The 127,127-nt window shown below is 36.3% G+C and overlaps 9 protein-coding genes across 16 annotated transcripts in view; 3 read left to right on the plus strand and 6 right to left on the minus strand.

Annotated features, from left to right (window-relative positions):
* LOC110801942 (uncharacterized) overlaps positions 1-4,438 on the minus strand; it is a 9,132-nt gene extending 4,694 nt beyond the window's left edge. The window contains exons 1-6 of one of the 2 annotated variants that reach the window (XM_022007345.2): positions 4,217-4,438; positions 2,679-3,426; positions 2,416-2,446; positions 1,390-2,242; positions 232-526; positions 1-118 (exon numbers count right to left, since the gene is read on the minus strand). The exon at positions 1-118 is cut by the window's left edge and continues 107 nt beyond it. In XM_022007345.2, the coding sequence (XP_021863037.1) occupies positions 1-118; positions 232-526; positions 1,390-2,242; positions 2,416-2,446; positions 2,679-3,377 (1,996 nt within the window). In that variant the 5' untranslated portion in view covers positions 3,378-3,426; positions 4,217-4,438. The remainder of the gene's footprint in view (positions 119-231; positions 527-1,389; positions 2,243-2,415; positions 2,447-2,678; positions 3,427-4,216) is intronic. The other variant, XM_022007346.2, reaches the window with a different exon arrangement.
* Positions 4,439-20,163: 15,725 nt separating this feature from the next.
* LOC110801972 (isocitrate dehydrogenase [NADP]) lies at positions 20,164-25,131 on the plus strand. 2 transcript variants are annotated; one of them, XM_022007383.2, is made up of 15 exons: positions 20,164-20,397; positions 21,493-21,536; positions 21,637-21,746; positions 21,920-21,957; positions 22,058-22,135; positions 22,245-22,400; positions 22,702-22,793; positions 22,899-23,002; positions 23,108-23,176; positions 23,269-23,384; positions 23,545-23,579; positions 24,213-24,355; positions 24,457-24,579; positions 24,667-24,749; positions 24,860-25,131. In XM_022007383.2, the coding sequence occupies exons 1-14, from the start codon at positions 20,343-20,345 to the stop codon at positions 24,740-24,742; spliced, it is 1,239 nt and encodes a 412-aa protein (XP_021863075.1). In that variant the 5' UTR covers positions 20,164-20,342; the 3' UTR covers positions 24,743-24,749; positions 24,860-25,131. The 2 variants fall into 2 exon arrangements, with proteins under 2 accessions (XP_021863075.1, XP_021863076.1); XM_022007384.2 differs by having other exon boundaries at positions 20,173-20,397; positions 24,667-24,775.
* A 3,818-nt stretch (positions 25,132-28,949) lies between these two features.
* LOC110801974 (uncharacterized) lies at positions 28,950-47,887 on the plus strand. 5 transcript variants are annotated; one of them, XM_022007387.2, is made up of 17 exons: positions 28,959-29,280; positions 29,395-29,478; positions 30,472-30,612; positions 30,738-30,808; positions 32,506-32,599; positions 34,740-34,817; positions 35,559-35,625; positions 39,963-40,048; positions 40,176-40,226; positions 43,999-44,046; positions 44,300-44,420; positions 44,495-44,675; positions 45,822-45,959; positions 46,046-46,158; positions 47,028-47,099; positions 47,183-47,355; positions 47,663-47,887. In XM_022007387.2, exons 1-16 carry the CDS (start codon positions 29,095-29,097, stop codon positions 47,305-47,307), a joined length of 1,656 nt encoding a protein of 551 aa, XP_021863079.2. In that variant the 5' UTR covers positions 28,959-29,094; the 3' UTR covers positions 47,308-47,355; positions 47,663-47,887. The 5 variants fall into 5 exon arrangements, with proteins under 5 accessions (XP_056693927.1, XP_021863080.2, XP_021863079.2 ...); XM_056837948.1 differs by having other exon boundaries at positions 30,472-30,541; positions 30,742-30,808; positions 47,183-47,887; XM_022007386.2 differs by having other exon boundaries at positions 28,960-29,280; positions 47,183-47,887.
* A 17,568-nt stretch (positions 47,888-65,455) lies between these two features.
* On the minus strand, positions 65,456-74,052 carry LOC110801967 (uncharacterized). 2 transcript variants are annotated; one of them, XR_002537043.2, is made up of 5 exons: positions 73,815-74,052; positions 73,638-73,737; positions 66,614-66,985; positions 66,185-66,277; positions 65,805-65,939 (listed from the first exon to the last, which is right to left on the minus strand). XR_002537043.2 is itself a non-coding variant. In XM_022007375.2 (4 exons), exons 1-4 carry the CDS (start codon positions 73,919-73,921, stop codon positions 65,814-65,816), a joined length of 705 nt encoding a protein of 234 aa, XP_021863067.2. In that variant the 5' UTR covers positions 73,922-74,047; the 3' UTR covers positions 65,456-65,813. The 2 variants fall into 2 exon arrangements, 1 of the variants encoding a protein (XP_021863067.2); XM_022007375.2 differs by lacking the exon at positions 66,185-66,277 and having other exon boundaries at positions 65,456-65,939; positions 73,815-74,047.
* Positions 74,053-80,040: 5,988 nt separating this feature from the next.
* LOC110801939 (peptidyl serine alpha-galactosyltransferase) lies at positions 80,041-90,795 on the minus strand. Its single transcript, XM_022007342.2, has 8 exons — positions 90,026-90,795; positions 88,940-89,110; positions 87,153-87,396; positions 86,861-87,061; positions 84,257-84,729; positions 82,678-82,842; positions 82,034-82,277; positions 80,041-80,982 (listed from the first exon to the last, which is right to left on the minus strand). Exons 1-8 carry the CDS (start codon positions 90,328-90,330, stop codon positions 80,341-80,343), a joined length of 2,445 nt encoding a protein of 814 aa, XP_021863034.2. The 5' UTR covers positions 90,331-90,795; the 3' UTR covers positions 80,041-80,340.
* A 5,014-nt stretch (positions 90,796-95,809) lies between these two features.
* LOC130466084 (uncharacterized) lies at positions 95,810-97,379 on the minus strand. The gene is made up of 2 exons (XM_056834814.1): positions 96,875-97,379; positions 95,810-96,557 (listed from the first exon to the last, which is right to left on the minus strand). Exons 1-2 carry the CDS (start codon positions 97,371-97,373, stop codon positions 96,532-96,534), a joined length of 525 nt encoding a protein of 174 aa, XP_056690792.1. The 5' UTR covers positions 97,374-97,379; the 3' UTR covers positions 95,810-96,531.
* A 3,875-nt stretch (positions 97,380-101,254) lies between these two features.
* Positions 101,255-102,510, minus strand: LOC130465572 (uncharacterized). The gene is made up of 4 exons (XM_056834385.1): positions 102,433-102,510; positions 102,091-102,345; positions 101,997-102,025; positions 101,255-101,897 (listed from the first exon to the last, which is right to left on the minus strand). Exons 1-4 carry the CDS (start codon positions 102,508-102,510, stop codon positions 101,255-101,257), a joined length of 1,005 nt encoding a protein of 334 aa, XP_056690363.1.
* A 10,458-nt stretch (positions 102,511-112,968) lies between these two features.
* On the plus strand, positions 112,969-113,523 carry LOC130465573 (uncharacterized). Its single transcript, XM_056834387.1, has one exon. The coding sequence runs from the start codon at positions 112,969-112,971 to the stop codon at positions 113,521-113,523; it is 555 nt and encodes a 184-aa protein (XP_056690365.1).
* Positions 113,524-115,873: 2,350 nt separating this feature from the next.
* On the minus strand, positions 115,874-126,109 carry LOC110801947 (dolichyl-diphosphooligosaccharide--protein glycosyltransferase subunit 1B). Its single transcript, XM_022007356.2, has 9 exons — positions 125,859-126,109; positions 125,652-125,696; positions 124,210-124,838; positions 122,997-123,144; positions 120,506-120,688; positions 120,338-120,406; positions 119,666-119,755; positions 116,543-116,688; positions 115,874-116,456 (listed from the first exon to the last, which is right to left on the minus strand). Exons 1-8 carry the CDS (start codon positions 125,982-125,984, stop codon positions 116,554-116,556), a joined length of 1,425 nt encoding a protein of 474 aa, XP_021863048.2. The 5' UTR covers positions 125,985-126,109; the 3' UTR covers positions 115,874-116,456; positions 116,543-116,553.
* Positions 126,110-127,127: the final 1,018 nt, after the last annotated feature.

Consider the following 127,127-nt stretch of genomic DNA (forward strand, 5'->3'; position numbering starts at 1 on the left):
AGTTGACCTGCTCTTGATCACCATAAGAGGATGACCTCCTATACTTTTTCTGAATGCCAGGGTCCGCTACATTATTAATCATCTGAGCAGCTGAAGACTGCATGTGTGGAGTCAAAGTCTGACAAATGAAAAGTCAAATTAATCACATCTCATGAAAGACAATAGTCACAACTTATAAGAGTATGAGAGACAGAGCCTATAAGAGTATGAGGGAGAGAGGGAGAGAGAGACCTGCCACCAAACAGATTCGACAATTCGTGAAAAGATCCAAGATTCAACTTTTTCTAATGCAGACATGAATGCATGTGGATCAACCCAATCTTGAAAACTTCCATTTGCCCCAAATTTATTAGCTAGCTTGTCAGAAGAGGAAAGCCTCCATTTTAGTGATGATGATTTCTGATTCATTCCTTTGCCATCTCCAATTTCTGCTAAAGAGCTAGCAGATACTGGCAACTGCTCTTCTGCAAAGGCCTCACAGAGAATTGCTCGGAGCACAACACAGTTTGACAACCAGAAGGTCAACCTGCAGTCATGAGAGTGCAGATTATCTCCAAGAAAGAATGAAAGAAAATAATAAATAACATATGCTGTAAACTTGTAAAGCTTCTAAAGGGGATCGATAAATTACATCATCTGACTAAAATATAGTCCAGAGACTCATGAAGCCATATCTCACTAGTAGAAAAAACCAAGTGACGTGCTTACATATTTATTCATTTACCAAATGTATATTACTAGATCGACAACAGTTTAAGGTGCATATGTTTCTCACATATGACGATAGAAGGTCTACATGAACCAATGAACTTAACCTAATAGTGAGAATATTTGATGGTGTTCATATCAATATATAATATCACCACCACACAATTATCCCAAGCCTCTAATAATGCTCACAACCACAAAAAAAAATATAATCAGTGCAGTTAGCGAATGACTGCAACCTAGAGAAAGGTAGGTGGATCAATTCAAAGCCCTCAACTGGAAACACAATCAACCGGCTTGATATTTTGCAACATAATGTAAGGGATAATTCAGTGACATAGATCTAGTACATTATAATCAAAATTAAAATATTTCAGTACGTGATGAATCTTTATACACAATTGAATGTAGATAAACAATATCCTGTGGTACTTATTCTACAGCATAATACTGCACGTCTGCCCACAGATAGAATTGATGTTTTTAGGTGTTGTTATTACATCTTGTGACCATTGTTGGAAGAGTATGCAAAATTCATGTTCATGCAAATTTCTTTGGCAATACACTAAAAGTTAACAATATAATAAATTAAATAACCATCACCGAGTCAAGACGGGCAAAAAACGTGTTTGCAAAGCCATGTATTTAAGAAATGCAGAACAGAATGCACCGCAGGCATACCTTGGAACATCATTTCCACAAGCTTTTGCAACAACAATTAATCCTGAAACTGAACTTTGGGCTGCACTTGCTCTCTTCATTCCTTTACCAGCTTGAAGATACAGTCTAGAAAGGCGCCTTGCAGGTGCATGAACCTTATTAGTGGAACTTCCATGCTCTGCAACCACTGAATAAAGAGCGACCTCAAGAGCAGCAGCTTCCCTCAGCTCTCTCTCTAATATATTTATCCTTTGTTCTAGTCCCTGAGTTTTGCTATCAGAAGATGTGCGTCTTTTTTCTGCTGAATTGACTTCCAGACTAGATATTTTTCCAAGATAACCTCCTGCAGAGCCGTTGCTTCTAGAAGATTCCATTAAGGATCGAACAGATCTTACACGCCTAACTCCATTCCTGATGAGAGGTGAATCACTTTCAGACATAACTTGGTTTCCATTAACATCCAGTGAAAATTTATTGGAAGATGCATTTTGTACTATATGTTTTTCTTCTTCCAACATTCGCCCGTCCTGATCAACATTCTCATGCTTGTCTCCATCTTTGACCACCACATCATCAATATCAACTGTGGGTGTAACCTCCATAGAACTGCTCCTTTCAGGAATCTTTGATTTTTGCTCACTTCTCCTTTTGGCTTGTAGTTGAAAATCAAGTTCAGACTTGAGTTCTTCAGGTGTTTCCATTGGAATTCCTTCACCGGTAGAGACGGATGGCACTTCATCTGGTATTGACATTGCAATAATTTGACCTTTAAGACTAGCAACCTCTTCACTAATCTGTCGACTTCTTTCATGCACTTGGTCTGATGTAGAAGATACCTTTTCCAAGTTAACCTCTGAGTCAAATTCAGAGGTGTCTGACAAAAAAGCAGAGATATTATTTGGCTTCCCCTGGTTAAAAGAAATTTCTGTAAACATAGGATGAGATGAAGCAAAAATCATATTTTCAAGACTTCTACTTGATTCATAATCTGACCCTGACTTTACAAGGGCCAGTTTTGTAGGCAGAGCATGGTTTTTCATGGCATACCTGTATGACATTTTCTCTTATCCGAGCCAGTCTGCAAAAAGAGAAAAACGATAAATAAAATATAAAAAACAGTATGCCAGTATGCTAAGAATCAGTTTAACCCCACCAGCTCCGCCAAAAGCCACACCAAGCACAAACATTCAGAGGGTAAACATTTAGAGGAACAATCAACATAGGTTGCAATCAAGAGGGTAAACATTCAGCCATAAACATTAATAAGCCAGCAAAAAATTACCATCAAAATCAGAGGAGGGCATACATACCTCCTTATTTTGTGAAGGTGAAGCCCCATTGGACTCAAAAGCAGATGAAGCAGTCAGTGAAGAGTGTGATGAAATATCATCATCAGTCAAGGAAGAACCCTCAGCTTCATCAGCGTACTCCTCACTCATTAGAGCTGAAACTGAGTCCCCATCGTTCTTATCAAGTGATGTTTCTTTGGCAAATTTACCCTTCAAGGATACACCTGAGCGAACCTTATCATAGACTTGAATTCTTAGGTACAAAATTGGTTGTGTTGCATTCCTAAAGCTCCTGGTACAGTTCATGGGAGCACTTAAACTCATAACTTCTCTGATAACACCATAATCTGCTAAGTCCACAATTGCTGTCCCCAGTAACTGTCCTTTCACGGTCTTATCCCTACGAGGTTCATACAAGTTGAATTCTAACAAGTTCTTGTGAAATATATCTGCATCACCACTTTTGACTGACATATCCCTTGACAGGGTTACTGGAACTCTAAATGATTCATTGAATTCAATCTTTCCATCCTCAATCGAAGGAGCCACAGAGTTTGTAGATCCAGAACTGCGCTCGCCATTTTTCCATTGGATCAAAACAGAACGGACAGTTTTTAGTGATTGTGTTGGAGGCCAAGGCTTAATATCTTGGACATGAATTACGTACTCAACCTGAATACTAGGACCTCTCCTGATCTTGTTCTTCATACCCAAAATCATTATCGGATGACACTATACTGTTGTAGGTTGATTGCGCAATTCGAACTGGCTTAAACAACATCAAAATGACATTCAATATAATGGGTAACTGGGTATCAATAAGATCATTTCCAATACTAGCAGAAATAAAAATACCAAACCAGTTCGAAGTTATTTTGATACAAATGCATACAACAATAACAACAACAACACCAGTGCTGAAGCCTTAATCTTCGTAGAATTTTGTCGGCTGCATGAACCAAGATTTTATCTCCAATGGCCACAAACTAAGTTTTAGGAAAATGCATACCAACTAAGATTCAGACAGTTAAATTGACAACAAGGTAAGCTACACTGTCAAAACTATCAACAAAACAAAATTACTATACAACTAAAAGTTCAAAACTACAAATGGGGACATTTTTAATGGTAGAGTTCATCAAATTAAACAGGATAAAAAAAGTAAATTAAGAACAAGTACCCAAATGGCGAAAAAGTGAACAAACTACAGCAAGAAACTGAAAAGAAAAAAAGAATGCAAATTTAAATCTCAACTAAGGAGTAGTTAACTAAAGATAGCAAAGATATTAGCACATTTTGAAGTAATTGGAAGGCAAAAATTGCAATTTGCGTTTGAACTTGAAGTAAATGAACATTAAATAAGAAATCCATTACCAACCCAGTATAGATCTACATAAACAGATGAAGAATTTGAGTGAAAAACAGTGAATGATCCTAAAAATAACTAGTGGCACGCAATACTAAAAAAGGGGGAAGCAATTTATGAAACCCATATTTATGAGACAAAAATGGGAACCCAGAATCAGAAGTGGGAAAGAAGTGAAATGCGGAGTTCTTACCAAAAATGAGGGAGCTCCAGAAAATGGCGTAATGCGGGGAGAATGATGATGAAAAATGAAGTGTAAGAACAAGAATCACATCACATAAATGTGACTTCTACTGTACTACGATTCTACCGACTGGTACTACTAGGTGAGTGGGTGAGTGAACGATGGTTGACAGTTTGACACTTGAGAGTTGAGACCGGAAACACGGAAAGGAGTCAAAAATCCAAACAAAAAATATAACAAACCCACTCATTATTCGTAGACGTGTTAAAAAATGTTACGTGTTCACTGTATATTTGTAGTTATTAACTGCATATTACTCGGTGTTGATTGTATACAACTTATCGTTGACGGTATGTTTTATGATTGTTGATGAATTACTAAAATGCAATATTGTTTATTGGTAACTGGTTGACTGTATATTATAGTTGTGGATTGATTATTAGCAGAAGGTTATTGTACATTGCGAGTTGTTGACTGTATATTACGGAGTATATAGTTTTGATGTATTATGAAAATACGATTATGACCGTACATGTGGCCCATATTTGATGACATGCATGTCACCCACTTTTAATGGCATTTTCGTAATAAAATCATCAATTGTTTACGAAAATGCCATTTGATTGGAAATTTTTTCCAATCACTGAGATTAACTCGGAAAGGCTCCAAAACCCGTTATAAAAACGACTTGAAAATATTGGATATTGATCAAAAATTTATTCCCGAAAACCTAATTTTATCGATCTGAACAACCCGAAACATAATGGGTCAACCAAATTGAAACCCTTTTCAACTCAAGCAATCAAAATTTGTTATATTTGTACTGAAAAATGAACTTATGAGTATATTTTAGCGGAATAAACATTTTATTTGTTATTATTGTTGGGTGTAATATTATTTTGGATGAGTAATACGTCATTTTATGGTTGAATTTGACTACATATAAGCTTGTGTATGATACTTTGGTATTTTATACAGCGTATTGTTGTTTGTATACTTTATTGAGATTTTTTTTACAGTAAGAAGAAATTCTTTGGGCTACCCTCGCACAAGGCCCTCGGTCCCCCACCCATAGGTCGTATACTTATTGATATGTGATTATATTTATCATACTTATTGGTGAAATTATAACAGACGTATTAAAAATCTCTCAACCTATTGGATCAGTCCAAACCCGAAGGTTATGGGTCATAAACAAGCATTTGTAAACTCAAACTCAAAAGTAACATACTAGAATAAACCTGAACCCGAAAGTAATTTATTGCAACTCGGTCCGACCCGAATCGTTTGACATGTATACTCATGAGTGTTAATCAATAGGAAATTCATCGATTAATCACTTAATACAATGCAAGAAAATTATCAAAATACCCTTACTAAGGGAATTACCAAAATACCCTCAAACGCAAACCCTCTAATGCGCTCAGACCAGAATTTCGGGGCCCATATCTCAGCCTCTAGCAGGCCCATGATTTCATACCCCTACAATTGCTCATATTTACTAATAATGCCCTCCAGTATTACTATAAATATGACCCACCTAATCATTACTCAGTCAGGTATGCAATTATTCCCAAACTTGCTCTCTAACTACTTTCTCTCTATAACAAGACCTGACTTGAGCGTCGGAGAGGGTTTTCTCGGGAACCCCCCCGAGCCAGTTTACGTTTTCCCTTTTGTAGGAAAAACAACAGCCCGATTGGAGGAAAACAACAGCCTGGTTGACGAGGCTTCCCTTAATTTCACACTTAGCATTTTCTTCGCAGAAACAGTTGGCGTCGTCTGTGGGGAATCCAACCACAAGCCATGGTAAACACTCGCCGAACCAGGCAGAACTCATCCTCCCACCGATCAGAAGCCCATCATAACTACGTTCTGATGCCTACTCCACGAAACGGAGACGATCAAGATGGTGATCAGGAACATGAGCATCATCAGCCCCATATCGAAGGGCAACCCGAGAACCTAGTTACCCAAAAAGACTTGGATCGCATGGCCACCCAACTCAATGAGGCAATCCGCAGCCTCCAAAGAGTCGGGGAGGGACCTTCGAAGAAACAACCAAACCGCCCTATCAGCTCACGGGTAAGCACAACTGTAACACCCTAATAGTTCCTTGCTTTTATAAAACCATTTTCCAACTTAAAAATAAAGGAATTACTAAAGCATTACCGCCACCGTGATAACGGTTAAGGCTATTACCAGAATTACGCAGCGGAAATTAATGTCAACTAACTTTTAAAAACATAATTAATGAAATATTGAGGCCTCCTACAATTTGGAACCATAACGGCCGAAAAACCAAAGTATAAATAGTTCAAGCATTTCAAACATAATTAAAGTATACTAAATGGTTCAAAATACGAAAACATGCAACTCTCTCGATCATCCCAAACCACATGATTCCGATCAACCAACCTGCTATATTATTCTACTCCCCATCAATGCAAGTGCAAATGATAGATCATCATAGGGTCATTAAGGCAAAGGCCATGACCAAAACACACAAAGCACGTAGTCAGCAAAAGCTGATTACTTACAAGTATAGAGTGAAATGGAACTAAAACATGCATCACTCACTAAGTACTAATCAACATGCAAAAGCCATATAATAATAAACAATCAATCATGAATACAAGACTCGACTCGACTCTTGACTCACAATTCAATTAGAATAAGCTTCGAACGGGCCAAAAGAAAGTTCCATAAAGGAAAGGTGATGGGAGCCAACCATACACCAAATAATAAATAATAAAATCGGGCTATACCGAGTGTCGGGCCATACCGAGTGTCGGGCCATACCGACGGAATTCCTGCGCATATTATAAATGAAACAACGTCTTGTATCATTAGTAGGAGTTCGAGATTTCCGGCAAGACTCCCCTCATTGTTCATACTCAAGGTATATACGTTACAAGAGTTTTGAAGCTTGTTCTGGTTGCACTTTACGTTTATTAATATTTTATTAAAGGTGAACTCAAGACTCAACAATGTACACACATACAATTAATAAACAACAACCTAAACAATCTTATTTTAATGCTTTAAGACTTGTGATCAACCAAGAAAGACTCTTGTGAAATTACTACCATCTTCCTCCTCACCAAAGTGAGATTCCACATCATGCACATTAACATGAGGGTTGTGCCCTTGCACGACAAATCCTAATTCATTTCATACAAAATATTCCCAACTGAACCCTACATGTGCGGTGGCTTACGTGAGCTAACCCTTCACATGTGGTAAAATAAATAGTACAACGAAGTACGAATAATTGGCTCAAAGTATGCTAGACATCCCGTACAATAGCATACAAATAAATAATCCATCCATTGCGTGTGAAACAAATCATACATGCATAAATATTGAACAATATGATTGACAATGAAATCCATACTCATAATAATCTCAACGTGCTTGTTCAATCAACAATTCAATAATTCCAATAATATTAATCCACATGGTCGTTCACCAAAGCATTTATGAATCCACATAATATAATTCACATCATCAACAATCATGTAATGTCCTTGACAAAAGTGTGGTCGCCCTAGACTTGTACGTACCTTGAATAGCTAAGCGTAGGGGCCACTTTGCAACAACGAGCACTCACTTAGAAATCACCTCCTATCATCAAAATAATGAAACTTAAATTATTTCCATGTTCATTAAATTTCCAGCAACTTTATAAAATCTAAAACCTCATTTAAACTTTAGAATTCAATCGTTTTTCAATAATATAATCGTCTCAATTTGCAAAACCAATCCCTAGTACGAAAACATACTTTTTCCGCCTTTAAAATCAATAAAAATCAACACTTTAAGCCTTTATTCAAATCTGAAAATATAATTGATTATCATAATTAAAATCATCACCTAATTATGCTAATCAATTGACTCATTAGGTCTAGATTAAAACCATAACTTGAAAATCCCAATAAAATCAATTTAACATCATAAAAATCAATTCTTTATTAAATAAACAAATCTGAAAATTCATCCTTTAATAATTAAAACAACCCTAATGAATCACAACACGTAAATCCTCAAAGCACGGTGTTCATAACTGATTCCCAGCATTTTAATCATTCAAAACAATACTAGGATTATAATTTAAAATACGGAATTGAAATAGAATAGGTAAGGAAGAAGAGAATTATACCAATCCGGCCTATAGCACGGAACAACCACGAATTAATGTGATTGGGCGAAAGAATTGAACGAACGAACGAACAAAACACACACACACGCACACACACTCGACGTGTGTGCGCGCGGGCGAGGGACAGGCTCTGCAGCGCGCTGGGCGCGCGGGACGGATGGGCGAGGGCGCGAGCGCTGGGCGCTGTGCGCGAGAGAGAGACGAGAGGGCAGGGGCGCTGTGCGCGAGGGAGGCAGCAGGGCAGGGCGCTTGTGCGCGAAGGAGGGACGAGAGAGGGAGAGCAGCGCGCGCTGGGGCGTGAGGCCGAGCCGCAGCGACAGCCACGCAACAACGACGCAACAGGAGGAGGGGGCACGCACGAGGGCACGAGGGCCATGCAGCGTGCAGGCGAGCCGAGCAAAAGAGGAGAGTTGAAGAGTGATGGGCAAGCAAAGCAAAAGAGAGGGTTTATGAGATTTTAGGGGTTCAATTAATGATGAGGAGTCCTATTTATAGGCTCCTTATTTTCAATGGGCTAGGCTTAGGAAAATAGGATTGGACTTAGGGAAATAAATGATTGGGCTGGCTTATGACTTGAATTAAATTCTTTTGATTGGGCTCGTTTAATAAAACGAATTGGACTTTTCATTTAAAACCCGAAACCTTTAAAATCATTTGCAACCCATTTAATTTCCCGACTCAAAAATTAAATTCGTTTCGTAATTAATTAAAATAATAAATATTCTAATTAATTAAAATACATTTAAATAATATTTAAATGCGAATTAATTTCCAAAAATCGTAAAATGCTTTATAAATAAAATAAAATATACTTATAAATATTATAAAAATACGAGGTATTACACTCTACCCTCCTTAAAAGAAGTTTCGTACCGAAACTTGGGTTCGGAAATCAAAATTCAACTCAAAACTTGAGACTTTATGAGACCTTTAATGCGTTCATTTGCAAAAAAAATTAAGTTGATGTACTCTTTACATGATTAAACAGGACAATAATAAGCGCAAATTCAATAGAAAGCACTAAATTGAGCATAAAATAGGGGAAAACAAGGTAACTCAACTAACCTCGGGAAAAAGCTCGGGATATTTCTTTCTCATTTCGTCCTCCGCTTCCCAAGTTGCTTCCTCGGATTCTTGATTAGACCACAACACTTTGACAATTTTCACATCTTTAGTACGCGTACTACGCACTTTGCTATCAAGGATTTTGACAGGTCATTCCTCAAAGGTTAAACTTTGGTCTAATTCTATGATCCCCGGTTATATATTTCCTTAACTGAGATATGTGGAACACATTATGCACTCTATGCAAGTCCATAGGCAAGGCTAGTCTATAGGCTACCTTTCCAATTCTTTCTAAGATTTCATATGGGCCTATGTACTTAGGGCTTAACTTCCCTTTCTTTCCAAATCTCATGACACCTTTCATTGGTGACACTTTGAGCAACACCTTATCACCTATATTGAACTCTTCATCCCTACGTTTCAAGTCTGCATAACTCTTTTGGCAATCCTGCGCCGCTTGAATCTTGGATTGGATGGTTCGGATTTGGTTCATGGTGTCCTCTATCATTTGAGGTCCCAACACTACGGTTTCACTAATGCCGTTCCAGCAAAGTGGACTTCTACACTTTCGTCCATACAGAGCCTCAAATGGTGCCATTCCAATGCTAGCCTGATAGTTATTATTATAAGAAAACTCAATCAAATCTAGGCTATCTTCCCAGCTTCCTTGGAAATCAATAACGCATGCTCGAAGCATGTCCTCAAGGGTTTGGATAGTTCTCTCAGTTTGTCCATCCGTGGTTGGGTGGAAGGCATTCATCATTCCCTCGAGGCTTTCACCACTTACTATTTCAAGGTTCAAACGCGCATGTCCTTACACAGCTCGTTAGCAACTACTAACGCACTAACACTATGACTTGATTTCCTAAACTACATTGGATTTCCCTTCATGGTACTGGATATCCAAATCATAGTCCTTGATTAACTCCAACCACCTTCGTTGGCGGATTCAGATCCTTCTGTGTGAAGATGTACTTTAGACTCTTATGATCCGTAAATATCCTACACTTCACACCATACAGGTAGTGTCTCCATATCTTCAATGCAAACACTATAGCAGCTAGCTCTAAATCATGGGTAGGGTAATTGGATTCATATGGCTTCAACTGCCTTGACGCATACGCAAAAACCTTCCCGTTCTGCATCAATACACACCCTAAACCATTCTTAGAGGCATCACTATACACATCATACGTACCACTCTCATCTGGCAAGGTTAACACTGGCGCGGTTGTCAATCGCGTCTTCAAGGCTTTGAATGCTTCCTCACACTGGTCACTCCATTAAAAATTTTCTTCCCTCTTCATCAAGGTAGTCATTGGCTTGGCTATCCTAGAAAAGTCTTGCACAAAGCGTCTATAGTAGCCAGCTAATCCCAGAAAACTTCTAATGTCAGTCACACTCTTGGATGTAGGCCATTCACTAACAGCTTTGATCTTAGCAGGGTCAACTGCCACTCCTTCTTTAGATACAAAATGTCCCAAAAATGCAACTCTTTCCAACCAAAACTCACACTTTGAGAACTTGGCATACAACTGATTATCTCTCAAGGTACTCAACACAGATCTCAAGTGTTCAGCGTGATCCTCTTCATTCTTTGAATACACTAGGATGTCATCTATGAAAACCACTACAAACTTGTCCAAATAGGCATGGAATACACGGTTCATTAAGTCCATAAATATTGCAGGGGCATTGGTTAACCCCAAAAGGCATAACAGTGAACTCATAATGTCCGTATCTAGTCCTGAATGCGGTCTTTGGTATGTCATGATCAGCGATTCTCAATTGATGATAACCCGAACGCAAATCGATCTTTGAAAAGATTCCTGATCCTTTCAGTTGGTCAAATAGGTCTTCTATCCTAGGTAAAAGATACTTATTCTTGATCGTGACCTTATTGAGCTCCCTGTAGTCTATACAGAGCCTCATACTTCCATCCTTTTTCTTCACAAACAACACTGGTGCTCCCCAAGGCGATGCACTTGGCCTGATGTAACCTTTCTCCAATAGATCTTAGTTGGCCTTTTAACTCATTCATTTCTGCTTGAGCCATTCGATAAGGTGATTTTGAAATAGGCGCGGTTCCAGGCACTAAATCTATGGTAAAGTCAATAGGTCGATTGGGAGGCATCCCCGGGATCTCTTCCGGAAACACATCAAGGAATTCATTAACTACTGCAATGTCCTCAGGCTGATCCTTGATCACATGCTCTAGGTTTCTCACATTACATAAGAAGATTGGGTTCCCTTTACCGACTAGCTTCACGAGTTCCATTGCCGTGATGATTCCTATGTTCTTAGACTTACCAAAACGATGATATGACACTACTTTGCCTTTTGGATTCATGCCATAAACACACATAACAAATAAACACACACGTCAGCAAAAAACTGAGTAATCCACCTTTAATAAAACATACCAATATAGAACAATACTTGATCATTTAAACAACGTAGTGTGAAACTATTGTGGAATGATATAGCGGAGTATCAATATTAGTCATCATCAAACTATTGATCGTTACTAGCTCGCTAATGTGTGGAAAGATCAATGAACTTATTACATTATCACATAAATCTAGTTATATACTCAATAATTAATATATATGTTTTTAAGACACATCCGTTGAGTAGGTTACTTATGAGTGAAAATCATTCTTAGATTTCATCCCCAAAATTTGTGACCATCTTGAGTTAATCAACATTTACAACCTTTTAAAACAGACCACTCATAGTTGAGACAGATAATGTTAATTTTTTTTCCCCTTTTTTAATTTTGTCTAGCTCCATTATTTTATTTTAATACTTCTCTCTATTCCCACCACTATACATTATGGTCAAATACATACCCTCTCTCATTAAATTATAAATAAATAATTCATTATCTTTCATCATACTTTTTTTTTCGTATAAGGGGGCACGTCAAATTGGGACTGAAGCCGTACTTGAGCAAAATTCAATGCATGGAACGGTGGGAATATTTCGTAGAACATTACATTTTATGTTTCTTTATTAGTTTCTATTAATCTTAATACTCGATATCGATATTCTTCAATTTAATATTAATTGCAACACTATTTTATTTATGCATTGTAAGAGCACCATAATCGGTAACCTTCATTTATGGTTTTTTTTTTGTTTTTTTGGCAACGATATAAATACATACTAGACCATTACAGTAGCTACAACACTTCCTAAGAGACTAAAAGAAATACATTGGGACTTACTATCCTTTAATACTATTGACACTAGCAGACTCAACATTACCATAGCAATAGTTAGAACTAGCCAATTCTTCTTCCATGGGCGGTAGTGGCGAAATAGAGATGTGGAGCTTGTCATTTTCCTTTTCATACAAGCATGAATCCTGCAACCAACGAAAGAGTTTAGAACAATTAAAATCTATCTTCCTGGTCCCAATCAATTTCCCGGTTTTGTCTCTCCTCCGATCCCTTGTGTACGAACTTCAACCTTCACATTTGCTTTGAGTAACTTAAGATCTAGATTTGTGATGGATTTTTCAGGATATGAGGTTGTTGCACCTTAGGTACATGAATTATATTCACCCTTCAAAAAACTATATGACACAGCTTCACAAGGGGCTTGTTCAAATTTCGGAGAGGTACTGCCATTGATGGACTCTTGAGGCGAGACCTCTTCCTTCAAATTAACTCATGAAATTGCTTCAATGCTTTCAATCTTCTTATCTTTGTTCTCCTGAGTCCTTGGAGGATATAACGGAGACAGTGTAGGTTTATCCTTGCTCTATTTAGACTTATGGATACCAACTACTCGAACTTTCAAAATTGACCTAGTCTTAAAGTTATTACAGGTGATGGACCTCCCTTGAGCAAGCTGCTCATACACATTTTTTGGTATCATCATGATAGCACCCTGCCTTTATCGGTTTTGAAACCGATTCTTGGGTTCTGCAATATAAAAATTTGTTTCGAAGGATATATTCTTAGGACTTATTTTAACAATATTGAGGCCTCACCAACGTGGTCTTCAACTTCAGACTCAGGAAATACATCCTTAACCCAGTCATTTTTGGAATTACTACAAACACTAGTTATCTCACTAGCTATGTTATCGTCTTCCATACTTAGGTTTGATATCTCATTGGACGGAGGTTCTTGTACTTGAGTAAGATCATCCTCTACCTTTGACTTCCTTTTTAGCGGCTTACTAAGTTGAGGAAGACTAGAACCAAGGCCCAAAGGCACGCACTTTGATACATACTTCGTACTGCTTGCCTCACATTCCACCATAGAGGTCATAAAAGTATCTTTCTCATCATCTACCTCAGACATACAACTCAAATCATCTATACTCATGACATTCTTTGACGTCGAAGCCACCTCTACAGATGAAATAATCTTCTTCCCTTTCTTATCTTCCGTAAAGTAAGGGGGCACCACCATTTCCTTATCATTCGACTTAGCTAAATCTTGCTTATCATGGTCGGTTAACAATCCAAAAAGGTTTGGGCTTTTTTTTGGTGGTGTCACCATTTCACTGTGCTCCCTTCGTTTAATCCCCCCTTTAGCAGCCAAATCTATAACTTGATCTTTACTTTCCTTGAAATTATTTACTGCTTTAACTCATTCTTTCGGAGTGAGAGCTCTCTAGATGTCCTATCTCCCTTACAATTTCTTTGTTACTTGGCTTTACTTCAGTTGCTTTCCTAAAATATTCATATGCTTTCTCATGCCTTCCCAATTTTGCTAAAGTAAATCCCCTGAGCCTTCACATTTCTACCATCAATTTCCAAAACTAAAGAGCATGAGACAATAGCTATGTTGAACTCATTTAATTTAACCGCACAAACCGCAACATTCAAATGTAATGAGATTGCTAGTTCCTTCAACTCCATACTGATATCACGCATATGAAAGTCCTCACTAACACCACATACAATGGCATATAAACATTCGATTGCCTTTTGGTACTTCAGCAAAGCAACATTCAAATCATTCCTCTTAAACAAAGAATTCCTTTCTTCCTTGAGAGGAAAGACATACTACATTGCCATTTCTGGATTACTAAAATTCTCAAACAATCCCACAATAACACTGTCATCTTCTTCCAAGCACTCCAAATGATACAACAAGATAGGCGACAAACGTAATTCTACCCCCAATCCCATCCCGAGAGATAACCTAGGACTGAAATTTAAACTCTTTGAAAAACCCAATTGAACTTCAACAAACAATTAAGGAGATAAAATACAATACATTACTAGAGATACCTCAAAAGAGAGGGATGAAAAACTACACTACACTTACAGATCGATCAATCGTTAATGATGGAGACAATATCCTTGTGATTAGTCGCGAAACAAAGCTTTCTGCCGAAGACTATCAAGTTTTAAAACCTTTTTATAAGTTTTTTTTTCCAATTGTGAAACCCGATATTTATTTTATTGCTAAGAGTTATTTTGAGACCTAAATGTTCAATTGTTGGACTATTTGTAGGGGGGTAATTTCAATTCGAAGTTTTTGAAGAGTTTAGGCTCATATTTACGCGTGTACGGTTTGATTTTCTCAATCCAGATGTATCCAAAGGGAAACCGTGCGCGATTAAACACTTAAACTGATCATTTCTCGATTTTAAAGGTTCCTACGCTGCGATTTTGAATTTTGAAGAGTTGCCACCAAGTTCATAGGTTAACTTGGAAAACCATTTAAATGACTCCGAAAATGGCCTTCGGAACACAAAGGGGGTTCAGGAATGAGTGATCTATTTGAATTACTATGAAAATAGTCTTCAAAACACAATTGGAAGACATAGGAGAGGTAAGGAGGGATATCATAGAGGAGTGGGAGTGAAATCCATTAATGAGATGAAGAATGGGACATGATGTTACACATAACTAATTTCTTCAAAACCTCCAATTTTTAATGAAGATTTGACATCAATGACAAGTTGTGCATTTTATGAAATCCCAGAGTAAGTGGTGAAATAATAAAAACATGAGGGGATTTTGCTTCTTTTTTTAAAAGAAAATATTAAAGGTATCTGGAAAAAATAGAAAATTAAAAGAAACCTATCCTTTAAAGAGAGATTTCCGGCTAAAATTCTAAGAGACTTCATAATTCAAAAAATTCACTCCTTTTCCCGAAAATTCTCAATCTACCGTCCACATCAACAAAAACAGTCTATATATTTTTAAACGGGTGACGAGTCCCTAGTGACGACTGAGGACACCATTCATTTTGTAGACGAGCTTGCAACATACAAACCATGCAAATGGTCATTCTGATTTAGTTGTTCCATAAGAGAGTGATGTCATCATTCACATCTCCTTTTCTAAAGCTCCAACAATGTTGAACGAAGAGCAAGAACTCGACCCCTTGATGTAGTCGCCGGTATTTGTCATTATTTATCTTCCCAAGCGGAGCTTCAATTCATTCTAAATACGCCTCAGTGGACGTGATATTTTTCGACGTGATAATTTGCTGGCGGTGGAGGGTCTCATGCGATGAGAGTTTAGGATTTTAACAATAAGTAGAAAGGGAGAAGATATTCTTGGTCTAGGGTGATGTAATACCTCGTATTTTTATAATATTTATAAGTATATTTTATTATATTTATAAAGCATTTTACGATTTATTATCATTTAAATAATATTTAAATGCATTACATTTAATGTATTTTAATTAATTAGAATATTTATTATTTTAATTACTTACGAAACGAATTTAATTCTTGAGTCGGGAAATTAAATGAGTTGCAAATGATTTTAAAGGCTTCGGGTTTTAAATGAAAAGTCCAATTCGTTTTACTAGACGAGCCCAATCAAAAGTATTTAATTCAAGTCCTAAGCTAGCCCAATCATTTAATTCCCTAAGCCTAGCCCATTAACAATAAGGAGCCTATAAATAGGACTCATCATCATTAATTGACCCCCTATTTTGTCATAAACCCTTTTCTCTCTTTCTTGCCCAACACTCCTCTTTCTCTCTCCTCTTTGGTCTGGTTCACCCGCACGCACAACACGAGCAATGTCGTGCCTCGTGTGCTGCTAGTGCCCTTGTTGCTCGCCCCACGTTCTCGCCCACTCTCTTGCTCGAGCCCAGCCAGCGCGCCCCTTGCGCTGCTGCTGTGCCGTTGTTGTTGTTGCTGTGTGCGTTGCTTGCACCAGCCACACCCACACTCCCTCTCTCGCCCCTCGCGCGCCAGCGCCCGCACTCCCTCGCTCGCTCTCTCTCGCGCCAGCGCGCGCTGTGCCCTGCTCTCTCGCCCCTCCTCTCGCGCTTGCGCCCCAGCGTGTCGTGTGCCCTATCCCGCGCGCAAGCGCTGCTTCGCCCTTCGCCCCTGCGCGCACACACGCGTGCGTGTGTGTGTGTTGTTCGTGCTCGTAATTCAATTCCTTTTCGCCCAATCACTCTAATTCGTGGTTGTTCCGTGCTATAGGCCGGATTGGTATAATTCTCTTCTTCCTTACCTATTCTATTTAAATTCCGTATTTTAAATTATTATATTAATATTGTTTTGAGTAATTAAAATGCTGGGAACCGGTTATGAATACCGTGGTTTGAGGATTTGCATGTTGTGATTCATTAGGCTTGTTTTAATTATTAAAGGATGAATTTTCAGATTTTTTTATTGAATAAAGCATTGATTTTTATGATAATAAAGTAGTGTTATTGGGATTTTCAAGTTAGGGTTTTAACCTAGACCTAATGAGTCAATTGATTAGCATAATTAGGTGATGATTTTAATTATGATAATCAATTATATTTTCAGATTTGAATAAAGGTTTAAAGTGATTTCTAGTTGAGTGCTCGTTATTGCAAAGTGGCCCCTACGCTTAGGTATTCAAGGTACGTACAAGTCTACGGCGATCACACCTTTTTGTCAATGACATTACTTGATTGTTGATGACGTGAATTACATTATGTGGAATCATGTTATTTTGGTGAACGAGCATGTGATTTGTGATGTTGGATTTATTGGATTAATTGTTGAACAAGCATGTTGGAATTATTATGAGTATGGATTTCATTGTCAATCATGTTGTTCAATATTTATGCATGTATGGTTTATTTCACATGCAAGGGATGGATTATTTATTTGTATGCTATTGTACGGGATGTCTAGCATACTTTGAGCCAATTATTCGTACCTCGTTGTACTATTTATTTTACCACATGTGAAGGGTTAGCTCACGTAAGCCACCGCACATGTAGGGTTCAGTTGGGAATGTTATGTATGAAATGAATTAGGATTTGTCGTGCAAGGGCACAACCCTCATGTTAATATGCATGATGTGGAGTCTCACTTTGGCGAGGAGGAACATGGTAGTAATATCACAAGTGTCTTGCTTGGTTGATCACAAGTCCTAAAGGATTAAAATGAGATTGTTTTGGTTGTCGTTTATTAAAGGTATGTATGTATGTTTGTCGAGTCTTGAGTTCACCTTTAATAAAATAGTAATAAACGTAAAGTGCAACCAGAACAAGCTTCAAAACTCTTGGAACGTATATACCTTGAGTATGAACAATGGGGGGAGTCTTGCCGGAAAGCTCGTACTCCTACTAATGATACAAGACGTTGTTTCATTTATATTATGCGCAGGAATTCCGTCGGTATGGCCCGACACTCGGTATGGCCCGATTTTATTATTATTATTATTATATTTGGTGTATGGTTGGCTCCCATCACCTTTTTCCCTTTGTGGATATTCTTTTGGCCCGTTCGAAGCTTATTCTAATTAAATTGTGAGTCAAGAGTCGAGTCAAGAGTCGAGTCTTGTATTCATGATTGATTGTTTATTATTATATGGCTTTTGCATGTTGATTAGTACTTAGTGAGTGATGCATGTTTTAGTTTCATTCACCCTATGTTTGTAAGTACTCAGCTTTTGCTGACTACGTGCTTTGTGTGTTTTGGTCATGGCCTTTGCCTTAATGACCCTATGATGATCTATCATTTGCACTTGCATTGATGGGGAGTAGAAAAAAATAGCAGGTTGGTAGATCGGAATCATGTGGCTTGGGATGATCGAGAGAGTTGCATGTTTTCGTACTTTGAACTATTTAACTTTAATTTAATTATGTTTGAAACGTTTGAATTATTTCTATTTTGGGTTTTGGGCCATTATGGTTCCAAATTGTAGGAGGCCTCAGTATTTCATTAATTGTGTTTTTAAAAGTTAGTTGACATTTAATTCCGCTGCGTAATTCTGGTAATAGCCTTAACCGTTATCACGGTGGCGGTAATACTTTAGTAATTCCTTTATTTTAAGTTGGAAAATGGTTTTATAAAAGCAAGGAATTATTAGGGTGTTACAGGTGAAGCCATCCCTGCTCGCATCTTCCAAGAAACTTAGGAAAGGGGAGGACAAACCGTGACATCGTCATTTATCCATTGTTCACATGTGTCAAGAAAAAGGAGTGGAACAAAGAGAAAATCGCCAACTGAATTGGCGATTATGCTTCAGATAAATCTCTTATTCAGTTGGCGGTCTACTGTTAGACCCGAAAAAAATATGTTTTGAAATTACTATTAACGTGGACAGTAGATAATAAATTATATAAAAAAGAGACATATTTTAAAAGTTTCTTAGCTTTTAAACCAGAAATCGCTCTCCTTTAAAGCCCCACAACTCGTAACCAAGATTTCATATCTACATACTTCACATATTTCGACTCCAAATATCTATTTTCATATGATAAATAAAATGCACAAATAAGTATCCATAATCTATAACAAAAATTAAAAAGACTTGAAAATGGTCTCATCCTTAAAAATATGAGCAAATCGTTTCATTCCCCACCCATAAAGTCATAATCATTGAATATCAACTTGAATACTTGACAAACCTTACCCAAACAAAAATTATGTTGACAAGTTGTCCAAAAATGACATATTATAAATATCTTTTTTATAGGAAGAAAATCTCTCATCGGTTGATAGTGAAGGTTCAAAATCATGTTACTCCTCTATTTCACAATATTCTACTCACTTTTCAAGTTGGAGTATTTTGGAAAGTTATTCTCACTTTTACTTTATTCTATTTTTGGCCTACAAAATTTACCATTCTACCCTCATTTTCCCACAATATTTATAAATTTTCAATCGCTCTTACTCAGATCCCCATTCATTATCGTTTTTTATTTTTAATTTTCTGTTTTTCACAAAACTAAAACCGCAAAAAATAGTTTCTAGTTTTTTGTTGACAGTTTCTTAAATCTTCATAATAATTACTATATGTATAACTAATTTTTTAGTTTATAATTTCATCTAAATTATATGAATTTCAAAACCAAAAAACTGAAAACTGAAAACCGACGGTGATACATAATGAGTCCTAGTTACTTTATTTATTTATTTTCTTTCGATTCCCAAGTTTAAATATTTCTATATTTTTATTCAACTTTTATTTTTTATTTTTTTCAGTTCTACTACGAGAGTTCCCATCGCCTTCGACAAGTGGACTAATCTCCTGCGGGAGTTTGAATGGACACCTCGATGGGCAACATCACTTGCAACTGAATTTTTCTCCATACCAAAAGCTCAAAACCGAGACCTTAATTAAAGAGCAAGAAACCCTTAACCATTCACGCTAATCCCAATTGATTATTACACAATATTATTCAACTTTTCAGTATATAATAAAATCAAAATAAGCGGTCCCTGAAAAAAAAAAAACAAAAATCAAAATTAGTGACTCATTTTTCGATAAACTTCGTATTTATCAATTTATGTCAGCCAATCCAACCACCCCTGACCCCCCCGAGTCCCTGACTCCTCCACTATATATAACTCTTCATCATCTGTACACTCGCACCCCATTTTCTCTCTCCTCCTCCTTTGTAAGCGGCGCATTGTTGTTGTATCACTGTTATTGTCATTAGTACTCACCTACCCCTCTGTTTCTCTCTTGATCCGCCCGCCATGGCTGCTACTTTCGAGAAGATCAAGGTCACCAACCCCATTGTTGAGATGGATGGTAATCTCTTTTACCATCTTTCATTTTTACTTTTCGATCAGGACTTCATTTTTTTGTCTTTAAAATTGACTTATTGGTTGTTTTGTGATTTTGATTTGATTTAGATCTGTATGTAATATGGATGAAGTTGATCGTGTTTGTATTCTGATCGGATCAGATTTTTTTTTTATGATCATTACTTCATTAGAATTGGATTAATGAAGTTTTTGATTAGTATCAATAGGTCTATGGTTGATTTTGTTGAAGTTTTTATTTGTTGAGTGTACTATGCTTTTTTTGATGAATACGAGGATGTTTTGGTAGATGGTTTTTTAAATTTGTTATTTTCAATTTATATGTGTAGTAGTGTATCGTACTCCGTACTTTATAGTACTTTGTGATTTCAACTCTTGAGCATTTATTTATCAAGGGAATATTTTGTTTGTGTAGAGTTGTAAAGTTAGAACTAGATGTGACACTTGGATTTTTGATCGGATTTGGGTTGGATCATATTCGGGTGATGAGTCATTTGGGTCATCCGGTCATATTCAAGTTAGATCTTTTCAGGTAGAGGTCATGTTAGACTAATTGGATTCTATTGTCAATTAGCTTGTGAGATGTATATGAGTAATAATAATACGAAGTATTACCTAAGAGTGTAATATTGTCATGGGAATGCCTTGGTTTAGATTTTTTTTTCTTCTCTAAGAGCTCATTTAAAGGAAAACCTTTGTTGCTGTAGTTTTTATGAAATCAAGCTTACTTTAATCAAAATAGGCTTCATTTGAGCATAATTGAGTATTATTTTGAGGAAAAACTAGCATTCCGAAATGATTTCAATCGATTATTGGCAGAATGAGCTTCTTCGATGAGAGTACTGAACTACTATGGTTAAGCTGCAAGAAGGTGGAAAATGCACCTGTAGTAAAAGTATTAGCATCATCTCTTATACATCCTGGTTTTTCATTTGACTGTGTCCTAAATTATGCTTGTCCCAAGTGAAATCCTTTTTTATAAAAAAAGATTGTATTTTTTGAAAATGCATTTTTCTTAATTTTGTAGATCAATGTGAACTGTTTAAGCTTTTTCCCTTAATTTCTTCAATCTGTTATGTAGGTGATGAAATGACTCGTGTTATCTGGCAGATGATAAAGGACAAGGTATTTCAATGTTACACATACCACTTTCTCATTTCTGTGTATTTTCAGTCGTCGAAGAATGTCATACTAACCATCCTGGTGCTGTTAATTATTGTTTCAGCTGATTTCTCCATTCCTGGAGTTGGATATAAAATACTTTGATCTTGGTCTTCCTCACCGTGATGCCACTGATGACAAAGTTACTGTTGAAAGTGCTGAAGCAACCCTGAAGTAAGTTTTCCTTAGCTTTCAGTTTTTTGGAAGCTTGCTTCTGTCGAGCATTAATATATTACCTTCTCTTGTTTCTATAAAGTAGTTGAGAGGAAGGAAGCAGAATTTTTTCTAATGGCATCTTCACTCTTTTGGTGATTGAGAACTAAAGAACTATGATATTCCCATTGCAGGTACAACGTGGCTATCAAGTGTGCAACTATTACTCCAGGTCTCTGTCGTGGTCATTATATTTATTTTACTTCTGTTTGTAAATTGCATATCTCCCTTTCTGCCATCAGTTGATAATGATGGTTCTTTCATTCTAACAGATGAAGCCCGTATGACAGAGTTTAAGTTGAGGCAAATGTGGAAAAGCCCTAATGGGACTATTAGGAACATTCTGAATGGTAAGTTAATATGCGTTGAAGCACCTAATTTCAAAATATTATTTTTTATATTTTTTGTAGGGTTAATTTTGGTTGGATGTTGTCATAATTCTACCTGGTGATGCTGCAGGTACTGTGTTTAGAGAACCCATTCTTTGTAAAAATGTTCCTAGGCTTGTTCCAGGATGGACAAAGCCTATATGCATTGGAAGACATGCATTCGGAGATCAGTACAAAGCAACTGATGCTGTCATTAAGGGACCTGGGACACTCAAGCTAGTTTTTGGTTGGTCTTTCTTCTTGTTTATCACTTTCTAGTTTTCGAATCTTGATCCTGAACTATGTTATGTTGGTTACGAACTTATAATACATTCAAGTCAACTCTTGTATGCCTGAAAATGTATATCTGCAGACTGTTTACATGCTAATATGCATGTGAATATTTGTTCTTTTCCTCTCTTTATTACATGATTTTCTGCAGTGATTAACTGGAGTTTTGGGAACCAAAATCTTTTGGCGTTACCTTTTTATCAGATTAATGCAAGTTGCTTGTACTAGCATGTATACTGATTCACATTTTTTTACAGTACCCGAAGGAAAAGAGGAGAAAACAGAAATGGAGGTTTACAAGTTTACTGGAAACGGAGGAGTAGCTTTGTCCATGTATAACACTGATGAGGTTCAACTATTACATTTCCTTCTTGAGTGGCATAAGCTTCTTTTCTTATACATGTTACTTATTTTACAACCCTTTGTAGCTCTACTGATTTATGTTGTATTGCAGTCAATTTCTTCATTTGCTGAGGCTTCAATGAACATGGCCTTGGAGAAAAAGTGGCCACTCTATCTTAGCACAAAGAACACCATTCTTAAGAAATATGATGGAAGGTAGAAAGCTCCCTTTCATAACTTCTTACTAGGTTAATTTTTATTTGAACTTATCTTTTGACAGACCTCATTTATGCATCTTTCTCTTTCTCCTTGTTTGCGTAGATTTAAGGACATATTTCAAGAAGTTTATGAAAGCAAGTGGAAGACAAAGTTTGAGGAAGCCGGAATATGGTGGGTGCTGGATCTGGCCTCTTTCCATAATGACTATGTTTGCATTTGTTCAATGAGTTTTGTAGAGATAATATTTATGTCTGCTTTGTTAGGTATGAGCATCGTCTCATTGATGATATGGTTGCTTATGCTCTCAAGAGTGATGGAGGTTATGTGTGGGCATGCAAGAACTATGATGGGGATGTACAGAGTGATTTCCTTGCCCAAGGTTTGTGTTGGCCATTTGAGTTTAGCATTTAATTGTGACATTATACATGAACATTTTGAAGATGCTTTCACTGAAGTCTAGTCTGATAACTTTCTCTTTGTTTTGAGGTGGTCTTAATGCACTGGTTTCTGATCCATTGTTTCATTTCAAATTGCTTTAGGGTTCGGATCTTTGGGATTGATGACTTCTGTATTGGTATGTATCCTGTCTGATATCAATTTTTTTAGTGATGTTGTCAAGTAATTGTCACTTCATCCATATATTTCTCTTTTACTTTCAACTTTTTGACTCTTTACGCTCGTCGATGCATAACTTTAACCATTAATATCTTCAATTATCAAAAGTAAAAATTAAGAAAAAATGATATTTTAAAAATCTAACGACACCCACATCACTATATTTTTTCCCTTACATATTAAATCACAAAAAATTATCAAAGATAAGTTTGTAAATAGTGCAAAAAGTCAAAAGTGTTGCGATTAACAAAGAAGGGAGTATTAAATTTCCCCGGTTCTTACAAAACATGCAAAAGGACACTCAGATAAACACCCATATGCAATATCTTGCTTACGTTCACATACGGGCATTTAGAATCTCACTTTTGTATTTGCGTGCGCTTATGTTGATTAGGTGTTCAGAGGTAGAAATTTGTGCTTCATCATCTCCCTAACAGATCACCTTTCCTGGGAATATCAATTGATAACATAAGACACCTTATTCTTTACTTAGGTCTTTCTGTATTATAATGATTTACAATTTTGGAAGGGGAGGTCGTAAGAGCAAGAAAGAGCGTTTTAGAATGTATACTAATATATGAACTCTCTTCAGATATGCCCTGATGGCAAGACAATTGAAGCTGAAGCTGCTCATGGAACGGTAACACGCCATTTCAGAGTTCACCAGAAGGGTGGTGAAACCAGCACCAACAGCATTGCTTCAATCTTTGCTTGGACTCGGGGACTTGCTCACCGGTATGCTAACAGTCTTTTATCACGTAGTATACCTCCCTACTGTTTTGGTTAATCTGGGCATTCAATGAACTCTTTTGTGATTTTTCTTCTTTGATCAACAGGGCTAAGTTGGACAGCAACGAGAAACTCTTGGAGTTCACACAGAAATTGGAAGAAGCTTGTGTCGGCACTGTTGAATCTGGAAAGATGACCAAGGATCTTGCTATTATCACCCATGGATCCAAGTGCGTGGCGCTTTTAGATTATAATTTTTAATGTTGCTAATATTGATCAATTCTTGTCTTGTTTATACTTAATTCGGGTGATTGCAGGATTACAAGGGACCAATATCTGAACACAGAAGAGTTCATTGATGCTGTGGCTGCAGAGCTTAAAGCAAGACTCTAGGCCCTTTGTGAGTGGATATTTGCATTCTTAATTGTTAGTTTTATCAAATTTCTCTGGTTTTCTTTTCATTTTAAATGAATTTCTTTGGTAATAATTCTTAAATTTCATTATTTGCAGGTGTGGTTTGTTACAGTCTACCTACTAGATCTGCGATTTTTACGAATTGATAACAGTCGAGTGAGAGAAACAAGCACAACATTCTTGATCTCTTGAGGTTTTTTGGGTTTTTGTTAGCTTAAATCTCACTTGGCTTCGATTTAATGATCCCCTTTGTTTGATCTTGATTGATTTCAAACGGCCGTGTTCTTTGGCCTTTACAAACTCGATACAATTTCAAGTATGTTGGAAAGTTATAGTTCAATGTTAGTTTACTTGCGCATTATCGTTTCTATTGTTTGTCAAATCCTCGATTAACTTTTGGAAGATATCCTCTGATACCAAGTGTGATGAACTAACTATTTAGAGCAGAAAATTAATGGCAGAAATATATTTAATTTGCTTGAAAGATGATAAACACAAAATGGGATACAAAGGGTAGTGACTTGAGGCCACCAATCTCTAGGTTTAGTGACTTGAGGTCACCACTCTGCAAAGCCTAAGCTTTACTAATTTCTCAACCTATCTCTCATAACCTAATGTGCCACTATTTATAACCATTCTATTACACTTACCTAATTTGTCTTTTACCTAATATCACTCACACTATTATGTCCTTCCCTTACATTGATTCGTTATAATACCGACCCCCTAAACTTCCACCTTGTCCTCAAGGTGGATAGTAGTCTGCACTCGATTCTCGACCTCGATAACGCTGGTCAATGCTATCTTCATAGCAGTGCTGCCATAAATGTTCAAGCTCTTCTTTGCTGGGTGTTGCAAGCAAACTGATTAGGTTGTCATGGGGAAGTAGAAAGCTGTCATGTTTTGAAATTAAGGTGAGAGTGGGAATGGTCATGTGGGGAGATGATTCTGATATTTGATGGTAAGCTTTTGAGTTGGGCAAATCTAAAAAGAAATTTGGTTTAAAAATAAAAGGTTGGGTGGGTTTGTTGTAAATTGAGCTTGGTGGATGATTGAGTTGTGAGGTGGGTAATCCGGGTCTCCAAAATTGGGCCGGATTGATGTTGGTTAAGTTGCTTTGGGTTGTGAATGGAGGGTTGGAGTAATTGGGGTTCAGAGGTGGGAAAGCAAGGGGTTCAGAGATGGGGAAAACAAATTGGCCTAAAGTAATTTGTTTGGTCTTCTTTTGTAAAACAAGTCCAGTCTTTTAAATGGGTCGGCCCCATCACCATCACTTCATTGCTGAAATCTTCACAACCTTGTTCCCTTACAAAATTGCCCTTACTAATCCCCTCTTCTACAATTGCCTTCCCCTCCAAGCCAACTAATAACCCAACCAAGCTTCTTCCACACAATTTCTCTGGAATCTGCAAGTACCACCATGACTGACTTTGTGCGCCACCACCATAATTCTCATCGGAAAAGAAGAGTAAACCATCGCCGGTATTTTTTTTGGACAATTCCCCAGGTTCACCACCACTAGATCCGCTTGCTTCTGAACCGCCCTTCACGGATCCCTCCAGTCCCTTTCTCAGGCCACCGCAAGTGGTGGTTCGAACACCAAAGTTACAATTTCCGGTTAGGAATCCAAGATCCTCCACCTTAGCCACTGCACCCAGCACCTCCCCTCTCATATAGTTCCAAAATTTGCTCTCTTCTGTGATTTTTCCCGCACCACCACTACCTACAAATCCACTCAAATATCTTCTCAGGCTGCCACCACTAACCGTGTCCGGTAAGGGACCACCAGATCCACCATTAGAGCTTCTTCCGGTGAAGCAACCAGGACCACCACCAGATCCGCAACCTCCGGCACCTCCACGCTCGAATATTCTTCTCTTCCCTTCCCCTCTGAAAACATCAAACATACCATCAGAATTGACCCCTGCAAAACAACAAGCATAGTCTCCTTGACCCTGTAAAACCGTCCATCAAATTTTCTGACGTGATAAACCTCGAGAAATCCAGGATTATTTTTAGATCTATTTTTCCTCAAATCTCCAAGCCCGATCCCTTTTGCTTCTACCCTCTCTAGATCTTCCACCGCTGCTTCTTTCTCTTCCTCTTTGAGTATCTCTTCTCTAAGTTTAGTAACATTCTCTCCTAATTCCTTCAATTCTTGCCGGAACGAAGAAAAGATCGGAGAAAGACCCTCCATGATGTTTTTCACGAGATCTTCCTTACGTTTTTGGAAAATCTCATCCCACTTCTCCTCGGATTTCTGTTCAGATCCTGTAAACACCATTTATTTTTCTCCAGAAAAGCAGACCAGATGCCCTTCCCAGAACTGTACCGCTATGATACCAAGTGTGACGAAGTGAATATTTGGAGCACAAAATTAATGGCAGAAATATGTTTAATTTGCTTGAAAGATGATAAACACAAAATGGGATACAAAGGGTGGTGACTTGAGGCCACCAATCTCTAGGTTTAGTGACTTGAGGTCACCACTCTCCAAAGCCTAAGCTTTACTAATTTCTCAACCTATCTCTCATAACCTAATGTGCCACTTTATAACCATTCTACTACACTTACCTAATTTATCTTTTACCTAATATCACTCACACTATTATATCCTTCCCTTACATTGATTCATTACAGATATGTTATGCTTTCAGGAATATTTTCTAAATGATCATTGTCTTTGGTTTTGACCCAAAACCTACAACATTGCGGTATTTTTTAAAGAAGATTTTTCAATTTTCCTAAATTAAGATGGTTGGAAAAGAAATTACTTAATTTCAAACCAAGAGGTTTTGAACTACTTTTAAACAGTTTGATGATGTTGGAGTATAACATACGGAGTACTTCGTAGTTTTTACGGAGTAATTAATCAGAAAGTGAGATTTATTTAAGTAAAACGACTAAATAATAAGTTATGGGTACGATCACTTTTCAATAAGAACATGTTTGGATTGGGGTAATGTATTAAGGAGATAATAAAGTCAAATTAAAAATAATACTCCATAATGTAATTGAAGGTGATGGTGAGGGAATGAAGTGGTGGTGATAATTGGTAAATATTACTCCCACTAGGGTGATTATTACCCTCATGTGGGGTAAAGCTTCCCCTTCCCCCTTCTCGTGACAACAACACCATCACACCCCTCTCCTTGTAACCACCCTAATTCATCTTGATTTTCCTTTTATTGAGGTGGTTTGACTTTTATTACCTCAATCCATTATACCCAATTCAAACATGTCCCGAAAAAGTTCCAGGTTTAATAAGTTTGGATAAGTTGAAACTAAAATAGAGGTGATCATTTGCGGGCTTGGACCGGTAGCCCGTCGAGTCTAAGCTTACTTTTTTGTCCAACGGGGTAGATGTAAAAACCATACCCTTTCTTTGCGGGTTTGACTTCTTGTCCGTACCCGCCTATCAAACGAGCCGGGCCTAAAAATATTTTTAATTGTTTTACGAAATATAATTAATTTATACTCCATTCGTCCCAGATTAGTTGTTACACTTACCTTTGCACAAAGTTTTAGGTGATAAGTGGTTGTTTGGTTATCAATTGTTATTTTATTGAAAAAGTAGATGTGATATGAGTTAGTGAGGTATTTTTTTTAATTGAATGAGAGAGGGTGTGGGGACCAAAAAAAAGTTTTTGTGGAAAGAGAGAGACAATATAATAATTGTGGATCATTCCTAATTTAGAAGTGTAACAACTAATCTGGGACAAACAAGAAAGAAAAGTGTAACAACTAATCTGGGACAGAGGGAGTATTAGGTTTATAGTTTAAAATTTCGTTTTGCTTAAATTATTTCAAAATTTTCCAGTTCTATCCTATAATACAAAGTGAAAAATTAAAATCATGGATATTCTTGTAAGAATGTGAGAAAGAATCGAGTTACTCCTATTTGTTAAGTTAATAATGAAAGTTAGAACTGCAAAATCAACAACCGAAAGTTTTTCTATTATTACAAAATAAGAATAATACAAGTATAATCGACTAACTAAACAAATTATAAAATATCGGACGGGCTTGTCCGTGACAAATATTATCTAATCCACGTCCGTCCGTTAATATTAACGGGTCAGATGGATCGGGCTTAGCGGGCTGTTCCATCCACAATCAACTCTAAATTCAAACCTATCTGATCAATAAGTTTCGATCAATTTCCACCTCATTAAGATTTCAAGTTTATTATCGCGATGTAGGGTATACCATGCTGATTGTGAACCGTATATAAGTCCACGATCTGCTCACAGAGTCACAGCAAAACGGCTGCGTCGATATCTTTTGACGCTGCTCGACGCTCCGCCGTACCTGGGAGAACCACCACTACAATGCGGTGGCCAGCTTCTTTCAAGTTTCCCACCAAGGCCGCCAAATTATCCCTCCTCTTCGTCACGGCCACCGGTGCTTACGCTCTCCAAGTTCCCGACGCTTCTTCCCGTGCCACCACCCCTGTCTTCGATAATCCAGGGGCTCCAATATTCGCACTTCGACGCTCCTCTTACACCTTCTTCACGGTCCAAAATTCTCCATCTTTCACCTGTTTCTACCCTATTCCCGTAATTTTCATTTAGAAATTTGGTCCGATTGAAATTGATCAATCATATTTTGCTTCTTACTTATTTTTGCAGATTGCTTCAACCGTTTTTGACTACAAGTACTCTATGTATGGGTTAACAAAGGGTTCAGATGAGTATCAGCGTTCGAATTCTGAGGTATTTTGCTGAATTTCTGCTTCGTTTTCGGGTTTCTTTTCATTATTTTTTGAGTGTGCTACAATTTTCTGCTTTTACCATACTCAACGCCTACCAATTATGAATATAATTTTAATTTTACAATTTATGAGAGTAATTGATTGATTCAGACCCTAAATTTTACTTCTGCAAAAACTTTTAGTGTAAATTGAACTTGTATTGATTATGATGATCATAGTTAGTATTCTATCATTTTTTTGGGAGCTAGAATCCAAGAATCCAAGGCACTTTTTATGCTGTCACTTCCAAGACACCTCAGTTGTTGCACTCCCCTTCACAGTGTCGAACACCTCATCACAAAAACTAACCACTTGTAGGAGGAAGATATTGATAGGGAGGTTAGGAAGAAGAGGATTCAAACAACATTGGATTAAAGAGGATATGCGTGGACTTACGTTAATTAACCTATTGTTTGAAAAAATCGAACATTTCTTGAGTATTTTGCTCTTTTTTCTGTATTATATGATTGCATTCTGCAGTCTGAGATGTCATTTGAGATAAGAGATTGTTAAAGTAATAACAAGATTTCTGTTTCTTTTATTTGTACCTTGTACTGCTTCATGGTTTCATTTTTACATTCTTAGAGCATGTTTTAGTCTTTTCCGTATTTGTTTTCTCTTTAAAGCTTTATCATGTCACAACGAGGGTTGTTGTCTTAACACTTGGTAGTTAGTTACAAAAATGAAGTCGAGTTCTCTTGGCCTTCATTTATGGGGGGTTGAGCTCTATGGTTCCAGCCTTCTAGGTTGGTGGGTTAGGTATTGTGCAACTTTAGTGAGCTCCTTGAAGGGGGATTGACTTGGCAGTGTAAAGGAGACTAGTATTATTCTTTGTAATGTCTAAAACTTCATGGATAATACCATAAGTTGTATGGCATTGAAGTGTTTGTCACTTGCTTCTTAATTGATCATGTTTGTCACTTGCTTCTCAATCGATCATGTTTTCCCAATTCAGGTTCATTTGCGTTCTGCTAAGAGAATATTGAAATTGTGTGAAGACAACAAAGGTTTTTATGTGAAAGCTGGTCAGTTTGCATCATCCCTGAGACAGCTCCCAAAGGAATATATAATGACACTTTCTGTTTTACAAGATAAGGTTTAAGTCGAATTTCATTCATGTTTTCAAGTCAATATTTTGAAATGATTTCTTGCATCCTAAATAAGATTTTTTGTATGCAGTCATGCATGTGCTGAATGCTAATGACGTTTGTTGATCTTTAGGCAGTTCCTTGTGATTTCAATTTGATAAAAGAAGTGATATGCAGAAATCTTAATTCTGAATTTTCTCATATGTGAGTATATACCTGATATATATTTCATTTGCCCTTGATGACAACTTACATTTATAGGCCATATAGTTATATATCTTGCTCACCAGCTTTCAACCACTTTCTGTTTCTATCTTTATTTTTGGTTAGAAAGTCGCCCCATTAATTATGACGGAAAAGGAGTGCAATCAGTTAATATATTTCCGAGAGCCATTATTTCTCCAGCAGTGTGATATGCTTTTGCCTTTTTCAGAAAAAGAAAAAACAAAATTTATCTAGTCTCATACAATTGTTTCAAGCATCTTCCTACTATTATAGTATGGTATTGATCAATTTAGGACTCTAGCGAGCTTAGAGATAAATCGTAAAAAGCACATGATATGAGTACTTAAATGTAATGGAAATTTCTAGAATGAGTGCTATTGGATGAATCTTATTCCTCCTTTATCTCAATTTAAACATCACAACTACCATTTTATGCGAAAGTTCTTGGCTTATCTATCTAAGAGAAATTGGAAGAATTTTTAATTGACCGAGGATGTGAGACCATACCATTTGGAAGTGGGGAGAGAGAGATAATAGAATATTAGTGGACCCATGCAATAAAAGGAGGTATGTCAATTAATTTGGGACTGCCGTAAAAGAAAATTATGACGATCAAATTGAGACTAAGGGAGTAAAATTCTGTTCTTCTAACCATATTACTTTTCACTTATTTCAGGTCTAATAAGCTTAGATCAAATAAGATAAGATAATGGCTAATAGTTCACATAAGTTCAGTGCCAATAAGTTTAGATAAGATAAAAAAGAAGAAGTTCAGGCCTACAAGATAAGATTTAATAAGTTCAAAGGTTATCTCTTGTACCGAATAAGGTCTAATAAGTTCCAATAAGGCCAATAAATATAATACTTCCTATAAGATAAGATAAGGGCTAATAAGTTCTGATAAGTTAAAGATAACTAGATAAGATCAGATGAAAGTTAATAAGATAAGATAAGTTATGTAAGATAACAGAAGATAAGATAAGATAAGTGAAATTTAGGCGAAAAGAACACTACCTTAGTCTTTTCTTTTAAATGCTTCTTCTATTTAGCAGCGCAACTAAATTTCTCCTTTTTTGTATCTTCTTCTAGAAATAGGATATCAGCTATCACTAGCTCACTAGTGTGATTTTCTATAACCTAACTGCCAATATTGGCATGGAGAGACAGGTATATGACAACTTACATGCAGGAGACTGCTTACCCCAAAATAAAATATAGACAAAACTTTGAGTTATTCATTTCCAGTTACGTATTTGGAAAGTCACTTGATCCCAAAGAAATTCCAAAGCTTAACATGAACGCGAGACGTCCTAAAAGAGACAGTAGAAATGATACCACCCCTGAGTATATTCTATTCCAACTGATAGCTCAAGATAATTAGGACTTCATCTGCTGGGGAGGGTGGTTGAACATGGTAAAAAAAGGTTAATAAAAAAACGAGATATGTGTGACAATTTCGATTCCTGAAATCCTTTTTCATGGTAACTCCTTCAACTAAGGCCTGAATAGGATGCCTTGGTGAATGACTGAATGTTGAAAAATCTGATTTTGTGGTGCGGAAGATTTAAAATTTAAGTGTGTTAAGATATTTTTGTGGCTTTATAGAGATTTTTATTCTAATATAGATGATGTTCTTCTAGTTCTCAAACTCACTATTGCTCTCATGCAACCTTCAGATTTCTCTCTTTTGACGAGCAACCACTCGCTGCAGCTTCAATTGCTCAAGTTCATCGTGCTGTCCTGAAAAGCGGGGAGGAAGTTGCTGTGAAGGTCAGTGTTGTGTCTTTGTCATACCAGGTTCTAGTTGAGTGTAGAGGTAGATCTAGGATTTGAATTTTTTTTGGGTGAATTATAACTATTGAAGGAAAAAAGTGATTTACAGTAGTGATAAATTGTCAAATTGTGCATGACTTAAAGTTAGAATCTAAATGTATTTTATGTGAAGAAAGCTACTTTTTAAATTGAATTAAAATTTTCTTAAAAATTAGAATAAAGTTTGGACTAGATTCGGCAACCAAATGATGAATCCGCACATCCAGGTAAGCTTTGTTACCCGGACTCGGAAAAAATCATCACATACCCGTAGACACGACACTGACACAGGTATGAAATCCGTGAAAATTCCACTTGGACACGGCTAAATATTAGAGCTTCGATGTAAAAAGAGGGAGATAGAGGGTAGGTATAGAAGATAGTACTTTGAAGTTCTTTTTTGTTTCTCTTCTTTCTCCTTAACGGTAAGATAGGGACAAGACAACATAAAAGTAACTCCGATAAGGAGAAAAGAGAAACAAAGTTGAAGGAGAGAGAAACGGAAGAAGGAGAAACAAAAAGAACCCCGAAGTACTTTATGCCATACCTACCCCTTCCCTCTCTCTTTCTATACTGAAGCTCTTAAAGTTAGCCCATTCCCAATGGAGTTTTGCGAGCCTGACATAGGTTTCATACCCCTGTCAGTGTCGTGTTGTGTCGGCACGGGTATGTGATGATATTTCCCGAGTCTGGGTTAAAAAGCAAATGGGTTTGCAATTGCATCTACCATAGAATTGATCAACACAATCAAATTTAGTGCCTCGAATCCTCGATTCTTAAGTTAGTTTTCATCTCAGCTGTACTTTTTAACACATCTAGTGCTTGAGCCTTTCCATTGATGAGATAAAGATAGTCATATTGAGACTACATCACATATGATTGTTTATGAAATGTTGATGACCATATGATTGTCATGAAATATTGATGACCATTCTAGCAGGTATAGGAGATGTCCGACGTGTATCCAACTATCCATATGAATTCTAATACATCTGAAAACCAATTCTAATCTTGTAATGTTTGTTTGTTTTCCGTTAATACCACAACACAAAATTGAAAATACAAATAATCAAGGGGTTCAAAAGTTCCAGTGGACACAAGTCTTTCAATACTGTCTTTAGATATGTATGCTAAACTCCTAAATGCCCGTGCCATTATGAAGCGGAATTGTCACTGGCCAACTTTCTGTCTGCCATTAAAACTACTCTATAAGGTTTCGTTATATTAAGCAATGGTACCAACAGATAAAAGTTGTCATGATTTGAGAAAGATCTACTACCAACAAGGTAGTGGCCCTATTTGGGGAAAAAGAATATTGTTTCTTTGACAAATGGATTAAAGCAAAAAAAAGGAAGAAATTAATGCAACAGACTTAAGCGAAAAAGGAAGATCTTTATGAAACAGAGGGAGGACATATAAATTTTTTTATGTCTACTATTCGTCCATCATAATATTCCTAACACAGGAGATGAGAGTAGATTTCTACACATAATAGGTCATACTTAATTTAGATTTCTTATAAGCTATTATATCAAACAACATAAACAATTATTAATTTCTGGCCATGGGCTGAATTTATTTTATAATTTACTCATAATTATAATGTTGTGCCGCATGGTTCTTTTCCACTGAATATGAAGATATTTTAATGGAAGCCTTTTAGGAAGATTTAATATATATGCTCTTGTTATTAGGTTACGTTTGCTTCTAGAGTTGAGGATGAGGATTTTATTTTGTGCAACTTTCACAATCCTTATCCCACATTTTGAAGAGCTATAATGCATTTCATTTTGTTTGGGGGAAGGGGTATTATAACTGATCAGTTGACAGAAGCTACTTGAGAAAAGAAATGAAGCTTGTCCTACTCTGAGTATCCGTTTTCTTGTTTAGAGCAGTTATAATAATTTCATGTCCATAACGACTATTCTAGGCTGACCTTCCAGAAATGTCAATCAGAGTTTTATACAGGAAAAATATGACCAACAGTGTGCTAGTATAATGGAATTTGGAAAGATGATTGGTTAAATGTTTACCTAATTAAAAGATGCGTGCACATTATTTTAACATTATATGAAATTCATTTCTTCTATTTCAACAGGTGCAGTACCCTGGGTTAGAGCGGCTGATGGAGTTAGATATTACTATCATGTCTTTTGTTTCACAAGTTGTTGCTTGGGTAAGAACCAAATTACATGTTGTAATCTCTGTACAAATTCCACATACTAGATAATTTCTTTTGAATTACCAGTAAATTTGATGCTTCTTATATTGCAATCTATTTTTCTTTGTGGCAACAATAGTTGAATGATTATTTCAATGAGGTATGTTGTCATGGTCATATGTATCTATGGGGTTGCACCCCATCTTCATGAGTGGAGTGTTATATTCCTTGCAGTTTTACGAGGCAATCACATGCTGATATACACTTCACCGTTTAAATTATTTATCACAAAATTAGAATTTCTGAAGCTTGATTAATCTTTGAAATTTGTGGAATTTACTTTGCATAGAAGTGATTAAAACTGCAAAAGAATATCTCTCTCCAGTGTTTTGACTCTAGTGATAGAAAGAGAAAAGGGGGGTTGGGGTGGAGGAGAGGGGTGTGGGTAACCCGCCGTGTAGGAAGTGGGAAGGATTATGCAATTTTCTGAGAAGCCATTTGTCGAAGGTGATTAGTCCAACGAGTAATTATGTGGATCTGTTGCATGCTTCCACATGGTTTGCTTTGACACATTACCTTTCAATCCGTCAACACTTACCTTTCAATCCGTCAATGACTTTAGTTAATAAGTTTTTTGTTTCCTTTAGTAGTTTTCCCTTCAAACCGATGAAACAATTATAAGCCAATATAAGACCTTTTCTTCACCACCTCGTTATTAAAGTACTTGTTTATTTGTCTGATTCTAGTGCCCTTCAGGTATTTCCTGAATACAGATTTGGATGGATTCTTGCAGCATTTAAAGAGGCGATTTCAGCAGAACTAGGTCAGTAACGTACTTATGGTTTAATGATTTAATATGCTTCAAAAGGTAACCTTTTTGGGCCGTTTTTGTAACACCCCTAAATTTATTAGAAAATACTTGAAAATTAGAACTTAAGGTTAGCTCTCATGACAATGTGCTAAAACAACGAAACCAGTATGTTAGTATCATATTTCAACCCCCTTAAAAGAGTTTCGTTCGTACTTGTTCAAAAAAGTTACGGATAACGCTTTTTCATGTCATCCTCAGCTTCCCAAGTTGCCTCTTCGGGATTCTGATTCGACCATAGCACTTTAACTAATTTAACTGCCTTGTTCCGGGTACTTCTCGTTTTGGTATCAAGAATCTGAATAGGGCGTTCTTTGGAGGTTAACGACTCATCTAACTCAATAGACTCGGGTTGGATTACATGGTTAGGGTCATTGACATATTTTCTGATTTGGGAGACATGAAAAACATTCTGGCATTGGTGTAAAGCTAACTGGTATGCCACCTCTCCAATTTATTTCAACACCTCATACGGGCCAATTTGGGCTCAACTTTCCCTTCTTTCCAAATTGCATGACACTTATGGTTGTGAAATCTTAAGTACAACCTTTTCTCCAACTTCGAATTCTACCACTCTGTAGATCCTTAGCTCCTTAGCTGCCTTCATATTCTTTTGTATCCACCTCACTTGTCTTATTGTTTCTTCTATCATTTCTGGCCCCAATGTCAACGACTCACTAATATCACTCCAACACAAAGGACTCTTGCATTTTCTCCCATACAACGCTTCATAAAGTGTCATTTCTACGCTTGCATGGTAGTTATTATTATATCAGAACTCAATCATAGGCATATCCCATGATCCACCAAAATCCATTACACAAGCCCTTAACATATCCTCTAGAGTCTGAATCGCCCTCTCTGTTTGCCCATCGGTAGCGGGATGAAGTGTTGTGCTGAACTTTAGTATAGTACCAAATGCTTGCTGAAAAGTATCCCAAAAGTTTGACAAGAATCTTGGATCCCTGTCCAAAATGGTATCCTTAGTAACTCCATGCAGTCTCACAATTTCTCGAACATATGCATCTGCTAGTTGGTTCACGTTCCAAGTATCCTTTATGGCTATGTATCTTGTTGTCTTTGTCAACCGATCAACTATGACCCAAATGACATTCTTTGTTGTTTTGGTAAGTGGCAATCCAATCACGAAATCCATAGAAATCGACTCCCACTTCCATCCTGGTACCTATAAAGTTTGTAACTTTCCTATCCTTCACCTTTTTACATGTCAAACACCGTGATACAAACCCAACTACCTCACGCTTCATGTTAGACCACTTTCACCACTTAGTTAATTTTGACTTTAATGGTTTTTAAATTGTTTTGTTACTTTGCATTTAATATCTATGGAGAATAAATGTAGCAGTGACACTCCCAAGGTTTGAAAGGTGGTTTTATGAAATAAAAACAAGGATTTTGATTATATAAAAAGGTCCAAATTTTGGGTGTTGTTACAAATTGGTATCTAGAGCTTTTATTCGAATTCTAAAAAAAAAACATATATTTTCTTTTAGGGAATTGGAATTAATAATAGGTTAAAAACTGTAAATCGGTTTTTAGTTGAAATAGGATAAAAATGAACATTAAGTTTAGTGGAAGTCGTGAGTGCGGTAACGCGTTAAGAGAATGTTGTGACTTATTTGAAAGTTCTTGTCTAATACTTACGTTGTGTTGTTTCTATCTTTTTTTTTGTACTTAGATGGTTCGTACTAGATTAACTGCGAGAAAACAAACCTCGAGAAGAGGACTTGGTGTTCGAGAATCGACCTCGTATGAGTTGCACATTCAAAATAGAGAACATGTTCACGTTTTATTAACCGGCTAAGAGCTAGCATTGAAAGCTACAGGTTGAATGACGTGCCGGAAAATAATGACTTTCATACTCCGGCTAGGCAAGCTGAAGTTCTAATAAGCACTCTTCCGATAGTAGGACCTCTAGCTCAGGTAAAGAGAAGGCACAGTCGTATCTTTGTTAACGGAGAGCCTAATACCCAAAGGTACTATTATATGGGACGCTGGTTCTTTGATCTTGTCCACATAGAAGGAGAGATGATTGATGCAATAACTGCTTGGAACTATGATCGTATGCTAGACAATCAAGATAGTGCGCCGGAAATAAGTGACTAATCAAACACATCTTCTTATTCGGTGTTTGATTAGTCACTTACTTCCGGCGCACTATCTTGATTGTTTGGCATACGATCATAGTTCCAAGCATTTATTGCATCAATCACCCCTCCTTCTAAGTGGACAAGGTCCAAGAACCATCGTCCCATATAATAGTACCTTTGGGTATTAGGCTCCCCGTTAACAAAGATACGACTGTGCCTTCTCTTTACCTGAGCTAGAGGTCCTACTATCGGAAGAGTGTTTATTAGGACTTCAGCTTGCCTAGCCGGAGTATGAAAGTCATTATCCTCCGGCAGGTCATTCAACCAGTAGCTTTCAATGCTAGCTCTTAGCCGGTTAATAAAACGTGAAACATGTTCTCTATTTTGAATGTGCAACTCATACGAGGTCAATGCTCGAACACCAAGTCCTCTTCTCGAGGTTTGTTTTCTCGCAGTTAATCTAGTACGAACCATCTAAGTACAAAAAAAAAAGATAGAAACAACACAACATAAGTACTAGACAAGAACTTTCAAATAAGTCACAACATTCTCTTAACGCGTTACCGCACTCACGACTTCCACTAAACTTAATGTTCATTTTTATCCTATTTCAACTAAAAACCGATTTACAATTTTTAACCTATTATTAATTCCAATTCCCTAAAAGAAAATATATGTTTTTTTTTAGAATTCGAATCTAAGCTCTAGATACCAATTTGTAACAACACCCAAAATTTGGACCTTTTTATATAATCAAAATCCTTGTTTTTATTTCATAAAACCACCTTCCAAACCTTGGGAGTGTCACTGCTACCGCAGTCACGACTTCCACTAAACTTAATGTTCCATTATGAATGCGCAACTCGTACGGGGTCGATGCTCTAACACCAAGTCCATTATGAATACGCTACGCAATTCATACGGGGTCGACAATTAGACCTGTCAAAAATCGACCCGACCCGAAAACCGACCCGAACCCGACCCGAAAAAAGTGGGTCCTGAACAAGATTTTGTGACCCGTAACCCGTTTTTATCCGAACCCGAGCAACCCGAAAAGTAATGGGTCAAAACCCGACCAAACCCGTTTTGGACCCGACCGATTGAAAATCATTGTATTTGTAGGAATAAATGAGATTATGAGAAAATTTAAGCATAATAAACAAGTTTTTTTACTATTGTTGTGTGTAATATGATTTTAATTTGAATTATACGTCATTTTATGGTTGAATTTGACTAAATATAAACGTGTGTAGGAAAATTTATTAATTTTTGCCCATATTTTGTATATTTATCACCTAAATTAATGAAAATATAATGCGTGTTTTAAAATCTCTCAACCCGTTGGGTCGACCCGAACCCGAAAGTTCCGGGTCTTGAACAAACATTTGTGGACCCGAACCCAAAAGTGACCGACCTGATTCAACCCGAATTCGAAAATAATTTTTTTACAACCCGACCCGACCGACCCGTTTGACAGGTCTATCGACAATGCAAGAGGAGGAGAAAGGTTTTGATGGTAAGCATAATTATGCACGGGAAAATATGGTTATGATTGTGTATTTATAGCTGGGTATTATTAGGGTTAATTAAGATAAATAAATTAAGAAAATGATTAAAATAATTCTGAAAATTTGTTTTTGTAATTTCTTTTAATAAAAATCATTAAAACCTTTAATTTAAATTGTAAAATCATTTTAAATTACCAAAATAATTTATTAGAAAATACCCGAAAATTCGGGGTATTACAGTTTTGCAATGCTTGTAAATATTGATGAACATTCTTAAGTTGTCTTTAGCTCTCTACAGCTGTAAATAAGTTTGTGCTCGTCAAACAATTAGGAAGCAAGGTGCCATATGTATTTTCTTAATTTCTTTTGTTTGTTAAGCCATACTACCATTTAATCAAGACGAACTTTAATCTTCGCCCTTCACTATTTTCCTTGTTGGGCATCTAATAATAATTTCATCCTCTCTTACAACTGTGGTAAATATTATCGATAACATCTGATTATTTTGTTCTTTTGCTTGGGAGGTTGGTAGAAACTATCTAATACACAATCTTGGATGTAGAATAATGTGAGTGATGGTTACTGAGAGCTCCGTGATGAATTTCTATATAAGGAATTATATATGACGTGTCTTAAGATTTTTGATCTCTTCTTTTTATTTGGGGCATTGAAGATTTCATTCAGGAAGCAAGGAATTCTGAGAAGACAGCAAACAATTTTAGAGACAGCAAGAATGTCAAGATCCCACGAGTTTTTTGGGTGAGAATATGCCCTTATTGTTTCATGGTTGCTTTTTTGTGTTTAATGATATCTTTGGACTGCACCTATGTATTATGAGTATTGAAGTTCAGTGTGAGCTAACCAAACAATTTCACTGTTTATACAGGACTTTACAACCAGCCAAGTTTTGACCATGCAGTTTTGTTCTGGACAAAAGGTAATCTATGTTTAACCTTTAAATTGTTGGAAACTATATGGCTGTTTAACTGATAAACTGGAGTTTGACTTGTTGATTGAAATTCTTCTTTGTAGTATCATCCTGAAAAAGTTGTAATATGAATTTCAAGATGAGGAAACTTCTGTGCTAGTGTTACTTACCAAATTCCTTGTTATGTTGAATAATACTGCATCTTACAGCAGTGTGTTTGGTCAAGCACCTACCTACAACAGCTTCTTGGGATTAGAAATAGTAAATAGGGCAAACAAGGATTTATGAGAAGTAGAAACTAGCTTTGCAGAAGCCCTAAAGTGTTTCTAGAGGGGGGGGGGGGGGGGGAGAGTAGAGGCCCTAATTTAGAGCTTCTAAAAGGGTCTCTCGAGGCGCTACTGACCCTATTTGATGACATTTTCATCTGGACAGTTAGACCCTTGATGAAGTGATAATAAACATAATGGAGGCCTTATCCCACTAAAAACACTGTGTTCCATTCGTTCCAGATCTTCCATATGGTAGTTCATTAGCTCATATTTCCTCAAGACCATTCTCTGTCTTCTCTCCCATGGCAGAACGATCTCTTTATCTTAATTAACAGCGTATCCAATTCACTCTTTCCGGACGCTGAACACCGTCAAATCAACAATTTGTAGCGAAAATGAATAGGGAGGAGAACAACAATGTAATCGAGGGAAATAGACTAACAAATTGAGAGAGGATGTGAATGGATATAGGCCTTTAAAGAGGATTCCTAATTTAGGAATTCTGCCATAAGCATTAATGGATGTAGATATTGTGGAGAGAGAAAATTTGATATGACCGCATTCCTTTGTACAATGGTAATATGTTTTTAGTTATGGAAAAAGGAAAGATAGAAGAAAGGGAGAGAGATGAAAGTGATGAATCCCGACAATGATTGATGGTGAGATGAAGTTGATGATGGTGGCGTGATTATGATATTGATGACTGTTCATCAATATTTGAGAGCAAAAGGAGAGGATAGATACATTGTTTCGGGACTTTAATTTTTTTTTGTTACTTAAGTTTTAAATTTTTTGTGTGGCCAAACAATGTAAAGTGTTTCTATTTCTTAGAAGCACTTCTTAAATTAGTGTTGCCAAACACCTCAAAACATGTGTAGAGGCAGTTTATTCTGAAGCTACTTATAGGAAACATAAGTCATTTTCCAGGAGCTTGGCCAAATAATGCCTTAGTTATCATTCCGAAACCACCTAAAGTTGAATGCAAGGAGTGATGGACTGTTTAATACGAAGTAGGATATTTTGCATCAAATTTTAGACCAGCCAAAAGCTACGGATGTTTCAAAAATCAATGCTTGTCTTACAAACCCAAATTTCCATCCATCAAGTTTACACTTCCACTTTCAACAACACTACAACTTGAAGACGACACTCAAACCAACAAGCGCCTCAGAAATATGGATGTGATAAAATGAGAATTTAAATAAAATCATTGGACCAATCTGCATCCTGAGAAGTGCTGGTTTAAGGTTCCGCAACTATGCCTGCATTGACAACAAAAACCGTCTTCAAAGATACTCATATGGAAATGTACCCAGACCAGCTTTAAGTCAACTCTTTAGTCTTAACCTCTAAGAAACAACTCTTTTCTCTCTATATCATGATGGCTCCACGAGGAAACACGTTTACCATCTTGATTACAACTTTCTTAGGAAGAGCTTGAGACGAGAATCGAAAAGAAGCACAAATCACCTTCTTGAAATTCTCAACATGTGGTCCGTTGTCACAAGTTCGCTTGATTTTCTGCTTCTAAAGGTTGGAATACTCATCAGCCTCCAACCAAAGCTCTTCTGATTTGTGCAATAATAGGAGTTGCTTCAAGATTTTTTAATCTCCCAAAGATTTTTTGCTGAATTTCCATCACATAATGACACACTTAGGCTCTGTTATGTTCACCTTATTTCCACTTATTTTGGGAATAAGTTTAGTTAAGTTCAGATAAGATTGTTTAGGAAAAATAAGGGCTACACAAGTACAATTTGTAAGTTTGTAACTAAAATAAGTTTTGATAAGTTCAGGAAAAATAAGTGAAAATCAGGTGAGTAGAACGCAACCTTAACATAGATGAACTCACAACATTTTCTCTCTATATGTCTCAATGAGGAAACACGTTTACCATCTTGAAAGGACCAGAACATCTTGATTCCAACTTTCTTAGCAAGAGCTTGATACGAGAATCGAAAAGAAGCACAAACACCTTGAAATTCTCAACACGTGGTCCTTTGTCATAAGTTTGCTTGATTCTCTCCTTCTAAAGGTTGGAGTTCACATCAGCATCCAATCAACTCTTCTGATTTGTGCAAATATAGGAGTTGCATCAAGATTTGTTTTATCTCCCAATTTTTTTTTGCTTAATTTCCACCACAGGTATGACACACTTAACATAGATGAACTCATAAAGATTGGTTCCAAATATCCAATGTGGTTTGAGAGCTGTTTGTTATGCCCTAAGTGTGTCATCAATCCAATCTTTTTTGCGTTATTGACAATACATTTTCTCTGATTGACCTAATCTACTTAGCCACTTGATGCTGCATGGTAGGCCAAGCCCTTTTTATGACTGGCTCTGTAAAAAGCAAGTTGATAAAATTCTAAACTTATGCCCTTGAAATCAGTAAAGCTAAAACCAATCATGTAGGTCTCTAAGGGTTCAAGGCTTGCACAAGACCTAGCTTATGCTGGTTCTGGATTGCTGTTTAGCTTAGTAAGCTTGAAGTGCAGAAAGCATGATCTTACTTCAATTAATTACTTTTCTGGGTTTAGGGGAGGGATGAAGACTAGTTTGGGTTTAAGGAAATAAAATGATCCATGGTTGAGGTAAACATAGACTTCTCAATTTTCAGATTCATTTTCCCAACTAAGTCAAAGAAGGTGATATTTTAGGGGTTTGTGTTTAGAAATTGTCGAAACAAATTGGATATAGCTTAGGATTTCACACCCATAAACTAAGCTTTTAAAATTCAAGCACAAATCAGAACAGAGCCAGAGATACAAACTTGAACCAAGTGATTTAACAGCTAAGCTAAGATAATGAAGCACCAGGTAAAGATTAAGTTAGCTTAAAAAGTGGTGATCTCAAACCAAACACTCGGCTATATAATTGAAGGATAAGAAATAAAGCAATAATAAAAAAACCTTGAGAGAAGTACGTTATCTCTCTATGGTTAATGGCTTCGAGGTTTAACCTCATTCATACGACCCAAGTTCAAGAATTTCAACCTAAACAAAGCTACTATTTATAAGGAAGCTAACAAAAAGAATTAAACAATAATTGCACTTTTAATTGTAGCCCTTAGTATGCAAATGGAAGGCTATGATTAGATGCAAAGTATTCCTTGAATCATTATGCAAATGAACTGCAGCAAATAGACTGCAGCTTGAAGATCGACCAGACGTACGCCTGCACTGTCGGCCAGGAGATTCCGCTAGACGCTAGTATGTTTTATGAAAATCTGCAAAGTCACTTATATAACATATGCTTTCATATGGTGCTCATTTTTTACTCATCGCATAAGAATTCGCCTTTCCCCGCCAATTTCCCTTTGTTAAGTATTCGAAGGTGGCTGTATAACTTTTAATGCATATTTTTCTTGCGTATGTGTACCTAAGGAATATTTTTGTGCTTACCTTTATGATGTCATAGTTACGCATATAAACATTATACTAGTGCTATTCCCTTCATATTTTTCTCCATTGTGTATGTGTCACCAAGTACTCATTGTCTTAGATTTCAGGTTGATGACCTGGAATTTCTGGAAAAATCAGGCATTGATCCAAGAAAGGTTTGCTCCTGTGTCTTTTGTTCTTTGGCAACTTACTTTTGTGATTGGTAGACCAAGTCTTTACAAGAACTCTAATCGAACACTGAAAGAGAGTTGCTGCTCAAGTTAATGGGAAGTGTAATTTTCATATGGACATATGTCTTCTATGTAAATTATTTTTGTAGCCATTCTCATACGTTAGTACATATCAAGATATATTGACTTATGTGGTGAAATATTTGTTCCTAAGCTTTTGCATCAAATATCATGTTAGGTTGCGAAAGCTCTGATGGAAGTCTTTGCTGATATGATATTTATCCATGGCTTTGTGCATGGAGATCCACATCCTGGAAATATCTTAGTTTCTCCAAATGGTCAGAAAGGCTTTACTTTGGGTATGTGACCTCCTTTTCCGGTTTGAGATTAGTTTTAGCTGTGACGCATTCTTATATTATGGCAAAATTTTCAGTTCTTTTAGACCATGGAATGTACAAGAAACTAGATGAAAGATTCAGAAGGGATTATTGTCGACTATGGAAGGCACTGATTCTCAAGGATATGAATGAGATACTGCATATTGGTGAATCTTTCGGTGTTCGTACCTATTCTAGATATTTGCCCATTATATTCACTGGTAGAACGATGAACAGGTAAAATTTTCTCTGCTTTTTATTGTGAAAAATACACTTGAATGCTTATCAGTTTGGCCAACATGACTGGCTTCCCCAATATTTAATATGCATAACTTTTTTGTGGACTTGCTCAAATGAATATCGTAATGGTTTCAGGTATTTATTATCAGAAATTTCTGTGCAAGACCTATCTTGTGATTTTTACTTTACTGTTTAGTACTGATTACTTGCTTGAAAAGAAAAATCGAATATTATGGGAGGAATCAAAACATCACCACTCCAACATACCCCCCCCCCCCCCACCCCTACACCACCTTCCCCAATTCCCCTTAAAAAGAGAAGATAAGTAATTAAAATGGAGTAGTAAATTGACCTTTAGCTTTGTATCATTGTATGTAGAAGAGAGGTAGGTGGTCAAGCTGGAGGAAGTAACAGGAACAGTTGAATTTCTGACAGTAAATGGGTAAATTTATCTGGCTTTTTGGTTACAAAAGATTGAATTAATTTATAAATGTTTGTGGGTAAAATCATGAGGGCTCATTCCGATTTGTATCCTTTGGCTACTCTTGCTGCCTGCTCCATGACACTTTTAGAGCATAAAGTTTAAAACAAAAGATTTAATACTTCCTCCGTTTTTTTTAACTTGCGCCATTTTCCTTTATGGAAGTTGCATATTACTTGCACCGTTTCTTTTTATGGTATGCTTTAACATGCTTTTTGGTGTGCTCACACACTAAATACCCACTTTACCCTTACTCACATTTACCATTTAACCTAATCTTTTCCCTCTCTTTTGTTTGATATTTACAATTTTTCTTAATCTTTGTGTCAACCCAAATGGTGCAATTTAAAAAAGAAAAAGAAAAAGCAGAGGATGTATTTAACATGCCGTTTAACACAGATCACAAGAGTTGAGATTAGAGCTCTAAAATCTGAGGCCAATGTTGGAGTATTGAACTTCTCCTATATAGGCACTTGATAAAATGCTGACTTTTCTTTGCTTAGCATGCCTGCCAGCATGGATCACAGTGATATCACTCATAAGAAATTAGAGCAATAAAACTTGAAGCAACTGCGTGTTATTCCTCTCAAATAGGGTCACAAACTTAAAGTTTGGTTTTAGTTTCTCATTGATAGTCTTCTCCCCTTTTCTGTTCAACACAGTAAAGCAGGACTCGGAAGAGGAATTTCCAATGAAGAGAGAAATATTGTCAAGCAAGAGCTTAAGGCTCTTACAATGGAGGATATTTCTTCGTTCATGGAATCCTTGCCACCCGACTTTTTGACGATAATGCGTACAGAGTATGTGCCAGGACAGAATTCCTCATGTCTCCTATCTATAGACAATGATGCTTTCAATAACATTCTTCTTTTTCTCTTTATTTCAGCGGCATTCTTAGATCTATATGTAGCAATTTGGGTACACCCCCCAGTGTTCGGGTTCTAACCTATGCCAGATCTGCTATATATGGTCTTTCTTTAACCAAGGAATATGAGCATGGTAAGATTTAGAGCTATCACAGTTCTTAGTTTATTACTACATAGTCTGAGTTTGTTATCCTCTGCCAATGCCAGTGACTAAGGGCATGCCTGGGTCCCCTTGACTAATTAAGGGTGTAAAAGTTAGTGGGGAAAGTTTTACTAATCGGAATTATAAGTGGGTTATCTTTTATATCTTTGAAGTTTGACAATATTTATCAGATAAGATTAAATGTCCGTCTGATCCTCAAGCGTCCCTAGCAAGACAATATTCAACTTCACACGACGACACCACATGCAATACAAACCCACCACCTCACAGACCACCACAAACCCAACTTGCCAACCCAAATCTTGCAAACCACCTCAAAAAACTGATCTGCCACCTCGCAACCCACCATAAACATATAACTTGCAGGTCAGACTGTCAGAGTGAAAGACAGAGAGAGCAATTTCAGGCAATAATGTGTTTACACCTTCACAAGGTCGACAGATTTTGACTCCGCTATGTTGTCGAATTTGACTGTGAAGGATTCTAATCGTTAAGGGAGAGAGAGGAAGTGAGAGCTGGGAAGAACAGTATTAGAGGTGGAGGAAGATCTGAAATGCAAAGACAGAGAGAGAGTAATTGTTAAGGGAAGAAAGATTACTATTGGGGGTCCCTGGGTAACCATTATCCTGATTTTCAGGGGTATGCGTTACCCCGTTAAAATTTTACTCCTACTCCAGGCATCTAAAAAATCAGAGCTTTTATTCCCCTGTTTTTTCCACCCCCATTACTGACAATCCAGGCATGCCCCAAAGGAAAATGATGTTTTTTTTCTGCTTTTTTCCTAGCTTGGGCATTTTGCATCATCAGAGTGATCAAATTTTGAGTTTATTTTTTCCTAGGTTCTACATTGGATTTTTTCATCTCAAGAATCAAGAGTAAATTTAGTTACCTTCAAATAAAATGCCTTCTCGGTAAGACTGCATGGTTTCAGTGTTACATGCCTTATCAAACACTTGTGTTTTAGACGAAATAATTTCAAAATTCTTCCCTGCAGGTGTAATGGGGCTTCTTTCATGGATAGATGACGTCAAACATATATTTAGTAAGAGATTGAAGAGTTTACTGGCTACCGCCAGAAATCTATATCTGTATCATGCCCAGGCAGCAGCCCACCAGTGATTGCATGATGTGTGCACCACATCTGGAAAATGGGGAACCATTCTCTAGGTATTGTGGTTTACCTTTCTGTATATGAGTGGTTTCATATCCGCATTGTTCTGCCAGACCTTGGCAGCAGTGGCAATATCCACTAGAGTTTGAATTTCGCAAAACCGGCTGTCAAATGGCTATCAAGAATGAGTTTAATTTCATAACCATATGCGGAATTTGTTTCTTTTGTTTTCTGAAGTAATATATTTTTCGATTTCATGCTATTCATATGGTTATGTGGCCAAAATGTTCTTGTATATGGATTCTTTTGGAGAAGAAAGTTGTCCTCTCCATTTTCTGAATGTTGAGCATAATTGCTCTCTAGGTCTACAGCAGCAACAGCATACTGACGTGAGAAGTATGAAGCTGGTTCAAGCTAGTGAGCAAGACATACCTGTTTGATTCAGGTTGTTTGAGCTTGTAGTCCACCTTGAAAGTTTAGACGGTAAATTTTATAGATAGTAAGCTTTTCATGTACTTTACTGACGTTGTATAAATAGGGGTAGCTGTAACTTTATCCTTTTTCGCAGTTCGTACTTTGTGAAAGAAATGTTTTCTGTGGCTATTCTCATTGCTTCAATTAGGTTATATACAAACTATACAGTGTAAGTCATGGCTAGAAATAAGGAACTATTCTACAATATATGCTAATTATTCTCTAATTATTCCACAGTATATGCTAACTGATTCTAGCCTTAATGAGAAGATTACAAAATACTCAATAATAATATTTATGTAATCTATCTTAAAGGCTAGAAAGCCTAGAATCAGTTAGCATATATTGTGGAACAAGTAGAGAATAATTAGCATATATTGTAGAATAATTAGTTCCTTATTTCTAGCCATGACTTACGTTGTATAGTATAACCTAATTGAAGCAATGAGCACTAGAGGAAAAAACCTTATAGGTTGCCCTTAAAATAGGCTTATAGGTTGCCAATTGCAAAGGCAACATATGGGGGGGTCACTTTTGTGAAATTATCAAAGGTTGCCCTTAACAAGGGCAACTTATAATCTTATAAGTTGCCCTTGTTTGCAACAAGGGCAACTTATGTGAAACGTATAAGTTGCCCTTGTCGCATACAAGGACAACTTATAAGCTTCACATAAGTTGCTCTTGTTTGAAACAAGGGCAACTTATAAGCTGCACATAAGTTGCTCTTGTTGCAAACAAGGGCAACTTTTGAGTTTTTTTTTTTTTTTTTTTTTTTTTTTAAAAAAAAAATCTGCACGGTCGTGCCTGATATTTTGCAATATAAAATTCTGCATTATAATTTATAGAATACTACATTCCTCAAAAATTATATAAATTTCAAATTTCCAATTATATTTTCGAATTAATTCAAATGTAATTAATTAAATCGATAAATAACAAAATAATGTAAGAGTCACGAATAACTACAAGTCTGCTCTAATTATTACACTGAGGTAATTCACAATCGTTGAAGTAAGTAGCCCACTTGTCTCGAACTTCATCCAACTCCTCTTTGGTGAAGGGCCCCTCCTTTGGAGTTGTGAATACCTTTAAAAGAACAACGTACATGCAAACCAATAAATTAAATTAAGTTTCATATGCGAAAACACAAATTATATTGGTCACGAAAACAACTTTCTGAGTGTACTAAGATTCATTTCAAGTTCTTTATGCACATCTAAGGCTCACTTAGCTCGATATAGATCATATTTGGTCAAAAATGGCATTTTCGATCCCAAATATCAAAAAATGAATCTAAGTACACTTTTTAAATCTTTTCCATGATTTATATGATTAGTTATATGTTTATAAGACTCATTTCAAGTTCGTTATGCACGCTTATGGGTCATTTGGGTCGATATAGGTCATTTATGGCCAAAAATGGCATTTTCGATCCCAACTACCAACAAACGAACTATTTCCACATTCTAACCCTTTTTCATGATTCATATGATTAGTTATATGTTTATGAAACTCATTTGAAGTTCGTTATGCAAGCCTAAGGGTCATTTGGGTCGATATAGGTCATTTATGGAATAAAATGTCATTTTCGATCCCAACTACCAACAAACGAACTTATATCCACATTCTAAACCTTTTTCGTGATTTATATGATTAGTTATATGATTATAAGACTCATTTCAAGTTCATTATGCACGCCTAAGGGTCATTTGGGTCGATATAAGTCATTTATGGCCAAAAATGGCATTTTCGATCCCAACTACCAACAAACGAACTATTTCCACATTCTAACCCTTTTTCATGATTCATATGATTAGTTATATGTTTATGAAACTCATTTGAAGTTCGTTATGCAAGCCTACGGGTCATTTGGGTCGATATAGGCCATTTATGGGAAAAAAATGTCATTTTCGATCCCAACTACCAACAAACGAACTTATATCCACATTCTAAACCTTTTTCGTGATTTATATGATTAGTTATATGATTATAAGACTCATTTCAAGTTCATTATGCACGCCTAAGGGTCATTTGGGTCGATATAAGTCATTTATGGCCAAAAATGGCATTTTGGATCCCAACTACCAACAAACGAACTTATATCCACATTCTAAACCTTTTTCATGATTTATATGATTAGTTATATGATTATAAGACTCATTTCAAGTTCGTTATGCACGCTTAAGGGTCATTTGGGTCGATATAGGTCATTTATGGTCAAAAATGACATTTTCAATCCCAACTACCAACAAACGAACCTATTTCCATATTCTAAACGTTTTTCATGATTCATATGATTAGTTATATGTATATAAGACTCATTTTAAGTTCGTTATGCACGCCTATGGATCATTTGGGTCGATATAGGTCATTTATAGCCAAAAATGGAATTTTCGATCCCAACTACTAACAAATGAACCTAATGACACTTTCTAAATCTTTTTTATGTTTCATATGCTTAGTTAGAGTTTACTAAGATGCATTTCAAGTTCTTTATGCACACATAAGGCCTATTTGGGACGATATAGGTCATATTTGTCCCAAAATGACATTTTTGACGGTTCATGCCAATTATAGGCGAATAGTTAACATGTATAGTCCCGAGCATATATTCCCGAGCCTTTTCATTAAAAGACAGCAATATAACATCTAATATTTGAACAGATCAGAAACTGATCAGTTCAGCTGCAGATCAGCAGCAACAGATCAGCAGCTGAACTGATCAGCAGCTGAACTGATCAGTTTCTGATCTGTTCAGTTGCAGATCAGCAGCAGCAGATCAGCTGCTGAACAGATCAGAAACTGATCAGTTCAGCTGCAGATCAGTAGTAGCAGATCAGCTTCTGAACTGATCAGTTTCTGATCTGTTCAGTTGCAGATCAGCAGCAGCAGATTAGCAGCTGAACTGATCAGTTTCTGATCTGTTCAGCAGCTGATCTGCTGCTGCTGATCTGCAACTGTGCAGATCAGAAACTGATCAGTTGTGACAGGCCTTTGGTCCATTGTCAACTTTCTCATTGCGATATTATTTTTGCTCGTTTGCTTATTTTTAGAGCTACAAATGAGTTATTAACATTAGTTGTATCTTGCAACACACATTAACGCATAAAAGTCACATGAGAAGCATTCCGATATCAATAATATTCCGATAGCGCAAAGAAAAATGAAGAACATATGAAAATTATAAGAGAAACTAAGTGACAGATTTCATGGCAATTACGATAGGTCATATTTGGCCCAAAATGACATTTTTGACGGTTCATGCCAATTATAGGCGAATAGTTTTTTTAAACTAATTTCTATCCTAATAATACATCATAAATATACTATTTTATGTACCTTTTCCAGATCTTGAACTTCCTTGCAACTTTTGAATATGTCATGCATGAATTTTATCACGTAATAGCCACACTCGACCCCACCCTCTTGTTGGGCGCACTAGATTAAAGAGAACATAAAAGGAAATATAATTGTTTTGGCCGTACAATAAGTAGTGAACAAATTATTATTTACCTTAACTGATTTCCATTGAGGAATTGCGCTTTTTTTGACATTCATTTTCATCAACACCTCTGCAATTCCACAATTCATTGGACGTTAATTAACATTAAATGCTTGAATGTAAAATATGATTGCAAGTTTTATTTGATATGTACAAAAAAAAAAATTACGGAATGTACTTATTCAATAGTGACTTGACCAACACGGATCGTAATGGATCTCGACGACAAGAATCAAATTGATAAATTGTGTGGCTTGGAACACATATCACAAGGAGCATCCAATGGAGGCTGCAATCACAAAATAGTGGTTTAATAATCCATAATATGCCACTAAAATCACAAAATATCATTAGAATCGACACTAATGTAGGACAATAAAGATATTAAAGCAAAGGCATACTCTTCAAAGTACGGGGCTAATATGAACTTGTTTTTAGCTTTTGTGCATTGACGGATACCGTCATCGAGATATTGATTGACTTCGGCTCGATTGTTCATGCAACTAGCACCACTTATTGATTGTGGATCCAACCACCCAATATGACTATCCGAACTAAAATCATCGAACTGAAGTGACCTAAAGAACAAGCAAACATAAGAATAATCGAAACTTGGCACACCATTTACCTTATTAAATATATTACCATAACTAACTATATTAATTACCTCATGAAGACTTGTATCATTGAGATATTAAGCATATCACCTTTATGGAATTCACATATATCGTCTTTAGTTACCCATGCTATGCCATGCTCGAAAAAGTGGAATAATGACATGTCCATCTCAACTCCAATAGCATTATCACCCGGTAACCCACTAACAAGACTATGCAACCATTTGCACGGCTTATTGAGAGAGTCAAACACATCTGATTCCACAAGTAAATTTGCATGAGAAACTGAACCTTTCGATGATTTAAGTTTGTAGTCTTGACTCTTGCCTTGTGAACTTCCTTTTGCAATCAACTCCACTGATCGCTGACCATCTTTGCTAGCTTGAGTTTGTGGTTTCTTTGGTTTAGCTGTCTTTGGTGGCGCTTTTAGTTTCTTGATGATCTGCAAGGTTAATTTACAAAACCAAGAGATTATGAAAAAACTTGTTTATCGAAATATATAGGAAATGTTATGCAAAATAGAAAGGCGTGGAATTAGAAACACAAAGCACCTCGTCTGAAAACTTCACCCATGCAAATGGCCATAGTACATAAGAACCGGAGGCATCGCCCAAAGTATGGAGAAAAGCATTGGGCACCGGAAGTATCCAATCCAAATAGTCTTCATGAACATTGTATGGGCTGACCGCATAATAACCACTCGGGACTTGCTTGAAGTGGACTAGTGGCAGGTCACTTTGTGGTTGTGCATTCGCATCGGCCACCACATACAATTTATCACCATTTGATTGTCCCGGGTGTAGTAGTTCGCAAGGCGTCTCCTCCTAACATTCAACCATCACGAGTAAAAATAGCCATCACGTTATTGAATGAATTAAAACTCCAAAATTTATATAAGAACATTACTAAATTAAAACTCAATAATTCACCTCACCTTTAATTCAAACATTGGTTGAACTCCAGTAGGCAGTTGAACTCTAGCGGGTGGTTGAACTCCAGTAGGTTCTTGACCTTCAGTAGGCAGTTGAACTCTAGCAGGTGGTTGAACTCCAGTAGGTTCTTGACCTTCAGTAGGTGGTTGAAGGTCAAGAATTGGTTGGCTTGATGAATCCAAAGGGCTACGGCGGGGCAACTCCAAGCTTTGTAAGCCCATCTGTTGTAGGATTGCCTCAGTTATCTCCTTCTTCATTTCTTCTCTCATCGAAGCAATATCTGAAGCTGTTGAAGAAGCAATGGATTTTGAGTTGGTGGGCTTGCGATATTCTTCACCATACGCCTTTTTCAAGCCAACACGTACCCCTCCAAAAGCTCTTGGATGCCCGGGAGGGTCAGGTCCAAGAGTCATGTACAAGGGATCCTTGTTTAAAAATGTAGAAACCTTGCCTTCAGCACATGCTTTTTGATATTCAACCTATTTTACGAAAACAATATAAAAAATGATTGTTATATTAACACTAAAGGTAGACAAAATGTATAATATATATATATATATATATATATATATATATATATATATATATATATATATATATATATATATATATATATATATATATATATATATATATATATATATATATATATATATATATATATATATATAAATTCAAATTATTGAAAATCACTCCATTACTTACTAGTTTATCACAAGCCTCTTTTGTTTCGGGATTAACAATTATATATTTTCCGTTTTTGTCGAGACTATGCATCGAACACCACCAATCATTGGCACGTGTGTTGCCACTGTTGGGGTATAATCCTTTTTCTTTCCATCTCTTCCTCTTTTCTTCATAAGTCTCGGGACCTAGCCGATGACTATGTTTTTTCTTCTTTGCAGAATCAGAACACTTTTTGCGCTTTTCCTACAAAGTATACATGTCAACTTCAATGCAAAATGTAAACAATAAATTTATTAAGTACGTAGGTAGATTATTTGAAAATTTACCACTGCATGTGGAGTTGTTTTTTGTGCAACAAAAGCCTCCCATTCCTCTGGTGTGATGTGCTTCCAAATGTCAAAAGGGAGCTTTATAGGTGGCGCTTTTTCACCTTCTTTTTCACCTTCTTTTTCACCTTCATTTTCACCATCATTTTCTCCTTCATTTTCACCTTTCTCTGCCTTAGTTCTCTCTCTCGTCTTAGAAATCCAGCCACTCACCAACTTGGCTTTGAAATTTTTGAATCTCATACGTAGATCAGATTCAAAAACGTCCTTCTTAGCAAGGGAAGGTTCAATATGGAATTGATTCTACACAAACAAATAAAAATGGAAATGTTAGTTAACATGTATAGTCCTGAGCATATATTCCCGAGCCTTTTCATTAAAACACATCAATATAACATCTAATATTTGAACAGATCAGAAACTGATCAGTTCAGCTGCAGATCAGCAGCAACAGATCGACAGCTGAACTGATCAGTTTCTGATCTGCACAGTTGCAGATCAGCAGCAGCAGATCATCAACTGAACAGATCAGAAACTGATCAGTTCAGCTGCAGATCAGCAGCAGCAGATCAACAGCTGAACTGATCAGTTTCTGATCTGTTCAGCAGCTGATCTGCTGCTGCTGATCTGCAACTGAACAGATCAGAAACTGATCAGTTCAGCTGCAGATCAGCAGCAGCAGATCAGCAGCTGAACTGATCAGTTTCTGATCTGTTCAGCAGCTGATCTGCTGCTGCTGATCTGCAACTGTGCAGATCAGAAACTGATATGTTCATCTGTGCTGATCTGCCTATGACCCTATTAGATTACAAGGCCATTAGCCTATTTATCCCACATAGGTAAATGTTCTGTTGTCTTGATTTTGGTATGGTATGCTATGAATTGTATAGGTAAGTTTAAACACATATTGTAGAGAACAATTGGAAACTAAGAAATACTCGTCAATTGAATCCATCAGTTGAATCAGCATATTAAGGATTAGCTATGATAAAGATAGACATAATATGAAGCTAGAAAAACAAATTCAGTCTTCACCTCATATCGTGCATATATATGGTGAATTGGTGACCGGAAAAAGGAATGTACAACTTGCAGGGGGAAGGGGAGGATTCCTTGTGCTAGAAGGAAAAGCTTAATACCTTTTCGAGCACCTATTTCTTATCCTTAACCACGAAAAGGGGCTTTTATCAAATTATAACTTCATTTTACATAATGCAAAATCATGGAATGTCACTTCCACCTATGAACCTGCCTCACTAGGGCGAAAACTGCCTCAGTGGCTTCTTCTTTTTCCTAAACATAGAAAATTTCCTAGAACAACAAGATTTGTACTATAAAAGATAAAGCTGTTTCACAGAGTAATTACAGAGAACTTACTATTTACAGCTGCAAATGGTAAAATTTACACATTGACCTAAGATTAATACTCCTTCGTCCGACCTTTGGTTAGAGGTCATTTTGACGGAATTAACTTAAAATGTAATTACCCTTGATAAATTATACAAATGTCATGAACAAGCTTGATATTGCGGTACTACTCATTAAATCCTAAAATTGCAGAATTATAAATATGGCGAGAACGTCCACCAAATTATATATTTAAGTTCACCATAGAGGCTACTTTTGATTTTGAGTAACTAATCATATGGAAAGGAAGGATGCAAAACTTCAATAAAATTATACGTCAACAAGCACAGATGAACAGATCAGTTTCTGATCTGCACAGTTGCAGATCAGCAGCAGCAGATCATCAACTGAACAGATCAGAAACTGATCAGATCAGCTGCTGATCTGCTGCTGCTGATCTGCAGCTGAACTGATCAGTTTCTGATCTGTTCAGTTGATGATCTGCTGCTGCTGATCTGCAACTGTGCAGATCAGAAACTGATATGTTCATCTGTGCAGATCAGAAACTGATCTGTTCATCAGCAGATCAGCAGCAGCAGATCAGCTGCTGCTGATCTGCAGCTGAACAGATCAGTTTCTGATCTGTTCAGCAGCTAATCATGTCGTTGTTATGTTCGGACGTATTAGTTGTGCATGCCCTAGTTATGCTCGGACTATTAGCATGCTCTAGTTCGGACATCAAGTACACGATTAGATAAATTTCTAGAATTAAAAATTAGGCTTACCATTGTATCATCCCACAAAGTTTTCTTCAAGCCCTCGGGTACATCCTCCCATTTCAACAAAATTGAAATCTTCTGCATACAAAGGCCTATAAATGTTGCATACTTACGGCGCCACTTACCACAAGGGTTATCGAATTGATTGTACTCCAAGTACATCTCTTCTCTCACCCCAAGTCCTTTTGTTGCCCCTCTCCCCTTTCTCTTCACACGCTTTTTAAAACTTTTACTCGTGCTAACTTCATTTGCCACCACATGTTGATGGTTTTCAGTTGGGGGTGCCCTATCCGCCATAACCTCAAACTGATCAATTCTATGTAAATATTCATCATGTTCACGATCTTCCGGCTCACCTTTATCCTCCTCCACCGCTGCATCATCATCCCCATCCTCACTACGGTCATCGTCATCATCCATCAGCTCATCCATACTATGGTCATCATTATCATCCATGATAGAGCTATACCTGAAATTAAAGAAACAAAACCACGTCACAAAACAAATACATAACTTGCATAATAATTATCACAATATATAAAATGATTCCTATGATTAGTTATATGATTATAAGACTCATTTCAAGTTCGTTATGCACGCTTATGGGTAATTTGGGTCGATATAGGTCATTTATGGCCAAAAATGGCATTTTCGATCCCAAATCTAAACAAATGAACCTTAGTCCAAATTCTAAACCTTTTTTAGATGTTTCTAAGATTCATTTCAAGTTATCTATGGCCCAAAATGACAAACTTATATGGCCCAAAATGACATATATATAGTCCACATTCTAAACATTTCAAACATAAGCACACAGAGAAAATAGTCAAACTTATATTAAAAGAAATGAACTTAAAAACAAAGCAAGACTACGAGGCCGAAGCCCAAATAGTCAGGCTCAAAATATGTACAATACAAAATACCAAAATACCAAATACGTACAATACATACTACCAATAGCTAAAATGTGACTACGCCCAATATAGTAACTTTAGGTTACAAATTTCAACACAACACAATACACAAGTACATTGCATCAATATGGTTTTCTTCAGTACACAATATACAAGTCTTGCACCACCAACGCAATACACAAGTCTTGCACCACCAACTGCTCCTTGTTGGTTGTTTCTTCAGGCTGGTCTGAAGTCGCCTCTTGTGTTTTCTTGATTCATGTACTGTAGACCAATTGAACATGTGGCCTGTTAGTACGGTCCAACATACAGTGACAAGAACTAAATTAAAAAGCTAGATGTTGTGCCAATTTGACTTGTTTAGTTCATACCTCTAACCATTGCTAGATTTCATCATCAACAAGTATTCCTTCCGTGTGATCTGAAGGCATGTAATTTGTGTCATTATCCACATTGTTTGTCACTTCAGTTTCGGGATTGGTGAAAGGAGGTGTATCATCAAAAGCATCATACTCGTCCTCATCCTCAACATCACCGACACCGAGGATGCTTCTCTTTCCCGGTACAACAATTGACCACTTCTTATCGGCGGGGTCGGTTATATAAAATATTTGCTTAGCTTGTGATACAAGTATAAATGGCTCATCAGTCTCACGCAAACGACCCAGGTCTACAAGAGTGAACCCACAAGGATCATCCCTTTTTACACACCTCTTATTATTATCAGCCCACTTGCACCAAAACAGACCAACAGTCAATTTTGTTCCGTACTTAAGCTCCCATATATCTTGGACTCGCCCATAGTAAGACAACTCGGCATCAACCGGAGATCTATCCTTAGCACTAGCATACTCTCTTGATGACGCCACAAGGGAGACACCACTATTTTGCACTGACAACGACTTCTGATCTTGGCGCTCGGTCCAAAATGTGTATCCATTGACATCATAACCCTGATATGACTGCACGGCTTCCTGAGGACCAAGAGCTAGATACTGAACAGTTTCACAAACAGTATTACCAGCTACTTCTAGTTCACCCATCACCTTATCTTGGAACCATTTAATGAACTCTCTATTATGCAATTGCGTCAATTCTCTTTCCCCTTTGGAAGGGTATTCATTAGCCAATTCCTGCTTATGCATCACCAAATACGGGTGGACGGCTAGAATATGATGCAACACATATAAGTGAGCTTGTAACAGCTTATGCGTAGGAGGTGAGATCAATTTTGACCCAATTGTACCCTTGCCTTCTAGTCTTCCCTCATGCCGGGATGTAGGAAGTCCAATCGGTTCAAGTTTTGCTAAATACTCGGCCACAAAATTTCCAACTTCTTCACCCACGGTGCCTTGAATCACACTACCTTCTGGTTGTGCAGGATTCCTCACTTTATCTTGTAAAACACCCATGTGTCTCTCAAAAGGATAACACCACCTCAAGAACACTGGACCGCGCAACTTAATTTCTCGAACAAGATGGCAAATTAAATGAACCATTATGTCAAAGAACGAAGGTGGAAAATACATCTCAAATTCGCATATTGTTTGGATTACTTTGTTCTGAAGTTCATCGAGTGTTGACGGATCAAGCACTTTGCTACATATCGTATTGAAAAATGAACAAAGACTAGTATTAGTATGTCTCCCATGCTTTGGCAATATCCCACGAATTGCAATGGGTAAGAAGGTTTGCATCATGACATGACAATCGTGAGATTTCATACTTGTCAACTTCAACTCGCCATTTAAAGACACAAATCTTTTCATGTTCGATGAGTACCCCGAGGGAACCTTAATGCCATACAAGCACTCACAAAATAACCGCTTTTCTACTTTGGACAATGTGTAACAAGCCGGAGGCAAGTAATGGGTATTCTTCTTCCCTTTGTCGTTGCCCTTTTCTTTGCCTTTGCCTTTGCCTTTGCCTTTGCCTTTTGTCTTGGCACCCCCTGTTTCCATTTCCTTCCTTCTATTATTTTCCGAAGTCTGAGGCCACAGCTCTGGACGAAGCCCCTTACTTTTAAAGTATTCTCGCACTCCCTTGGTATCCTTTGTCTTGCCCGGAATATTCATAAGTGTCCCAAGAATTGCTTCCCAAACATTTTTCTCGATATGCATGACGTCAAGACAATGCCTAACCGGTAGATCTTTCCAATATGGAAGTTTCCAGAACACGGACCCTTTTTTCCATAATCCACTTGTACCCCTGTCTTTCACTGACTTGCCGAAGACCGTTTCAACACCCTTGACCCGCTTATAAACTTCCTTACCAGTCAACGTTCTACGGGCGACATCCATCTCAACATCCCCATCGAATGCTGTCTTCATCTTACGATAGGGATGATCACGTCTAAGAAGCCTTCGCGTTCGCAAGAACACATATTTGTGACATTCAGAAATATATTTGGATTGTGTATCATCTTCACAAGTCGGGCATGCTTTCCTTCCTTTGTTCTTGTACCCGGATAAGTTACCATAAGCAGGGAAGTCATTGATGGTGCAAAAAAGCATTGCACGCAATCTAAACGTCTCATTTGCATGTGCATCAAATACGGAAACCCCTTCATCCCACATCTTTCTCAAATCATCAACGAGAGGTTCAAGGTAGACATCTATGTCGTTTCCCGGTTGTTTAGGCCCCGATATAAGAAGCGACAACATGATGTACTTGCAATTCATACACAACCAAGGAGGTAAATTATATATGACTAAAAGTACTGGCCATGTACTATGTTGGGAGCTAAGAGTGCCAAATGGATTCATCCCATCCGTACATAACCCAAGCCTCAAATTCCGAGGTTCCTTACCAAAAGTGTCATGAAGCTTGTCAATAGTCTTCCATTGGGGAGAATCAGCAGGATGTCTAAGCAAACCATCTTTCTTCCTTCGATCAGGATCTGCATGCCACCTCAAATTCCTTGCATCTTTTTTTATCGAAAACAGGCGCTTGAATCTCGCTATTATGGGAAGATACCACAACACCTTAGCTGGGTACACATTCTTACCCTCGCTTACCCCTTTGCGTTTGTAACGCGACACTCCGCACCGTGGACACTTATCCAAATTCTCATACTGCTTATGATATAGCAGGAAATCATTTGGACAAGCATGTATCTTCTTGTACTCTAAACCAAAGGGACACATGAGCTTCTTGGCATAATAGTTCGACCTAGGAAGTTCATTGCCAGCCGGTAGCATATCACTTAGCGCCACCAACAACTCAGTGAAACTAATGTCAGTCCAGCCTCCGCTTGTCATGATATTGTAGAGTGTGCACACAGCGGAAAGCTTGCTATACTTTGTACAACCAGGATACAGTGGCGTTTCAGCCGCCTTAGACAAGCACTCAAAAACACGATCGCGAACCTCATCCTCGACCTCGTGTAACATGCACGTCCTCCACACGATCATTATCATCATCAATACTATTTTCAACCTCATCGTCATCCTCAAAACAATCGGCTTCCTCTTCCACATAGATAGCTTCTTCTTGTTCATGCACAACATTCTTACTAGAATTACCTACGTATACTCCACTCTCACCATGATAAACCCATACATGGTAATTAGGTCTAAAACCACGCATAAATACATGATCTCTAATCACCAAAACATTATTGACCGTGTTCACATTCTCACAATCAGAACAAGGACAAAAAAACTCTTTGACCCCCGTACTAGCTTGATGTTGCAAAGCACTCATACAGAACTCCGAAACCCCATGCATGAAATCCTTTGTGTCACGTCTACCATACATCCAACTACGATCCATCTCCGGGAACTTCTAAACAAACCAAAACCCCCCGTTTAATTGGCATAGAAAAACAAAAACTCTACCACTTTAGCATATGCATACAGAAGTTGATTTATCGAATGAATGCATGCTTCCAAAGGTCCTTATCACTCCAACCTAACCCATCCTTGAACGTCTAACCCCACTAGTGAATGCATGTCAACTATTCAATTCTAAGGAAAATCCGGCAGCATTTCCCTACTGTTCACCAAGTACACGGTGTAGGTAAGTTATTACCTACATATGTACCCAGAGAACAAAATAGGGAAACGACGAGCCAGTATATTCCTTAGAATCAAAAAGAAGACATACATTCACTTCCTAAGTGAGATTAGACGTCCAAGAACAGTCCCAAACCGGGGACTATTCAAGACTTACTCCTAACGAGTAAGTCTTGAACGGGTATCTAGGCATATGATGATGATGCATTTACTTCTAGCCAATAATGTAAACAGTAAACATATATGCATAAATGCTCGATAATAAAGTGTAAAGGGAGGAAAACTCACCTAAAAACCAATCGACAATTGAATTTTCTACTGAAAAGGGTGGGGAAGCCTCTAGCCTGCACATAGGAACAAAAAGCTATTAGATTACAAACAAGTGAATTGTGTTCTTGATAATAAAAAGATTTTAGGCCGCATACATATAGATGAGATCAACAAATTAAAAATAAGGAATTGTGTTCTTGATAATAAAAACATTTTAGGCCTTATTTTCATAACTCATTTGTTTTCTTCGTTTTTATAAAATTTTAAAGTTTAATTAGTTTAGTTTTTAGTTTTCATTATTTATTTATAATTATATTTGTACTTCTATTTGTATTTCTAATTATTTATTTATTTATTTATTTATTATTATTATTATTATTATTATTATTATTATTATTATTATTATTATTATTATTATTATTATTATTATTATTATTATTATTATTATTATTGTTGTTGTTGTTGTTGTTGTTATTGTTATTGTTATTATTATTATTATTATTATTATTAATGTTATTATCATTAATGTTATTATTATTATTATTATTATTATTATTATTATTATTTATTATTATTATTTGTTATTATATCAACGTTATTGATGTCTATGCCACGATGCCTATGCTCTACCTCCCTCCCACCACCACTAAACCACCTCAAGCCACCACCTCCCCCACCACTAAACCACCTCAAGCCACTGCCTCCCCCACCACTAAACCACCTCAACCACTGCCTCACTCGTCCCACTCGTCCCCTGCATCATCCAAAAATTACACTCGTCCCACTGCCTCACTCGTCCCCTGCCTCACTCGTCCCACTCGTCACCTCAAGCGCAAGAACAAAATAGATAAACCATTTTCGCACAAACCAAGCAAAAACAGAGAAAATAAGAGAGTAATTTAACTAAATTATGCAATTACACCATACCTAGGAACATCAACCGCCGAAAATGGAGAGAATTGCGTGAGTGAAGAGAATTGCGTGGTGAGTCGCCGGAAAAGAAAGAGAAGAGGAGGGCATGCCGGACGCCGGTGAAGAAAGACGCAGAGGAGGACGCCGGTGAGTGAAGATAATCGAGATTCAATTCGTCACTGCCAAGGGTGAGGGGCTGCGAACAACAGCAGGAATCTGGAGGCGGTTGGAGGCCGTCGAAGAAGAACGGCCGGACGGTGGTGATGGTGGTGATGGTGGGTGGTGATGGAGAGAAGAAGAAGAAGAAGAAGAAGAAGAAGAAGAAGAAGAAGAAGAAGAAGAAGAAGAAGAAGAAGAAGGAGAAGATAGTATGGGTACGTACGGTCCTCTACGTGACTGCTGCAATGAAATGAAGGTTTAGGTTAAGTTGCGCTTGTTTTCAAATTGGAGGGAAATATTATTCAATTAATTAATTTTTTTTTTAACCATCAAAAGTTGCTCTTGTTGTTTAAGGGAAACCTTTGATGGGCATCCTATAAGCATTTTTCCTCTAGTGGAGAATAGCCACGGAAAACATTTCTTTTAAAATTGGAGGATCTGGGTGAAGCCTCTGTTGGGGAATTATGTTGTTGGGCTTCTGGTTTGAAGGAGATAGGTAATTGCTACTTCAAGAAAAGAGATTTTAAATATGCTGCCATGATTTATGAAACGATTTTGGATGCTATTGTCTCTGAGCTCTCTATGGAGGAAGCAATGGGAAGGAACATCTCCATACTTGTTAATTCTTGTTTCTCAAATTTATCAGCTTGTGAACTAAAGTTTGGAAACTATGAGACAGTTATCTCTCTATGTACTGTCATCTTGACTAGCGATCAACACAACACCAAAAGCCTCTACAGAAGAGGACAAGCGTATGCTAAATCTGGTGATGTCCAATCCGCTATGTCAGACCTTGAAAAAGCATTAGCATTAGCACCTCTTGATAAAGCTATCAAATTAGAAATTTCAAGCCTTCATGAAAAATGTCAAGGACACCACCATGAGCAAGTGGTTTCTACCAACAGCGTTCCGAATGAACCTGCCAAAAATACCAGCTCTTTGACTAATGAGAGTCAACCAAATGGGATATTTCTTTCATTTATTGACAGAGGTCTCTACTTCGAGACGAAAGCGACGATCATCGGAAGAGGATGATTGTTTGATAGCTAAGGACAGGAAAGGTAAGAAGGCCCTTTCTGATGCCCACTTTGTGGCTACCTATACCGAAAAGGGGAAGGATGCCAATTTTAATTGCTCCATGAGCAAGGGAGGAAATATCTCTAATGCTAATGAGTGTGTGTCTGACAAAAATCGTACTGGAAAGTCAAGATCAAGCTGCATAACTGGTAATGGGAAAAGGAAGGTTGCATTCTCTAACTCGAAGAGGAAAAATTCTTCAATTCAGATTTCTCCATCAACTTATGATCAACTTCTCCAAGGGAAACAAATCAAGGTTTTTAAGCCTAGGGATTATTCTTGGATGTCGGTATGCATAGCTCGGAAGAACGGAACAGAAGAACAGGTGCACCAAGATTCAAATACAAGTGGTTATGAGGAAAATGTTCTTTTAGGTGAGACCTTAACAACAATGGAGGAAACTGTCACCACTAAGGACATTAGTGAGTACGGGCAACAGACGGATACGAACCTCGTTCCCGAGGCTTATGACATTGTGTCATGCCTTGATTTCCAAACTCGCTTAAAGAACAATTCGTCAACAACTACCCATTTCGTTTTCTCAACATTGGCTCCAAAGCACAAAATCCTAGCAATACCAAGGTCGATCCCACCTCACGTTACTCCATCTAAGGTAAGGAAAAGGGGAAGCTACCAGAAGCGTCTTTTTTTTTTCAAGGTAGGTATTGGTGACAAACGGAAATTGTCACTGCGTCTTTTAAGTCACTTTGAAAGCAATGTAAGAGCAAAAAAAAGCTCGTAGTAGTTATTTAGTTCCTGTTTGTATGTTTTAGTTCTTCTTTTGCCAGTGTCAAAAAAAAAAAAAAAAACAAAAACAAAAAACATCGAATTTCAAGTTCATTCTGTACTATAAAAGTTAGCCATATCTCTATTCTCTAACTAGTGATGCTGTGAAAGGTTGTATAATGACATCAGAACAGGAATTTAGTTGTAACGAAATAATTTTAAGTTTTTTAATATGCACGCACGCATCGCGTACATATAAGACTAATAGTTAATTAAAAGAGCTTGAATACGAAGTATATTTTTCCACAAAATTTGACGACTAAAAGGTATAGTTCTCAAATTTTCCTAAATTTATTTTACACATACCTTTTCTTAGTACGAAGCATAATATATAGTTTTTTTTTTTCCGGATACGGATACCATGATAGATATTGTAACACCGTGAGTTATTGGTCCGCATTTAGACTAGCTCGGATGCTTTATGGTGACGCTGAGTGTTACCTTCGATGCCTATGGTGGTATACTAAGGGATATTCTAGCTCGATGGTGAGTTAGGCAACTGGTCGTCAGCTCAATGATACAGTGCATAGCTCGTGGCAACTCGACGATAGCTCATTGAAGCTCTATGGTGTAGGCGTGTAGTTGACTAGCTGAGCTAATAACCGGCACCTCCAAAAGCATAGCTTTAGCCTCGACGAAGTGCAAGTGAGCTCGAAGCTAAGCATGGGCTTGCACAGGGTTCCTTTGAGCTAGTCAAGGTGACTAGGAGCTGGTGCGCAGCCCAACATGGGCTGATGCAGCACATAAGCTACCTAGTAGCGTGCAGGTCAGCTAGGACAGTCGACGAGCTGAGCTAGGGTTGGTCATGCGAGTGGGTGAGCTAAGCAGCTGGACCTATATAGGTAGCTAGCTGGGCACAATTTGCAGTGGGTGCAGCTGGTGGTCGGTGTTCCTTGGGCGCGCGCACATGCATGGCAGATTGGGGAACAAGTGCTTGGTAGTTTGCGGCGGTTTGCAGTTTGAATAAAGCGCTGAGTCAGCGAGCAGTTGAGGTTAAGAGGATAAGATCTCCACGTTGGACATGGCAAATGCATTGCTGTTGTTTTTGGCTTGTAACCGTCGCCTATGAGAGGGGATTGTCTCTCTCATGCGCCTATAAATAGGTGACCTTGAGGGTTGTCCAAGGGATTCACGAATCGAATATTCTCTTTGTATAATTGTTGTATGATTTGTTGCCTTAGAAATAAAACTAGTAAACGCCATATACCTGTGCTTTATTTCTAAGTACAGTGTATCGTTAATCTGCAATTACGCGAAAGGGGCGAAATACCCTCCTTGGGCGTGAGAGTAGGCTGATTCGAGGGAGGACTCGAGTGCCGCACGGCGCAAAGAAATTCATGCTGTGACAGATACCATGATAGCAATGAATGCTCACTGACAAAATTTGACCAAAAAAAAAAAACTTAAAAGGAGTTCTAAAAATTGGGAAAGGCTTCCTAAACTAAAAAGTAACAATGGTACAAATTATTTTCCTAAAACCGATACACTACCCGTACAAATTCTAACATGATATGCTGCCCTGTAAGCTCACTACACATAAACAGGATGCACCTTTTTTTGAGGGAAACAGGATGCATTTTCTTCAGCATAAAATGGCGATAAACATAAAGCAGGCAACGTAAAGCCTGACAGAATTGTGTCCTGACAAATCAAGGCAATAAGCATAATCTGAACTGCAAATGATCTGCTAGCTCTCTGCAAAGCATAAGCGTAATCTTAGCCATATAGTGCACGCCATGGTTCCTTTGGTTTTACTGTTTCCCCAATACTCAATTTGATTCGGTTCTTGATGAAGCACAACGAAAATGCACTTGCCAAAATTTCTCCTACTTCATGAAGTACCTATTGAGAAAAAATGTTGGAGATTATTACCAATATCCATAATAGTTTAACATGTACACATAGCTTTTGAGAAGTCGCACACTGTCAATGGAAGCCAAAATATAAAGTTCCCAATTCCAAGACAAAAGTTCTAAACCACTATAACAAAATCCGGAAAAGAAAGAAAAATTGGATAAAAAGTTCTAATTCAAATCACCTTAAAAAATGTGATGAAAAGGATATTAACTTCCTAGCTGTCAAATTACCTTGTATGAAAAAGGCGCTGTTTAATAATTTTTCGCAATTTTTTCACAAATTGATGAAGCTGATAGTCAAGTATACATACAGGAGGTGAAGGCCTGAAATGAAGACATTGAATAAAATGGTGGTTTGAGACTAATGCAAAATGGAAACATTGAATAAAATATTTGAAGTTCAACCCTCAAGTACGTGTCCTCGTATTTATCAAGGGGCAAAAGGAGTCGAAATATAGGCTATAATTTGACAGATCACAAAAGCGAATCTAACAAAGGTCTACGAAAATTGAAAAGGGAACTTAACAAGTTTGCAAAATGTCCATATTACTAGTAAGTAATACCTTCTGTATGGCAATTCACTGAATTGAACTAGATTGAGAAGCTAGCAACGTGGACAAACAAATAAAAATAGAGTGTCTATAGCTGAAAGTACAGTACCTCATGCTCTCCTTTCATGCCTCTTTTGCCAATAAGGACAGCAGTTGGACAATTAAAGAATTGAACTAGCTGAAGCAAGCAAGTCAATGGCTCATAGTTGATCTGCAAAGACAAAGGTGGCTTCTCAGCTTCTCGAAGCATGTCTTCAGTGAACTCTGTTACTGGCCCCAAGTGCAAACCATACAGAGAAGACCTATTGTTGTTAACGGAAGAATCTTTATCTTCACACTTGAGCTTTGTTGCTGGAAGAATGTATGGGAGTATCAGACTCACAGTGGACGACAAGCTTTCACCTCTAATTGACCTCAAGACCTCGTTAACTATGCATGACAAAATTGGGGGTTCATAATATTCCAAAAGCAACAATGAAACCTGTGGAAAAAAATCAACTTTAATCATCAATACTTATTAACTTTTCGGTCCAACCGTATGAACCACATGTTCAAACTATTGTTCTAAAAAAGGAATATACAGGGAGACATATATTATTGATCCCATATCCCTAAATGGTCTAAACGTGTAACATGCTTTAGTTTACTATCTGGCAGCGCGTTAGGATGCTACATGTTCAGGTGTTTCAGATTCTTTATCTAAGCATGCAGCAGCACACATGATTTCAAGTTGTCAAAAGTTTAGAATTTTTGAAACAGATAGCGAGAAGAGAAATAACTCCTCCTGTGAGTGTCGCGTATGCTGCATTCACTGCCGGTCCCAAACCTGGAAAAAGGAGGAGGGTTGCGGTAGGTTAGTGGCGGCCAGAGGTAAAACTAAGTCTATATCATGTCATGAATCGACAATGGAATATCGTGGGGGCATCCCCTTCTCAGCGACACGCTACACCTCTTAAGCTGGGTATAGTGAAAAATATGTGATGGTTGCTAGGTCGTCGCCTAGAAGCGGTTCGCCACCCCTACACCTGGGGGTGGTGTCAAATATGCAACGGTGCGCTACGCTTCCTAGACCCGGGTGTAGTGGAAAATATGCAAGGGTTGCTAGATCGTCGCCCAGAAGCGGCGCGCCACCCGAGGGTGGTGTTAACTATCCAATGTTTCATGGTAAGGGTAAGGGTAGTAGGTTGCGTTTTGGGACTCGGAACATTGGCTCTTTGACAGGGAGATCAGTCGAATTAGTAGAGGTTATGAGAAGGAGGAGAATTAACATATTATGTTTGCAGTAGACCAAGTGTGTTGTAAACAAGGCAAGAGAAATAGCTCCATGGGATTATAAGCTTTGGTATGCGGGAAAAACTAGGGGTAGGAATGGGGTAGGTATCCTTATTGACCGAGAATATATTGATGATGTAGTGAACGTGTCTCGAAAGAGTGATCGAATTATAAGTATTAAGCTTGTGATAGGAGATGAAGTTGTAACTATTGTGAGTGCCTATGCACCACAAGCGGGACTAGATGCTTCAACTGAACAAGAATTTTGGGAGGATTTGGAAGAAGTGGTGCAACGCGTCCCTAGAAGTGAGAAACTGATCATTGGTAGGGATCTCAACGGACATGTGGGCTCGAGTCGCGATGGATTTGAAAGCATTCATGGTGGTTTTGGGTATGGGGATCAGAATGATGCGGAAAATGCTATTTTGGATTTTGCATTGGTATATGACTAGGGTATAATGAACACTTGGTTTGAGAAAAAATACTCTCACCTAGTAACCTATAGGAGTAGAGGTAATACGAGTCAGATCGACTTACTTTTAGTAAGGATTGCTTTGAGACAGTGCTACACCAATTGTAAGGTGATTCCGGGTGAGAGTACATCAACCCAACATAGACTTGTGGACTTCAAGGAGAGCAACAACTAAAATTTGTGGAAATGTTGGCAAGTGAATGTATTTAGGCCGGTGATATAGATTTGGATATAGACTCATTATGGACAAGAATGGAGCACACCATAAAGGGAGTGGCGAAAGAGGTCCTAGGGAAATCTAAAGGAATCATGCCACTAAGTAAGGACACATTTTGGTGGAACGAAGTTGTACAACAAGTTACAAAGAGCAAACGAGAATGCTATAAAGAGTTGGGAAAATGTAGAAGTGATGACTGCTGAGAACTACGAGAAGTACAAGGAGGCTAAAAGGGAAGCAAAGAAGGTCGTAAGAGAGGTTAGAGCAAAGGTGAATCAGGATCTTTACGAAAGATTGGATACAAAAGAAGGGGAAAATAACATTTATAGACGTGCTCGAATGAGAGATAGAAAGACGCAAGAAATCGAGAGGATTAAATGTGTGAAAGACGTTGATCAAAAAGTTTTGGTGGAAGATAGGGAATCAAGGATAGATGGAGGTTCTACTTTGATAACTTGTTCAACGGGGACCAAGGGTGCGATATTGGAGATACATATATCCCTCGGGATATGGTTAACTAGACTTTATGCAAAGAATTCAAAAGAGAGAAGTCGAAATGACATTGAAAAAGATGGGACGCAAGAGGGCAGTGGGGCCCGATGGCATAACTATCGAAGTCTAGAGATGCTTGGGAGAGAGAGGTTGTTTGGTTAACCCCGTGGCACCTTCCCACTTCAACTAACCTGCTTTGATTCTTTGGGTCACATCGTCATCCAATTCTCCATCCTTTTGGATAATGATCCTAAACCGAGTTAATAATAGAAACCGAGTTTGCTTGTATTAATCCAGCTCTAGTTCAGACATTTTGTAAAATATTTCTCGAGTGTCTTAATTATGCTGCGTAGTCCATTCAACACAAGTCAACAATATTCCCCCTTTTTGGTGATGACAACAAAAACAAACTTTCACTAAATATAATTATAATCAATTAGCATAAATTTAAAACTTAGAAAATAAAATAAGTAAAATAAAATAAGTTTAGAAAAAAATTTAAATTATCGAAATAAAATTAAGGAAAAAAAAATTAATTTTAATTAATGAAATAAAATTAAAAACGAAATAAAAAAAATAGCAAAAATTTATTTTAGCTTACATCGAGAAGAGAGTAGTGAGACATGGACTCAAGTTATCAATTTGAGAGTGTTTGCATTCATTTTACCCTGTTGGCATTAACAAAAAGTAGAAAAACACAAGACTAATATATACCAATTATAGCGCCCTCTGATCAACGGTTGACAAACTAAGTTAGCCTTAAAGGTAAGTTTCAATGTACTAAATTTGAGTACAAAACATAATAATTAACAAGCCAAGTTTTAGAGATACGATCTTTTAGGAGTTCCACTTAAAATAAAAGAAATAAAAGTCGTAATGTCTCCAAACAGAGGGTTACATACCAAAAATAAAGAAAAAGAAAAAGTTTTGTTAAATCAAAAACATAATGTAACACAAATAGCTAGGATCAGGGAAAATAGAATGGGTAGGAGGCAAATTTAGGTTTGGCTGCAAGATCCTCAAGCATGTGAAGGACTTGAATCCATATTTTGAACCCCAGACGCTAAAGCTTTCACTTGTTCCTGTAGTTGAAGCATGAGCATTTGTGGTTTCCTGAAGAAGCATCATTCGATCCATATCCTTTCTCAACTGCATCACTTGTTCCTTGAGATCCTCCTTGGTGGGATCATGGGATCTTAAGGAACTCTAGGAACGAAAAGCGGTAAATCCACCAAAGCCAGTAAAGGTTGAAGGAATAGTTGGAGCTAGAGCAACTGAGATAAACTTTGGTGGAGGAACAGGGATATCCACCTTAGGTGTAGGAACAGGGGTTGATATTTTTTCAAGTAAAGCATGTTCCATTTCCTCCTTCTCAATTTCTACAGCTTCCTCTAATTCTTCCACTTTCTCGTCATCATCCTCATTATCACATGATATATCAACAAACAACGGAAGATTATTCACTATAGGAGCCCTAGTAGAGACCCTTATTCTCCTACGTTTCCCTTGAGGAACACCCTTAGACACCACTTTTTCTACCTTCTTTAATTTTGTAGCCTTAACAACACCTTCCTCCTTCTCACTATAATCCTCTTCCACATTACCCGAGGACCAACACAATCTCCCATTCACCACTTGTAATTTCATGCTTCTCATCAAATCACTTTTAAACAATTTGTTGACTAGTGAGAGGAAATTCTCCATAATCATGCAAATCCACAGAAAAGCTTTGAAGCACCAAAGTCAACAAAGAAACATATCCAACTTTATAATCAGATGAACACAATAGGATAAGTGTTTAATCATTAAAGCAGGGAAATTGATTGGAATTTTATGTTCTAGGCAGTACATTAGGGAAGCACCATAAAGATTGGCCAAGGTCCTCTTTTGTGTACGAGGAACAATCCCTCTCCTAACAAGATTAAAAAGCAGTTTGGGTTGGGAACTGATTTTGGTTAGTTAAAGAACATTGGGAAAGATCACCACCAATTGCCTCCACAAGTTGCTCATTAGTTACAACACCAATTTTAATTTGTGCAGTTGCCCCCTTAACATACAAATCATATCCTGCATTAGGCACACCCAACAACTTCGCAATATAATCGGCATTGAAATCAAATGAAGTTCCATTTACACTACTATAGCATACACCATTCACACATTTAAAATTAGCACGAAATGCATTCATTGATTCCGGAAAAATTGGGGTTCTAGAATGGAAACAAAAGAGGCTTACCCATTCCTGATGTTTTAGAATGTCCATGAGTTCCACAATATTTGTTTCACACCAAGTCTGATTAATTGCAAACCCCTTAACAGAATTTGCTTCCTCTGCCGAAGAAACCCGGGTTGGAGTAATTTCCCCCTGAGAGCGTGCTTTGCCGGTTTTTGGAAGGACCCCACCACCCGACCGCCGCTGCCTTTTCACGGGTCGGTGGGGCTCCTCCATGGTTGTGGTTTCGAACGGGTTAAACCCGCGGGCCAGATCCTTCAAAGAATCGCGGGCCACCAGCGTCGGTGACCCACGTTCCTGCGCTGGTGGCGCCTGCTGACCCAGACTCGACTCAGAATCGACTGCCGCCCTCTCTAACCCAGCCATCTCCTGCCGTGACCCGTCAACCACACGCGACCCATCCTCCCTCTCTAACCCATTCGAGACCACCACCGTGGAGGAGCCCCACCGACCCGCGAAAAGGCAGCGGCGGTCGGGTATTCTCGGGGGGAAATTACTCTCCTTCGGCAGAGGAAGCAAATTCTGTTAAGGGGTTTGCAACTAATCAGACTTGGTGTGAAACAAATATTGAGGAACTCATGGACATTCTAAAACATCAGGAATGGGTAAGCCTCTTTTGTTTCCATTCTAGAACCCCAATTTTTCCGGAATCAATGAATGCATTTCGTGCTAATTTTAAATGTGTGAATGGTGTATGCTATAGTAGTGTAAATGGAACTTCGTTTGATTTCAATGCCGATTATATTGCGAAGTTGTTGGGTGTGCCTAATGCAGGATATGATTTGTATGTTAAGGGGGCAACTGCACAAATTAAAATTGGTGTTGTAACTAATGAGCAACTTGTGGAGGCAATTGGTGGTGATCTTTCCCAATGTTCTTTAACTAACCAAAATCAGTTCCCAACCCAAACTGCTTTTTAATCTTGTTAGGAGAGGGATTGTTCATCGTACACAAAAGAGGACCTTGGCCAATCTTTATGATGCTTCCCTAATGTACTGCCTAGAACATAAAATTCCAATCAATTTCCCTGCTTTAATGATTAAACACTTATCCCATTGTGTTCATCTGATTATAAAGTTGGATATGTTTCTTTGTTGACTTTGGTGTTTCAAAGCTTTTCTGTGGATTTGCGTGATTATGGAGAATTGCTTCTCACTGGTCAACAAATTGTTCAAAGTGATTTGTTGAGAAGCATGAAATTACAAGTGGTGAATGGGAGATTGTGTTGGTCCTCGGGTAATATGGAAGAGGATCATAGTGAGAAGGAGGAAGGTGTTGTTAAGGCTACAAAATTAAGGAACATAAGTATTTTGGTACGTTTTTAATTGAAAATATTAACTGTAATTATAAAAGAGTTTTAATAAGAAAATCTTTGTTAATAAATAAAATGAATTTAATAAATATAAACATAGGATTCTAAATTATATTTTCCTTATTTTCCAAACAAAAGATTTTCCATGATCCTTAAAACTCTCCTCAGTATTTTTCAATTAAACGTGCAAGTAGTGTTGGAATTGGTCTCCCTTGTTTCTCTCCAACTATGCCTATGTTACTGAGCAGTAACAGTTAGTGGAAGTTGAGGGAAACATGGGTATCCAACCTTAGGTAAAACTCCTCTATAAAAGAAAAAGAGTTTTTGCTTTTTCAAACACACAACTGATCTTTGCAAAATATATCTTAAGAGAATCAGTTTACAAAAATAGTGTTCCTTGAGTTCCTTATTGCTATAAGCTTTATTACGTACTAGAGGGTTTGTTATCAAATTGTATTTTGGGTTTAAGGGTTGAGTGATCCTTGAGTGACTTAGAGTTAAGTCAGAGAGAGAAATAGTGAGAAAGAGGAACACAGTAATCAACGGGGTTTGCTGTGGGGAACTCGTGTTCGAGAGGAACTCGTGTTCGAGAGGAACTCGAGTTAAAGAGCGTATTTGTAATAGAGGTATTACATTAATACAAATGAGTTGTGAGGTTCTTGCTGATTAGTGTCAAGAAGGTTCCTCAGTTTCATATCTTTCTTCGCTTATTGATCACAGTTTCTTTATTGTTTAAATTCCACAAGAAACTTAACCAAATTCCTAAGAAACAATTCACCCCCTCTTGTCAAGTGTTCCTACTAAACTATCAAGACTCAACTAATCTATATCCATCAATCACCAACATTATTTGGGGAAATTATCAGTTCCAATTAGATCATCCGCCGCGAACCCAACAGCTTAACAAAACAGAAATAGTCCCTCATACCCAATTTCACAGCTCCAGATCAAAAGGGGCCAAAGTAAATCCCACACTTAACTACTACTAGAGTACTAGTACCAACTAATTCTTCAATGCTCCAAAGAAAAATTTCTTCAACAGTCACAGAATATTCCAAACAAGGGTTTTAAAAATAAAACATCCCTAATTATCATCAAATTAGAAAAAGGAAAAAAAAAAAAATCAATGCATTACCTGCAATAAACCCTTGTTATCAGTGAAGTTAGCGATGCTACCACATGCTTTTTGATCCTTAATCCCATATTGTTCCAAAGATAGCTCAATTTTTTCTTCTCTACAAAATAGCAATCAGAAAAAAGTTAAAAATTAAACAAATTTAAAAAAATAAAAATGAAAAGGAATTAAACATACGATCTTTGAAGAAGTGAATCAGGAGTTGGCTGAAGAGCGTCGAAGATTGCCGCACTGAAACCCTCAGGATCGTTGATGAGGAATATCAATTTTGATGCTACCTTCATTTTTCTCTCTCCGTTGCTTCACTTTACTGTTCGTTTGGGAAATATGAGCTCCAACTATTTTTCTTTATTCGAATTTCAGGCAACGCTGGTGCTGGTGGCCACCCGCTAACTCAAGTCACAACTCACAAGCCCCATAAAGCCATAATTTATCTATTTATTTCAGTCACGGCTCTTTTGGCATGAGAATGGGATAGGGATAGGGATAGGGATAGGGACAAAGATAGCCATAAGTGGGATAAGGAGGCATTTAATCCTTATCCCTATCCCTCATAAATTGCCAATTTCTTATAAACAAACAATGGATAGTAGTAAATAGGGATAAGAAATCATTATCCCTCCTCTTTATCCCTCTAAACAAACGAGCCGTCAGAGGTAAATATTCGGGGTTTGGGTTGTAAGCCCATTTAAAACGTGTCGGGATATCTTTTTATATTTTAAATAAAGTTTTGTGTGCTCTCCTTCCGTGTCTGGACGTCGTGTTGAAGTCTAATTTTACAAATTTTAACGTGGTGGTGTCATGTCGGGTCATGCCGTGCCTTATTGTGCTTTTTACGGAAAAATGTGGCCCAAGCCCGGCATACGCAATCGTGCCAGCGACGGGCCTTTTGTGCCCATGTCTGGCCAGTTTTTCCCGAGGCCCGGCCCATAACCATCTGTAGTCAAAGGTGCTCATTTGCGGACATGGGAGAAAAACGGATTGGGCATAAGTTTACTTTTGTGTCCAAGGAGCCTAAACTGACAAAACTAAGCTCTGATTTGCACGCTTGACTTCTTGCCATAGCATCATGTAGACAAGGAACTATATTCCAATCTCATATATGTTTTGACAAAAACATATCAGACCAAAAATGGTACTCATAAGTTTAAAAATGGTACTCATAAGTTCAAATATGGTACTCAGAATCTCAAAAATGGTACTCATACGTTCAAAATGGTGTTCATTTCTCAAATATAGTATTCAAAAGTTTTTAAAAGTGCTATTACCACCGTGCCTTCAGATATGTGTTTGGAGGCACATATCTCATGTAGAGATTGTAGACACCTCATTTGTTTCTTTTTTGATGTATCATCCAACGATCAAACTTAACCAATTTGTTTAAATTGGTCCGAACTCAAATTATGTAGGGCCGGGAATGCTAAATGGACAAAAGTATCATTCATGTTGCATAAACATATATTTTGAACTTGCTTGTTATGATGGTATCGATGTTGGGCAGGAGAATATTTAAGAGGAAATTGTTGAAGTCCAATCAATGTTGATCAAGAAAAATTCAGCTATTGGTGTTGGTTACTAATTTTATTGTTCCGGGAACCATAGAAGACATAGATATGCAAATATGTGTTATTGTTATGGTCTCTAAAGAGAGTGAACATGACAATTGACAAGGAAAGAGGCCAAGAGGGGATAAAATGAAGAAGAATGTAAATTTAGTAATTAGTTTTTTTTTTAAAAAAAAAACTTCTTTTTGAGGAAATCTAGTAATTAGATTAGCTTAGATGAAAAAAATATGTTGATGAAAGAAGTATGTAATTACTAGTGAGTACTCCCTCCGTATTTATTTAAGAGATACACTTGCCTTTTCTGGCCGTATTTATTTAAGGGATACACTTGTCATATTTAGTAACTTATCAACCCCACCATCTAATTAAATAATACATCTAATTTACCCTATGACCCACCATCCTATTAAACAAATAATTTCATAAACCAACCTCACTTCCCACCTACCAAAATGACATGATCCCCACTTATTTAATTATTAAAATATCTATCCAACCCCACTTGCTTTATTATTTTATTTCATTCAATTATTCTTCTTAATACCCGTGCCCGGCCAAATGTATCTCTTAAATAAACACGGAGGGAGTATAATTCTTGGAAAAACTCTTGTTAGAAAATAATTTAGGCCTTGTTCTTTAGAGCTGAACTGAACTGAACTGAACTGAACTGAATGCTCCTGAACTGAACTGAACTGAACTGAATGCTCCTGAACTGAACTGAACTGAACTTTACTGAACTTAACAGAATATATTACCGAAATAAATAATAAATAATAAATAATAAATAATAAATAATAAATAATAAATAATAAATAATAAATAATAAATAATAAATAATAAATAATAAATAATAAATAATAAATAATAAATAATAAATAATAAATAATAAATAATAAATAATAAATAATAAATAATAAATAATAAATAATAAATAATAAATAATAAATAATAAATAATAAATATAATAATAATAATAAATAATAAATAATAAATAATAAATAATAAATAATAAATAATAAATAATAAATAATAAATAATAAATAATAAATAATAAATAATAAATAATAAATAATAAATAATAAATAATAAATAATAAATAATAAATAATAAATAATAAATAATAAATAATAAATAATAATAATAAATAATAAATAATAAATAATAAATAATAAATAATAAATAATAAATAATAATAATAAATAATAAATAATAAATAATAAATAATAAATAATAAATAATAAATAATAAATAATAAATAATAAATAATAAATAATAAATAATAAATAATAAATAATAAATAATAAATAATAAATAATAAATAATAAATAATAAATAATAAATAATAAATAATAAATAATAAATAATAAATAATAAATAATAAATAATAAATAATAAATAATAAATAATAAATAATAAATAATAAATAATAAATAATAAATAATAAATAATAAATAATAAATAATAAATAATAAATAATAAATAATAATAATAAATAATAAATAATAATAATAAATAATAAATAATAAATAATAAATAATAAATAATAAATAATAAATAATAAATAATAAATAATAAATAATAAATAATAAATAATAAATAATAAATAATACTCCCTCCATTTCTTTTTTATGTATCCATTTGGAATCTGATGTGGTTTTTAAGAAAATTGGAATATTGATTTGTATGGATATAAGTGTAATGATTGGGTGTAAGAGAAATGATTGGGTGTAAGAGATTATAATAAATAAAGGAGTGAGAAAATAATAAAGAAATAAGGTAAGAGAGAGGAGTGATAATGATGGGTGATAAAGGAGGTGAGAGAGTGGGTATATGGGGAAGGGAAAAGAATTAAATATTATGGGTGGGGAAAATTAGGTGGGAATATGGGTAGAATCTTTAGGTATTTTGGTAATTAGTTATAAATGTAAGGGTATTTTAGGATAAAATGTATGTCCAAAAATAGAATAGATTCTAAATGGATACAACAATATGAAACGCTTAAAATGGAAACGGATACAACAAAAAGAAATGGAGGGAGTACTAATTAATAAAAATAATAATAAATTATATTAATTATTAATAAATATTTAGTTATAAATAATACTAATTAATAAAAATAATAATAAATTACATTAATTATTAATAAATATTTAGTTATAAATAATAATAATAATAATAATAATAATAATAATAATAATAATAATAATAATAATAATAATAAGTAATATAAAAATATAATAATATAAATATAAATAATAAGTAATACAATAATATAAATAATAATATAATTAATATTAATAATAATAATAATATAATTAATATTAATAATAATATATTATAATAATAATTATTATTATTAAATTAAATTAAATTAAATTGAATTGAATTAAACTGAATTAAACTGAACTGAATTTAATGCTCCTGAACTGAACTGAACTGAACTGAACTGCCAAATAAGTCCTGAAGCTGAAATTAAGCCAAAAAGAACAGGACCTTAGTATGCATGAAACTTTTTGTGTACAATTAGGTATTTAGGTAACTACATTAATGTACCAACAATCTTTTTAACGGATTTTTCATGAAATACCCCTCAATTTTCACGAAATTCACCAAATGCCCCTCAACTTTCAGAAATTCACCAAATGCCCCTCACCTTTAATATAATACCCAAACTACCCTTACTAATGACACGCCGTTAGTCCGCCGTTAACCTACTTTTCTAATTCACCAAATGCCCCTACAATGTAACTTATTTCACCAAATACCCCTATTTTAAAATATAATTCACCAAATGCCCAAATGTAAAAATTACATTTTTAAAGCCCAACGGCTAGTTTTTGGGCATGTGTATGTCGGCCGAAAAGAAGGAACAGTCCTTGTCGGCTGGTGTTATGGGGGAGGAAATTGATGAAGCAGGTTCTCCGTGCTAATTTATTGGTGGCGTTTCTGTGATTTCTCCGGCTAACAATTGTCCATTGGTTGGGGTTGGGGTTTGGTTGGGGTTGGGTTCTCTCTCTCCATTTTTTTAAAGACAAGTGAGAGTCTTTTTATTATTAGATGCGAATACAACATTAGTTTACACCATAACTGAGCTTAATCATAGTTTGGGGAAGTTGATGTCAAAAATCCGTAGCTCTAGCGACAACCACATGTCCATAATAGGACTAGACATCGAAAGACACTACTGTCAAGATGACACCAAACACCAACTTGCTGAAAAAGTTGCCATAGTGAAGCTGTTTTTCTTCGACAATTGCTTGATTATCCAGTTGTTGCGGATTAATAAACCTATTTGTTCACTGGCTTAGTTCTTCCAAAGACAAGAGCTTACCTTTGTTGCTGTTAAAATGAACAACTGTCTTAAAGCGTTGAACAGAGATTATGGGATTCAATGCAGGAATGCTTTTGATTTGCGTGAATTGGTTGTAAGTGTTAAACAGGATAAAAAACAAACCAATGAAAAGTTCAAAATATTTGGATTGCAATATTTGACGAATCTATTTACATCGGGTAAAGAATTGTTTTTGTACGTGCTTAAAGGTCCTGCAGCACCTCTAGGAAGTTGGGGTGCTACTATGTTGTCTTTACAACTAATTGAAGCAGCTACTCGTGATGCTTACTTGTGTTGCCTTGTTGCGTATTTCTCTTGTTAATTACTCCATATTTGGGAACTAAACTGCTTCCTCGTGAAATTGTAATCAATCTAGCATTTCTGCTGCTAATATTTTCAGATGTGTCAGAAATAAAGTGTACTAAAAATATCAGCAACAGATTAAGCATATTCAACACACAAAAAAACATCATTTATCAAACTAGATTATGCATATTCACCATTCAAAAACATCATAATGATCATATTCACCATTCAAAAATAACTTCATATAGTGACAGATATACTGAAACAATATGTAGTATTGATCAAAAACATCATATTTAAGCATATTCGTCATTGCTGCTTGGATCACACTTGTAGTATACCCTTTGTGGAATGAGTGTTGTATCGGAGCTACGAATGACAAATTTCCTCCCACGATAACAGATTTTATTTGGGACTCTAACATATGTGGACTCTTTATGTGTGGATGATGATTTTGAATGATAACTCATGACACAAAATGAGATGAAACTACAACAAAACAATTTGGTGACTAAATAAACACTCAGAACAGGGTTATTTATACTAAAACAATAAGCTACGGCTATTTTTCAATCCCAAAAAACTAGCCGTTGGGCTTTAAAAAGGTAATTTTTACATTTGGGCATTTGGTGAATTATATTTTAAAATAGGGGTATTTGGTGAAATAAGTTACAGTGTAGGGGCATTTGGTGAATTAGAAAAGTAGGCTAACGGCAGACTAACGACGGACTAACGGCGTGTTATTAGTAAGGGTAGTTTGGGTATTATATTAAAGGTGAGGGGCATTTGGTGAATTTCTGAAAGTTGAGGGGCATTTGGTGAATTTCGTGAAAATTGAGGGGTATTTCATGAAAAATCCGTCTTTTTAATTTCTCACATTAGACCCTGAAGTGTTCTAAAGCTCTAGCTATTTATCATGTTTTTTCGGGGCTCTAAAATCTTATAACACAATTTAAAATTCAAGCTTCCTTAATACAGATAGACGAATTCAATGGCTATTTAAGTGCACTTTTCTATTTCACTAGTATTTTCTCTTGCGACTACAAACATTATAACTTTAACAAATTACAATTTTACAAATTATACGAATCACAAACTATGATTACTTTAACCAACGATAATGTAACCAAAAAATAACTTGGGGGACGCCATCCAACAACTAATAAGTGGGAAGAAAAGGAAGCAAATTATAACAAGGGGGTTACCCATAAACATAAGATATTTCTGTGAAACAGTAATACTTTATCCTTCTGTAGTTCTGTCTATCTTTTCCTGCTACAACAATTTGGTTGCTGAAGTCCTAAACTAGAGTATAAATGTCACTGTTAGTAACACTACCAAAAAGAACCTGTATTTCGATTTTGAAAATCCAATAAGTAAACTACAAGTAAAATTTTACGTATAAGGATATTTCAGATTCACATCAGGTACATCTTCAGTTTAAAACAAAGCTGTATAGGAATGACTTCAGAAAATTGCCATTTTTGTATCAGAATGATGTTCACAGTTTATCAGCTAAATCAGTATTTCTCCCATTCAGATCAAACAACCCCGAGTATGATGATCTTTTCTTGCTTTTGTAATTCTTACCCTTTTTTTGCCGTTTTTTACCACCCGCACATACTTTAGCCATTAATGCCAGAAAACCTAAGAACGAGGCGGCCCATAAAGCAACCATCCAAATCCTGAAGGAGCTAAATAACTGTTCTGATGGAGGAGGTATCAATGATGATTCCAGAAAATCACTAATTTCATTAGAATTATTTCTTGTGGCATCACTTTCAACAATCTTGTTCACAACTTCCTGGTCTAATGTGGTTAGTGTGAGGGGATCACGGCAATTTCTTCGCTTATGATGAAGATAAAGAGCATCATTCAATGTTCTTCCGCATTCTATGCTGAGCAAATCTCGGTGGTATGCATCCTCGTTAGTTCTATCGAGAGTTGACGGGTCAGGAGGGTCAGGAAACTTAGCCCAACATTTGTTTACTAAGTCAACGTCTCTCCATTTTGACTTGTCAAAGCTCCAATCTCCAACCGTAAATACCAATCCATAGTGGAAAACCCTGTAATTGACACCAGGTTGGGGAACATATCCTGGATACATCATTATTGAGCCATCTATTCTATGCCGTAAATTTAACTGCCAAAATCAAAAGGAGGTGGTCAAGCAAAGGTCAGGCAGCAACATAAGTCTCTAATACATGCACAAGGTGATACACACATGCATGGGAGTTAACTACTCCATCTGCTCCTTACTTTCAATTTTCATCACATGTGGGTTTAGAAATTACGGGTTGGGAATGAGAGAAAAAACTTGTAACTTTATTGGGTAGGAGAGGGAATAAGGTGATGTGATGGGAAAAGAAGAATAGAAAAACTATAGTTTCAATAGTAGTCTTTTAATTCAACAAGTGATAGTAAATATGCCGAACATTATGGGACAACCAAAGAAGGAAAGTGAAAAAAATCCAGGGATGGATAGTATCTATTCGCATGAAACAGTTCAGCATACCAGTTCTGAAACCCGAAAACTAGTCAGGCACATCATATTGGCATGAAAGATAATAAGAATACCCAATCTTCTTAACTCACAGGGTCAAAACAGGACAAGTATTACCATTTATCCCTAATTCAAGAAAAGAGAGAACATTGCCCAACAAAAAGTTCATGCAGAGGAACAACTATGATTGGTGAGCATTCATTGTGGAATATACAGAACTAAAACATAGAGGGGGAAAAAACTGCATTCCTGGATTAGCTGATAATTCCCGCCTGTTGACGTATGCTAGATGAAGGCAGAAGGGTACTACTAATATTACTCAGAGAAGTTAGATACAGATAAAGATGTTAAGGGTGTTTTGGGGATCTGCAAATATTTTAGTGGACAGAGAAAATGGAGAAGAATGTCCGTGAGGCTAAGTAGTTAAACAGTAGAACAAGCTAATAAAAGAGGGCATTCAGAAAGCAGGGAGAAAAACACCTAATGGAAAGACCCCACCTCTCGAAAGTGGGTAGACAGTAACTGTAAATTAGTGATCGATCAACCCTATTACCTGTTCTTCCCTAATTCTGTCTTAATTCCTATTCTGTTCATAAAATTCCTAGCAATTTCATAGATAATAGTTTAAGTGTTTAACAATTTGATCCAATATCCAATGACATCAACAAAAAAATAGGTATGCATAACATACCTCTGCTGCCCCAAAACTGTAACCATACATCTCACTGATCCATCCAGATTCATAGATATCTCCAGTGATATTTGTGGAGTAATGCTCAGTATCTGCCCGAACCTCCTGAGTTTTAAGCAGCCAATACATAGCAAATTTCCGGAGATCTTCTATGTGCATGATTATGACACCTCCAACCTTATCACAAGCTTCAGGATTGCGTGTATGGAGCTTTGCCAGTATATTGTCACAGCCAATCAGGTAGCTGAAAACCAGATTAATTGGAATGAGCAAGAATAACACAAATTCTTATTTACAATGGGTGTACAATAAATATTGTACGCCGGAGTAAAAGTTAACCCAAAATGCTTAAAAGTTAAGCTTATATATGTAAAAGTTATTTGTTTTTAAGTGATAAATATTTTCATTTTAGTTAAACTTATTTCTTCAAAATCACTAATAATGTATAAAATTAATTATTTAACCCTTTAAAATATTTATCTATCAATTTTTTTTACTAATATAAAAGTTAATCAAAATTAGGTTAAAGTTACCTTGGTGTACAATAAATTTATTGTACACCTTGTGCGCGCAAGACCTTTTGCAAGAATAAACCAACCCATTTATGATTAATGCTGAAACTGAAGGAAATCCTTTTGCCTTACCCATATGGTGCTGAAACTGGACGCCCACGGGCTGCTTTGAACTCCCATGGTGTAATTTCACCTCTCATAATCATATCAGCATCCAAAATAACAATATATTCTGCATCTATCTGTGCATGATTTATCCAGTGAACAACTGCAGCTGGTTTATTAATTGCTGGATACCTAAAAAGACAAGCATGCTTTATTTTTGTCAAGGTTCTATTAACAAAAAAACAATTTGATGAGTTTACTGTTATTATAGTTCAGTCTGAATATGGGTCATTGGACAGCTGTCCAGCAGGCCAGCTAAATGTGACGCAGAAGGCACCAAGGCAGGATTATTTAACTTCACAAAAGACTCAAAATCTATGTTTTATGCGTTGGTTAAGTAAATTTGGGGAATAACTCCATGTCAAACTGACTAGTCAATAAATTATGACGAAGTAGGGAAGTACCAAATTCGATAAACCAAAAAAGAGATTAAAGCTTTATATATTGCAGCATCTACACCAGAGGTTACATTTTGTTTACGTTTTCGGTACGAAGCATAACATAGTACATAAAATGTATTTTGATTGAAAATAGTGTATTGAGCATGTACTAAACATTGAAAAAGACCATTCATTTCAATAATCATTGATAACATTGCTTGATCCCAGGATCTAGAGGTTAGAGATTTCACTCTCAACCACTACTCCATAAGGAAAGCAGGTGAGTTTCGAAGTTGTGGTGGTGGTGGTGGTGGTGGTGGTGGTGGTAGTGGTGGGTTATGGAGATGGGGCTGGGGAAGGGATGACTTATTTTCCCCCCTTCCTTTCTAAGAGTAGGGGTTTTGGGTGAATCCACCCATCAGTATGAGAAACCCCTATACCATGGGAGCTTCAAGGTGTAAATCCGACCAATCTTAGTTACTCAAATCAGCCAAACAAGTGTTATGGGTTTGGGATCACTCAAACCCATACCATTTTGATACCAGTTAACCAGTGTCTCGAGCGCTTAACCAACAGAAGCCTAAGAATACGTCCCAGGGGGGTCACAGGGAGGCACAACAGGGTCCGACTGAGAAGTCCTTACTTGAAACTGCTACTTAGAATTTAGGAACCATCTCATAAGTTCTTGTTCAATATCCTATGAGAAATTGTTCAGGAAGTACTATTGACACAAAGGTTCAACTTTTTACTCCCTCTGTATTTATTTAAGAGATACACTTGCCTTTTCCGGCCGTATTTATTTAAGAGATACACTTGCCATTTTTTAGTAACTTATCAACCCCACCATCTAATTAAATAATATATCAACACCTCACCCCCACCCCTTACTCCCTAAAATGACATGGTCCCCACATATTTTTCTTATTAAAATATCTACTCAACCCCACTTGTTTTATTACTTTATTTCATTCAATTCTTTTTCTTAATACCCGTGCCCGGCCAAGTGTATCTCTTAAATAAATACGGAGGGAGTACTATTTAACAAATGCCACCCAAAATGAAACAACCATCAAACAGCGCGAAGAACTGAAAGAATCAACTAGATACGACCATTCTAACTTCCATTACGAGAGACTTTAAGAAAAGAAAAAAAAAGCCATTATTACCGATCACCCGTCAGAGGATGTACGCTCATGGAAGGAACGTAATGAGTTGGAGCTAAATCGTGGCCCTTGTAATTCTTAAGATCTTCATCTGTACAGCTGAGAAGCCGAGTGATATTGCCTGGCTGACCACTCAAACGAAAACTGTGCATAAAGCCTACAGTCTGCCAATCAAAATAAGGGGTGCATTCTGTAGAAAAGAGAGTGTGGATTTTCGGATATGGTTTTCCAGATTCACCAACCATCTTCTCCTCCTCAATAGCCTTTTCAATCCAGCGAATGTCGCCAGGCTTTTTCGGAAGAGTTAGCTCTGCAAATGTTCTGCTCTTCAGGAAACTCAAATATCGTGTCCATTTTGGTTTAGGGCATCCTCTTGCTATGTGATGAAGCAGAAGGGCTTCATTTAGGGTATTCATACACTCTATGCTCAGCATTAGGCCTCGTCTTTTGCCTGGATGAGTTTCAATAATCTGCACCTGCAGGGAAAATAAATTATGTGTAAAATCACAAAATAATACTCCCTTTGTTTTTTTATTAAGTGATGTTTTTTAATAGCTATCCAAGTTAAATGTAGCTAATTATTTATTTTTCTGTTATGTTGTCTTATTCTCTCACTGTATAATTAGAACTAGACATATACCTTAAAGTAGATAGTGATGATAAGAAAAGTAAGAGTAATTACAGATACTGTTGGCATGAAAATCATATTTTTCAGAAACAAAATTTAAAAAAAAACAGAGTAACTAAAATGCTGATTAGTGGCTTAATAAGAAACAGAAGGGAGTAATAAATTTCGATGTGTTCATTACGGGATGTGTACTAGGAAAATACTATTTTTGTGAGACTTAGCCCAACAAAATACAATGTAAAAGGCTTGTAAAGTTTGGGCCCTTTCTTTTGCAAGATCAAATAGGCATACTCGTTGGTAAAAAAGATATTTCAACCCCGATCCACCCTACAACATCGGATCAAAGACCAAATAATGTGATTTCAACTTTTTAGCCAATAACAAATATGGTGTATAACTCATCCTTAGATACAAAGGCATTATGAATCCACATAACAACAAAGAGCCAAAGTGTTAGAATCCAACCTTCCTTACTTGTATTTTGCTTATCTATTGCTTTCTAGGACCTTTCTAATAGTTTTATGTGCTTTGGATAGAATTATTATGTTTCTGCCAATCCAGTGTTCACTGGAAGTTTAGAGCTAATTCAAAATAAACCTCTATGAGGGGTATCAACAAAGTCTTCCCAAAACATATACATTCTTGTCCTCGGTCCCGCTTGTGCTTGCTATGTGCACGTAAGCGCCCCGATCGACCCTCGAGCCTCGCTCTTGTCGCCAATATGCAAGAGTGTCCATTCTGAATCAAGCACCCGCTCGTGCCCCTCGAGCCTTGAGATACACTTTCCGCACAAGGCTGTGTCCTTGCCACCCATAGGCAAGAGCACGCCGCACGATCCGATGTCAAAACGCTGAGACCTCGAGGTCTCAGATACCATTTATTACTTGAAAGGCGTTTAGTGCATGTTTGATATGAATCTAGGAAAGGTAATGGTATGAAAAAAATAAGATGAAGAATGGTAATTTACTAATTTTAACAGTTACCATTATTCTTGAAAGGTGTTTAGTGCATGTTAAGTATAGCTAAGGAAACAATTTCCATGTATCAAATTGAGAGTTGAGGAGGGCAACATGTTTCGCTACCACATCCCATAAGGTTGGGAAGGGTTATACATGTGTGGTATGGTTACCCTTAGGAAATGGCGGGTGTTACCCTACCTCTCATACCAAACAACAGATTATGGAAACGGTTAACTCATTCCAATTCCAGCACTGAAAAAACACTATACCGAACGCACTTTTGGTGTTAACAACTCAACAAAATTCTTAGAAGATTGCGAAGGGAAGTGGTAGAAAAGGTATTGAATTTTTAGCTCTTAAAGACTGGAGAGACTCTCTCTCTCAAAAATTTATCATCTCATTTCCATGTAAATTTACAAATCCCCTCCTACTACATTTTGTTAGCAATCCAGATTTGAGCTGATAGTTCAGTTTCTATTAAGAAATTGTTTCTTTTCTACTTTTATCTCAAGGCTGACCTGAATCCAGAGAACCCTTTTTAGGAGAGAATCAGAATAAGATTTTTTGAAGTGGGGTGAACACTAAAAAAAAGTATCTATTGGTTACTAACAGGCGAGTGAAACCTGTTAAATCTAATCAAACCAAACCTTAAATTACAAGTGACTGAAGCTAGTAATTTAAGAAACAAGATTATTCATTGACTACATATTAGGTTATTCATAGGATTACTATATATGTCCTATTAACTGCGGGTTGGAAATTCATAAGAAAGGTTTAGCGACACCGTTAACTTGAAAATTATGTCCAACTAAGAATGTCATGAGAATACATCCACAATACGAGCAAGAACAAAAGTTAAAGAAAAGAAATAATAGTTCAAGTGTCGATGATTATCAATAATGTGAGTTGTAAAAGAACCCAGACAGTATTTTTTTTTTAAAGGATAAAAACCCAGACAGTATATTTTTTTTAAAGAACCCAGACAGTATATTTTTTTTAAAGGATGATTATCAGTAGTACCTCTCTTGGATAAGGAGGTTCTGGAAACAGCCGTCCACAGTCATAAACAATTCCATCTTCATGGTGATCTAGTTTAGTGAAAGACCAATTCCCAACTGTAAACGGTAGGCCATAATGCATAAGAATTGGCTCAACACCCTCTCTTGGATCATAGCCAGGATAGATCATCAGGTCATCAGTAACTTTATGATGAAGTCCGACCTGATAAAGAAAATGACAGTATCATAACCACAGAAGTAATAGTTGCTCTAGTATCCAGAGAAGAAAAAGCAGAAAAATGAGTATGACTTACTTCTGCTGCAGCAAATGAATATCCATACATTTCACTGATCCAGCCAGTTCCATATATGTCACCAGTTATATTTGTCGCCCAATGAGCCTTGTCTTCTCGCACTTCTTCAGTTTTAGAGAGCCAAAATGGAGCCATGGCTCTGAGATCATCAATATGGAAAACCAGCAATCCCCCAACCTTGTCACATAGCTCAGGATGCGTTGTATGTAATTTTGACAGGATATTGTCACATCCAATTAAATACCTGTCGGAATATATGAGATCATGGATACACACATAACCACAAGTAAAGGAGCTCAATCTGAAGAAAAAATCTTCAATATTACGAATACAGTGAGACAACTACGAGTCTATGAGCAAGAGCGTCGAAACCTTGATGCTAGGTTAAACTAAATTTCTTGACAATAAAGAGTAACATTTTAATTCTCAAGAACCGAAGGATATCGATTCAACCGAATACCTTAAAACTCTTAAGATGGTAGTGCCAGCAATAGAGGAAAGAGTAAAACTCACTTCTGGCCATTAAAAGAAAAAGAACTCACTTCCCACTTCATTTTTTTTTTTGCCTCCTATTCATTGCTTCAACTTGGATGGTTTTTTTCGGGTTCCCTTTACTACTGGGAACTAGAACTCTGAAATCATCTGATAGACCAACTAAAAGTTTAAAAATGAAATTTGGACTCCAAAATTAACTAAAACAATTCAACTCACTCATGACAAGCTATTTTGACTTTGTAATTGTATTCTTATTGCATCATCTCCTTCGAATTGATTTCTGTTTTACTTTAGGTAAGCATTTAAGTATGATGACAAATTCTTTTTCCTTTTAAAGAAGGTTTTCCTACACTTTTCAAAGATTGACAAAAGAGGTTTATGTAAATACACAATATTTTAACGGGTACTGTGTTGTTTTTGGCTTCAAAGGGTATAGAATAGCAAATGCAAGGGGGAATTACCTAATTGTGTTGAGTACTTTTGATGATTGTTGCCTATTTAGTATTTCTATTTTCTACGTTAGAAAAAAGAGAGATTTCCTCACTGTTGTAAGTTGTGAAGTGTAATGCCCATTGTCAATTTTATTGCAATACATATATCTCTTTTCCAGAATAACTTACAATTGCAAATATAAAATAATTTTTTACATAAACAACTTACAATTGTGTTTTTAAAGCGGTGCATCGCACGGCACTAATCTAGTTAATACGGAATAAAGAAGTGTCCTTACATCTCCTGAATCCCCATGTTAGCATGTTCTCATACCGTCCTCAAGTAATGTAGCTAGCATCTGATCAAACCAACAGAAAACGAACCACTTAGGAGACTTAGGCTGAAGCTTCTGTCCTAAGCTTGGGACACTAGATATTTTGTTTTTGATGTGGTGAATCTGATCCACTAACCTCACCAACACTTTGACCTAAGCTTGACTCTAGGAGTGATGCATGCTTTGTTCATTTTTTTTTTTGTCAAGTCAGCCTCCGTGTAGGAGTTAAATCAGAGATCCTAATCTTGATTCTTTACCAACATCAGTTTCAGTAGGAGAAAACAGTTGCTCATCTACCCCTCTATTCTCATTTACTCTTCTCTAGCCTACTTTTCTATATTCCCATGTCCCAACAAAATGTTATCTGCAACAACGGATAAGCTAAATAGCCGGGGCATAGACTCGGCATTGACAAGGAGTTCACCACAACTTCTGCCAAGCCTCAAACTGATATCAACAAGAATGCAAGACTAGGAAAGTGAAGCAGATCATAAACAAGAATACTGAGTTATTTGATTATCCATACCCATAGTATTGAGAAACAGGCCTGCCTTTCTCAGCACCTAATACCCAAGGTACTATTGGACCTCTGATGATCATGTCAGCGTCTAAGATTACAACCCAATCAACATTCTTGGCATCCTCACTGTGCTGCAGCCAATGCAAAACTCCAGCAGGCTTATTAATAGCTGGGTACCTAAACAAATATAAAAATTCACCCTTAGTTTAAGAATCTTATGAATTCAGTAAAGTTAGAGGAAAACCAAAAACCGGCAAATAGAAAACTCACAGAATGCAGCAAATTGAAAAACAACAAAAGAAAATTCACGTACACTAAAGCTATAGTTGTGACACAAAACATGTGCATGACATGAAACATCAAGGGAACATCATGATGTGCAAACAGCGCAAACCATCAGTTTAACAAGTTCAAAAGGCTGATCTTATTTTCCAAAACTTCAGATACACTTACATTAACCATTAAACCATTTTTTACACAATATTTGTATCCTCAATTAGATTATTATGCCTTTAGATTATTGACATCAACAAAAGGGCACTTCACATGTCTTCTTCTAACAGGGCTCTCCCTGAATTGATCCTATCACAATCTATAAAAATTCAAAGCATTGATCTTCAGTTTTTTCACAAACATATCCAATAGTACAGTAAATCCCTCCATTCGGAATTAAGTCACATACACTATATTAGAATGTCCACAAAAAAGTCATGAGCTTTCGTAACACAGTATTGGTTTGTGACTATTTTTTCAATATGCCACTACTTAAACTAAGTGATAGTGTACTTTTTTTATTAGACCCTACACGGCTACATCAAAAGCACTACCCACAACCAACAATTTCGCAACAAATAATTTAGTAAAGACCTTTAAGCTTCAGATTATGGTAATCGTCTGAATTTCAGCTGTATTTCAACTTTTGAAGGCAAAATAGCTAATTGCGAGGTCCTTACTCCTGGCTAAGTAATCATGATCATAAGTACATTACTGATTAGTCAAACTAACAATTGCAATGAGGAGTGGATTTCAACTGAGGAAAAATTACCAAACAAAAACTAGAATTTTATCAAAGTTGAAAGAAGGAAATAATACCAGTCACCAGTTCTTGGGTGTCTGCTCATAGAAGGGACCTCCATAGTCGGAGCCAAGTCGAATCCCTGATAGCGACTCTTCTCCTCCTCCGTACAGCTTAGAAGCCGGGTAATCGGACCCGGATGACCCGATTTCCGATAACTGTGCATAATCCCAACTGTTTGCCAATCGAAGTAATTGTTGCATTCTGTCGAAAACAATGTGTGCATCCTCCATGGAGCTTCCCCAACTGTGTGTTCTTCTGAATACCCAATTGAGCAAAAACTCAAAAGAGTAATCACCACCCAGATCACCAATTTCTCCATTAAAGACCTTCTAATTCAGGTCTTGAGAATTGATTCAGAGATCTGCTTATCATGGTCTATTTTATTTGGAAAATGTAAAAAAAAAAATTGAAATTGGAATTATGAATAAGACATGCAAGTTAGTTGAATAAAGAATTGACCGAATTTGGATGATTGTGATTTTGGAGTATTAAATTTTTGTGGGTTTTGGGTAAGAAAGACGAATCTGTCAAAATATTAAACGAAAAATAATTGAAATGTTGTTGGATTGGATAGGAGAGTTGTTGCCCTGTCTTACTCAGATTTCTGTAATCCTGTTTAATTTTTGGGGTACTTTTTAATTATTTGGGGTTGAAAATGGTGGAATGATTTACTAATGAATGAACTGTCCTTCTCTTTATGAGGTTGACTTTTGAACAAAGAAGATCCAAAGTGTTTCTGAATTCTGGGCATTTAGCTCTTCGTCGACTCTCGATGAACAAGCCTTTCTTTAACGTGAGCAACTGAGCATGCTTACAACGTTCTGTTATAGTTGAAAAAAAAATGTTACGTACAAGGCAATAATAATAGATCTGTAAATCACAAATTTAAATTATTTTTCGTAGTAAATTTAGAGCAATACAATTAAAACAATTAATATTGGCCTACATCTTAAAACACAACTCGTATTAGTGACTTTTTTAGGTCTTTAAATCTTTTCTAGTAGAGCCATTTGATATATGCACACGAACTGTACTGATGGACAATATCAAGTCGTAAAACCATACGAATCTTTATCACCTTTCCCAATTATTGCAACCTTAAAAAATTTCAAGAACCTTAAAAAGTAGGAAAAACATGAGAATTGGGAATATCGCAGAAAATTGGCAAACAAACCAATGAAAAAGAAACGTGTGTAGAACTCATGATATCCAATTTAGTCAAAGCTTAGCTCATTCTCTAAGCCTCTTAGGGAAGTTCATTATGTCTCTCTTAATGTTATGTAACGTGCATGTTCTTTTTTGAAAACGTGAGCTTCATCTTTCCCATTAATTATCTTGTACTCTAGTTACCAAAGTTCATGCCTATTCCCTCATCGATCTTTTTCCTCTCCATTAAAATAAAGTTTAATTAGTACGTACTACGGTCCTACGTAATCCCTCCCCCGTCACTCTTTATTCTTCCCGTGGTACTAAGGAAGCAAATTAAGAAAAAGATATGAGACTTTTTTTAACGGTGAAAAAAATATCATTACTCTGTAATAATTAGTCATATAACGTCTACAATGAAACAATAAATCTGTAACTCACAAATTTACAGGCAATACGTAATTGTTAAAAATTAAAACAATTATTATTCTACATGACTCGCATCTGCGAAATGCTTTGCAGGTGACACCTTACAACTAAGCTTGAGCAATGTGCTAGCTAGTTCCCTTGCGCAATGCAGGATCCCCCTACTATCCCCCTCAAAAGGAGCATGCAAGAGCTCGATCAATACCAAAATGAAAGTTAATGCAAGATGCTAACACTTATATAGGAACTCAATGTATGATGCAATACCTGATACTAGCACGGGCGGAATGAGGGGGACTGACGAGGGTCATGGTCCACTATGATAATGTTTAATATTAAATAGACATTATAAAACACATGTGTGATATAGCTCAAGTGTTAATTTTATCTTGAAAGTTAGAATTTGTTAGAGGTATAAGGTCCAAATCTTACCCCTGTTTACTTTTATATACAAATTGCCATACCGAGACACAATGTAGGAAGGCAGGGATCTTGAGTGACTTAATTTATTTATGTTTTACTTTGTATTTCATTGAATTCCATTGGAGTGGTTGGTTTGAGGATTGTTTTAATTAGAGTTAAAATAATGGTTTTTAATTTAATTGTTCAAATATTAGTTTAAATTAGAAGTTCACTTCTGGATTTTAGGGTTGTGTCTTTACGGTTCCAACTTATAAAGGTTGACCTTTCTATTTATTTAAGTATTTTGTGTTTTACCACCTAAAAAGTCCGAATTTGTGTTTTACCGGCCATCTAATAATCTCAAAGTTTTATTTACCACCTAAAAAAATAAAAATAAAAAATCATTTGACCACCTTTTAAAGGAAAATTTAACGGCACCATTAGTAGAGCCCACAAATTAAGCTTCCTCATATTTTTTTACGGTTTTACCTAACTTATGTGATTTTCTTCTTTGTCCCTCATTCCCTTTCAATTTTTCAGGTTCTTCTTCACTACTCTTTAATTCTCACCCCCCATTTTTGCAATTCATATCTCCAAATTAATCAAATTACAAACTTATATACTACGTACATACAACATACTTAAAAACATAGTGGAATATTACAAGGAAAATGTTATAGTAGCCATTGAAGTGGGCGTAGTAACGATTTCGTAAACTTTGTTGTTAAAAGGTGGTAAAACAAAAAAACAAAACAAAAATTAGGTGGTAAAATAAAAGTTTGATATTTTTAGGTGGTAAAATACAAATTTGATTTTTTTTTTCTTTTTCTTTTAAGGTGGTTAAACACAAAAAATCACAAAGTTTATGAATTATTATTTTCCGCTGCAATATTCTGATCGACTTGTTAAGAAAACCTTACTTTTTGACGTGGTGATAACGCGTTAGTAATCTCTAGAGATTTTATTAAAAGTAAATGTTTTTAAAATATTGAGAATTATCGTAGTGTTACAATATATATCACATATGCCTCCTCAAGGAACCTGAAATGACATAAACACTAATCCTAAGCATAGTCCATAAGTGAGGGGAAAGTAAGATTAGATATAGTTCTTCATTATTCTAAACTAACCAGTGTATTAGCAAATTCAATGAATCGGTGGATGTGTATAGAGGGACTACGTACACTTTAGAGTTCTAATATTTGTTTCCTGTTAGTGAGCCTAATGTGTCATAATGTACGTTTATATATTAGTTGCATATTCATATATATTAAATATATAAATGAGATTTGAGATTTTATTTTGCGCAACGATTAGATAGATGTAAATGTTAGATTTAGGATTTCAGAAAATAGGAATTTTGTAATTGTATTAATAAATCAGCATATTACAGTTTATATAAGAGAGCAGAAGTCTAGAATCTTCTGTTTGTTACAATCAGTTATAACAAGTAACTGATTCTTGAAGAATCAGTTAGCATAGGTGCTGACTCATCAGCTAGAGTAACAGCAAGGCAGTCTTGTTATTTGATCATCTTATTGATCATTACAATGCATAAGCTAGATTACAATCTATAATGCTAACAGTCCCCCTCAAGATGGAGTCATAGATACTCCCATCTTGGATAGAAGCTTCTGAAATTGTGCAGATGGTAGTGGCTTTGTGAAGACATCTGCTAATTGCTGTTGAGTAGGTAGATAAGTTAATTGCAATAGCCCCTCTAGAACCTTGTCTCGTGTGAAGTGGCAATCTATTTCAATATGTTTTGTTCTTTCATGGAACACAGGGTTCTTGGCTATGTGTAGAGCTGACTGATTGTCACAATGTAGAGTGATAGGCTTTAGTCCACTTATCCCAAGGTCTGACAGAAGGTTGACAATCCAAGTTACCTCTGCAGCTGCTGCAGCCATTGCTCTATATTCAGCTTCTGCTGATGATTTAGAAACTGTATTCTGTTTCTTAGATTTCCAAGAGATAGGTGAGCCACCAAGTAGTAAGACATAGCCAGTTATTGATCTTCTGGAATCTGGACATGAAGCCCAGTCAGAATCTGAAAAAGCCTGTAAACTGATGTTGTTTGTTGCCTTTAAGAGAACACCTTGCCCTTCTGTATGTGCTAGATATTTCAAGGTGTGGTGTAGAGCTTCAACATGAGGCAATCTAGGGGAATGAAGAAACTGACTGAGTGTCTGTACTGTGTATGACAAGTCTGGTCTGGTGTGAGTTAAAAAGTTTAACTTTCCAACCAAGGACCTGTATTTCTCTATATCATGATAAGGTGCTCCATCAAAGTTAGTCAGCTTTATATTCAAAGGTAGAGGAGTAACAACCCTTTTGGAGACATCAAAATCACAGTTTTTGATGAGTTCTCTTGTGAACTTCTTCTGACTTAGTATGATTCCTTCTTCTGTGTATCCAACTTCAATCCCAAGAAAATAATTTAGGTGCCCTAAATCTTTTATACTGAATTCTTTGTGTAGAAACACCTTCAAAGCTTCAAGTCTACTGGAATCTGTTCCAGTGAGGATCACATCATCAACATATACTGCTGCAATGTTGATATCTGTGTTATCTCTGTGAATAAATAAACTGTAGTCAAACTTAGACTGAATGAAACCTTGGCTCTGAAGTGCTGTCATTAACTTTTCATGCCACTGTCTGGATGCCTGCTTCAATCCATATATGGATTTGATCAATTTGCAAACCTTGTTGTGTGGGTTAGGAACACCTTCTGGTACATTCATGTACACTTCTTCCTTTAAATCACCATGCAGAAATGCATTGTTTACATCCAGTTGAAACAAAGGCCAGTTTTTGCTTGCTGCAACTGCAATCAAACACCTTATAGTGCTCATTTTGACAACTGGACTAAAGGTTTCTTCATAGTCAATGCCATACTTTTGATTGAATCCTTTTGCCACTAGCCTTGCTTTGCACCTTTCTAGTTCACCTGTAGACTTTAACTTAACCTTGAACACCCATTTGCATCCTATTGGTTTCTTTCCTTTAGGCAATTCTACCAATTCCCAGGTGAAGTTGTCATCCAAAGCTTGCAACTCTTTTCTCATAGCTTCCACCCACAACTGTTGCTTTGCAGCTTCAGAATAGTTCAAAGGTTCAACTATGTCACATGATAGTGATAAGAAAGCTTGAAACTCAGTAGGAAAAGCCTCATATGATACTAAGTTACACCAGTAACTTGGATGCTGTGTGTTTTCTGTGCCTTCAGCTGTGTAGCACTTATAATCCTTTAAGTAGGATGGTGGTTTATGAGATCTAGAAGATTGTCTGACTGGAAATGATTCATGTGTCTGGTCTGGTGTATTAACAATAGTGTCATGAACTGGATTATTGTCATGATTGGAGTCAGAAAAAGAGATGGAATCAAGTGAAGAGTTGGGTGATGGAGAAATGGGAGAATCTGGGATGAGAGGAGAATTTGAAAATGTGTCATTGGATGGAAAAGTGGTTTCTGGTGTAGTGAAGTCTGGTGTATCAAAAGTTGGGGGAGAAGAAATAGCAGGAAGATAAATGGCATTGGTATAGTTTGAGAGTGGTGTTTTGTGTTTATGGTAAAGATGGAAAGGAAAATGTCTTTCATGAAATTTAATGTCTCTGGTGACAAACTGTTTATTGGTATCAACCTCAAGAACCTTGTAACCCTTCTGTGTTGTGGAATATCCAAGAAAAACACAGGGTGTGGCCCTGTAATCCATGTTAGTTCTTCCAACCTTAGAGGTGGAAACATAGCATAAACAACCAAAAGTTCTCAAGTGATCCAGATTAGGTAGCTTCCCATACATTCTGTAATAAGGTATTGAGATCTATAGCTTTCAATGGCATTCTGTTAATCAAGTAAGCTGCACAGAGAACACAATCTCCCCAAAACCTGTCAGGCACTTTTGATTGAATGTATAAGGCTCTAGCAGTTTCTAACAAATGTTTGTGTTTTCTTTCAACCACCCCATTCTGCTGTGGGGTATGACTACAGCTTGTTTGGCTCAAAATGCCATGTTGTTGACACAATTTCCTAATATCACCTTCACACAGCTCTTTGGCATTATCTGATCTTATACACTTAATCATGACACCAAATTGTGTTTTCACCATGTTTAAAAAATCAGTCATAACAGAAACAACATCCTTTTTATTTCTCAACAAATGTATCCAAGTGAATCTACTATAGTCATCCACTATAGTGAGAAACTGATTACACCCTGTAGGAGTCTTTACAGAATGTGGACCCCATACATCTATATGAATCAAGTCAAAAGGTGCTAAGGTACTGATACTACTATGAGGGAAGCTAAGTCTGGTTTGTTTTGACACAGGACAAACCTGACAGATAGTATCTTGTATACAACTTTTGACTTCACAATCTGGAATTATTAACTTCAATTGACTAAAAGGCAAATGACCTAGTCTTAGATGCCACAACTTAGCATTATCTACAACTGATAAGCAACCTGTGTTGCATGTATGAGACTGCTCAGAAGTTGTTTTTGGTGGTACTTGTTCCCCAACATTGTATAGTCCAGAACTGACATCACCAAGAGGAATCAAACTCCCTTTCTGGCAGCAAACAAAACATTTATTGTGAGTAAAATGAATCTCACAATCCAAATCCTTGCACAACTTGTGAACTGATATCAGGTTATACTTAAAATTTGGAACATGAAGAACATTTTTCAGTATAATATCATCACTCAGTTGTACAGAACCAACATGTTTCACTCCCACTTTAGTTCCATCTGGTATAGTTATGCATTGTCCTTGATGTTCAATTGACTTATACTCAGAAAATTGTGACAAATCATGACAAAAATGATCTGAAGCACCACTATCAAGCAACCATTTAGAATTATTCTGAGATAACAAGCAAAGATTACCTGCCATCATAGCTAGATTGTTAGTTTGATTGACAGTTCCAGCTCCTGCATTCTGTTGTTGTTTAGTTAATAAGCTCATCAACTGCTGATACTGATCTACTGTGATTGCTGGAGTGGCTTCTGGTTTTGGCAATGGTGGTGGTTCAACACCAGAATGATTATCATGAGATAATGCAGCAGTTCTGTGTTCTTTAGACTGAAAACCAGGTGGATATCCAATTATCTTAAAACATCTCTCAATGTTGTGCCCTGGAATTTGACAATTGGTACAGAAGTAATTTGCACCTGTTCTCCCTTGCTTATTATTAGCACCTGTTCTTTGATAACCAGTTGCCTGTGATTTGTTTCTATTATTCCAATTGTCTCCCCCAAACCTTCTTTTCTCAGCAGCAAAAGCAACTGGTTCTGAAGAGTTGTTTGTATGAGAAACTTCTTGATGTCTTTCTTCCTGTGCAAAGAGCCTGTAAGCTTCTGAAACCTTTGGTAATTCTGGCACCATCAAAACATTGCCTCTTATAATTGCATACTGATCAGTCAGCTTCATCATGAACTGCATTACCATTTTTTCTTGCTGTCTCTGAAAGAATTTTTTAGTCACATTACAAGTACAGTTGTTGCAAGTGCAATATGGCATAGGGTGTGCTTCCTCAATTGCATCCCATATCGACTTAATTTCAGTGAAAAACTCAGAAACAGTCTTGTTTCCTTGACTGATTTCAGACAATTTCTGTTCTAGTGAGTAGATTTGTGCCATCGAAGCAAAGCCAAATCTCTCTTCCAAATCAATCCAAATAGCTCTTGCAGATTTAAGGAACATCACACTCTTAGAAATGATTTCATCAAGATTACACAGAATAAGAGAACAAACCAGATCATTGCACCTCTCCCAAGCCTTGCATTCAAGTGATCCAGGATCTGGCTTCTCAATGCTGCCATCAACAAAACCTATTTTGTTCTTTGCAGACAAGGCCAACAGCATAGACCTCTTCCAGCTTGTGTAGCCTTCACCATTGAACTTGAATGAAATCAGCTGCACTGAATTTGCATCAGATGGATGAATGTAGAAGATGCTTGCAGGATCTTGATTAGGAGGCAAAGTTGATCTTCTCTGGCTATGATTTTCGTTTTCCATTTTCAATGATCAAAAACCGAAATCTCAGAAATGAATGTTGTAGAAACTTGATCAACAAGCAAACAATTGCAATACGAATTTCCAGATCAAAACACGAAGATATCAACTCAGAATTGAAGCAATCAGCAGGTATTTGAACAATTTCTCAAACAGTGAGAAGAACAAATCGATTTCTCAGAGAAGAAAAGATCAGAAACAATTGAAAACAACTGAAAATTTCTGCGGAATTTTTCAGAAACGAGCACACTGCTCTGATACCATGTTAGATTTAGGATTTCAGAAAATAGGAATTTTGTAATTGTATTAATAAATCAGCATATTACAGCTTATATAAGAGAGCAGAAGTCTAGAATCTTCTGTTTGTTACAATCAGTTATAACAAGTAACTGATTCTTGAAGAATCAGTTAGCATAGGTGCTGACTCATCAGCTAGAGTAACAGCAAGGCAGTCTTGTTATTTGATCATCTTATTGATCATTACAATGCATAAGCTAGATTACAATCTATAATGCTAACAGTAAATGCAACATATTTATGTCATTTCATCACAGGAAAGTGAATAACAAGAACATTAGAAATGCATGTACAATTAATTGCCCTTGAATAAAAAACAATCTTAAAATGTAAAAGTATTCCTCAAAATTAGTCGCAGTCCTTATTTACTTTTTAAAGTGTCTTCAAATGTTCAAATCCAAATTTTCATAATTGTGGTTGATTATATATTGTCCATAAATTTATTTGAGAGTCTCATGATCTGTATAGGAGTACAAGATAAAATATAATTAATTTAATCTAGTCCATCACTTAAAATTTGTGACCGTGCAAGCTTAGGCCTCGTGCATAGTGGTGGGTCATGTGTCATGATGGTTCAAGTGACACATCATTATTTTTACAAAAAATGAAACTCGAAATAAAATAAAAAAAATAAAAAATTGAAGGTAAGGAAGACATGAGTCTCGAGACTCTTGAGCAGCGGGACGACATATCTACAATTCATGTGTTGCCAATTCGCCATTATTGTACCTTGCTTCTTCCCCTTCAAGTATTCAACCAAATACTGCGTTTTATGTTTTTAAGAGAGGAGAAAGAAAGATGACTGAGCAATAAAATATGATAATCTCTACTCCGTATTATATAAGTGAAGAGTTGAGGGGTATTTCAGTAACACCACTTTTGGTGTCCCCCTAGGATAAGACTAAATTACCCTCTAAAATTTCACAATTTAATTTAATTAAAAAAACTATTATTTATTGATTTAAAAATCTGAATATTTATTCTTTTTTTTTTTTTGGTAAAATAGAGAGAATATATTTCCACCAAAACAATAGAGTACAAACTATAACAGACACAGAGAAGCTACAACCAGCTTCAAAGCAAAGGAAACACAACCTGGAGAAAACACAAACAGTCAACAGACTGAACAACAACCAACAGACTGAACAACAGCCAACAGACAACCCAAAAGACAACACAACAGTCCACAGCAAAACAGTAAGAAACTAAGGGACTAACACCTTCAGCTTCCTATGTTGCAGACATCTAGTGTAAGCAAGCAGCTTGATTTGATGAACAATGGCATTGATGTCCTGCTTCTGATATTGGAAGCGCCTATAGTTCCGCTCTCGCCAAACAAAATACACTGTGACACTTAGCAACATCCTGTTAATATTTATTCATTTTAAAAAACTGAAAATGAATAACAAATTAGGAAAGTTTTTGGTGCCAACATTATGGGCTAATCCCCATACGTGTTAAATTTAATGGTCTAATATTTGGAGAACTTTGACTTTCTATAAAACTAGGAAATTATTATGGCATTTATTTTCCATCCATATGAATGGTAAGATGTGATTATGTAGAAAAGACTATGAGAATATAGTTGCACGTAGTATGTATAAGATCCTTGCTTACGCCCATACATCAATATTTAGTAAAAATACAATTTTAAGTTTTTAATAATTTTGCATGCATCGCTTGCATATAAGATATATATCTCTATTTTACAAGGAATTTATGAGGTCATTTTAGTAAATGGCCTTTTGGTGTCCCCTATGGAATAGACTATAATATCCTTAATTAATAAGTTTTAAAATAATTCTAATAACACATAATTATTGTCATATTGTAAAAAATGAAATTTCAATGCACGTGACAACCAAAAGTCAACAACAACTTAATTTAATTCTTATAGCAAACTTGAAAGAAATTATTAAGGCATTTGCAAAAATTGGAATTCATCCCTTCAATCTTACATTTTTTTTACGGTTTTTTCATGAAATGCCCCTGAGGTTTGCAATAATGCACCAAATACACCTGCGCGTTTCAAAATTCATAAAATACCCCTATTTAATCAAAACTGTTCACCAAATACCCCTATTATGACTTTCCGTTAGTCCTCCGTTAAGTCATGTTTAAAATTCATAAAATGCACCTAAATATAAAGGTTTTGCATAGTATACACCTATTTGTAAAGTTCTTTGCACCAAATACCCAAACTTCATAATTTGAATCCAGCGGCTAGTTTTAATTCAATATAGCCGTTATGTTCATGCTGCCTATAAGTAAGGCTGTTGTTCACTTGACTTGCTCCATGTTTAGCCCTCTATTTCCTAAATAGCCATGAGTTCTAATTCAAAAACCGGATCCTCTTCCATCCCAAATTTGTCATACCTAAGAGTTCCAAATAAAAACTGCAATTGTGGGAGAAGATTTGCAATTAGGAGCTCGGAAACGGCTAAAAATCCACAAAAGCTTTACTACAAGTGTGATCCTTGTGATAATTTCAAGTGGTGCAAAGGTTTTGTTGAGCAGACATTTGATGAAGCTCAAAGCAAGGGAAACAGAGCTGATGAAAACAGGGGAATGCAAGAAGAAAACAGGGGAATGCAAGAAGGAAGCAGGGGAATGCATGAAGAGTTGAAGCTATTGAAGAAGAAACTGAAACAACAGAAACAACAATTCAAGTTTGCAATAAAAATTGGTGTAATAATGTTTGCATTTCTAATTTGGATAGCAATGAAGTAGAGTTGTAACAAATTTCAAGCAATAACATCACTTGTTTAAGCATATGAGCTTTACAAAAACTGATTTCTAAGTGGACAAATGCCACTGAAACTGCACAAAAACATCTTGTCTAAGCAATTGTGTTCTTTCCAAAAAGTGATACTAACTGTAAATTGCCTAAGCTATTTTAACTTTGTGCACCTACAATTCACCAAAAACTGACTAACTTTTAACTTTGTGCATGGTTAAGTTGATGTGTTTGCTCTTTTCCTCCTCCTTGGACCCCCTTGTGATGTACTTGCTCCTGCTGCTGCTGAAGTGCTTGGTCCAGTGCTTGGTCCTCCATTCTTACATGTCCTTGAGTTATGACCAAACTCCCTGCACTTTCCACATTTCACATTGTTGTTCCTCTTCCCCTTCCTGGGTTCATTTGGTCCTCTCTTTCTCTTCTTAGCAGGTCTGCCAGCTTGTCTTTTGATGACTGGAGGCTGAATGGTAGGGAGAGAAAAGTCAGGCCACTGTGTTGGGTCTGACATGGGGTGAATATGGTCTGCATATGTAAGCTTGTATGCAGCAGACTTGAAGAATGGGGAGACAAAATCAATGGGGTTCAGCCTTTGGTCATAAATCACCCCGAGTGCATGCTTGCAGGGGATTCCAGAAATTTGCCACTTCCCACACCCACAGCTTCTAGTTGATAACCTGATGGGGAAGTTCACATGTGCATCTCTGACCTCAAATTCCCCCCCACCACAGGCTGTAGCATAGCAGAACCTAGACTCTCCTGTTCTTTCATCCACCTCTTTCTTGGCATACTCAGTCAACTGACCATCCTCCATATCAATTGCCATGTCAAATCTTGCCCCAACCCTCTCCATACACCACTTTCTGATTGATGTACAACAACACAACAACATACATCATTATACACAGAACATCACAAACATCACAAAATAAAGGAACAGAACATGAAGTGGTGAGCTATACCTTCCAACAATGAGAATACAGGCATGTCTCTGTATGGTTTTGTGCATGCATTGAATGACTCCACAAAGTTTGTTGTGTTGTGATCACAACAAACAGCAGGGTCAAACATATGCCTGGACCACTGCTCCTGGCATGTGTCCAAGTATGCAGCAGCATTTGGATCATGAGCAGTGATCTTCTCTAATGCTTTACCATACACATACTCATTGTGTGCATTTGCAGCTATCCAAAACAGTTTGAAGAAAGCAGATCCACTAAATCCATTGTTTTTGCAATTCATGTACAAGTGTTGGCAGCAAACTCTCCTAGTAGCTCTAGGAAAAGTATCTCTCACTGCCAAGTCAACTCCCTACACAGAATATGTTCATTTTAGGCCAATCATATCTGTTGCAATATTATAAAATTGAAACAAAAAAGGAGCAAAATAAACATATACCTTCATCCTGTCACTGATAAAGGTCCAATCATCTTTGTTGCAACCCTCTTGCTCAAACATCAAAGCTATGTGATCCATGATGCAATAACCACCACATTGCAGTCATCCTAAAGGGAAAATTTAAGAAAAAAAAACATGAATTTCGATTCAACCAACAACAATTCATCAATAAACAACCACAATCATGATCACAATGAAATTCAACAGGTCACAATCACAACTTACAACTAACCAAACAATTATTCACAACAAATCCAAGGAATAACTAACTTCTAACCAATCAATTAATCTCAACTGACAATTTCAAAAAATCACTGACAATTTCGCAAAACCCTAACCCTAATCAATTTCGCGAAAAAATTGTACTTTACAAGCAAAATAAATCAGCGAAGAAGGGATTATTACCTTGAAGTAGATAATCCAACTAGGAAAAGGGCCCTTGTTCGTCCACTGCACCCGAAACTCTAAATCGCCTCCAAGTTGCCCCCTTTTTGTCGCGAATTCACCAAACGAACACCCACGAACTCGCCAAAAGAGAACGCAACAAATTTCACTAAATTCTTGAAGATCTACCCAGAATTTTGTCAGTTACAGTAGAATTGATGAGGGTTGAAGAACAGGGGAAAGGAGAGAGAAAGAAGAGAAGTTGAGAAGTTTTTTTTTTTTTTGGAATTTCAGTCACAATTGTTACCTAAATCGCGCCAAACAACAATTAAGGGCAAATTGGTAAAACGTCACCAACGGCAAGCTAACGTCCGTTAAATCCAGGAGCATTTAATGAACAGTACGGAACTTTAGGGGTATTTTATGAATTTTGAAACGCGCAGGTGTATTTGGTGCATTATTGCAAACCTCAGGGGTATTTCATGAAAAAACCGTTTTTTTTAATACAAATTAAATTTAGTATTACTCTTAACCATACCCTAATTTTATATGGTTATACAAGCACTTTGTGGCAAAAACGCAAAAAAAAAAAATTGAACAATTAAAAAACACAATCTTTTACGTTTATTTTTGTTAATTTGTTATTACAATAATTACTAAATAGATTTTATTACATATAAATATGTATATTTTTTTCTTTAGTTTTAAATAAATTTTCTTACATGTTTTAGAAAATGTACATACTTTTAAGAATGTTTAGCGTGTATATAGGACTATGTTTTAATTAACAAATTAGAGAAGAAAGTCATTAAAGTATTATTTTAGTTCATTATGATTAAACTTTAGTTTAATAACTTAGCATTTAGGTTTCCATATAAAATGTCGATAATACACTTATAAAAATTGTTAAATTTTTTATAAAACGTTGGAAAATACTTACGTATATATCAAATTAGATTTTTAAAAATAGTTGTACGCATTGTGTGCATAGCATACTAGTTAAAATAAATATGAACAGCTGACACCCCTAGTCGCCATACAAATCCTCTTTTTCTGACTTTTTTTTCCTTTTTTTCTTCTTTTATCCTTTTTCTTTTTTCTTTTTTTCTTTTCTTCTTTTATTTTATTTTATTTTATTTTATTTTTTCTCCCAATTTATTTTTACTAGTTCCCATGATTACCCTTTTTTATTTTTGAAAACTATATTTTCAATTTTTTTTGAACTCATTGGATATATATTTCTACCTTTTAATTATGATATTTTTTACGGAAATTTCATGAAATGCCCTCGAGTTTTGCCATAATTCACCAAACGCCCATCAAGTTTCAATAATTCATAAAATACCCCTCACAATTTGTACAAATACCCAACATACCCTTACTAATAACGGGCCGTTAGTCCGCCGTTAGCCAAGTTTCCAATTCACCCAAATGCCCCTATTCTGAAACTTATTTCACCAAATGCCCCCATTAGGAAACTTATTTCACCAAATTCTCCAAATTTAAATATAGCTATTCTGATGTTCAGACGGCTAGTTTTTGTGTTTCAAAAGTGGTTCTTGGTCATGGTTGGCTATAAAAACCCCTTTGCTGAATGGTTCTTGTATTTTAGATGTTATTTTACTTTACTTTGCTAATTTCATAAGATTTGTGTCATGAGTTTTCTTTCAAAATCATCTTCCACACCCAATCATTCCACATATATTAGGGTACCTAACAAATTTTGTTATTGTGGTAGGAATGGAGGTTGAAGTGGTGTTCCACAAGCTCTTCTGGATAGCTGCTAATGCTTTTTGGGGTAGTTTTTTGCACATCTGTTGTGATCTTGCACATATTCGTTGAGTAGAAAATAACATTAAATGTAGTTGGTGCAAAGATGTTTTGTAAGTGAAGCTAAAAACAGAAATCCTTCCCACTTTGGTATTTTGTGCAGATTATGCAACATCAATTATTTATGAAATGTGAATTTGTTTCTCATTACTTGTGTTTACTTCATGATTACAAACAGTAAAATTACAAACATCAATATCCCCATTTGTATTACAACTTTGACTACTTTTTGTTGTTGTTTTAGTTTCTTCTTCATTTGCTTCAATTCTTCTTGCATCTTACTGTTTCGCCTGTTTTCAATACTTTCTCATTCGTCTAAGCTTCCCCCGCATTGTCCTTCGTGTTGTTGCCCCTTGTTTTTTTGCTCAACTACTCCCTTTCACCATCTCAGATTGTTTCAAGGATCACACTTGTAGTACAACCTTTGTGGATTGAGTGTTGTATTAGAGCTTCGAATGACAAATTTCCTACCACAATAACAAAATTTGGTAGGTACTCTAATATATATGTGGACTCATTGGGTGTGGATGATGATTTTGAAAGAAAACTCATGACAAAAATCTTATGAAATTAGCAAAGCAAATCAAAATAACATCTAACTTACAAGAACCATTCAGCAAAGGGGCTTTTATAATCGACCGTGACCAACAACTACCTTTCAAACACAAAAACTAGTCGCTGAAACATCAAAATAGCTATATTTAAGTTTGGGGCATTTGGTGAAAAAAGTTTCACAATAGGGGCATTTGGTGAAATAAGTTTCAGAATAGGGGCATTTGGGTGAATTGAAAACTTGGCTAACGGCAGACTAACGGTCCGTTATTAGTAAGGGTATGTTGGGTATTTGTACGAATTGTGAGGGGTATTTTATGAATTATTGAAACTTGATGGGCGTTTGGTGAATTATGGAAAAACTCGAGGGCATTTCATGAAATATCCGTATTTTTTATTAATTTTGATTTAAAAATACATTTAGTGGTTACTATGATACCGTACCGTTAAATTTTGACAATTATTTCCTGCTTTTGCCATCGTTCCGTTTACGATCACGTGCCCAATCTCTATGCAATTTAGATGTTAAAACGATTAAAGTTATTTATTGTTTAATTGTTAATTACTTTAACTTACCTGGAAATTATTTAACAAAATTGGATTGTTTAATCTAATTATAATTGTACGGAGTATTAATTAACTACTTTGAGATATTAAATTCTTTAATCACGCGTTGATTTTTTATTTATTCAATTATACGAGGTTGACGGACGATGGTGATGCACCATCTAAATAATCCTGGATCCGCCATTACTTGTGCAACACGTGGAAGTTACTAAATTTGTTTACGGGGTAATATTGATTATTCGTAAACAATAATTTGTAAATGGAAAGACATTCTTCTGCAAGGGAAAGAAATGCAAATTTGGCAAATACAACCCAAATAAAGTTCTCTAATTTTTCAACTACAACACAAACTTCTATACATTCATTTTAAATTACAACACGAAGTCACTTTGAGGCAAAAATTACCGAAAAATTATGTCCTAAGGTTATTAAAAATATAAATGATATGATATTTATATTTTTTTATATAAATTATGCTATTGTTTTTGTTAATGACATTATGATATTATCTTCCAGTGATTTTTGTCGGAAAATGACTTTGAATTGTAATTTAAAATGAATGAATAAGTTTAAGGTCATAATTGACAAAATTAGAAATTTGATGTTGTAATTGAAAAATATAGAATTTGTTAGATTGTATTTGTCAAATTTTCCCGGAAAAAAATGATAGATATATGAATTTTAACTTTCGGAAAGAGGAGAAAAATAGAGAATTGGGAAACACTCGTTAGGGATATACAAGTTCTCTTTTCTAGAGTTAAAGAACAATCCCTATTGGATTGTATTTAGGAATAAGAAGAAGTTGCAGATAGTATCTGACGTTCAGAATTATGGCGTTAGAATATTTAATGACGGAAAACTATTTTTTCTGTTTTTATTTTATTTGGGTATCCGTTGAGAGATTTTCAGGTTGGATTTGTTTGATCCAATACACTATAAAAATAATTAATTTGATTTAGTCCATCGCTTAAAATTTGTGACTTTACTAGTTTAGGACTCGTGCAACGCAATGGATGTTACTAAATTTGTTTATCGGATAATTAATTATTCGTAAACAATAATTTGTAATTGGAAAATATTTGTAAGAAAATAATATTTATTTGAATTTGTTATATGTGATTGCAAAATATGAGATAATAATTAAAAATAATGTCGTAGTAAAATTTTAAATTTGTATAAAACATAATTAGTTAAAATTGGTCAATTAAGGATGGTGTACGTCATATTACGTACGTACAGTACACGTTTAGACCTTGTTATTTTAATATTTTTTTTCACTTTTTCGAGGAAAAATTGAAGAAATATTATTAATAAATAAGTTAAGTTTAACAATCATGATAATTACCCCCTCGGTCTCTTTTGTTCTTTACATTTGGTATTTTTCACGCGTTTTAACGACTAATTAATGTGCATTGAGATTCCTCTATTTTTTTATTTAAAAACAAGGCAAATTACGTTTATTTATAATGTTTTACTTTTATCAAAATTCTAATTAATATTGAAAAAATGAGAAAAATTTACATTATAAAAGAAAATGTAAAGAACATTTTGGGACACCCAATGAAAAAGTGTGAGAGTTTAAATGACAAAAATGAATTTAATTGGTTAAATAATAATTGGACACAAATTTGATAGAATGCTAAAGTATTTATGTGATATTATAAAAGAAAATGTAAAAAACATTTTAGGACATTCAAAAAGGAAAACGTAAAGAACAAAAAGAGACAGAGGGAGTACGTGATATCTCTAAATTTTATAGGCAAAAATTTAAACAAATTGTTTTGCAAAACTTGATTCATTTATTTTAGGGATTAATTTAAACATTAATTCAGAATTAGATACGTTGTTGTAGCTTTAGAATTTTTTTTTTGAGGAAAACATTAGGAATATATATTATATCAAATCAAGGTCCACCAAAGTAGTGATATACCTTTAGAACCTATTTTCGAAGAAATTAGTTCCTCAAAGTTTTCAGTTTAAAAATTTAATCAATTTTTTTTTCTTTTTTTTTTTTGGTAAAATAATATCGAGTAGGATTTTTTATATAATAAAAAATATGTTTATGATTTTCTAGATATTTTATCGACGACCTTTTTTTTCCCTACTCCACTAACTACATGTGAAATTAGGGAGTAATTATTAATTGATGTTTACTACTAGGCATTTATTTAATTTTGGCAGTAAAAAATGTGCAAGACAAATTATCGTACGGAAGTGACACATATCATCCTGGTGTTACTTTTAGATAATTTTTTTAAATAGATTGTAGCGGTATGGAAATATATTAATACTACATATATATATATATATATATATATATATATATATATATATATATATATATATATATATATATATATATATATATAGTCTAGAAACTATATATATATGTAGGTAAGCAAAAGCCTTTTGCTAATAGTCTAGAAACTACTCTTGGTTAATAGGTACGTCTAAGAACTTATTAGGTAAACCTATCGATTTTGCCACGACATAAAAGGACTCCTTACTTATATCGTTGAGTTTCACCAAAACTAACATGTACTCACAATTATTTGTGTACCTTACCCCTTTAGGACCAATAAGTAACACCTCGCTGAGCGAAAACTATTACTAGATTGATGTAAAGGATATCCAAGTAAGTGTTTATTTTGGCACGGCACCTTTTAACTCAATTTTTAAGTTTGGAACTTAAGGCTCTTACTATGTTGGTTAGATTTTAAGTGAACTAAAATCCTTAATCATGCAACATAATCAAGCCACAATCTCATGCATAATTAAGACATATTTAAAGCAATAAATAACTTAAATCATGCATAAGATAAATGTGATCTAGTATGGTCCGACTTCATCTTGAATCTTCAACTTCAAAGTCCGTCATGAAAATGGATTGAAAACTCCGTCTTGAATTTCATCGTGGGAGGCGCCATTTTCTTCAAATAGGATAAGCTATAATTAAACTAATTACAACTATTTGATGGTACGCAGACCATATTTAAATTGAAAAACAAATTTGGTGCATTAGACCAATTACATTCAAATTAATGGTACGCAGACCATATTTTCTATCCTATTTGGGCCATACTAGTCACTCCATTACCTGCAAAACAGTACATATACAATATATACCATTCATCCATTCATTATCATGAATGGCCCACATAGCTGGTTAGTGCATCACATAAATATTTGCAGCAATTAATCAAGGGCACCAATAATCTACCAATTATTCAGTCCTTATTAATTCTAATCAAGTTGTTTAACCTTAAAGGATTTGTAGACCTAATCAAGAGTTTATGACTAAAATTTCTCCCACTTAAACCAATAAATTCATATGCTTTACTAATTTTAAACATAAAAATGTATTTCTAGTCTAACCGGAAACATACAAATTTAATTAAAATTTAAAGCTCATGTAAATTTATAATTGAATCCACTTATTTAATTTATTTTCAGTCGAATTTAAATTAATTCAAGGTTTTTAATTTTAGTAAAATAATTAGAATAAATTAAAATTTATAATAATTATAATATTCAAAATTAAAATCCAAGAAAACAATTTAAATTATTAATTTTAAAATTAATTAAAATTACATGAACTGAAAATCTCAAATTAAATTTGAAACGACTCAATCGAGAGACGACGAGGCACTTGGGCTTGCGCCCAAGCCCCATCGAGTGCACGAGGCTTAGCGCCCCTTGATTGTTCATACAACAACACGCAAGCAACCACACGCAACGCAGTACTGCAGGCCACGCTGTGCGCGCGCTTGCTCGCTCATCGCGCCTGTAGGCCACACGCAACGCAGCACTGCAGGCCACGCTGCGCGCGCCCGCTTGCTCGTCGCCTTGCGTCTGCTTGCTTGCTGGGCGTGGCAGCGCACGCTGTGGCGCAGCACGCTTGCTGCCCACACGCGTCTGCCACTGGCCTGCGCCTTGCCCTTCGCCCTTGCCCACTCGCCCACATGCGTACAGTACTCGACACAGGGCAGCGTGCTGCCTTGTGCTCGTGTGCCATGGCCCTTGCTCGTTGCATCGTACCGCATGGGCGACGAGCTCCCTTGCTCGGCGTCGCATGCCCGCACTATACAACACCCCTTAAGGGTAACACGTAGCGTCCATTGCTTTGTGCGTGCAAGTTTTATGAGCGAATTGCATAAAAATTAAAACTTTTATTTTAAAATTAACGACAAATCAATAAATCATATTAATTTCATAATTTTAGGGAGAAAAATCGAAAATTTATTAATCAATTAATTTCCGATTAACATGGATTCAAATCTAGGTCATAAAAATTTAAAATTTAACATAAATTAACAATTTTTATGGTGGATTTTAATCATTGGTACCTAATTAAATTATTAATTAATCATGAAAATCAAATCAATTCTAAATTATTCGAATTTCAACAAATTAATCATAATTACAAATTAGGTTGTATAATTAACAAGTCTAGGCATTCATAATTGTTAAACATATACAGTAGGTCAATCAAAAACTCAAGATTTATCAACAAGAATCGCAAATACTTAATTTAACATATTAAATTTACAAACTTTTGCGTTCGAAAAACTAAAACCTCCGAAAAGTCATAGTTAGGCTTCGAATTTGGAAATTCTGGGTTCGGCCGAAAAGTACTATTTTTGTCAAAATTTTAGAATGACTTTTACATGCGGAATTGACACAAAAATCACTCAATTTGGATGAGTAACGAAGAAACTGCCGAAAAACTGCGTACATATAATTAAATAAACGCAATTTGCAATTAATTACGAAAATTAATCACCCCTTTAATTTTTTGCAAATTTGTAATATTTAACCATGTTTATGCAATTTAGATTATGAAAATAATAAGAGGCTCGTGATACCACTGTTAGGTTATGATACATATGACAAAACATAAATCATGCGGAAAAACCATAAAGCCAGGAAACATATTATTTACACATAATCATTTAGCATAATTTAGATGCATACACTTTGTAGCGTGCCCTCCCTAGCTGCGCCCGAACCGAACAAGAACAAGTCTTTAGGACTCCAAGTGTCGTCCCTCCGTAGATAGTCCACAGCACGTTCTGATCCGCCTTAAGCTTGACCAACTAGAATCGCCCTTAAGGTTACTAGGATTTTCGGCTAATAGGTTGCAAGTGTTTGGCTGATTTTTGCTTCAAAATCTTACATTTAGAATACTTCAATTGTATCTATAAATTGTGACCCTAGGCACTTATTTATAGAGATATGGAAAAGGATTTGTAATCCTACTAGGATATGGATTTATTAATTAGAATCCTATTAGAACTCTAAATAATAAATTTAATCTTTTAGGATTAGGATTTAATCAATGCACGAATTCCAATAGGATTAGAATTCGTTACGAACACGAGTGTTGCACGACTACGAGCATCGCAACACCCGGGCAGGCCTTGCGGCCCACACGAGCAGTCGCTGCTCGCAGCCCACGAGCACCTGCTCCGCGCGCGCCTACGGCCTTGCTGGGCCTGGCCTTGCGCTGGGCCTGGCAAGGCTGTGGCCTTCGTGTTGGACGCTTGGCTTACTGGGCGCGGGCCTGGCTTCGTGCTGGGCCTTCGTCTAGCAAGCCTCGTCCGATGCTAATTTGTACGATGCGCTTCCGATTAAATTCCCGGTTCCGGAATTCATTTCCGATACGAACAATATTTAATATTTCCGATTCCGGAATTAATTTCCGTTTCGAACAAATATTTAATATTTCCCTTTCCGGAATTATTTTCCGATTCCGATAATATTTCCGATTCTGACAATATTTCCGTTTCCGGCAATATTTCCGATTCCGGTAATAATTCCATTTCCAATAATATTTTCCGATACGTACCATGTTTCCGTTTCCGGCAACATCTACGACTTGGATAATATTTATATTTCCGATACGATCCATATTTCCGTTTCCGGCATTATCATCGTTTCCGGAGTATTCATTTCTTGCTTGTGACGATCTCAGCTCCCACTGAAACCAAGATCCGTCGATTCCGAATATCCATAGATGGAGTATTTAATGCCATTAAATACTTGATCCATTTACGTACTATTTGTGTGACCCTACGGGTTCAGTCAAGAGTAAGCTGTGGATTAATATAATTAATTCCACTTGAACTGAAGCGGTCTCTAGCTAGGCATTCAGCTCACTTGATCTCACTGAATTGTTAACTTGTTAATTAATACTGAACCGCATTTATTAGACTTAATATTATATGCATACTTGGACCAAGGGCACTATTTCCTTCAATTCATGCTTGTGTTACTTCTATGAGCTATTCCATCTTGGTAAATGGAAATCCCTTGCCTCCTTTTCCTGCTAAGAAGGGGCTAAGGCAGGGGGATCCTCTCTCCCCTTTCTTATTTGCAATTTGCATGGAGTATCTGAATAGGTGTATGAAAAAGCTTACTGACAATCCTGATTTTAATTTTCATCCAAAGTGTGAAAAGGTGAAACTGACACATGTCATGTTTGCTGATGACTTGCTGCTATTTGCTAGAGGTGATCTTGTTTCCCTTCAACTTCTGTTTAAAGCTTTTAATGAGTTTTCCAAGGCTTCTGGTTTAGAAGAAAATATGGAGAAAACTGAAATTTATTTCTCCGGGGTACCTCTGTGGGAGCAGGATGCTATCATGGCCTCCCTTGGTATATCTAAAGGTTCATTGCCTTTCAGATACTTGGGTGTCCCCTTATCTAGCTCTAAACTCACAATCAGTCAGTGCAAGCCCCTTATTGACAAATTTCATGCCAGAGTTTCTTCTTGGGTGGCAAAGAAGCTCTCCTATGCTGGCAGGCTACAACTGGTTAAGGTTATCCTTTTTAGCCTTCAAACTTACTGGAGTCAAATCTTTATGCTGCCAAAAAAGGTTGTGAGAGAACTTGAGAGGATCTGCAGGACTTACCTTTGGACTGGTGATACCAAAACTTCTAGAAAAGCTCCTATTGCTTGGGACTCTATCTGCAGACCAAGAGTTGCCGGTGGGCAAAATGTTAAAAACTTTCATATATGGAACAAAGCTGCCATTCTAAAGCTTCTTTGGGGTTTAGCTTTTAAACCTGATGCACTCTGGGTCAAATGGGTGAATGCTTACTACATTAAAGGTAAAGACCTGTTTACTATGGCTTTACCTGGTTCTGCTTCTTGGATTCTTAAGAAGATTTGGGGTAGTAGAGAAATTGTGTAGAATGACTCTATGTGTAAGCAGATCTTCTTCTCTGGTCAGTATTCAATTAGGAAAATGTATCAAGGTCTACTTGGTCAATTTCCTAAGGTACAATGGAGAAGAGTTTTGTGTAATAGTTCTGCCAGTCCCAAGAGCTTATTTATTCTTTGGCTTGCACTTCATGGCAGACTGCCTACTAAGGATAGGATCCTGCAGTGGGGGATTGTTACTGATGGCTTGTGTAGTCTATGTGGGAGTAAGCTGGAATCTACTCAACACCTGTTTTTTCAGTGTAGTTTCTCTAAGAAAGTGTGGCAGAAGTTCTTACAAGGCCTTCACATTAGTAGAGCTGTGCAGAATTTTGATCAAGAGATCCAATTTCCAATTAGAATGAGTAAGAACACTATTGCTGTGAGCAAGTTGTTTCTTGCTGGCTTTGCTGAAACTGTGTATGGATTGTGGTTGCAGAGGAACCAAAGAGTGTTTGCTGGTCACATTCAAACTGCTGAGCAGATTAGTAGGGATGTAATCTTTCGTGTTGCCTGTAGATACAGGGATTCTGATTTACATTTATTGCTGTTTTGATTTTGCTTAGGCAGTTTTGAGGTTTTGTTGCTAGTTTGTGGTCCTGTTGGGGACTTGGTGTACTGGTTGTGTTGCTTGTACCCTTGAGCTGTTGCTCTTCTCCTTTTGGTAATATAATCTATATTTGCCAAAAAAAAAAAATTAGAACCTCTCGCGATCTATGCACGAACTATTCTGATGGACAAGTTGATATCAAGCCGTAAAACCTTACGAATCCAGATAATCTTACAAGATATTGAAACTCTACAAATAAAATTCTCAAGAACCTAAAACAATAGGAAAAAAACACTAAAAATTGGAAACAACCCAGAAAATTGGCAACAAGACGATGAAAAAAAATCATGCATAAACTCTGAATCCAATTTAGTCAAAAGTTCATTCTTTTAGGGATGTTAATTACGTCTCTCTTAATGTTATGTAGCGTGCATGTTCTTCTTGGAAACGTGTGTTTCATAGTTCCCATTAATTATCTTATACTCTAGTTACCAAGTTCAAGCCTATTACCTCATCTTCTTCCTCTCCATTAAAATGAAGTTTAATTAGTTGAAATTCTCATACTAAGTAGCCAACTTTGGGAATTAGAGATATACTTCTTCCGTTTTTTTACTTGCACCATTTGAGTTGGTCACATCGATTAGAAAAATTGTAAATATCAAGAGAACGAAAATGTTAGGTAACAATGGTAAATGTGAATGCGAGTAAGGGTAACGTAGGTATTTAATATGTGAACACGTTAAAAAGCATGTAAAAACATACCATAAGAGCAACTCCAATGGTTAAAAAGGAGATCTGCTCACAAAAAATAAAAACATGTGAGCAGATAGCCAATGACATAAACAACTATAAAAATTTTGTAGCTATTTTGAGCAGGTAGCTCAAAATCTCGTTGGATATTGAATAATTTATTTTACATCAAATAAATAAATTGTTTAAATAAAATATTATGGGGAGCTAAAAAGTATTGTATCTAACCAATGTGAAACTTTGTAGTTTAAATCAATTATAGTTAGAAATTTGATGTGGCAAACTTAGGTACACATTGTAGCTCATCGTTGGAGTTGCTCTAAAATAAACAAAAAATCTTGCAAACACAAGAGGTACAATAAATTTGTTGTACACCAAGATAACTTTTATCCAGTTTATTGAGATTCTTTTTTTTTAATGAAAATTTTTATCACTAAAAATAGATAACTTTTACATATATAAGGGTAACTTTTAAGCATTTTGGGTTAGCTTTTACTCTATTTAGTGTACACCACTTGTAAATAAGAATTTGTGTAAAAGAAATTGTGCAACTAATATGCAACTTTCATAGAAAATGGTGCAAGTAAAAAAAACTGGAGGAAGTACTAATTTTTTGTACTCGATTTATAGAATAGAATATTGCATTATGAAAAGAAAAATATTACACTTATACTCCCTCCGTTTCCTTTTGTTTCTTTACGTTTGGACTTTAGCACGTTTATTAACGAGTAATTAATGTGCATTGAGATTCCTCTGTTTGTTTTTATTTAAACAAGGTAAATTACGTTCATTTATAATGTTTTCACTCTTATCAAAAATCTGATATTGGGAAAATGAGAAAAATTTAATGTCCCACTAGAAAAGTGTGAGAGATTCAATGACCCAATGAATTTAATTGGTTAAAATAATCATTTGACATAAATTTTGATAGAATATCAAAGCATTTATGTGATAATATAAAAGGAAATGTAAAGAACATAGTGAGTAACATAGTTGCCCTCAATGAAAGGACGGATAGAAGGCATTGTTGGAATTTGTGAGGCAATGGCTGTTCAACTTTTAGAGGTCGTTTGTGTCATGAACTTGTAGCTTGAAACACGAAACTATAAAAATCTTTGTCATCCATTACTTTTACTGCTTTTACAGGAAACATATCACTTAAATGAACAATATTACAAACTATCTAAACTAAGATCTATCGCTACATTGAACTGAATTGCTCTTACAAACCAACTGGAAATTAAATTGAACATGTTGGCAATCTTCGACATTTGGCTGCCATGGTTGAGTGAGTTTCCCCTCACAAGCCTTTCACTAGCCATGCCGGAACATCTTTTACCTCTTGCTCCAAAGGCCAGTTGAGCATGGGGTGTTATTTGAACAAAAACAAATATGGTGCGGTAATACGATGGGCACACTTCAAATCTAACTGCTACGAACCACTGAAAGTAGAGTAAGGAGAAATGGTGCAATAAAACAGAAATGGGACTCTGATTGATCCTATCACTTATTTTAGGAATAAATAAATTTAGATAAAACTTACACAAGGTAGTTAAATCTAAAATAAATTGTATCAAGTCTAAGTGTCTAACTAAGTTCATTTAAGTTCTAAGGAGTATAAGTTTAATTAGGTTTAAATAAGTGAAAACAGGTACATATAATGCAAATTATTACAAATAGTACTGAAGTTAGCATTTCCTTGACAATGGTAGATTTATAAAAAGCTACCTATAAAAATAAAAACTAAGAGATTTAAAAGCCAACAATTTCTGATGATTCGATACTATGATAATTTGTGAACAAAAAAGGGGCAGCAGTGAAGAGCTTTAATTTAGATCATTCAGACTTTTGAAGCCGCACAAGTGTTTCTCCAACGGAAACGAGCTTTAACTCCTTGTACACAGCAAGAAATCTACAACTAGAATACTCCTTGTACACAGCAAGAAATCTACAGTATATTAGAATGCAACAACTACCTCCCTTTCAGGATTCACCTAAAACTACAGTGATTTTTTTTTTTTTTTTTTGTATTTCTAGCTCGACAAAATATTTCGATGCCATTCTTGGATGCAATATATCGCCTTGCTTGCAGCTGAACTACAACATGCAAGCGCATATGGTTTCCTCAAGATAATTTTCTACTCTTCTTGCCCCAGGCATCTGATAAGTTTCCCTCTCCAGTATCCTTGCTAAACACAAAAATGATGCACTTCATTAGTTCAATTAAAAAAAAACGACGTTAAGTTCTAAATAGCAGTACATTATCATTACATACCCACTGAAGTTTCAAGGTGTTTTATGTTTCTGGATGGAAATATCACCATGAAGATAAGCTATGCAAGCCAAGAAAAATAGAACAAATATGGATACCAAGATCAATGGCTCAACAAGCATGAAGGCCGGGTTGAAATCATAGTAAACCTGCAGACAGAAAATGGGTAAGCAGCTTACTTTAAAGCACATGTAATACCAATATCAGTGGCTACCCAACTAGAAGGAGCAGGAAGCATGCATGTTAGTAATACAGAACTCAGAAGTGTGTATATTACAGCTCCAACCTATGAGCCAATGACTACATGTGATGCAGGAGGCAGTTAAAGTAAAGACAAAATGCTAATACTTCAGTTATTATGCAAGTTACAGAAACAGTAATGCTTTTCTTGGACTTCAATTCCCTCTGTTTAGATCTAATTGAAATTCTCTTGGAAACAAGAAAGTTAAATCACATATATAAAAGGGGGGTAAAAAGAGGTTAATTACTGAACGGTAAATCATTTCACTGAACAAGTACTACCTCTGGGTTATTTTTACTCAATGTTAAATGGTGTTTTTTTTTGTCCTACTCACTTCTACTGCGTTTCATTTTTGACAAATTCCTTTTACCATCTTATCCCTCTTACAGCTCTACCTTTCTACTCATTTGCTCATTTGCTCTTTTATTTATTATCTCATCTTGATATCTTCATGCTTTAGCAGCCTGGGCCTGCATATATCTGCTCATATTGACCGCACGTCACCTACTAACTAATCAACAAAAGGCCCGTCAGTACGCATGCATTTCTGCTGTATCTTATCTCTGACTGCTGTATTACTAGCATTAGCATAAGAGCTTTGATATAAACAAAAATCTCTTTACCAATGGTGTTGCCTGTGTGTAAGTGTAACCAACTAATTGATCAGAAGAAGAACTGGAAATGTGCAATTTTACTTGATTTCTTCTGTGTCCAATATCTGGATGTTGAACTTCTAGCAACACCAGAAGCAGAAGGGCTTTATTGTTTTTCAATGACCATGACGAATATAGTGAATGGCCAGTTAGTAAAAAAAATGGAAGGGAAGGAATGTATGGTTGATTGACAGAAGGTTAGAGAGATGTAACGTAAGGCTGAGATTTACAGTTGACAAGAGGGATGGAAAACAGATACAACCACAAATAGCTCATGGGAAGAAATTTCCTTATGAGAGTATTGCACAATCAAAGTCCAGGTAAGAAGGGAGGAATACTGTAAGCCCGAGATTTATGGTTGATGAGTATGATAGCAGCAATTCCAGCTGATAGCAGATGGTAATATGGAGATAAACAACAACACCAAAAGATTATACGGTTGGTCTTGAATTTTGGGCCCCATTACTAAAAAATTAGAAACATAACTTAATCCCAAAAACTTTTCTGCACCTTGAAATTTTAGCGTAATGGAAGCTGAAGGGTTTGAAAACTATGAAGGGAAGTTGAAAAGAATGATGTTCTTCTTTCACAGCTTATCCATCAGCAGCTTCTAGTTTGCTTCTCCTCTTCCTGATCTCCTCTTGCACAGTTTATCCATCGTCGGCTTCAAGCAATGGTCTGTTCATTTAACTCATGGTGTTTGGGGGTTTGGTGGTATTTTGATCATTAGATGTGATGGTAGCTGGGTGGTAGGTATTGGTTTCTTCGTTTAGACACAATTGAATGAGGATTGGATGCTTATGATCGGACACCAAGACCACAAACTTTCAGCACAGTTTCAGCTAGTATAGACATTTTCTACGCTTTAGTGAGGATTAGAATGGTTTATGCAAAGACAGTTTGCTTAAAATTAGTTAGAACTTTTATTAAGAACCCTCAAAGGGAAGGCTCTTTGAGATCTAAGTCCTGGCGTTTTCAATACGCATCAATGTGTCCACAGCTCCACACCTGAGTTTTGGGGTTGAAAATTTAACGAAGCACATAATGGCAAATGACCAACCCGAAAAACAAAACCCAAACACGACCAGATCTGACCTCCCAGTTTGCTCCTTCATCACGTATTTACCTTTACACTCCTACTCCTACTGAATCCCACACGCCACAGGGCCACCTACTATATCTCCTTAATGATGTGTCAAATGCCCATAAACTGCTCGAACATGAATTATAAGTACTTTTTTTCCATTTGTATTTGTAACTGAAGTATTCAGGAGGGACTAGTAAGTTGGGGTCTTTAGTATGTTAATATTGCCATTAACTCGGATACGGGAAACTTGACTGGTTTATTATTAGTATGGGTATCTAACATTCATCGGCGTTGTATGGATCATTTTAAAAATCTTTAAGTAATAATAACTTCTGCCAAATGGAAACCAGAAAACCTCCTTATTTCTGGATTGACACGAAGCCTAAGATTCTCTATGTTCAAGTAATGATGAAAAGAACAACCTACAAAAGACCCAAACCTGGAATCACTCGACATGAATCAGATCCTTACCTGACTGGTTGTTTTGTCAAGTTATGTTGGGACGCTTAGAGCATCTCTAATGGTAAGCTAATTTGACAATTAGCTTGTTATGCCACATAAGATTTCAAGCTATTTTATGTTCTAGCTAATTTATGCTCCAATGGCTAGCAAATAGCTTGTTATTTAAATTGATCCTACTTGTTCCACTTGTCAATTATTTATTTAGCAAATTTTGGAGCTAGTTGTCAAGCAAATTAGCTTAATTTATTATCTTCACTCCAATGGTCTAGCTATTAGCTTGAAACTTTTATAAATTTCAAGCTAGTCCCTAGCTACAACCATTGGAGATGCTCTTACATAGTTTTTAAGTCCGCCTATCCCCTCTCCTGTTAATTATGCCCTCCTTTATTGCAAAAACATTAAACTTCTGACAACAGCCTTAATCCCATTTCACCATTTGGTTTTCATAATATAGATCCAACATAGGCATGATTTCAGGGTGTTTCACTAACAACCCAATACCACTGTTGGCTATAAGGGTCTTTATGAATTGATCTAGAAAAGGAAATTTTTTACATGGAAAGATAAACCAAACATGGAAGTTTTATGCCTAAATTTGCTACCATTGGGATTCTAAACAAGTTTTACTTCATTAAATATCATATATCTCACATATAAATAATAAAAATAAAACAATATGTCACCTGAAAGGGGGAGTTGTGCTCTGGCACCACATTCTTCTTTTCCAAAACCACAACAGTTCTTCCCATGATGTCAAGATATGAATAAGTGGTCTGCAACATTAGAAGGGCCAGAAATTTTGAAATGAGCCTGTGAGATAAAAAATGCCACTACAAAATAAAGATGGGTCAGGATGTCCTCCCCCCACCCTGTCCATGTCTTCCCTGCTTCCTCCTTCTCCCTCATGTACCAATGGTCCAAATCCATTCAATTCTGTGTTCCTTTTTTTTTCTCAACGCACCACAACAGAACATATTAACAGCAAGATGTGACTTAATGACTGGCAGGCTCCTACCATTATTGCGATCATGACCAAGATAACGATTCAGCCATATGAATCACAGACTACGATTTCCAGGCCTACTGATAAGAAAATCATGTTCTATTTGCTTTGGCTGAAGAGGCATTGTTCAAAAGAAGCCAATTGGAAATCCATAAAGTTGATAAATAAAACAAAAAGAGGAGATAGTAGTCTGTGATTCATAGAGATTAAAAAAAAAGTTTGACAATGGAAGGAAGAGCAGCCTAAAATCATGCATTTACATGAAAAGTACGGTGCAGCAATCAAGTTGAATACACATTTGAACCACATAGATCAAGCGGAATAAAGAAAACTGAGAAAGACAACGATCTACCTCCAAATGTTGTTCCAGTGTAAATGGCGCCACAACTGTGGGATTTTTAGACCCCTCTGGCAGGGCTACCTGAAATTTTGAGATTACCAGGGATTATCAGACAAAGTAAATTGTTAGGTTGGGCAGAAGTACAACCCAAGATTTAGTCAATTAAAAAAATCAGTATACCTTAATGGTTAGCTTATTCACGACAGTCTCTGCCATAGGACATCCGAAAGTGAAGTTTAAATAACGCTGCTTGCCATCAGTTGATTCATATAGGAAATCTTCCAAAGGTACTCTATATCCAATGACAAAAGTTGCTCTCCAACCACCAAATAAAGGATAGCGAGGCTCTATTTCAAGTTCTGACTGCATGAACACAAGCATACTCTTAAAAATATCATATTACTCAGAAAATGATGTCATGATACCTGGAAGGTGAAACATCCAATGTGCTAAAAAAACATATACAGGACCCGTATTCAGTCACTTAAACAAAATAAGCTTTCGTCAATTATTTACAATTAAAAACCCACAAAAATATACCATCCGTCACTTGAATTTGATAGAATCCATCAAGGGACAAGGGCCATGCCTGCCTCATGTGTCCTACAAGGCTACAACTAGTTTACTTGCTTCCATAGGTCAAAGCAACGTACTTTCCTGTCCAAATTAGTTGACACATACTCCTTTTGGGAAGTTTCTTTTTAATTAACATGTTTCTATTTTGGGTAAGTTTTGTGTGTATGACAATTTTACCCTCACAATTTCCTCTAACTCTCTCTCCTCCTTACCCCATGCCATAAAGGACCCAGGCTTCCATTAATGTACCCTACCCCTAAGGTCCTAACAACCGGCTCCACGGCCATCTCCCATTAACCTACCCTTCAACCTTCATGTCACCTGTCATCTTCTCTCCTCCCATTCCCACAGCTTCCTTCTTTTCAGCACCAATTTTTCTCCTCCTTTCTCGCAGACCATTTGGTCGGAAAATCCAGGTTTGGAACCCTAACTTGAGTCCAGCACAAGCTGCTGGTGAATAGCAGATTTTGCATTCTCTCTCTCCAATCTCCATCACCTTCTCTCCGCATTCCTCCAGAAAATTTTCACCGATTTTATCCTGCAGATTTTTCAAATTTCATCCAATCTCTACCATTTGACAGGTCAATTTGCTAATTTAACTGTTAATTGAACTTGTGATACCATTTTTTGATGGAAATCAGCCGCAGATTTAAAATCGGATTTTATTCTTTGTTGTTGTGGATTGGGCATGGGCCGATTGTTTGGTAAATCGGCCTATTGTTGAGTTAAAGGTGGTGACGGTTTAACGAAGGTGTTGGTGGTGGTGATGAAGGTGGGAATGGGGATGAGGGTAGGTGGGTAAGGGAATTATAGTCTTTTACATTTATCCTCACTTCTCCTTAATATGTGTGCCAAAAACAAACGCGTCAACTAATTTGGAACGGAGGAAGCGTTAATTATAAACCTAGAACTACCTCTATGATACCATCACCTATTTGATGTTCTAACAAAAATAAAAAACCAATTATGAAAAGAAGAAAGAAGTGAAGACAAAAGAAAATGAACATTCAGCAGCTCAACAACAATGAAAATAGATAAAATAGGCTTGAAGGATAAACAAGGAATGTAATGATGAAAATTCTAAAACATACATGCGGTGAAGTGGTTAAACCATAATTCAAGGTCAACAAAGTCAAATTTCAAAGAAAACAAGGGATTGGGCTAACTTGCTTTTCATTCATCTTTCAGTTGTGTTAGGGTTTAGTCCTTATCTTAGCTTAAATATTTGTTTAGTTGATGAGGTGCTGGTTATTACTTCCACTTCGTAATGGGATTGCTAGTTGCTCTTAAGCTTTTGTTGCTGAATGAAATGTAATTAATCCCGACAAGTTTTTTTTTCTTAATCATAAAAATAGTTAATTGTGTGAAATGTTTATAAGAGGGCATAAACTGTATTTTACATTCAGATTTGCAACGAATATGTTCAGATAAACTTAAGAGAAACAAAAGCTTAAGAGCAACTAGCAATCCCAAACTCTTATAAACAGTTCATTCAGCAACAATGAACTGTTTATATTCAGATTTACCCACTTCCTCTGTTTCAGCAACAATAAATGTTTATAAGAGGGCATAAGCTTTTCGTAATGGGTTTGCTAGTTACTCTGTTCCATGAAGATGTACCCACTTCCTGTTTTGAGCCGTTCCTTGAAGATGTACCTATTTGGAATGTTATTCGTAAACTTCGTGTACTATTTTATGCATCTATAACCCATACACCCTCTCTCCAACACTCTCTCTTTTCGTTAAAGTATATTAAAACCACATTTTGTTTCCTCTTCAATAATGATGAACAAAGCAAGTGGTCCCCAAAAGTTACACTCTCTCCTCTAGCCTGAAATTGTGTTTACATTAATTGGGTACATCTTCAAGGAAGGGAGGTAGTACAACACTTTAATATCACCCGATATTGTTTGTTTAAGTCGACCAAAAGAGGCTCTCATAGTGCTCATTCAAAGAATGAAAATGCAACTTATGTGAGTTATGTTTAAAAATACATAAATCGAAAGGCAAGCCTAGCCACACCTTACAGAAACCAGACACACACATCCTCATTCATCAAGTTGAAGAGATAAAGCATAAAGTTTTAATATATTACCTTCTTTAAATCCAAACGCAAATGTGATGTTGAGATATTTCCGATTTCATCCCTGTAGTAAACGGAGTTTACTCGTGGGGGTAACCTTGCAAGTAGCTGCTTAAATGAAGCTACACCACTTACAGAAGGCTTAGACTGGTAGTCCACCCTGCCACATAAATATTAAAAAAAAAACGACCTATTATAATGTGGACATGTGGATAAGATCATTGGAACGAGAAAGGGAGTCCAAATGTGAATTGAGCTGAGCCAGAGGTAAAGTACACAAGATGACAAGAGATGGAGCTGGGGAAACATGGTGGTTATTTTCGTAGAGATATTAATTCATGATGTCAGCATTTTCAGGTGTCCAATTACTCCAATATCAAGGTAATATGTAGCTATTTCCACGGTAAGCTAAAGTTCTAATAAATTTGTTCAACAGCCCACTAAGGAATGTTAAAACTAAATAAAGAAAATGTTACAATCATTATACCAATGTTTCACGAGGCAAGAGGCACAATGTGGATATAGGATCCTAGAGTGAAGGTATTAAGGCGAGCATGCCTCAATAAATAAAGACACTTGCTTCAATAAAAGACATAATCAATTTTGAACCATATACTAGTATTATAAAAAGCTACAAATTAAGGCTATTTACATTGTGATGACGCATACTATCACATGTCCACGTCGAGAATTAGGGTTCATAATAATATTTTTAAAATTTTAAAAGACATTCATAGGCTTCCACAGGTGCACGGTGAACCACTGGCGCCAGTGCGGCAGCGGGCAGCCAGAGTTATACTAGACTCAACTTAGAAACATGCTTGTGAAAATTAGAAAAAAACAATGTGTTACCAACAATACGACAATGGCATAACTAACTGTTTGACCATGAATGTCCCCAGTCTAGTTCGGTGTTCAACACATGATGACTAGTGCTATTAATCCCCATTTTTTTAAAAAAAAATCCGCTTATGTACATGTTACCTAATTTGCGGTGCGCTTTAATACACGTAACGGTACGCTGTACGCAAATGTTCTAACTGTATCAGGAGTACAAGTGTACTTGGTCTTCTTTAGGCTCATATTTTAGGTAATTAGAGATCTTTATTTCTTCCCTTAGTTCTTCATGTCATAAACAACACCAGAAATGTAGCTAGAAGCATTGCTTTCAGCTTTGAAGAAAATTAAATCATGTACACACCTCAATAACACAAAACTACAATACCTGGAAAATGCACCTTTGAGCCGAGCACCAGCATGAGACAGTGTGTATTGCTCTCTTACTTGTACGCTTCCCCAGTGTGAGATCTCAACTTCACGTACAAGATCCTCAATAACAACAAATGGATTATTGTTTTCAAAGTGTACAATAATTGGTGAAAATGAGTGTGGGGGCTGATCTACGTATGGACCATATTTCAACTCAAGACCAGAACGGTTGGTGGGCTCCACATTTGTGTATGATTCCACTTTAGTACTTGCAGTCCTGATAAAAGTTGCCTGTTGTTCAATGTGATATGGCGACAATATAATCGCACTATCGCGGTAATAAACCAACTGAGATTCCGACTGGCTAATTTCTGATGGGAATGGCTCAAGAGATTTTGTTAGTATGTACAGGATCTCAAGTGTTACAGCTTCATTTGCCTTCAGGGGATTAAGCAAAGTGACAGAAAAATATTTTGTTCCATTCGGCCCATCAGGTAGCTTAGGATTGACATCAAGAGACGTGTATGTTTTCTTCTTTTTCTTCCCCCCTGATACAGCTGCTTTTAACAACGCTAGATGATCAATCTGGGCTGGTGGAAAAGCAAGGATGACTTCTGAAGTAGGAGATGTTCCTTTATTTTCAACCTGAAGCATTTTAGCACATCACATACAGGCACCACAAAATATAAACCAATATGCGTGTGTATGTGAACACATACACTCATAAATAGGTGTAGCGTGTGTCTGTATGTCTCTGTGTGTGTGTTTAATGGGTTGGCATGAGCATGTGTCCCGGTGTGTGGATTGTGTCCAGCCTTAGCAAGCAAAATATTACAAAGTACATCCCAGCAAGGTAAATTTTCATGCAGAATGAGATGTAATCGAAAAACACAAATCAAATTTCTCCATAAACAATTTCAATATATTTATGGCTGGTTTGGTAGCCGGTCATAAATGGTCTCTATGGGAATGGATTTGTATGTAAATTTGTAAGGAAAATCAATATTTATTCCCATGGTAATTCTAGTCACTGCAATTGCAGGGGTAAGGTTGCGTACACCCGACCCCCCTTACCCCGCTTCTTGCGGGAGCCTTTTTGAGGCAATGGGGTAATGATAATGATGATAATGATGGTAATGCTAGTCAAAAACTCTACTCCTAGTTAGGAAATTAGAGAATTCACCAGCAAAACGGCACAGCTCAACATCTGTCAATATGACCATAATAAACAACTTAAAAACACATTTCGTCTTTTTGAGGTTCAAATACAGTGGATTACTCTCCTAGCACAACTTTCATTCCCGAGCAACCATAAAACAATCAGAAAATATACATATCATCAGCTCTGATAGCTTGATTGAATTCATGAGCAATACATTTCAACAGGAAATCAACCAGTATTTCGAGTAGCAGAAAATAGAGTGATTCACTGATTCAAATAAATTGTATACAACATACCTTTAGAGTTAAGAACACCTTGATGATATGAGAACTCAAATCGATCTGCAACATAGATAAAATTAATCAACAACCAAAAGCTAGCAAAAACGGAAGGATGTAGATATAGATTAAGACCACAATTTTCTGGAAATCGATAATAATTGACAGATTGATTATTTTTCAATCAACAACTTAAATTTTAAAAATAAATCGATTATAACATACTCTGCGCTCAGCATTTGTGATTCGCAGATCATGATCAGTCGCCGCAGAGGATGATCCAAGAAGAAAAGAGAGGAACAAGAGGAGAGAGAAAATAGAGGCATTGCGAATTTTGAGGTCAGTCGCCATGGTTGTTCCTGGCTTGGCCGCTGCGAGGGTGCGAGACTTGCGAAGACCTGGGAATTGGGAACTGAGGAATTGGGAACTGGTAGTGTTCAAATGTACTCCGTACTTGGAGTGATTAAAACTATCCAGTCTTGATATTCTAGCAAACTGGACTCGAATTAAATATTCGACCCGAGTGACTCGATACATACCCAAACCGTATCCGAAACTGAATGATTTGAAATTGGACTCTACCTGAATGGACCAGACCAAAATCGACGTAGTTGAAAATCTTGAAATGGGTTAGTTTCCCGTAATAAGTTAATTTTAAATAGAGCTAAATTTTACCCGATCCCAATGGACCTGGCCTGATATACTTCTATCAGAAATGAACTTGTACCCGATTTAAAATTTTCCTCACTCGTATCTTACTCGACATATACCCGAGCCAAATAACTTGTTTGCAGCCTCTATGATTCACATCTATATGCTTCCGATGTGTGTGTACTTTTTTTGGCATGGTATCTCATTGTTCTCTACTTCCCGATTCTTCAGTTTGTGGAACTTTTCTTTTACAGTTTGTTTGTAAGACACTGCTGATGTTTACAAAAGTGCACCTCGTATCCTTGTTTTCAACAATTCACAAGGTGTTCGGCGCAACTTATTGTAAAACACACTTTCTAGCTCCTACTAGTTTCCATTACTCAAGTGTTTTTTTTTTCTTTTTTTTGGTGTAAAACTTGTGCATGTAATAATTACGTCCATTGTAATAGGTTTTAGGTTTTAGGCTTTGGGTTTTCTTTTCGTTTGTGAGATGATAGAGTTTTTTTTTTTTTTTTTTCGGTTAATCGGCTTACTTTGTAATCTATGCACCAAATTTTACTTGGAATTGGTGTTGGGTAGAATAAGGATGGCCAAGGTGTACTCTCTTCTCTCCATTGTTTCTACTATCTCTGGGGTCACCAATGTACACCATTTGAAAAGATGATTTAGTTAGTCCGTCTAGTTTTTTTTCCTGTTAAAGAAATAAGGAAAATTTGTCAATTACTAACTAGGTCTTTAGGGAATTTGCGAATTACTATCTTGTTAAAATTTGTCAATTAATACCATTTTTAGTTATTGTTGTCAATTGGTACCTTAGCCCATATTCTGACCAATTAGTCACTA

Source organism: Spinacia oleracea, chromosome 1, assembly GCF_020520425.1.
Source record: "Spinacia oleracea cultivar Varoflay chromosome 1, BTI_SOV_V1, whole genome shotgun sequence".
Lineage (NCBI taxonomy): Eukaryota > Viridiplantae > Streptophyta > Magnoliopsida > Caryophyllales > Amaranthaceae > Spinacia > Spinacia oleracea.

Excerpts from the sequence above, each read along its gene's own strand:
- LOC110801972 (XM_022007383.2), top strand. The coding sequence starts at position 20,343 with ATGGCTGCTACTTTCGAGAAGATCAAGGTCACCAACCCCATTGTTGAG. Across the intron at positions 21,537-21,636 it reads GGCAGATGATAAAGGACAAG|CTGATTTCTCCATTCCTGGA; the intron begins GTATTTCAATGT and ends TTATTGTTTCAG. Across the intron at positions 22,136-22,244 it reads TATTAGGAACATTCTGAATG|GTACTGTGTTTAGAGAACCC; the intron begins GTAAGTTAATAT and ends GTGATGCTGCAG.
- LOC110801974 (XM_022007387.2), top strand. The coding sequence starts at position 29,095 with ATGCGGTGGCCAGCTTCTTTCAAGTTTCCCACCAAGGCCGCCAAATTA. Across the intron at positions 29,281-29,394 it reads CCTCTTACACCTTCTTCACG|ATTGCTTCAACCGTTTTTGA; the intron begins GTCCAAAATTCT and ends TTATTTTTGCAG. Across the intron at positions 40,227-43,998 it reads AGTTTTGTTCTGGACAAAAG|GTTGATGACCTGGAATTTCT; the intron begins GTAATCTATGTT and ends CTTAGATTTCAG.
- LOC110801967 (XM_022007375.2), bottom strand. The coding sequence starts at position 73,921 with ATGAAGGTAGCATCAAAATTGATATTCCTCATCAACGATCCTGAGGGT. Across the intron at positions 73,738-73,814 it reads GATTCACTTCTTCAAAGATC|AGAAGAAAAAATTGAGCTAT; the intron begins GTATGTTTAATT and ends GCTATTTTGTAG. Across the intron at positions 65,940-66,613 it reads GCATGAAAGGAGAGCATGAG|GTACTTCATGAAGTAGGAGA; the intron begins GTACTGTACTTT and ends TTTTCTCAATAG.
- LOC110801939 (XM_022007342.2), bottom strand. The coding sequence starts at position 90,330 with ATGGAGAAATTGGTGATCTGGGTGGTGATTACTCTTTTGAGTTTTTGC. Across the intron at positions 87,397-88,939 it reads CCTGTTTCTCAATACTATGG|GTATTTAATTGGATGTGACA; the intron begins GTATGGATAATC and ends ATATTCCGACAG. Across the intron at positions 87,062-87,152 it reads ATTCATTTGCTGCAGCAGAA|GTCGGACTTCATCATAAAGT; the intron begins GTAAGTCATACT and ends TTTCTTTATCAG.
- LOC130466084 (XM_056834814.1), bottom strand. The coding sequence starts at position 97,373 with ATGGTGCCAGAATTACCAAAGGTTTCAGAAGCTTACAGGCTCTTTGCA. Across the intron at positions 96,558-96,874 it reads CAATCTAGCTATGATGGCAG|AAAGGGAGTTTGATTCCTCT; the intron begins GTAATCTTTGCT and ends GTTTGCTGCCAG.
- LOC130465572 (XM_056834385.1), bottom strand. The coding sequence starts at position 102,510 with ATGGATCACATAGCTTTGATGTTTGAGCAAGAGGGTTGCAACAAAGAT. Across the intron at positions 102,026-102,090 it reads GGCATATGTTTGACCCTGCT|AGACATGCCTGTATTCTCAT; the intron begins GTTTGTTGTGAT and ends AAAACCATACAG. Across the intron at positions 101,898-101,996 it reads TGTATTCTCATTGTTGGAAG|AAAGTGGTGTATGGAGAGGG; the intron begins GTATAGCTCACC and ends TACATCAATCAG.
- LOC130465573 (XM_056834387.1), top strand. The coding sequence starts at position 112,969 with ATGTGTAAGCAGATCTTCTTCTCTGGTCAGTATTCAATTAGGAAAATG.
- LOC110801947 (XM_022007356.2), bottom strand. The coding sequence starts at position 125,984 with ATGGCGACTGACCTCAAAATTCGCAATGCCTCTATTTTCTCTCTCCTC. Across the intron at positions 119,756-120,337 it reads CACTGGAACAACATTTGGAG|ACCACTTATTCATATCTTGA; the intron begins GTAGATCGTTGT and ends CTAATGTTGCAG. Across the intron at positions 116,689-119,665 it reads AGCACAACTCCCCCTTTCAG|GTTTACTATGATTTCAACCC; the intron begins GTGACATATTGT and ends TTCTGTCTGCAG.